Here is a 124,995-nt window from a genome sequence, read left to right on the forward strand (position 1 = left end):
AACATTGCAGGTAAAGCTTGACATGAAACCAACTAACCCAACAAAGCAACGTCCGTCAATAGGCGGATTCAAATCTACTAATAAGTTACTAAGTTACTGGAAGGTTTCACATGATTTAATTTCACACTATATTACGATTGATTGCTAATTTGTTTATTATTTGTCTTTATCATTTAACTCAATGTATCAGTTTATAATTATATTCTGGTTGTTTTGGGGCTTACTGTGTGCAAGGTGTTAAAAATATAACAATAAATATGAAGGTTTACTTGAAAAACATATATAAATTTTAAAAACCTCTACACATTAACTATAACGGCCGTCAAAAATATTAGTACTACTTCCGATATTACATTATATGCACTTAAGCTGTATGTGTGTGTTTGTTGTGTGTTTGTGTGTGTTTTGTGCTTGTCAAATACCACCATGCCATTCACGAAGATCACATAGTATCGAAGAAGCGAAGGATTGAAAGCAGAATACGCCACTCCATTGTCATCTAGTCTCCATTCCCAATCTTTTGATGTCCCATTTGGAGAGAATTTACTTTTTCTTGAGCATTGCCTGTGTATAGGGGTTAAAGTATCCTCCATATCTAGGAAAACGTGTGTGATATATATTTAAAATTGAATATTCACTGTTGTAAACCTTTTTATTAACAGTAAATATTAACTATGTATCTTCTATGATAAATTTTTCTTATAACAGGGTGGGTGCCCATAAGTCAAAAAAAAGGGCTGTTAATTAAGATGTACTAATTTAGCGAAAATGAACTGGAAAAATTGAATAATTTTTAAGATATGTGACGAAATACGCGAAACTTGGTCCGAAGGTAACTGGTAGAAAATTTAATTTCGAAGAGAAAGATGTAAAATAAGTCTATAATAGACAAACGCATAACTTTTAAAAAATAATCCAAATCTGTTAAGCTCTCTACAAAATTTAAAACAGCTTGTTTTATTAAAACAAATTAATGGTTACTATTATTTTTTATCAAGTAAATATTTTTAACAATCATACATTATCATACTTAAAAGTTATCTGAATTATCAATTCAACAAAAAAGTTACACTTGTCCTAAAAAACAGGCGAGTCGTAGACAAGCGTAAAAAGTCTAGAGGATTCAGGTTGACCTTGCAGGCCATGCTACCTCGACCAATCCATCTGTTTTAATGTGTAATGAGCTGGAGCTCCAATTCCTGCATGTTGTTGCGTGTGTACGTTTATAGAAAACTGATATGGTGACGGTTCTCTGAACACGTGGATTTTCAATATGCCCACATGTGAGTATTGTGGGTGTTAAGAATAGCCATTCTTGAAAATTTGGATAAAGCCATTGGCATAGCTGAACACGAGGAAAGTAATCTCGAGGGCAAAAGAGCCTGGATTCTCTAGGACTTCTTCCAGGATGATTGTCTCCTCCTCCAATTCAGCCTGTACACGTTGTACGTTGGCCGTCCTGGCAACTTTTCCAGATTTTAAAGGTTCCCGTCTCGCTTAGGCCTTCTATGAATGGAAGAAAACATTTTATGAGTCGGGTTGTCTATGAGGAAAATTGTTCCTGATATAGTCGTCTAGCCCTGACGACTGTTGCAATGTGCAAGACCGTACATTAAATGCATGTCTGCCATTTCACCATTAGTGTCACATAATATTCATATTACCTGCCATGATGAATAAGATATTATTAGCTATCCACTTAATGAGCAATGGAAAAAAATAGCTGGCTTGTAATGTTTATTTAAATAATCAAATATTTTAATAAAACATAAGGATTATTTTTTAAAGTTTGCGTTTGTCTATTATAGACTTTATTTTACAATCTTTCTCTTCGAAATTACGTGAAAAAATATTTTGTGTTTATTGTACATTTAACATAGTAAATCTGCTTTTCGTCACATATCTTAAAAAATTACTGTAGCTACAACGGTTTTATTCAATTTTTCAGTTCATTTTACATAAAGTACTTAACAGCCAACAAAATATAACTTGGTAACTAAGCATTTCGGACCTACGTTAATTAGACCTGTATATAGTTTTGATATATTGTGTGTATAAATTTATACATTTATAAAAGAGATAGTTGGTTAATTATGAAAATACAAACAGATACGCTAAGGTTATTCCTTTACGTATCAAAACGCATTCGAATTGTGTTGATCAAAGCACCTTAACTTTAAAGACTAGAATATCACATGAGACGAGGAGCCTTTCGAGTGGCTCAAGTCATATCTTAGAGATAGAAAACAGTATGTGAAAATGTCAGAAGTTCAGTCGAGGGGAGGGGAGTTGGGACTTTGTGTTCCTCAGGGGTACATCCTCAGCCCACTACTATATTGTTTTGTACGTCCAACCTCATAAATAGCTAGATAGCATTTATGAGGTTATTTACAAGGTCCAGTCCTCCAGTGTGCAGAAAACACGACTCTCTCGTTTTCAACATGAAACTAAACACAGAACTTGAAATGACGACATTTGCTGAGATCAACAAATACTAATTAGCACTTCCATAAGCTCAGTCTTATAAAAAATGAACTTGTATTGAAGTTTGTCTGCTACAGACGCATTAACTTTTTCCTACAGTCGCATAAAAGAAACTGAGATTGAAGAAGCCTAAGAAAACACAATTTTATGGAATACACTCTGATCAAGTGGTGAAATTGGATGGTCACGTTGACAACGTTTTGCAAAAACACCTTTCCTCAGGCATTTATTTACTGAGACAATTATTCAAATACTGCTCAAACTCAGATACTGATAACGGATTATTATTGTTCAAATCTACTCAAATATATCGTATGGTGTAGCAATTTTGGAAGATTTTGCAAAATTTACGTGGTTTTCTGGAATGTTTATTCTTAAAAAAAAGCAATAGAATTATTGGAAATTGCGACATTAGGAACATAGGGAGTATCGCTGACCAGCCTTATTTATAAATCTGAAACTTTTGACATTGCCCTCCCTCTGTGTTTTTGTAGACTTTTCTTTTTTATCAAGAAAAAGTGCAATCCTATAAGAGGTAGCAAACATAGCAACATAGAGGCAGGGATAACTACCGACCTGGGAGACACAGAACTGTAGCTTATGAACGATTGCTTTATCAGGCAGGAGTTCAATTTGTTAAACCAACTTCTCAATTCAATCAAAAAATGCTGCAATGCAAAAAGGATTAAAGGCTCTACAACATTCTACAGTGTAAAGGAATTTATGAATCACGTTTAATAGGCCACATGAATTGGATGACTGACATTGGCGTAGGTGTTAGTAAAAATTCGGCATGAGTGAGAAATAGGGTGAATGCACAATTGCATTTATTAATAAAACTTAAATTAAGTGGAATAGATGATGTAAAAGTGGAGTATATAATTTAGTTTGATAATTGCAATAAAATGTCAGTGTTTACACCCATTTAAGTATATTATTACTATTAGTTAGGAACTTTTTTATTGGATGGGGATTTAGCGAAGCCCCTCCCGTCTGTTTCTAATGAACAAAATCCGATGTTTTACTGCCTGAACTGGGTCTAACTATACAATCTGGTGGGTTGAAATTTCGGTGTCAAAATTTACCTCAATTAAAATTTACGGTAGTATGGAAAATGGGAAAAGGTACATTACGATTCCCGATTTCTGTCTGCTAAGAACTGTCCATCGGTTCATTGGTCTTGAGTTGTGTAAAGTTACGCTGGCAGCGAGAAAGACCCATAATAGGGGCAATCCATCATAGTATATTGTGAAAGTAAATCATATGAAACCTTCCAGTATATTTTAGTTACCCTCAAACATTTGGAGTATTTTCTTGTAATTTTTTATCATTTCATACTTATTACAGATTTTTTCGCTTTTTTGAATTTTATTTCAATTTTGTAGGGGACGCATACTAATTCAAACATGTAATTTACGTACATGAAATATATTAAGTATTCCATATTAAAGGTATAGTGCTTAATGATAAAATGAAAACGTCTCAAAATACTAAAAAACTTGTTCAAAATATAAGATAAAACCTACATTTGGTTATCTCGATTAGGCAATTAGCTGTCTAGAATGGTAATATTGATCTCCATCCCTATATATCGCATGCAATGGGGCATAGTATGCGGCACCTCCCACTCAGGCATTTCCGCGAATCCTTTATATTTATATATACGATATATTTTTGGTTACGGTTAAAATATCCCAAATATTTCTCACACAAATATGCTTATTGCTAAGTTTTTTTTATCTGGTATTTTTGCCGACTTTAATCTTACACTTCAGAGTTTTTTTTACACGTGAAAGTGGATAGATACCAGAATTAAATCATAATTCAATATGTTTACACAAACAACGTAAAAACATATTGTACTTATAGAAGTAAAAACTTAAGCATTTTCATTCCAGACTCTAACTACTACGAAAATTATTATAGACTTTATAACATAATGTTCTATAAGTCTAAAACGTTTAAGAGAGTAACTGAATGATTGTTAAAACAGATTAACATAGTGTTAATATTCAATGGTGTTATAAAAAAGTATTATATATAACACTAGTATTTGGTACTTAGTATGAACCTACGTAAATTTAATTTTCATCGCAAACAATTCTTTTTAGTATCGAGATATGACCGGAGTTAAGCAATCTCGTAGCATATGTTAAGTAAAATAAATACAACCCTGATGAGATATATGCGATTACTTATCTATCTCATCGACGACTAAAACTTATCTCATTAATACTTTTTTGGCCCGGAGGGCGGCACCAATAAAACAGAGGCAATCCACTCTTGAGCAGCTCCACATTTTTGTTCCAAATTATGTCCTGGTAAATGGACCGTCGTTCCAGTCAATGGAATATTAGTTGAGATAATTCAAAGTCGCTTACTGTCCGATTCCACGATTATTAAATCACTGAAAAATAATTTGCATTATCCCGTTTATTGAAGGAATATTTCAAAATTGTTATTAAGTGTAGTCAAAATTTTATTTATACAGATTTATATTTAATAGCGAAACGAATATTCATTTTGTACTAATTTTATATATAAATCTGTATATACTTAAAAAATGGATAGACATGAATTTGGACAAAATGTAGCGTAATAATTTTTTGTAGAATAGATAATCAGTAAAGCTGTAGAGTTTTTCAAATGCCAAAAACCCTTACCACTCATCTTCGCCTGTAAAATAAAGGCATTAATCATTTAATTTTATAGCTTTGTGTTGCAATACGGGATTATTATATTTAATATTTGACTAATATTGTAAATATGTTTTTGTTTGATATGTGATCATCCCCTATAGTAAATATTATTTGTTATATTCATCAGCAAATGTATTTATTCGTTTCTAGTATTGTAATCTTACCGATGTTAGTCCCTTTACTTATAGTTGCGATGGAAACATAATCTTACGCTTAGCGAAGCGGAAGTGAGATGGTTGAAAACAAGGTGTAAAAGATGAGGTTTAATATTTATTAATAATTTCAAAAACTCAGTCGTGTGTCTGAACGAAATACTTTCGGTCGACATCAAATGAATCTTTTAGTCAATGTTTGGCATTGTGAATTTTAATGTATTAAAGTTGGAACATGCAACCATAAGTTTTTATTGCAGAAAACTGTTTTTAACATAAATTACCTTTAGTATAATGATATAAATTTGCAAAGGAAAATATACATATTCAATTTATATATTAAAATTATTTATGTATTTTACTAAAATAAATAACATTATTACATTCACATACTTCTTATTTATTACGATAAATTTCAAATCAATTCAATTGGTTTATTCAGTTAAAAATTTCATTTCTATTGACCTTTTTTTCATGTAAATGCTCGGATATTAAATGTCTTAAAATGCTATGTCTAGAAATACCCCCTACTTTACTTCAAAGTGTTGTACATTCATAGATAATTCTCTGTAATAATAATCAAGGATCCTTCAGTGGCCTCTATACTACTAATATATTGCTGCTTGAATGAAGCTACCACTACGTTTTTAGATTATTATTGTTATTGTTAGCTATCATAGTTATTATATTTTATCTATGATTATTCCTTTATGTATTTGTTATTAATTATTTAATTTACGTTTATTAATACATCATTTTCCAATTATTGTTATACTTGTTGATGTAATAATTGATGAATAATGAATTGGTATATTTATTCTGTTGTAAAAATATCCTATCTAACAAGATCAGTAAAATTATTAACTTTATCGATGGGTTATGTTTCATAGTTAACGCTGTAATCGACTTAGTTATCTTCTCTATTACAGATATAATAACAATATCTCATAACTTTAGATAGGATGTAGTTTCAAGGCTTAATCCTTCAGATTACCAGTCGGAATACCAGCGTTTTAAAAACAAAAGTGAGCAAAAGGGAGTGCAACTAGAATGCATGTCAACATTGAGTTTTCTGTTAATTTTTTATACATAACGGCTTAACCTGGGGGAGATACTAGTGAGGACAAGGTTATAAAAGAGGTTGGTTGACCTGCTAATATTTTTAACAACTAAATTTCCAAATTCTAAAATATATGTAAATAGCATTATAATTCGATGTGATATTGGTTAAAAATAATTTTTATTTTAATTATCAGCTCGAGCCTATGTACTTTTAAGGATGATTTGTGAATGCCAACTGTTGAGTGTCAGGAAGAAGACTCCGCCCGGGACAGTAAGGCATCTCAAATTATTGTGAATGTCATCTATTTAAAACAGGTTATTGCCGTAGCTCTCCGGCATTGCAGTGATTCATTTGAGACTGTCGCTTAATACATCCTATGAAGCAACTGTTCAAGACCTCGGGAATGTTATCCCCCGCGAGCATTCCCAAATTTCAGGAAACGAACTGCCTTTAAATGGTTGTGATCTGTAAATAACAAATTTCGTTGGACCGATTCAAAAATATACTGCCAGACACAGGAAAATGTATACTTGTGCAATATTTGATTCTGGCTGCTTTTTATTATTGTTTTCCCCGCTTACGGCAACAATATGTCAAGGGAGGATTTAGATCGCTTTCAAAGAATTGGAGTATGTTTCCGTGCATTTTTTGTGTAACTTAAGATAACAAGACCATATATCGGCCTATCTACATGCTGTTCAATTTGGTTGCAAGTTGGAAGCCGAGTGTAGGGTGTAGACCTGCTGCCTGCCGTGTTATTGAACCTGGGAGAGCCACAGTGCCTATCTCACAGGCTACTACCTAGGATAGAGATCGCTCTTAACCAGGCCTTAACTAATCGTCTCTAAGCAACTTCACTTTCTAAAATGAAGGTAGAAATAACTTTAAATGTTTTTTTTTATTTTTTTAATTACAGATGTACAAATCCCTCCTTTGAATATAAAAAACTTAAAGGTGAAAAATTAAAGAGCATTTTTATAAGATCTTCACTATCATTTGGCTTTTTATTATTTTTGGAAATCTTTAGACATCCTTCAGTATAGTATAATACTATTAGCTTTATTTTGATAGAAGTAAAATCGATTAGAGTGTTATGTTAAATATATGTATCAGGAATTGGTTGCAATATTTTTGTAATAAAGATTTAAATATATTAGAGATCATATTGTTGAAGTTAATTGATTAACCCATACTATCAGTAGAAGTAAAACATGAATTTAAATACTCAACCCTCGTTGCTCCACTGGTAACCAGAAAAACATGGTTCTGTAACTATGAGTTTATAGACAAATACTTTATGTCAATTAAAACTGGTTCAACCATCTCGGATGGTATGTGGAGTTAATTGGAAGAACCCTGATTTTCGACCTAATGGGGACTTCCGGAGTATACATATATATCATAGACTGTATATGTATATTGTCAAGAAAAACATATTTTCAAGTTTAGTTAAATAACGTACAATATGCAATTTGCAGGACTATTTTAATTGAACACACAGGAAACTTTGTGTTTCACATACAGACAGAGTTACAGCTCATACTATATAGTACACAGCGGAAATACCGGACACGGCTACAATACAATACACTACAATCTACCGGACATGACAGTAAAAACTGTACTCAGGATAGTGTGAGTCTAGTAGTGGTAAAATATATTAGGCGTGACTTGAGTAAATTAATGCATATTGAATAGTCACATATGGTGTAGTCTATTAAGATTAAAATTGAAATATAATTTGGCACTTATGTATTATAACGATATAGCTTTAGGTTAAGAGATACTACGTAAGAATTATACGTATGTTATGGAAAATATTAAGATATGTCTTATAGCATTTTTCAACAGCAAGGACTAGACAGAGCTTCATATTCTAAAACTCATACCATTGTCCGTCCGTTTGTCTGTATTTTCGTTTGTGCAATAACTATTAATAGAAAAATTTTTTTGAAAAATTTTATAACTTGGGACATAGGTTTTTTCATTGTCAAAGGAGTAACTAAATTGAAACTTAGCACTTCTTGGGCTCAATGAGAAAAGTATATTTCTCTTGATTGGAGATTTGATATATCCCTATATCCCTTAATATATTAATTGGTTTTTGGGGTCAAAAATATAAAAAGGGCAACAATGCGCCCGTCTCTCTGTCTCGTATGTGTCACATCTTTCTTCACACTTTCTTAGAACTTCGGTACTTCCATGGAATCGGTTTATTTGATTGATTTTGGGGGTTGCATACTAAAATGGTGGCGCAAGATGGAGGCTGGGAGGTTGAAAGGTCCATTTTTAGTGTTTTGTCTATGTCTCAGTATGGGTTGGTCCTAAAGAAAATAGGTCCACTCATACAAAAATTTAAAACTCGAATAATTGTTTATCCCTGCTTACCTTCAATCATGTCTATCAACAACTAAACAACCTAACAAAATCAATCCCTGCTGTAAAATTCTGTAGAATTTACCTTTCAATTCATAACGAATTTATAAAAAAAATACCTCATATTGAAGTGTATGTAAATTTCTGCAACTTTCGTTTTCGACAAATTTTGCAATATTGTATTACATTAAAACTCTAAAAATATACATTTATCAGCCAAATAAAAACCTTAATACAAGATTTCTATAATTAACAAACAAATACAATATAATATTAATATATGCGTAAAAAATTAACCAAATATTAATTTCATTTCTCTGTATATAAGAACCGCTAATTTAATTTTGAAATGAATTTAACAAATTCTTCCAAGAGCACGCAGAAGACTTTGTTTTCGGCATATAGTCCGCTATGAAACATCTACACATATTTACTTTGTTCCTTAAATGCAGTTTTAAATAAACATTTTATAAACAGGAAAAAATAAAATCAAAGTCATGAATTTTCCATAACTTTTCAATAATTCAAAAATATTTAAGTATTACAGTTTAGATTAAATTTCAGTTTAATGAGACGTTATTTAGGATATGTGACTACAAGTAATGAAAAGTTTATAAAACAATGTAACAGTTATAAGTATAGAAGTTAAGAAGGGAAATAATTGTATTACTATTACTACTTATACTTTGTGTTGTGAGGAAGCGGACCGTAAGTCTTACACGTAAGCGGATTCCGGCAGTTTCTTGTCGGTGAGCAAAGTAAAAAATGTATCCGAGTTCGTTGGCCTGAAAAGTTCTTACTTCTTTTGAGAATCGTGATTTAGTGTCGATAAATATCCAATTATATTAAATGTGGGCTTACATTTATGTACAATTTCGAAAATAAAGTCCATAATAAATATTACTTGAGTTTACATTGACACTAAAAATTCATAATGTCAGGAAGTTTTTTGTTTTAAATTATATCAAGATAATGCCCCATTTCAAAGGAAAAATTAAAATGATTGTTAATGCAGGTGAATATTCCTTAGTAGTTTTGCATTCTGTTAGCCTTAGAACTATCCATGGCAAAGTTATTTTTTATGCAAAAAAACCGGTTATAGTAAAACAGTCTATAAAAATTCATTAAAAATCCAATTAATCGTGATTTTTAAAAAAATTGTTACAGTGACACTTCATAAATAAATGTATCCTATTGCATTATGACTTTAAACTGTAACGGACTGGTATCGTAACGTTACATGTCTAAAATAATTTTATGCTTTCTGACATTCTAATAACAGATTAACCTTCTTGCACTATCCTAATGAGGAGAAAAAATTAGGTAAAGTATATCAAGAAAGAAAATTTCTTATCTTATGTTCGGAGCATAAGTTTTAAACGCATTTTATTTGTAGAGTATAAAATTACAGGAGCGGGTAATTCAGCCTTTTAAAAACAAGTGAGATACAAGAAGGGGTTAAGAGGAAACTAAAAGTGTCCCTTGAAAAGAATACTTTAGTAATTCAATCCAGATCAGAGATAGGGCTTTCACTAAGAGCATGTTAAACGTTTCAGGAGTGGGAAAATAAGTCTCGCCATTAACCATGAATTGAGCTATTTAAAGGCACCCTGAGCTAGTTTTTACCATGTTCCTCATAAACTGTAGGTAAATTAAAATACATCTCTTACACAATGAAGTTTATTCTTGTAAAGTAATAAAAAAAATGAAACTTAAAATTTTTAGATATGTTTTATTACTAACCATTGATCAAAAGAGTAACGGAGTTGTTAAAAAACCAACATTAAAATGTGCTCAAACTTTTAACATACCATTTAGCAAATTTGTTGAAATATAGTCCGAAATGCAATAACAATGTTATTTTGATTAGGCTTCTTAACTAATATGAATAAGTTAACAATATTTCACCACTATCTATTATTATACCTTAGATGAAAATAGAAACCCAGTATTTATAGTTTGTCACTGATAGAAGCTATAAGCCACTTGTGTATGTTAAATCCTCTACATACTGCTCTTATAATTACTAATTACAGCGTAACAGTTTTAATAAGGCTGGAAGTTAAAATTCAAATAATGGTAGGCAGGTAAAATAAAAACTCTAATGGGGCTTACTTTACGATGTAAGTTAATTTGTGCCGCTTCTAATGATCTTTATGGGCTTCTTGTTAATGTCAATAGGTAACACTTCTTAGTTCTGTGGTATAAAAATACCTAGTCTCTATGTATACTTTAGCCATATCTCACTTGAAATCCTAACAGCCCATAAACCGAAGTTTATCCTTGTATACAAAGATAAAAACAAGTTAACATTAAACTTTACAATGATAAGGTTTATCATCCATTTTAATCATAAACTGGATAGTTTTTCGAGAAGGAAAGACATTTTAAATATGATGCTTTTTCCACATATTATATATACAAAAAACCTGAAAATAAACCTAGTATTATTTTATTTTTATAATTTAACTAGGCTATCTTTATATAACCGTTTTAAAAATGTTCTTTGACGCTTGTTTCAGATGATGTATTGAACGCTCGCAAAGTGTATTAGAAGAATACGTTTTGCTTTTCCCATACAAACGCCATATCCTATTTGGCTTCCCAGAAAAGCATTTTCATTAGCAAATGTATTATAATGGTGCCTGTCTGGAAGTTACTATTACGGGAAAGCGCGATTTACCATTGCCTGAGCTCCCTTATTGATGAAATTTTTCCAGAGGATTAGGATTATTATTTCACCTAAAAGCATGGATTTATGGTGCTGGTTGGCTTTAGAACCCCTTAGTAGTAAATAGGTATGACTTTATAAATATAATTTTATGCTTCAAACTTCGAATTTTATAATTTGTTAAAACTCTCCGCTCGAGCACATAAATTAAACTCCTCTTTTAAATCTGGATAAATCAGAAAACCGTGGATTTTTTTTTATTTGTGTCACATATTTTAAACGTTGTAAATTGACTGTCTCGCGCCCACTAATGTTTCATATGCCATTTCCCAACGAACTCACCTGAGATAAGCGCTAGTTTTTTGTTATCGCTGGTGAAGCTGAGTTGGTAGACGCAAGAGTTATCTGGGTCCCACAATGTATATAGGGGGATTCTATTCATAGCTAGTGGTAATAATCAGAGACTGTAGCAACTTTTGACTTCAGATTAAATTTATAAAACCCTGAAAGAGCATCCTACAGTGGAACCATTTACAGTAATTACAGCTCATGAAAACGTTTGTATATAAAAGAAAAATCGTTATTACATGTCGTTATATCTTTCAAATACTTTAAGCTCATTATTAAAACATTCCAATTATCTCTTACTATATGAACTTTGCATTTTGGTCTAATTATAAGATTCTCTATAAATCTATTTCTTATTACCCAAAATTTCCTCGTAGGACGATAATATAATATTTTTCCTTCTTGGTATGTTGTATCTGAGCCTGTTTGATAGTGACTTAAATAGGATTTTATTTTTTTAATTTCAAACATATCTAACATAAAACTGCTAATTTCTACCACCTTTCCATCAGTGATGCAACTGAGAAATATATATAATATATATATATATATAATATATATATCAAGATAATATTTATATATTATTATATTCTGGCACCTATAACAACATTTTTAGATATTGGATAAATATTATTTAAAATCCACTTCTAAGTTATAATTTAATTAGCGGTTTTAAGAATTGCTTCACTACAAACGCCATGGAAACATTTAATAGAACTGTTGTTTATGTAAACGTAGGATTGTCGGAAAATACCTTATTTTAGGTTTTGTATGATCTAACTCTACTAGTTGGATGTAACATTTAGAAGCTACAATGTTTCTATATTAGGAAATGATAAATGACTTTCTATCAGTCTTATAGGTACTTTAAAAATAAAAAATTGATGTTATATATAACAATAAGTTTTAGGATTATGGTCTAATTAAATGGCGTAGTTTAAAGAAGTAAGGATAAGTTCAATCCCATGTTTACGTGATACCAGAAAGGTTACGATCTAATGTGAGGGAAATGAAGGTATTATCAGAACAATTTCTTCTTGACCTTCTACATTGCATAATCTAAAAGTTTTTGATTTGTTACCGTTTAATTTGATGGCATTTAAATGGTACATTGTATGTATTGTCTTTAGTATAGTAATCCTTTGTAATATTTTTAAATCTTCAAGGTTTTAGTGTCGACTTTTTATGCACAATTTGTGTATATTTATTATATAATGTCCATTCTCCACTGTTCTTTCAGGTACAAAATGTGGGATTCATAAATTTATATGTAGCTGGTATACTTATAGTAAGTTGTGTAATTGTGTGTTTAAAATTTTTGTTTTTTTTCTTTTATCTATAACATCCAAAGATAGATCAGGAAAATCGTGTAAGGATAAGCGGATTATATTAGCATTGTAATGATTAAAAAAGGAGTCTTTGGATGCTAAATCAAATCATAATATATTGTAGGTAGGTATTCAACCTTATTATTGTTCAATGTATGCATTACACTTTTTACAGACAATCAAATAACGTTAAACGTGTTTTTGGATATAGCGTACTCTGTTTATTTATTATTAATGTCGGAAAGTTTTAAAGTTTTAAACAAAAGTGCCACTAGTAGTATAACATATAATCGATAGTAAAGCCAATGATACTTATTATCCTTTCAGTATAATGTAGTTTGGGGGAACTGGATTATAAACTGTTTTTACACATATTAGTTATGAATATTGTAAAATTTTGTACTAGAGCTCGCTGATGCGTTAACAATATTTATTTTTATGTTCCGGTGATTACAGAAAGAGCTTTAAATGAGAAATCTCTCGTCTTACTTAAAACTTCCTGAGCTGTTACGATATTATAATATTTACATCCTTCCTTAGCTGTTACTGTCCTTGTTCGTGGAATTTGAATACATTTCCTTAGCATCTTCTTATTTCCCAGTCGGATAATGGGGATAGAATAAATTAACTGATAATTTACTAAAACTTCTTAATAACCGTGAGCTCTCAGGTTTTTGAAAACTTGATTAAGCAAACTCTCCATGTGAGCAAAAAATTAATGGTTATTATTTATAGGTTATTATAACTATTGACACCTCAATATAACCATATTATATATGCAAAGAAAACATACTTTTTGTGAAACATAAACTTTTTTTAATGTTAACCCATGCATAAATTATTCATATCGACAAAATTTTCAAAGTAATCGGTTAAACGAAGCCTATGGGTTTAGTTAACACAAAGTGGAGTAACAATATTTAGTAACCCAATAAATAAACAGTTTATTGATATGACCACATCAACAGTGCATGGTCACTGCACCAGCAACAAATGTAAATGTAGATTATTTTTCAGGCTTATTGTTCATCCTTTATAGTGTACACTAACACAATGTGGAAATAATTTTTAATTCTTTTATGGTGTCATTCATTTTTTATTATATTAACTTTGTTAAAGTTTAATCCTCGGCTAGTTGAATTCATGCAATATTTGCACTATAGAACTGATACTGATTGTCTATCCTTGTACAATGTAAACTGTTAATATAAATAAAAATAATGTTTAATATAATATAAGCATTAAATCCTATTTTATCTAAACGTTTTCATTGCAAACCGTGCTGATGATGTTTTTGCCCTGATTTTTTCTGCATGCATTTTATAAATATTTCGCACGTATGTAATTTGCTCCTAACGTATGTCCTTCCTTAATTCAGTAATTCCCAAATTCTCATAAAGTTTGGAGTTTGTTTTGGTTACTTATACAAGGTTTTACATGATTTTAATGTTGTTATGTTCCACACACAAAGACTACTATAAATAAAGTATGATGGTTTATGTGGGTATACAGGTTACTTTAAGCGAAGAATGTTTGGTTATTTTTATTTTGTTTTACCAAATATTTTCGGCCATGGTTACAGAGTCTATCATGGGGGATGCATGTTTCCGAATAAACTGTTTGCACGGATTTACTCTTTGTGTTTTGAAGGCAGTTGTACATATTTTTTGGAAAAACAGCTCTGCACGGATGTGCTTCTCAACACCATTAGCTTAAAAGACTTTAGGAAATACCTTTTTCTCTTTATTGGGACCCATATAAATAGGAAATTTACTGTAGATTAACTATTTTAGGCTACCAAAAAATACATTTTTAAAGTGTTTGAGACCATGTGCTACAGTGGTATATTATTAATAAAAAAGCAGTTATTATTTAAACACGGGAATCTTGATTCTCTCTTTTTAAATGGAAAGCTTCGAGTGAGATTTTACTGAGTAAATATGAGTTTTTTTTTTTTTTTAGTAGATTAACAGAATTAATAGTCATCAGAGTAAAATTTATAGATTATGTTTATATACATACTAAATCAGGATAAAGCTGTAACTTATTGCTTCAAAGTATATTCTACCTATGACAGGCCTGTAATAGCGTATGTTATTTATAGGTAATAAAAAATCCCAAAAAACTAGTTAAGATAAATTATTTATAAAAAAAAATTATATCTTTTACATGAGGGCCAAACAATTCTTGTTACCCAATTACTCTCAAATATCTTTTACTTAAAGTAATAGAAAAATTACTAAAACGATTAACAAGTGTAATAGCCTAAATTACACAATTGTTGAATAGTAACTGAAAATAATTACACAAGAGTACTGTCTAAAGCCATTAAAAACAAACTTAAAATGAGAAGATAACAGAATATTAATATAAATCACCTTAAAGGAGGTATGATTTACTATATTTAAACCTATTTTCTAATTGAATCGTAAATTGTTAAAAACCCCATAAGTAACAAAAGTAAATTTCCGGTAAAACTACAAAGAAAATAATTAAATAGTTTTATTAAAATTTATTAATTACAATTGAATTATTGTGTGTGTTTAGTACATGTAAAAAAGTCCTATGTATAACATATTTTTTTTAATCTTAACACCAAAATGCATCTCTGTTTTAAAATGGTATAATTTAAACTAAGTTGACACTTATTTTTTTTTTTTTTAAATTTTTTTTAGGGGATTTTTCATTTCCCAAAAAATCCACTATTTAACATGTTGGTTTATGATGATATTGGTGGGTTTTGAAACAACATTTTACAGTAATTTTAAGTTGGAAAAACAGTTTATTTACTAAATAATATGTTACATAGAGTGATACTAGCTATAGACTTAACTCATAATTTTTTACAGATAATTTTTTTTCATTCTGCATCATTATCATTCTCTTTTTCTTCATTATTCAGGTTCTGTAGGTTGGACATGTATAACATTTCTTCATACCCACCATTTCTTTTCATCGGAAATATACTGGAAAATATCTTTTTGTAGATCGTTCCATCTTCTTTTGTTTATGGGCACTCGGTCGTTGTAGGCCACTGTGGTATGGGATAATAACTATTTTGAGAAGTACATCTAACGCGGTTAGACGTTTATAGTGGAAAAACTTCATGAGGAATAAATCCCCCAATAAATTCATTACACAGTACCTTCCCTTTCTTTTTTGTTGTTTTGCAGGAAAGTGCTTGAACTTAGAGATCTTAAAATGAACCTTGTCCATGTTTTGGACCACATTGGCGTCATAAAGAGCGGTCAGACATACATAATTGCTTGTCGTTAGCTTGCTTACCAATTTTTGAAAATCGAGTACATTTTCTTTTTCAAACCCAAGTTTTACTGTAAACTATGGGGGAAAAGTTTACAATAATTTCGGTTAGTTCCTTATTGTGTATATTCTATCAACTCTTTTCTTTGGTTCTTTTTATGTATACGAATGTCTTCTTTCACAAGGCAAAAAGGGATAAAAAGCTGTTCAATTTTTTTAAAACTTTCCCCTATTTCAACAAGAGCATTAAAATACTTGACCAAAGTATGGTTCTTATTCTGACCTCCCAAATTGTCAGAAAAGAGGATACAGAAATTTTCGTACTTTCACTCTTAATTCCATTTTGAGTGTAGGCATGAAAGGAAAGGAGGTCACTTCATTTGGATTTTTTATGACATGTGCCTTCGTGATAAAACATTATAGTTTTGAGCTGTTGTTCTTTTTAAGTTGGTCACACACAAAAGACATTTACTGTTAACTGTCTTAGCTACAATTTTAAACATTTAATAGATAAATATATTATAATTTTATAATATATTATGAAGATTAACATTTTCTTTGACATTTATTTCAATTTCTTATGCCCTCGTTTTCTTTTCAGCATTCATTAGTTTGTAATGTCAACTAGCCATCGAATCATCTCATATTGCTTTCTTCTTTCATAGAAACACAGCTAGAGGGTACTGTTAACAACACATCAACTAACAGTGTTTCTTCACAAAACATAAAAACAATAAATTTAACATTAAACAGCTGATTTTACAGGGTACCAACCAACTGTTTTGTTGTAAAAACAACATAAAAGTAGTGTTACTTGTACTGTGGTTTTTCCAACAAACACACTAATTCAAGGCCATTTTTCAATGTGTTGTTAGTGGGGTATGTCAGATGTGTTTGTTTTTTACACTAAAACTTGGCATCTGCATTCATTCTATCCCTAAATATGTAAAAAAAAACCATTTTGACCAATATGTCAGTTATGGGGTTTTTACAATTTCCCGATTCAAATTGTGGTTTTAATGTCCCCCCCCCCACCCCCCCCCCCCCCCACCCCCCCCCCCCCCCACCCCCCCCCCCCCCCACCCCCCCCCCCCCCCACCCCCCCCCCCCCCCACCCCCCCCACAAGTAGAAACAAAACACCTGTATAGAAAATAACCACATCACGACTCCAGTATCATCATGATGTTTAATCCACAACTCTCCTAGATTCAATATGGAATCCAGGATAGATGCCTATGCCGCTCCGACTAACGCGGCATAGTGTAGCAGTCAACCTATCTGGAAGTAACACTCCTTGGATATTTGACTTCATGATGATAATATACTATTATCCAACAATTGTAACATATTAATAACCAGGCTGCTCCTTTAAGTAATGCAAGTAGAAGCAAAACACCTGTATAGGGAATAACCACATCACGACTCTAGTATTATCATGATGTTAATCCACAACTCACCTAGATTGCAAAGAAGAAACAACATGCAAGACGAAAAAATAACAATAGAGTGAAAACTAGCCAATTGCAATCAGACAACATGGGGTCACGAAAAACCTTGGATTTCAGCTCAGTGGTGATCGAGGGTGACAGCCACGCGCGTGGTCTAGCAGCTCTTCTCCAACAACGAGTGGATCGTGAGGACTTTCAGTGACGGGTATCTGCAAGCCTGGGGCCAAGCTGGGTGCTGTTAAGCATCTTGCATCACCACCGCCATCGAGGAGCTGCTGCGTCATACTTGCCGGTTACCAACGACATCGCAGCCGGAGAGTCTCAGACCATCTTTAGAGACCTCGAGCAGCGCATTCCTCACCCCGCACAGGCCCGGCCAGTGTGTTACTGGCTACTGTCCCCCACAGACACGACACTACCTGCCCGCCACCCAGTGAACCAACAAACCCGCCTGGTGAACAACTTATATGGAAGAGTTGTGTGTCAGACACAAACGTCCTACATTCTACTCAACTTCAACTCCATCAGTAGGCGGTGGTTCACTGGGCATGGAATGCACCTTGGGCCTGAGGGCAAGTGTCTACTGGCCGAGCTTATTCTGGACCATCTGGCGAGTCTCTCGGCACGTGCAAGGATAGGGCTACAGCCTAGAGTGCCCCCTACTCAACCGGCTCCCAGCTCCAACACTCTTCCAGCCACCCCAGCCAGAGACCACCCACCACCGCCGCCTCCGCTGGTCAGCTCACCTCCGCCCCGGGTCACCTGTTTCCAGCTCGATAGTTACGCGGATGTGTGTGAGAATGGCTCCTCTTGCTACAGTGCCTGAAGGACAATATAGACCATCAACATCACATGTTGAATCTGTTTTTTTAGGGACCCCGCTTCAACTCATAGGACCAAATTGACAAACAAAAACAAAACAAAATCAGCAAATCTCAAATAATCACCCAGAAATTGAAATAAGACTGCTTCACCAAAATGCACAATCAGCAACCAACAAAATGGAAGAAATCCAACTCATGTGCGAGGATCAAAAAACTGATCTCCTTGTGGTAACTGAAAACTGGTTTAACGAGGAAAATCTCGCACATTACAAAATTCCAAATTACAAATTGGCTTGCGCGTTTTGTCGACCTCACTCCAAAGGAGGGGGGGTTGCAATTTTTCTGAAACAAAAATTTCATGTTCTCCCCCTTTCCGATCCAAGATTTTAGCCGAAAAAAAGACTTTGAAGCAGTAGGAATCAATTTGCAAAACAAACAAATTCTAAATTGTTAGTGATCGGAAATTTACAAGTCTCCCAGCGGATGTAAGGACACTTTCTTTTCAAAATTCGAACAATTACTTACGAAACTGACTAACCAACGTCAGAAAATTCGTCGTAATGGGGGATTTTTAACATTGACGCGTTGGACAAAAGTCATCAGTCCACCATTCGACTAGTCGATTTATTGAGGTCATTCAACCTTGAGTTGCTTGTCAACACTCCGACGAGAGTTTACGGCTACAAACTAAATCGGCTATCGACAACGTCATCTCCAATCACTCAAGTGTCCGCAGTGTCTGTGGTAAACACAGCGATTTCCGACCACTATGGCCAAGAGGTCATAATAAGTGGAATAAAATTAGAAAGGGAGCCCAAAAGTACACAAACAGTAAGAGACGTAAGGCCAGAAAACATCGCTCACCTCAACACTTCCCTGTCTAAAGAGACATGGAATTTTCTAAATTCATCTGATCCTGTAGAGCAGCAATTCAAAACGTTTAACGACACTCTAAATTTTCATTTTAACATCTGCTGCCCTACCAGAAAAATTAGTGTTGGCGAAAAAAAATCAAACAACAAACATTGGATCACTAAAGGCATTTTGGTTTCTAGAGAAAAATTAAAGTTTTTCTCGGAAATTAATAAAAATACTTCAAATGACAACTTCAAAATTTTTTTTAGGAAATATAAAAGCATTTACAGAAAAGTGATCCAAGCTGCAAAAGCATATGATGTCTCTAAATCAATTCTCTCTTCCAAAAAACATTTTCAAAAACAACTTGGAGCATCATTAACAATAAAACAAAAGTTCACAAGCAAATCAAAATTAAAATTGGGGACAAACTTGAGGAAGATGCAACTGAGATTGCGAACCAGTTTAACGGGTTTTTCGCAACCGTTGCTGGTGGGCTGAGTCCTCGACCATCTGAACCTCAAGTACGCCCCTCGCGAAGACAGAGCCCCACAGACTCCATGGTGTTGGCGCCTGTTGTTGAGGATGAGCTTAAACGAATTATTCAGCAGCTCCCAGCCAAAAAATCAAACGATTTAAATCTTATGTCAACATGGCTCATTAAAAGTGTCTTCAAGCACTTAGTGAGACCATTAACCCAACTGATAAATTCTTCATTCCAAAGTGGAGTTTTCCCCTCCCTCCTGAAAGTCGCTAAAGTTGTCCCAATATTTAAGAAAGATGATCCGCTGTCTATCAATAATTATAGGCCTGTCTCAATTTTGCCAGTATTGAGCAAAATATTTGAAAAACTTTTTCTCATAAGAATGATTTCTTTTTTGGACAAATACAATCAGTTCTCTGATGAAACAATTTTGGGTTCAGAAAGGGCAAATCGACAACTGACGCAGTTGTTAGTCTTGTTGATATGATTGTGGAGGGGATAGAAAATCGGAAACACACAATGAGTGTGTTTCTTGACCTGTCCAAAGCATTCGACTGCGTTGACCATAACACACTGCTAGACAAACTGGAGTCTCATGGCATTCGAGGCGTGCCCCTTGAATGGCTTAGCTCATTCCTAAGCCACAGATCCCAAGTTGTCCAAATTTCAAATCAACTGTCCAGGCCAATAAAACTGAAATATGGTGTCCCACAGGGATCCATACTCAGTCCTGTGCTTTTCCTGCTTTATGTCAACGACATAGGATCATCACTTCGGCATGGAAAACTAGTGCAGTATGCTGATGATACGACTCTCTGTTTCAGTGGGAAATCCAGTGAAGTTTTGGAACAACAGGCTTTTGTTGACATCAACAACTGTGTCCAACACTTCAACAGCCTCAATCTCACAGCAAACTCATCAAAATCAAATGTTTTGAATTTCTCTTTGCGTGTGGTGGAAAACCTTAGTGAACCCGCAGTTTTCTTGGGGGACTCCACACTGGACGAAGTCTGCTCTTCAAAATTCCTGGGAATACACCTTGATAGAGGGTTGACCTGGAATGATCATATTGACCACGTTTGTGCCAAAATTTCCTCAGGAATTTTCGTTCTGAGGTCTTTAGCAAAATACTGCCCGAGTCAGGTACTGATAACGGCGTATTACGGCTTGATTTATCCCCATCTGTCCTACGGTCTGGTTTCTGTGGGGAGCGTGTGCAAACACTCACTTCCAGAGAGTTTTCAGACTTCAAAAAAAATCGATTCGAATCATCGCAAAAATCAATTACAGAGAGTCGTGCAGGCCGGTTTTCAAGAAATTGCAGCTGTTGACGTTGCCGTGTCTCTACATTTTAGAAACAACCATGTTTTGTATGTACAAATGTGCCTTAACCAGGAGGCGGGGCGCCGGGACATACACATGTATGAGACACGAGGCAGAGAAAACTACCGTACGGGAAGACACAGAACGGTAGTTTGTGAACAACTTGCCTTCGCAAGCAGGTGTTAATTTCCTCAACAGACTGCCCAACTCTATAAAAACTACCCCAACGCCCAAGGCGTTCAAAGCTCGTCTCAAACGCCTTTTGGTGTCGCATGCATTTTATAATGCAGATGAGTTTTTTTGAATTCGACTGGGAGACCACACAATTGGAATGACTGACTCCAATGTTTGAAGTGGGTTTCATTGGCCAGGAATGAAAGATGCGTGATTGTAAAACTGTATGTTTGAATGAGGTAATGTGGTATGAATGTTTAAAATTTTAGAATTACTCGTACAATATTGACGTTTGCTATGCAACTCATACATGTTGTCCTTGCAATAAAAGAATTTGATTTGATTTGATTTGAGATTCAATATGGAATCCAGGAGAGATGTCTATGCCGCTCCGACCAACGCGGCATAGTGTAGCAGTCAACCTTTCTGGAAGTACCACTCCTTGGATATTTAACTTCATGATGATAATATACTATCATCCAACAATTGTAACATCTTTATAACCAAGCTGCTCCTTTAAATAATGCAAGTAGAAACAAAACACCTGTATAGAAAATAACCTTATCACAACTCTAGTATCATCATGATGTTAATCCACAACTCTCCTTGATTCAATATGGAATCCAGGAGAGATGCCTATGCCGCTCCGACCATCGCGGCATAGTGTAGCAGTCAACCTATCTGGAAGTACCACTCCTTGGATATTTGACTTCATGATGATAATATACTATCATCCAACAATTGTAACATATTAATAACCAGGCTGCTCCTTTAAGTCATGCAAGTAGAAACAAAACACTTGTATAGGAAATAACCACATCACGACTCTAGTATCATCATGATGTTAATTCCACAACTCTCCTAGATTCAATATGGAATCCAGGAGAGATGCCTATGCCGCTCCGACCAACGCGGCATAGTGTAGCAGTCAACCTATCTGGAAGTACCACTCCTTGGACATTTAACTTCATGATGATAATATACTATCATCCAACAATTGTAACATATTAATAACCATGCTGCTCCTTTAAATAATGCAAGTAGAAACAAAATACCTGTATAGAAAATAACCACATCACAACTCCAGTATCATCATGATGTTAAGCCACAACTCTCCTAGATTCAATATGGAATCCAGGAGAGTTGCCTATGCCGCTCCGACCAACGCGGCATAGTGTAGCAGTCAACCTATCTGGAAGTACCACTCCTTGGATATTTAACTTCATGATGATAATCTAATCTCATCCAACAATTGAAACATATTAATAATTATGCTGCTCCTTTAAATAATGCAAGTAGAACCAAACACCTGTATAGGAAATAACCACATCACGACTCTAGTATCATCATGATGTTAATCCACAACTCTCCTAGATTCAATATGGAATCCAAGAGAGATGCCTATGCCGCTCCGACCAACGCGGCATAGTGTAGCAGTCAACCTATCTGGAAGTACCATTCCTAGGATATTGAACTTTATGATGATATTCTACTTTCATCCAACAATTGTAACATATTAATACCTATGCTTCTCCCTTAACTAATGCAATTAAAAAATAATAAACTTGTATAGGAAAAAACCACAATCACAATATCTGTATAATCTTGATGTTAATTCCACAACTCACAACATATTATACAACTTACAACATAACTATGCTGATCCATTAAATAATGCAAGTTGAAACTCTCTTTTCAAGTATTATATGAGAAGTGTGGTGTAGCAAAAGCGAGGTGTATCTCCTTTAATTTGCTGTTTTGGCTATAAAAAATCCAGTTAAACGATAGTGTCGCAGTTGCGGAACTGCCCAAGCAACAAATTGACCAGACATTGTACGATATCGTCACTAAAGATATGGTTCACGGACCATGCGGAAAGCATAAATTAATTAACAGCACTATGTATGAAAAACGATACGTGTACAAATAATTAACTAAGACGTTTCTTGAACGATACCTGAACCGGAGAGAACGGATACCCAGTGTATCTTCGTCGTGAGGCCGAAAATGGAGGGTAGAGCTCTACTTTAAATGTGACAGGAAGTAGGTTCAGTATAGATAATAGACAGATTGTCCCTTATTCTCCACTAATTTGTTGGGCGTTTAACGCTCACATACATATTGATTAGTATCACTCAGTTCAAGAAACTAAATATAACAAATATATTTATAAAGGATCTGACCAAGCTATTTGCAGTGTCAGTAACCCAAATAATGAAGTGGAAAACTACAAACATTTAATAGTTTTTTAAATGTTTCTTAAATACCCATGCGAAGGCCGGGCCGCTAGTAATACAATAAGACGACAATTACTGTATTGTATTTCCTACGGGTTGAAGAATATACTAGCACAAGTAAGTTAAAATACCAAAAATTTAATTACATATAGATAAAGATTGTCCAGGTATGCAATACACAGGATACATCGAAATGGAGTGAATTCAGTACAGACATGTCTTTCAAACTTATATCTTATTTCAGATGTGTCCTAGATTGTATAATTAGTTGTCTTTTGAGGTCAATACATATAACAGTTAGTAACACAGTGACTTGTAAAACAACCGATCATTAACAAATACAAGTTACACAGGAAGCCGTTTCCTAAAATGTTTCAAGTATATAAAAGCAAGGAAGTAATCGTTGTAGTAATATACAAATAATTTTATAACAAAATAGTGTATTAATTATGGTCTTGTGTCTTTACATCATCCCGCCATGTATGCTCTCATAACATTGTTACAGCCCATTGCAAGTGTGTAAGAATACAGTAGATTTAAGTTTTTAAATATAGTACACATGGGCTCAAAGAAAATTTGAGGATAGCAAAATCAGATTAATTAAGATATTTTAGTAAATTAATAAAAATTTTAGTTTCTTTGTGTATATAATATTACAATAATTATTTAATCAAGCCCCAAAGAAGTTTCCAATTTCCATGCGCGAATGGCATAGCGACTACCAAATATTTCAGTTGTGTATTAATGATGTAAACTTTACAAGAAAACTAGTAATTAGTATTTTAATTATATAATGTTCATCTTACTTACCTATTCGCGTACAATGAATGGCCACGAGTCCCCCAGCTGAGAAGATTATCCTCCGGTGCGCAAACAGCTCTTCTTGTAACGTGTTGTAAGTAAAGTGTTGCCGCCCCGTCCTAACACCACATCTTTCCAGGATTTACAAAGGTTGTCTGTGAAGATCATCTTTGTGTTAATAGTAGTACTTGAGGATTTGTGTACATCTCTCGTATGCAATATAAAACTTCCATTAGCGATTCCGTTGATTGCTATAGGGTTATGTTGGTCATATACGACTCTGTAACTAATTGTTAAACAAGGAAAAACTTAAATTACTGTTTTTCCCACAGAATAAATCTTTCGTAACATATGTTAAACAAAAAAACTGGATAAAACAATAAATATTAAATAATTTTCTTGTGCTTCATGTTTCCATAGATACATACCTAACAATTATATTACACTCGACCTTGGCCTAAATTAAATTTTATATTTAGTATGCGCCATTGGACTACTATTGGTATTAATTTTTTACTATTGAAACTTAGGGGAAATATTGGTTTCCCATTTAAATACATGTCTATGCCGTGCTGAACGGAGCGTAGTCTAATAGTCAAACTGTGGTATGAATTCAGTACCACTACCTTACATTTTCTTATCGTGACGAAGCCCCCCCCCCCCAAATCACCTTCGGGCTTAAAAGAGTTACAGATGTCCGTACGGCATTGGTGTTGTGGTTTCTCATTATTCCTAAACACGCTCGAAAATGGGACTAATCACCCTTTTATTACATTTAAATGCCTATACAATTAGTCATATTTTAATTGTATTTAAGATATTTTTATATTATATATTGGTCTCTGCTGACAAGTCGAATAACTTAACAGAACTAGGAATGTAACGATTCTGTATAAATAAATAGAACTAACCAGTAGCGGAGCTTGCCCGTAAATGCCCAAACAAATAAGGAAACGATGGGATTGGATATACATTAATTTCTCCGTTTAAAACTAGTGTACCACCATAACGCCAAAACATGATCAGTCTAAACAGGCACTTAAGGTTCTAGGCCAAGCTTGGCGTAGGTTTCTGCAGAATTTCGTTCGTTCGATTAAAACTATTATTAAAGTTATAAACTGTGAGATGAGCGAAATGAAACAAATCATTACTAATGTTTGTATAATTCTATTGTACATGTGTATACATGTCACTGAACTCCTAAACGGGCTGGTCTGATTTTAATTCAATATTTTTTCGAGACTTTTTCAAGTCTTCAAGTGAATTCGAGAATGGTTTATATTTACAATTCTGCCCAAATTTAGATTGTTTATTCAATTAATTTTGTATTTATAAATAGTTTTGTTAGTGATTTGGGAATGTTTTACACTGGTTCCGGCAGACTGCGTTGCGACACGTGATACAAAGTTAACTAATACTTAACAGCTGTTAACACTTTCACCAAGTTCATCAAGGATGCAGAAACATTTTTTTACATTTAAATTTTAGAAAACATTAAATTATTGAAAAGTGCTTGATCAGCAGTTTAAAGTAGATTGCAAAGACGAATTTATTATCTAATTTTAAATTTAGATTGCACCAATAATCAATAAACCATCTAATGAAATGGAAATACTACTTTAACGCTGTTATAAAAACTACCTTATCGTAAATCTGTGAATGTCTGCAAATAAGGTAAACGAATCTGGTTAGATTGAAAGTAAATAAAAATAGCCGAAAAATAGAAGTTGGTTTTCGTTGGTATATCTTCTTGATCGTAGCACACTCTACTATATATAGTACTGGAAATATCTTAGAGGCAGAATGAATTTAAACAGACTGAATTTGATTCTTTATAACCAAATTAGTTTATCGAGACTTATATGTGTAAATGAAATGACCTGAATTACAACGCCTAGAAAAACCACGAAATATAGAGGCATGAAATTTGGTACATACCTTCATATTGCGCCCCAGAGGCTCACAAATGAATGATTTTTCTGTACGATATCAGGGCTGGTAGTAAAGTTGTATAAAACATTATAATATAACAACGAAATCATATGCTTAAACAGTACCATCATAAAAAGTACTGTGTAAGTAATGTATTTTATATTTATAGTCTTGAAAGCATAGAGTAAGTATAAAAATAACATCACTTCTTATTTCAATATTTTTTGCTGTCACTTTTGGAGCACGGAGGTTATCCAAATAATACAATTGGAAGTTTTAGTTGAATATACTTTTAACTGAAATTCTTAGTATATAATATTAAGTATGCAGCGCTTGACCAGTAATGTAATGCATAAATTAAAGGTAACGTTACTATCTAGCTTTTGCTACAGATTTAAAAACTGTTGTAACACCTAAATTTGATATATTCTACAAGAAATAGGCTTCTCGGAACTTTATAGGCTATGTGTATATTTTCTTGCAAATTTAACTGAGGCACCAGACGTATCTCAGGCCGGTTGTATATTAAAAAGGCCGAAAGTTGACGATTTATTACCGAAGTAGTCTTCTTAGACCTGTGTATAAGGTATATACAGGGTGTTTCGCGAGAGGTTGGCATAACTTCAGGATGTGATAGTAGGCACAAAAACAAGTATAACACAGGCCTACAGAAAAATATTTTTTCTTTGGTGCCGGGAATCTTAGAGCTAATTTAAACTATGTTTGGGGCGCTGAATTCAAAAATGATACCCATTTTTTGTATGCTTTACTTTTTTAGATATGATAAAACCTCTGATAATTTTTTTAATATTTGATATATTTAGGAAATAATTACTCAAAGTTAAATTATAATTCTATAAATAAACTAATCGTGTCACTTCCTCTGCAGTATATACTATTATACAAGAAAATATCAATGAACTTCCATGTTTATGACTATTTCATAAGCCAACGTGTTTTCAAAACCAACAGTGCTATCTGTCGAATCACGACTCAGTTTGGTGGCCTTTGATGTTACGTTAGTTCTTCTCAGCCATTCAGAACAGCTAGCTAGACATAACCTCAAACTTTGTGAGTTATTGTGAAACTTGCGAGTATTTATTCAAAACTTGCTTTACTTTTGTTATTGATTTAACATGAAAACATGAGTACAAGTCGAAGAAGCTGTGTTAATCATCCTGATGTGTTTTGTTACGTTTGCGGGGAGTATACGTTAAAAGAAAATAGGAAATCATTACAGGCTTTGTGAAACGTGCATATCTTGGATATTTCGGTGTTCGGCTTGGAGACCAAGATAAAACATGGGCACCCCATATTGTGTGCAAGACATTTACATAACACTTACGGCAGTGGACTACAGGGAAAAGAAAGAGTCTTAAAGTTGGCGTGCCAATGGTTTAGAGGGAACCAAAATACCACATTGACGACTGTTATTTTTGCTTGGTAAATGTTTCGGGAATCAATCGAAACAATCGCCACAAGTGGGCATACCCTGATTTGCCATCAGCTAAACGTCCGGTATCCCATTCAGAGGAAATACCGATTCCAATACTTCAGGAGTTACCAGATATATGCGAGGACGAAGGTGATCTTTTTGAACATATTTCTGACACTAATGATGACAGTGATTACGAGGGGGTATCAACAAATCCTCAAATATTTAATCAAGATGAACTAAGCGATCTTGTTAGAGAACTGAACTAATCGAAAGAAACATCCGAACTACTGGCTTCAAGATTAAATACATGAAAACAAGGTACAAAATTTACTTTTTATCGAACAAGGGAAAAATATCTGGTGCCTTTCTTTACTCAAGAAGGCAATCTTACTTTTTGTGTAGACTTTAAAGGTCTCTTGGAAAAAATGGGACTCCCACAATATGACGCTAACGATTGGCGTTTATTTATTGATAGCTCCAAGCGTAGTTTGAAATGTGTTCTCCTTCACAATGGTAACAAATTTGGCTCAATACCAATTGCTCATTCAACTGAAATGAAAGAAGAATATGAGACAATAGCTTTGGTCTTGCAGAAGATAAAATATCAGGAACACCGCTGGGTGATTTGTGTAGACCTAAAAATGGTAAACTTTCTTCTTGGGCAGCAAAGTGGCTACACAAAATATCCTTGTCTCTTGTGCCTCTGGGATAGTAGGGACAGAAAAACCACTGGATAACAAAGGAGTGGCCTAAGAGAGAAAACTTGGTTGTTGGGCAAAAAAACGTTATTGCTGAGTCTTTAGTTGAACGAGAGAAAATCATCTTACCGCCCCTACATATTAAGTTAGGCCTAATGAAGCAATTTGTAAAGGCTCTTGATAAGAACGGACCATGTTTTGTCTACATAGGAAGAAAACTGCCTCAAATAAGTACAGAAAAACTTAAAGCTGGAATTTTTGATGGGCCACAAATCAGACTACTTACAAAAGATCCGGCTTTTGTTCAGTCAATGAATGAAATCGAAAAAAAAAGCTTGGCTATTATTTGTTGATGTTATAAAAAATTTTCTGGGAAATAAAAAAAAATTACAAATATCTTGAGCTCGTAAACAGTATGTTCAGTAATTTCAAATCACTGGAATGTAACATGAGCATAAAAGTCCACTATCTCCACAGCCAATTGGATTGTTTTCCGGAAAATTTGGGCGACACAAGGGAATAACAAGGTGAAAGATTTAACCAGGATATCAAAACAATGGAGGACCGCTACCAAGGAAGATGGGATACCCATATGATGGCAGATTACTGCTGCTGCTTAAAACGAGACTGTTTGAACAAAGTGCACTCAGGAAAGTCACGCAAAAGAAGCTTCCGATGTGTTGAATGACGTTTTTTGTTTTTCTTCTTTTCAATTAGTTTCATCTGCGCAAAAATTAATTGTATTTGTGTTTAATGGTACTGTAAACTTTTACTGTGGTTTTCGTGGTTAAACGGCTCTACAAATATATAAAGGCTTTATCATTTTTGTGTTTTTTTTTTATTATTAACATAATATACCCATGTTAGCTTGTTCAAGTTTTAATGTGTAAGTACAATATTGCTATCAGGAAATATTGCTATCATAAAAACTAGAGTTGATAGGGTAAAAACTGATATTTGGATTCAGCACCCCAATTCAACTTAAAATCAGCTCTATAACCTTCAGCACCAAAACCACTGTAGGCCTGTGATAATAGTTAATATAAACGTATGTCTTATCTCCCTTCGTTTAGTGTCCGTCCATTTGAGTTTTTTATTTTAAAATTCGTATCTCAGAACCCGTTGGATCAAATAGCAATAAAAGGTGGCAATTATGTAAAGCTAATTAAAGAAAAAATTGAAAATAAATGATAATCTATTATCACTTTCCATTTCAACATTGTGGCATTTAAAATTTGTCAAACTTTGATATTCCAAAGACCTTCAATCCCACATCAAAGTTTCAAAAGTAATTATTTATTGCAATTTTAATGACAAAATTAACAATACTGACTTTGTTTTAAATCCGTTCAGAAATAGTGCGGGTTTTTAGTGCGGAATTACCAGCATTAGTTAATTATAAATCTTTAGGAACTAAAGCCATACATGTTTACAAATGGGGTATTAAATTTGATATCTCAATCATGATGTCCTTTCAAGGATTAAAAAAGGACATTGATATATCCGTGCCACTTTGTCCAATACGGAATTATAGTGCGGGTTTGTAGTGGTCAACGAGTCTTAGGATAACACTCGCAGGAATGCTGACATTATAACAAATCCTCACATCTTTATAGAACTGAAAAGTTAGAGTTGCACGTTCCACTCTGTCCAACGCAGCATAATGTAGCGATCAACCTGTCCTAGGAATTCTGTCCCAAGAACAGTCTCACCATAACGAAACTCCACATCTTTCCAGGACTAAATTTATATAGTGATGCTCGTTCTGCTTCGTCCAACGCAGCATGATATACTGGTGAAACTGCCTTAGGGATGTATTTATGCTCCCAGGAATAGTCTTGAATTTTAAACCTGATCTTTCAACTAATTAAAAAAGATTTTTATGTCCATACTGCTCCGTTCAACGAGCCATCATGTAGAGGTTAACCGGTCTTAGGATACCGCTCGCAGAAATGCTCGTATTATAGCGAAATTCCAGTACAATTTAAACTATAATAACAAAAATAAAAATGTTTATTTAGATGAAAATTGCCCATGACTTGTTACACAACGGACAATATACTTTAAAACACATTAAACTGAGTAACAAACCATAACCTCCTTTCAAACACATTCCTACTTTAATTTTTAGAAATGTCCATACTATATATTTGTATATATGTTCAGATCATTAGCTATAGGAATTATAATGTGAGAAAAACAGTGTCTTCTAAATTAACCTATCATTAAAAATACAAGTTACATAGGAAAACATTTCTAAAATTTCTAAAATTTTCGAAATATAAGAAAGTAAGTAAATAATTATTGCTGTAGTAATATATGAATTATTTCATATTAAACTAGTGTACCAATTATTATTCTGTATTAGAATTAATTGCAACGGCCCTTACATTATATTATAACGAAATTCCATATCTTTCCAGGATAAAAGAGATTGTGATGTCCGGGCCGCTCCGTCCAATGCGGCATAATGTAATATTTTAACCTGCCACAGTACCATTCCCAGGAAAGGTCTCATCGTGATTAAACTTCATATCTTTCAAGGAATTAAGAGATTTTGATGTCTGCTCTATCCACATTGTCCAATGCGGCTGTGGTGGTCAAACTTTCTTAGGAATTTATATCATCTCCAGGATCTCATCTTGACTAAACCCGATATATTTTCTGTATTTAAAATTGAGTGATGTATGTGTCGCGGCACAGTCATCTGTAGAGACACTAACAATGAAACTGTTCCTCCCAATTAACTCAAAATCCCCAATCTCGTAAGACAGACTCAGTTTAAAGTTGTAATACATTCTGAAGAAAATGTTAAATCTTTTTTGCCAAGGTTACAAATTAGGGATATTATTCAAATATCTTTATAAATTATATAAGACGCAAGCAACTCTTTTATATCTGATGATAGCTCAAATTTAAAAAAATAAATAAATAAATCATATTCTATTCTATTCTATTTAATGTTACAGCAATTCTCTTAAGAAATCAAGTTAGGCATACATCTTTTGAATTTTTAAGAATAAGAACAAATTTACTCACAAATATTAATATTATTCACACAATTCTTACTTCCGAAATATAAGGACTTACACTCCAATAAAGTCAGTTTTCTGAATAAATAACCATATTTATTAGCCGTCCAATAGATGAAAATTCATCAACACAAGAAGTCAGCAAATAGTAACTAAGAGTTTTTTGGACCAAATTAATAGTTATATTTACACAAAACAAACGGTCATTTTGAATGTTAAGTTTAGCTCCAGTTCACCTTCCTTTTATTGCAGCGTCTGGTATCTAATTATGTGTCAGACTTGACTCCTGGAATCTTAGAGATCGTGTTAGAAACATCGTAGTGCTCGCGATTCTGCACCGGATGAGACAATGAGACTGCCATCTCACCTGTTTATAGGTGTCTATGATGTCAAAACGATGTAAAGAGTTTCTTCGATGTAAAGTAAAGAGCTTCTTCATCTCCGACTTTCTTTGGATCTCTTCAGACAACCATGACTACAGATTCCAGTACTTAAGTCTGAGACAGCGTCAGATATCAGACGCTGCAATAAAAGGAAGGTGAACTGGAGGTAAACTCAATATTAAAATTGAATCAGCCCTTCCTACCATTCCTACGTTATGACGTGTAGAAAACTCTGTCATTGTGGTAAACACTCAATAATAAGGCAAGTGATCTTACCACAACCTAAGCAGTATAAGGTGTTAGATGGTTATAACATAGTTACTATACATTGCTTTGGTAAGCTGAAGTATTACAAAAACATTCCATTGTTACAAAGTAAAACAAAAACGTGTACCACTTGTTACACAATAATCTCAAATATCTAACTATCTCCTGGGAAGGATGCCCTTCCACTCGTAAGTCAATACACGTCACCGGGGTTGTTCTAAATACCCAGTATGCCCATAATAATGAAGATAAAATAGGTGAGTAACCTTTGACTCACCGTATCGGATGCCGCTGTCAGATCCCAGTTAGAGAGCCAGGAACTGAGGGGAAAGAGTAGCAGAGCTGACACGTAACCGAGACAGGCTGTATTCTCAGAGTAAACTGCTTAGGTGGCGAGACATCCATCCGGTGTTCCAGCAGCGGAGAGAAGTCGGCTTAGGCCCTACAACGACCGCAATGTTACTTTTATTGTGTACTGTACCCTCGAAGTGTGACAAACACATCTTTGTTTCTAGTAAAATAGACTAACTTACTTCGTACTTTGTGTATTAAGATTAAATAAACAATGAGGGTTCTTTTAATAATACAACATAAGAAGTTTTGAGTAATAGTAAAAAGTTACAAAAATTGTCCCATTGGGCTATTGGTAGAAGAATGTACCAGTACAATGTAAACTGTAATAACAAAAATTATTTTTATTTAGATGAAAATTGCCAATGACTTGTTACACAACGCACAATATACTTTAAAACACATTAAACTGAGTAAGAAACCATAACCTCCTTTCAAACACATTCCTACTTTATGTTAATTAGAAATTTGCATACTGTATATTTATATATATATGTTCAGATCATTAGCTATAGGAATTATAATGTGAGGAAAACAGTGTCTTCTAAATTAACCGACCATTAAAAATAACATAGGAAAAATTTTCTAAAATTTTCGAAATATATGAAAGTAAGTAAATAATTGCTGTAGTAATATACGAATTATTTCATATTAAACTAGTGTATCAATTATTATTCTGTATTGGAATTAGGCCCTTAGCAAATTTATAGGAAGTGATTTAAGTAGTTAAGATGGGGTAAACAAATTTATGTATTACTCAATTATGTAAACTTTATAAGAAACCTACCTTAATATTCAACTAGTAATTAGTATTTTAATTATAAAATGTTCATCTCCCTTACCTATTCGCGTACAATGAATGTCACTTGTCCTCCTGCAGAGAAGAAGAGTGTTCACCGGTATGTACAAACAGTTCTTGTTATTGTTCTAAGTGAAGTCTCTGCCGCTGTCTGTGAAGATTGTCTTGGTCTTTATTAGCAGTACCATGCTATTTATGTATGTCGTGTGAAATGTAAAACTCTTAGGGGTAGTAGTGCCATAGACTATGAGTTGGTTCAGTGGTACCTTTTCCTCAAGTTTTGGTGTGTTAAATCTCGTACAGGTCTGTACATATATTTTGTAGAACAATATGAAACGTAAATTGATTTTATTATAAATATTGTGTAAAGAAACAAATAAGAAGAATGAAATAATTAATTGTTCTGTGTTTTAAGTTTCCATGGATAAATATCCAACAATTACTTTATACTCCACCTGGTCCTGCAGCGGTTAACACCGAACATTTTGTCCAATAGCTATCACGCAATATTTACATCTAAAGGACAACAAACATTGGATTATTATCGTTATGACGTATTTAATTCATCTTGAAATCATTCTGTAAGTGTTCAAAAGTAGAATGGATACTACGTGGTTACTCTCCTTAGCCCAAAACAAACTTTAAAATAATATTAAGCCCTGCTTTAATACGACAGATTTAATTTATTTCGGAAATAATTGGCGAGCCTCACTCTCAAGGACTAATTATGAGAATTGTGTAACCTGAGAAATCCTGTACTAGAGTAAGTTTCGTGTAACGATAACTGGTTGTAGCTACATTGTATACATTTCCGACTCTACGACATAGCTTTTCAAAAGGTGTGTAATTATAAGATGGATTAAAGACCATGATTAATTCCTAAAAGAATGATACGTTTAAAAATTGACAGCTCAGCAATTTTGTATGGATAAGTATAGTTTTTAAATGTATCTTTGTATTTAGATCCAGCCTATGATAGCCTAGTCCATTCAGTTGTCTCAGTCACTTCTCCCAGGTTTCTGCGTTAGCCAAGAAAAAATGTTTTCAACTTGATGGATTCCAAAAACTAAAGAGATAAAGGCATTAAATAATAATGCGCCAGCGTAAGATTTTTTTCGAGGAACTTCAAGCGATAGGCTGGCATAACATTTCCACGTATATAATTTACTTATGATGACATCCGCAGCTGAATTTGCTTCGTATTCTGGTTTTGAAATTAGCAATTGTGTAACTTACTACTTCAAAGTATTATTCATGTTTGCACTGATAAAACATTAATATAACAATTTGTTAGTTTAACATTAAAATCATACTTCACTTCAAATAACAAAATAATTGACAATCTCTTAAAAGATTTTATCAACAGTCTTAAAATTAGTACTGTATTTGAAAAACAACTAGATATTCTGAGAATAAACATTCAACTGTCAATATAAACAAACAAAAAACAACTGTTAAAATAAACATATGATTTAAATTGAACCATTTTTATAAATCGAATGTCTGCGCAGTTTAACAACACATCTTAGAACTATAGAGGTATCAAAGTTATTAATTATTTCATATTTTATTAATATTACGGTGAGTTCGAGATTGTATTAGTCTGTTCCATTTTAACACCAGTGGCAAAGAGCTAACTCTGTTATGTGTAACAGCTATTCGAGTTTAGCCGGATAACAATTTTTGACATCCGACTGACTGTTTACTAAACTAATCTAGTAGTACGAATTCTGCCACGATGCAACTGGTGAGGTACCACTTGTGCACAACCAGGGCCCATCATTATAACATTTCATTCATGCTTCATGGATATATCAATGTTAATCCGTTGTTTAAGTTATAATCAAAATGTAAACGGCAAACGCAATAGTAGTACTAAGTTTTATATACGAGTAAGTATTTATGTATTTTAATGCATAATATGTTAGCATTTATGTTTACACCGAAGCAAATCTCATACAAATTTCTCATATTGTGAAGTAGACTGTTTGTAGGATGGATTTAATGTAACATACCCTCTTAAACTGTTTCAATAAAATATCGTGCTCAACGTTTGCAATACTGTACATTTCGTTAAAAAAAACAGTATTGTTCTTCAACTTCGAGTGTATTAATTTTTATACATTGGATAGGAACAAGCAAGCCGAGTTCTTTCCACGGCATATTAACGGAGGACTGAAATATCCTCAATTTCGAATAGACACAAACTGTGAAAGTCATGGTGTAGTTTGAAATCTTCACACATGTAACAAGTAAATTTATCCCAAAGTTTTGCAGGATTTGTTGGAATGATTAGCATATATATAAATCCAAAGAGTTTAAGTAACCGTGATATTGTATTTGAATTTCTTTAGCTTGATTTACACCTTTTTTAATCTCTTGTAAGCCTCAGCTCTTGTCTATGCTGGCTTTGAACCCGTGATCTTTCAATTAGAGAGCCGTCGCTATATCCACTAGTCTACGGAGGAAAACAGATTCACGCCTTTCGTCATTTCTGGTTGCAACCCCTCTGATATATGCATCCTCCACAAAATATTTGTAAACGACGCCGTTAATTGTTACAAAGTCCCTAAAACACATTGGCCCACGAACATTTGGTAGCATAATCAAGATGGAACAGTTCTGGTTGCTTTGGATTTACAGTGTATAACCTCGTTTATATTTTTGAGGTCCCTACTTCCTTCATTTTCGAGTTAAATTTTTCCTGCCTCAAAAATAGTCTTGAGGATCATTTCCGTGTAGGCCTACATGAGATTTCGGGAATTTTTGTAAGTTTCATTGGAACACAAATGATTTATTTTTGTTTTATTTGGATCAACAATAACTTCATTTTCTTCTCACTCTCTAAATATTACTATCTGTTGGTCGGGTAAGTGTAGTATATCTATATGAATTTCTGAATGAATATTTAAAATGCATTTCACATCATATATACATCAAGCTTTTTCATGTTGCAAAGTTGCAAAATCATATCCCTTGTGTACATATAGGTATGAAAAATGTATTTAATTATATACACAGTTGTGCAACTTATTTGGTCATATGATAGTTTAATTTACTTAGGAAGTATGGATGAATACGTTTTTAGAATTCTCTCCTCAGAAGTAGCCCTCTTCAGACTATGATGCTCCAACCTAGATGTGTGATGGCGCCTGCTTGCCATTTCATGGAATTCTCAAGAGACTTTCTTCAGTATGAGATAAGAAGACATGTTTGTAAAATAAAATATGAAGAAGTAAGGGAATATTTTGTATTTTATATATGTATGTGTTTTCAAAGGTTTTAGGAAGTGATTAAGCTATTGCCGATTTGTGTGGTGTAGAATTATGTACCGTAGAGTAACATTTTATTGACAATTGGCCCACGACTAGGCTCCTTTGTTGGAATCAGGCAATGACGTGTGTCTTGTGTCTATCAGCAGGCCGTTGTCTGGGTCGGAACCATGGCTGATCCTGGAGGACGACCCTGCTCGTTTCTTTGTTACATGTCACCTTGTCAGTAGGGCCTGACCATCTTACCTGCCCTTCCCTGCTCCCGCCTACTCTCATGTCCGAAACTGACGAACTGGCTCAATGTACGTTAGACCACTAAGTATCCAAATATATTGTAAAGAATGCACTACTCGTTTGGTTGATTCTCCAATTGAGACTTAAAATAAATAAATTTTATTTTAAAACTAGAAGAGTGGTGGGTTTTTATAAAAATAAACATGTGTTTTCAAGTGACTTTATTTTGTTTTAAATTCCAACCATTGAAATTAAATACTATTTAATTAAATTTAAAATACTTTGTATCGTAATTAATTAAGAATACAGTAGCTACAGTATATTCCTTCCAAAACACACAGATCCATGAAGAAATTGTGTCCACATGATGTTACGGCTCTGCTCCATTGGCCATTACAGTTTCAGTGAATTGTAATTGACTGGTAATTTAGAACAATTCTAAAACAGCTTTGGGATGAATACCGTTGCTTTCTTTCTATCGACTTCATTGTTTACACTGTAATTAATTTATTATAACTATTATGAGATTTAAGGAAAGTAATACAAATTCAAGTATTTTTTTTTTATAAGTATTTGTAAATTTTCTCGAAGGATGATAAAATGTATGAATGGCAATTTGGTTGAATTATTTTGTAAAGAAACAAACATTGAGAAGTGGTTAAATGGTACCAGAACTTATTCTCACTCAGCTTAAAAGTTCAATAGAAATTACTAAATACACATCGAGTAACTACTCCAACATCTGGTATGAAATTGTGCATGGCTGTCTATATTACTTTGTAGGAGCATACTAACGAACATATATGCATTCCAACTTTTGCAATTCATTTCATATTGTAAATATTATAAATTGATTTGTAAGAAGTCCCAGAAATCTTCCAATAGCTATCATCTCTCTAAGGTTTATCTAAGTAGCCATTTAAAAATGGTTTTCATGTGACGGCCTTATAATAAAACTCAATAACTGGAAAATCAGCGAAATAACTCAGACCTTAAATGTTCTTACAAGCTATGAGATCAGAAAAGAGAATCTCCAGGCACATGATGAAATATTTCAAATTTAGAGAAGTTTAATTACAATGTTCATAAAACCATATTGGATCATGCAGATAAGGGTTTAGAGTTTAAAAATAAAGAATTTAATGATGTTTTGAGAAAATACAACATTAAGATTTATCATACTGAAAACGAAGAGAAATCAAGTATTGTAGAGAGATATAACAGAACTCAAAATGAGAGAATGAAAGTAATTTTTGAGATTAATAAAAACTTTAAATGGATCGATATTCTTCAAAAAATCGTAAACAATATTATAACGATACAGTTCACAGCACAGTAAAAATGAAGCCCAAAGACGTAGATAAGGATGCAGAAAAGGAGTTATTAGAGACCGTTTTCAAGTATATTCCACCAGAAATTCACACGAAAACTAAATTTAAAATCAATGATCATGTAAGAATTGTTAGTAAAAAAACAACATTTTCGAACAAATATAAGAACAATTGGTCAAGAGAAATCTTTGTGATTTATCAAATTAATAACACAGATCCTGTAACTTATAGTATAAAAGATTTAAATAATGAAGAAATAACCGGAAAGTTTTATGAATATGAATTGAGAAAGTCAAAGCTATAATTTTTTCTATATAAATGGAGTCTCAAAAGAAATGTACAAAGTGTCAAGAATTTAAAGATTTTGAAGCTTTTTATAAAAATAAGAATAAAAAAGAAGGATTAGGGTCTGTCTATGTGTAAGGATTGTCGTAGTAAATATGAGAGAGAATTATACGAAAAAATAGAAAAATTAACTTTAGAAGAGAAAGAATGTTGTATTTGTAAAGAAATTAAGAATATTTCAGAATTTCACAACTGGCATTATAGTAAAGATAAAAAACAAGCTTTTTGTAAGGATTGTGCTAGAAGAATTTTCCGAGAAAGTCAAAATAAACCGACTCATTGCGAATGTGGAAGAGTTCTTCAATGGTTACCTAGTTATGCTAAACATTTACAAACCAAATATCATAAGTTAAGAGTTTTTAATAAAATTTAGTAACATTTTCATCGTGTAATAATTTTTTCTATATAAATGGAGTCTCAAAAGAAATGTACAAAGTGTCAAGAATTTTATAAGGAAAAGAATAAAAAAGACTGTTATTGTAAGGAATTATATGTTAAAATGCACAAATTAACTTTAGAAGAAAAAAAGTGTTACTTTTGTAAAGAAATTAAACATATTTCTGAATTTAATAACTGGCAGTATAGTAAAGATAGAAAAGATGCTTTTTGCAAAGATTGTACTAAAAAATTTTCAGCGAAAGTTATAAAAACGAAATGCCTTGTGAATATGAAAAAAGAATTCTACAATGGTTACCTAGTTATGCTAAACATTTACAAACAAAATATAATAAATCGAGAGTTTTTAGTAAAATTTAGAAACATTTTCATCGTGTAATTTAGATATTCTATAAATCAGTCGAGATTCTGCCATATTTGTAGTAAAATTATTTCCGTTGTATAAAATATTCAAAGATTCTTTCATTTGGTTGTAGAGATTTATACTATTTGGATCTCCATGTCTTAATAAAATTTCCATTTCTGGGTAATCAATTTCAAGTTCTTTCAATCTTTTCGGTATTTCTCTTTTTTGAGCTCTGATAACGTAATAAGGATATTCCCACATGTGATTCTTCTTAATTAATACAAAAACATGGTGTTTTTTCTTATCAAAATTTTTACAAACAAGGTCTGGTTTCATTAAGTCAATTTTTACACTTTGTTTTGCGATTATTTCCGTTTTTATTTCATCTTTAATTTGCAAGTGTTTAACTTCGTCCTCTAAATATTTAATCTTGTTTTCAAGTTTGTACTCACCAAATTTACGAATACTTGGCAAAACTTCTTTTGTAACCCAATTTTTGAAGATTTTTGCCTCTTTTTTATGTGATCTCAAAATTAAAGAATAAAGTCCAGATTCATTGATAAAAACAGTGTCAGGATGAATATTGTTAAGGGGCCATTCAAATAGCCCCTTGTTTTTTAAGTTAAAATATTGAATTTTGTCATCATCATCAACATTTAATTTAATTGCGTTTTTTGTTTTTTCATAACCTACTATTTCACAAACATCTTTAGCCTTAAACCAGATTACATTGTTTTCGTCTACAATCGTTACAATGTCTTTGTTATTGAATATAAGTTGATTATTGAGTAGGTCCACAACTGACTCCATTTAGATAGAAAATAAATTTAACTAGTAATTTTTATTTCGAGAATAAAGTCCAGATTCATTAATGAAAATAGTGTTGTTTTGAAAGTTTGAAGGTAAGAACGATTCGTTCCCCCCTTGATTCATGTCCGTTGCTTCATCATTCTTTCGACAATCTTAAATATATTGTTGTTTTACTCTCATTATTTAATAAATTTCCCTCAGAGTCTTGTATAGTTAGAACGATTTTTTGAATTCTTTTAATATTTTTTCTAATTGGAATATAATCGATTTCATTCGGTTTTTCACTGATTTTTGATCCATAAGCAACATTTGGAAAAAAGTGTACAAAATTTCAGATTCTTTGTGTAAATGTTCGGTATGATTTTCAAAACTAGGTTCAATGAGATTACAATGTACTTCAATTACATCGAACGGTCTAAATTTTGGCGTTTTATTTCCTAAATATACCTGATTTGGCTCAATAGTTTCTTGAACAAACCCTAATAAATCTACAATAATTGCTGAAAACATTATTCTTACTGGTGATTTTATTTGAATTTTATTAGAGAGATAATTTTTTTGCATTTCAAACTTGTTTTCGTCAAAGTTTAAAGATTTATCTGATTGTTTGAATGTTTTCAGATAATTTTTAAGGGAATTTTTTATTTGATCGAAAGTAATATCCTTTGTTTAAACCATAATATTTTGTTATGTTCTTCTCACTAAATCCTATACAATAAGGAGAACTTTCACTAATATTTATTACAAAATTGTCAGAATAAAAAAACCGCTTAAACCGATAAAATAAAATTTGATTCTTCCTCTAAGTGTATAGGATGTTCCAAGTTTAAAAATAATTGAGAGCTTTCTGAAGTCAACTTGAAACAGCTTCATTTTCGCTATTTAAATGGAGAAATTTTTTTAAAGCAAAAAGATCAGATAAAACTTCAAACGTTTGAAGAAAATAAGAAAGATGTTCAACCTATCAGATTGTTAATTGTTGGTTCAAGTGGATGTGGAAAAAAAACAACTTTATTATTGAATTTTATCTACAATAGGTTGATTCCTTATTCAATTTGTATGTTTTTAGTAAACTCTTTAGAACAAGACGCATACAAAAAATTACAACAAAGATTCAAAAATATTTGAGAAACTTAAGCAAAGAAATATACATTTTTACAATGCTTCTGAGGACATAGTTCCGTTTAAGCGAATGTAAACCCAATTCGGTTAATCGTTTTTGATGATTGTATTTTGGAAAATCAGGACGTTATTAAGGAATATTTCGTAATGTCTCGCCACAAAAAAAACCATATCTTGTATCTATCTTTTTCCCAATGCTTTTCAAAGGTTGATAAACAAGTTATTAGAAATAATTTGAATATGTTGTGTGTGTTTTTAAGCAAAGACGATCACTATTCGAGAAAGATTACAACAATTATGTGGGATCTGATATGAGTTTTAAACCACTTTAATGAATTATGTGATAAAAATTTGGAAATAATGGGAAGACTTTGGATTTTTAACTATTAAATCTAATTTTGAAGCCTAAAATGGTAAATATTTGAATAAATTTTCTAATATAAACGTGTAATAATCTTGTACGTTTTTACGTTTCCACGTTCCACGTTTTTTTTACGTTCCCACGATCACGTTTTTACGTTCCACGTTCACGTTTTACGTTCCACGTTCACATTCTTTTACGTTTCCACGATCACGTTTTACGTTCCAACGTTCACGTTTTACGTTCCACGTTCACGTTTTTTCACGTTCCACGTTTCACGTTTTACGTTCCACGGTTTCACGTTTTACGTTCCACGTTTTTACGTTCCACGTTTCAAAATTTTTCTAAATTAAATGGTGAACGTAACTTCTGAAGAAGCGAAAAAAACTTGATCCCCAAATCGAAAAGAAATTAATCAAAGAATTTAAAGAACAGATTCGAATGCCCATAACGGATCTCAGGACGTTATTAATATTACAGCCAACTTTAAACCGTGAGATAAACAAAAAAAAAACATTATTTTCATGCTTACTACAAGTGCGTGATTAAAATTTGAAAATTCGTTCACCAGTTTACAATATCGCAGTCAACTTTGAAATTTATTATGAAAACCCACACGTTTTCTTACGGATTTGGTTTAAGCATTCAATTTAAAGACTTTTTTTTGTTCTTGGTATTAATTTTGATATACTTAAATCATTTAGCCTCTATTTGCGCTGAAAAGTTTCAATACTTTTTTTCAATTGATTGTTAGAATGCTTGTTGCAATTTCACAAATACTTTACTCTCTACAAAACACGTACTTAAGTTACTGTTAAAAGCACAATTATTTATGGTTACTTAAAGTAGGTTTTCAAAGCGTCCTCTATCTTCATAAATAAATGCGTACATCCTCCTGCGTAAGTCATTTACGGCTCTTGTTACCGTCTTATGGTGAATACTATGGAAAATGCTAATTGCGTCATCACGCAACGGATCTAGCCAATCCTAAAATCAACCCATCTAAAGTTGTAAATCTCTGTATATATAGTAAGTAACATTGAGTTTTCTCATAAGAATACAACAATTATTGCTCTCTTAAAGTTTTAAAGCATGTTAAAACACGTTTTGGCCTGTCAGTCGTTATAATAAGTTAAAACATGTAGTACGTACAAACGTGTAAAGAGATCCTAAGATCCTAAAAAAGTTGGATGTAAAGGCAGCCAACTTGATTTTAACCACATAAGATAACAATGTTCACTCTTAGGACCTTATTTTTAGTCGTAGAACTATAAGCATCCAAATGCTTTTTTTTACTTATTTTTTAATATTTTTATTGGCAAGTCAGAAAAAAATACTTTAATATGTTTTTGTACTCCATAATTCTTTAAAATGAGAATCTGCCATATCGCTACGGTAATAAAAAAACGGAGTAAAAGCACACAAAGTTCAACATTGTTCTTATGGGAAGGAACTCAATGTCCGTTTCCCGACTTCGCTATAGTATTGCACCAATTTTTAAAATATACGTTTTTAATATATTGTCTACTAGGGGTATTCAGTGAGGCGCCGAAATAATCAATAATAATTGGTATAAAATAAGAAGAACTTTGTGTTTTATACAAATACATACATATCTTCAATATTTTTTTTTTTTTTTTTTTTTTTTTGATAAAAGGATAAGATATGGTATATACAAAACTTTTTATATTCGTCTTCTACAACTTTTTAGAGAAACGTAAGAAATGTTTAAAATACACAAAGTAACAAGTTAACAAGCTAAAATATAATCACATGTGAGATGAAATAGATTTAGGACTTACAAAATATTATATTATTATATGTATTAGATGTATATATAATTATATATTATATATATATTATATATATATATATATATATATATATATATATATCAACCTGAAGCTGTCAATAAAAACTAAAAAAAGTCAATTCTTGATTAAAAACTTAGTAATACTAGAAGATAATCAAGAGTTTGGTTCAGTGAAGTTGGTGGTGGATCTTTAGACATAGTCTTTTTGGTTTTTGATTTTGGTTTCGTTTCACAGTTCCTGGATGAGGGGACCTCACACTCAGATAAACGTTTCAGGTGATTGATTGGTTGGTGATTCTTTTTTAACTTTCGATTTAACAGTTGTAGTTGACGAAACATCACATTCATTAAGCCTTGGGATGTTGTCTTGAAAGTTGAATTATATGTAATTGTAGACGGTTGTTTACAAGGAAAAACTTTTGTTTGCTTTTTGTTTAGTGCTTCTGGTTGCTAACATTTCATGTTCATGAAGACTAGAAGATGATGTTGAAATCAGTTCTAAAGAAATTTGAGCATTTTGCTTTGAATTCGTGACGTTTCTAGCTGACGATTTAGAGCTTTTAGTTGAGGAAGAATATTCTTCAATAGTATGAGGGGTGGTTTTGAAATAAAAATCCAATACAGTCAATCAATCAATCATATTTTTATTGCTTTAAAAACAATTTTACATTGCATTTGCAAAACGTCAGTAAATAAAGCTAAAAATCCTGCAGTTTGCTATTCTAAGATTCACTCACTGCTGGACGTCTCTGCCACGCCACTAACTCATCGGCATTCAGTATCGGTTATTATAATACTTTGAAAATTTAGATAGTCACAGGCAGGGTAACTGTATGGATGTACGATCACTAAAAGAGTGCTTTTTATTACAGGGTATGTATGGTTGGGCGGGCCCCCCCCGGGAAATTTTTTATGCTTCATGGACGATTATTAATTAATCTGCCACGCACTAATAGCATCGGAATCGGTAATACTACATCCAAGATATAGAGGCAGGGTATGTACAGTGGATGCGAGCAGTGAGTGAGAATCTTAAAGAATACCAAACTGTTCAGTGAAATCTTAGAATTATTTTTAGCTTTATTTACTGACGTTTGCAAATGCAATGTTAAAATTGTTTTAAAGCAATAAAAATATGATTGATTGATTGACTGTATTGGATTTTATTTCAAAACCACCTCATACTATTGAAGAATATTCTTCCTCAACTAAAAGCTCTAAATCGTCAGCTAGAAACGTCACGAATTCAAAGCAAAATGCTCAAATTTTACTTTAGAACTGATTTCAACATCATCTTCTAGTCTTCATGAACATGAAATGTTAGCAACCAGAAGCTCTAAACAAAAAGCAACAAAAGTTTTTCCTTGTAAACAACCGTCTACAATTACATATAATTCAACTTCAAGACAACATCCAAGGCTTAATGAATGTGATGTTTCGTCAACTACAACTGTTAAATCGAAAGTTAAAAAAGAATCACCAACCAATCAATCACCTGAAACGTTATCTGAGTGTGAGGTCCCCTCATCCAGGAACTGTGAAACGAAACCAAAATCAAAAACCAAAAAGACTATGTCTAAAGATCCACCACCAACTTCACTGAACCAAACTCTTGATTATCTTCTAGTATTACTAAGTTTTAATCAAGAATTGACTTTTTTAGTTTTTATTGACAGCTTCTGGTTGATATATATATATATATATATATATATATATATATATATATATATATATAATTATATATATTTAATACATATAACATATAATATTTTTGTAAGTCTAAATCTATTTCATTCACATGTGATTATATTTTAGCTTGTTACTTTGTTACTTTGTGTATTTAAACATTTTCTTACGTTTCTCTAAAAAGTTGTAGAAGACGAATATAAAAGTTTTTTATATACCATATCTTATCCTTTTATCATATTGAAGATATGTATGTATTTGTATAAAACACAAAGTTCTTCTTATTTTATACCAATTATTATTGATTATTTCGGCGCCTCACTGATACCCCTAGTAGACAATATATTAAAAACGTATATTTTAAAAATTGGTGCAATACTATAGCGAAGTCGGGAAACGACATTGAGTTCCTTCCCATAAGAACAATGTTGAACTTTGTGTGCTTTTACTCCGTTTTTTATTACCGTAGCGATATGGCAGATTCTCATTTTAAAGAATTATGGAGTACAAAAACATATTAAAGTATTTTTCTGACTTGCCAATAAAAATATTAAAAAATAAGTAAAAAAAGCATTTGGATGCTTATAGTTCTACGACTAAAAATAAGGTCCTAAGAGTGAACATTGTTATCTTATGTGGTTAAAATCAAGTTGGCTGCCTTTACATCCAACTTTTTAGGATCTTAGGATCTCTTTACACGTGTGTACGTACATGTTTAACTTATTATAACGACTGACAGGCCAAAACGTGTTTTAACATGCTTTAAAACTTTAAGAGAGCAATAATTGTTGTATTCTTATGAGAAAACTCAATGTTACTACTATAAACAGAGATTTACAACTTTAGATGGGTTGATTTTAGGATTGGCTAGATCCGTTGCGTGATGACGCAATTAGCATTTTCCATAGTATTCACCATAAGACGGTAACAAGAGCCGTAAATGACTTACGCAGGAGGATGTACGCATTTATTTATGAAGATAGAGGACGCTTTGAAAACCTACTTTAAGTAACCATAAATAATTGCTTTTAACAGTAACTTAAGTACGTGTTTTGTAGAGAGTAAAGTATTTGTGAAATTGCAACAGCATTCTAACAATCAATTGAAAAAGTATTGAAACTTTCAGCGCTAATAGAGGCTAAATGATTAAGTATATCAAAATAATACCAAGAACAAAAAAAAGTCTTAAATTGAATGCTTAAACCAAATCCGTAAGAAAACGTGTGGGTTTTCATAATAAATTTCAAAGTTGACTGCGATATTGTAAACTGGTGAACGAATTTTCAAATTTTAATCACGCAATTGTAGTAAGCATGAAAATAAGGTTTATCTCACGGTTTAAAGTTGGCTGTAATATTAATACGTCCTGAGATCCGTATGGTATTCACTGATCACATTTTCTTAAAACTTACTGGCCTAGGACCTTGAAACTTGGCACACATTCTTCATAGCCACTAGATTAGTACTAAATTAGGAAAATTCCACTTGTAAGTACGTTAAATATTTAAAAACTGCCTTGAATTTGTGATTATTGCCTACCTCAATTCGATGAAGGGGCTCGGTGTCTCCTGTGTTTGTTTTTGTATTATTATTATTATTGATCGCTGTCTGCCTGAGTAATCATAAGAAATATACTGGGCCCCAACCAAATTGTATTATATCATATGATTATTCGTCGAAAATTCTTGGCTTTAAGGATATTATCGATGGCGCTCGCCAATCATTTCTCGATATAAAATCCAAATACCACTGACTGACTGATCACATTTTTCTTAAAACCTGTATGGCCTTGGGGCATGCAATTTGGCACAAATATTCTTATAGGCTCTAGGTAGTGCCCCACTTGTGCTGCTGTAATGTGTGATTGTGATCTTGACTCCTGGTGCTTGTGACTTGTGCTTCACACTTGCATTTTGAGCGGTTACAACGTCTATACTGGAATCCAAGTAGATTTCAGGAATGCTTGCCTCCTTTTCTTTCTCTTCTTTGTTTTTTTTCTTTTCTTTTGTAATATTTACCTCCCCACATACATTTATATATGTTATACATTTTGCAACTTAAAACGATGGCAAATGTCCGAAATCTTATTGTCCTTTCGGGTTAGAAATATGCTACTAAGATGGGATTTTGATAAATTCAGCCCGTAAGTACTAAAACTAAGTTGATGTTATGCATTTTGACTACTTCAATCGTGGGAGGAGCGTGCTCATGTATTTGTTCTCGTGATCTCATTTTACGTGTGTGATTATAATAGTAATTATTAGACTGCCAGGCAAATAAAAAAGAAACATGTATAACTGTTGATCCCGTATAGGTCACGGTTACTAAGTTAGTATTAAATAATTTCAACTACTAAACTCCATTAATGATTGTACTACATTCTAAATGCCACTCATGTACACTTACTTTGTACATTAGTAACATTCGATATTATCTAATTCTAGAAGCTCAGAATCATTGATAGTGATGGGCGATAATCTTTAACCCCACCAGAACTTCATAAAGGAATCAAGATGTATTGTTTAATGCGTCACTGTTAATTTTTAGTAACCGTCACAAAGGAAGTGAATTTTACTCGTATGATATTAAAAGCAACGGTTAATTCCGATTAATACAACGCACATTCATTGACTATGAATATAAATTATTTTCACTAGTTAATAAACCTGTATTGTGGTATAATTCAGATTACTAAAACCCAATGTGTAACTTCAAGATATTTTTCTTATGTACCGATCCATTCATATTTTTAATATTGGTGTATGCGTAATCAATGATAAGAATATCATTTCTTTTTCATTTTTATTTTGTCAGTTCATAGAGTAAAAAAAATGGTTTCAACAATTTCCTTACAACTAACTAGATTATTACAAAGAATTTAACTTACTATAATGATAGGTAAACGAATACAATTATACTATAAGTAATAAGCATAGTCAGGTGAAAATGTATAATTTTTCAACTGTGAGCTTTATCTGTCATGAAGTATTACCTAAATTTTACAAAATTGTGACAATTTGAAAAATAAAATTTACGTTACGTGAAACGTTTCGAGAATTGTGCCATCTTTATATAAGCGCATTCATAATTATTGATGTCTATATATATTTGCCTAAATACAATATTTAACAACTTTTTTATTTTAATTTTTTTGAATTCGAGACAAAACACACTTACACATTCATGTTAAAAACTGTACGCAAGAAGTTTATGAAGTTGTATTGGGCTCAGGAGCTGTAACATATTTTATAGCCAAAAACTACATATGTGGTATTATCTTTACAGATTAAATCGATATTCCAAAGGCGACCAAGACTGTTAAAGTGAGGAATCCTGGACACCGGGGTTTCAGTCCTCATTACATCTGTTAATTTATAAACCCATTCATTGAATGATATACGAGTACATGACAACCCAGCGTTGTCCATTGCCACTATCGAGAGTTCCACATTGAACGAGAAGTTAACGTGGGATATATTTATTTATTTCCCAACGGATTAGGCCTACACCGTTTTACATAGATATATACAATATGTGAACAGATGGCATTATGCAATGATTTGAAGCTCAGGCAAGCAAAGTAGGTAATTGACTCAATAATATAAATTGAGAAATGGATTAATGGTAATTACTACATAGTGACTAGATGTAAAAGAGACAGGTACAAATGTTGAAAAATCACAGTAATGATGTGATACTGAATTACACTAGTATACAAAAATAAGTAGGTAGCTAAATACGTTAATAAATATATAAATATATTTGGTAACATCATGCACAACAATAATGAAGCGATTAATCTGAAGTAATGCTACAAGTTACATACAAGTACATAGATTGCTACTTGAAATTACTAAATATATTACAAAACTAGATTACACAATACGTTGCAACAAAACTAATAACTAACAACAATAATAGTAGTAATAACAATAATAATACTAATAACAATAATAATAAAATAATAAGGACAATAAATTAACACTGCAAGTTACAACAACTACAAAATTTACAAGTATGCTGGGGTGTGGTTTCTCAAGTTAGCAAGGAGACCCTCCTCTTGAACGGAAGGGGCTTCTCACAGAAAAAGTCCAGTTGAGCAGCCGCCGTGCTACCAGCCTTGAGGAGACGGCAAATTCCGCTGTTGTAAGAATAGTAGGCTGGGAGAAAGCGTCTGCTGAAGATAGTCTTGGAGCGAGTGCCTCTGGGCGTGGTAATGTCAATACAGCTCAGGATGTTGGGACAGTCGATGAGCCCGTTTACCAGCTTGTAGAGCAGAATGATGTCGGCATGATGACGTCGGAGTGATAGAGGTAGAAGAGGGAAGGACTTCTCCACATCGTTAACCGGGAACCCATACTCCAGCAGCGGGCGTACCAGGGACTTGTAGAGCGTGATCAAGGTGAAAGGCGAGTTGAAGTTCCTAGTCGATCTGAATATGAACCCGAGCAGAGAACTTGCTTTGGCTGTAATGTGGATAATATGCTCTTGAGGGTTGAGCGAAGGGGTCATTGTCACTCCAAGATCGCGTACTTTTGTCCACTCTCTTTAGTGTAGATCCATTGAGGACATAATCGTGTCGGACTGGAGCTGCACCACGTTTGTTGGAGATGACGACGCATTTCAAGACGTTGCGCTCCATGAAGTTCTCCTTGCACCAGGCATCGATCTTAGTCAGAGAAAGTTGGAGGCGCTCAAAATCAGTAGCTAATGACACCGAGCAAAACACCTTGATATCATCGGCAAACATGAGATATTTGGTAAGAATGACGTTGCCAATGTCATTCATGAACAGATTAAATAGCAAGGGACCAAGGTGGGACCCTTGCGGGACTCCAGATAGGACACTGAATGGCGCAGAAAGGCACCCGTCATATTTGACTACAAGGGTTCTGTCGGTCAAGTAGCTGTTTAACCACTCAAGCAGGGGGGCCCCCACACCATATCCGGCAAGCTTGGCTACAAGCATGTTGTGATTGACCTTGTTGAAAGCCTTGGAGAGATCAAGGTAGACGCAGTCAACTTGGTGAGCATTGCCAAAAGCAGCCATGACGTATTCTTGAAATTTCATCAGGTTAGTTACTGTTGAACGTGAGCGCAGGAAGGATATACAAAATGTTGCAACTCACACAATCATTAAAACTTAAATTCTGCAAATGAGTTTTCTTGGAGCAACTAAACGACAATCTCTTTGAGTGCTGTTTATTTTGGAGCGACTGAATTCTAGGATACACGCAACGTTTGTTGAGTATTGTGGATGACGAATTGAGAAATCAGAACATGCTGATACATTTTGACATGTTTCTTGATTGTATAAGTGGAGTTTGAGATCATTTTTAGTTATGAACTTTCAGTTTTAAACGTTCGAGATTTGTATTTGTAATAAATTCTAATTTAAAAGCTTTAAAATCATTAATTTGTATTGCTGCTTTTTAGCATATACTGAACATTTAAACTCCTAAACATTATCCAATAATACATAGTTTTTAAAGCTGTTTACCTGGTGCAGATTTTATTTGTGTTGAGGGAAACAATTAATTATGTTGCTGATGACTATCGCAAAATGTATTAGAAAAATTATAATAACTGTTATTTGTATTCATTAACTGGTTATCTGTATTATATATTATCATAATTTATGTAATAACTCACTAGCCTAAAAATTTGATTCTCTTAGAAATTTATACAGATACTTCCATACTGATTTCATACGAAGCGCAAGTGAGTATGAAATTGTGTTAAATTGGTGTACAAAAGTTGTTTTATTTGGATATAATTTCAGGTGTATTTATTTCCATACCAACAATAACAAATATAAAAAGCTGTAACATGTTACGTTAAAATTTGTCATCTTTTAATATCTATTATCCAAATTATTTAGAAAATAATATCAATTCAAGCTGCAAGTTACATTTTTAGTACTGCAGCAATCTGACAAACAGGTTTACACCATTTTTTTGTTGAAGACTTACGAGTTGAGTTAGCATTTTGTTATTTTGTAAATGTAAAGCACTTTTTGAAGGGGGTTCTTTCTACGCCAATAGCATTTCAATTGAATATACTAAAAGTTATTAAACGAAAACTGTCCAAACCCATTAACAAATATTTATTAACCTCCCTGGGAATCGAACCCGTGGCGTCTCGGTTAGATGCGCAGCCTTACGCCTATGCTACTTTTATTTATTTCTTTCTTTTGAGTTGTTTTAGTGGAAGTGTGTCTTTGTGAGAGAAATGGATATGACAAATTTGAATATTGTATTGATAAACCCAAACTCTCGACTCATTCCATTTTTGCCAGAAAAACCGACGAGAAAAATTAGATTAGGCATAATAGGTTTATAATAAGAATAAATATATTTTCCATTTATATTAGACAGCAACACATATCATTAATTATAATGATCACTTGCGTCTGTACCCCAAACTTTTGCATAGTAATACAAACTTTCTGTAGCCACACTAATTTCTAAGCAAAACAATATTCTAGTTCGATTACACAATACAATTTCCAAGAAAACGCCTTTTTTTACTACATATTAGACCGCGAACGGTAATATTAAGTGGGATTGCGCTGCCATTCGTACATTTGTTATCAATTGTTTACTTAAGAGATGATAAATAGATACCACGGAATGAAACTCTCAAAGTACCAACCCTTCCTTAATCAATTATAAAAGCATTATCAATTAAACTATTAGAATAGATGGTGATAAGGAGAGGAGTGCTGACGTCACAGCTCCTGTCACTGCAGATCTACCGATTGCTTGTACAATCATAGTACCGTACTTCCGACGGAGTTAGGTTATGGCTGCGTACTTCGTTTTCGCAAGTAAGTTTTCACTACCAGAACGACATGATAAATTCTTTTTCCTCTGATATCTATTTGTAGTCGATAAATCACATAATTGAATGTTGACATCATTCCAATCCGTACAATATTAGAGATAAGTAAGTTAAATTAATTGTTTCCTAGATATCGTAATCAGTACCTATTTGACTCATGTAACTGATAAACGTAGTCCGACATTTCAAACTGTGTGTTTGTTGTAATTTAAACTGAACCAAATTGAAGGCCTGCATCATTAATTAGACAATGTTATTGTTTGAATGTATCACTTTAAATGACGTACATGTTCAGCGATAGCAATTTGTATTTGACATGTATCGCGTGATCGTCCGTACTCCATCATCCTTGAGTAAAATATACGTCGCTTTATAACAACAGCTGTAAACTTTTCTTAAAATTGTATACACTTTTGAATATTGGCATTGAAATCTAACAAAGGCTATAGCATTAATTAGGTTAGGCGCATTATATAACTGCAGGATAGTTTGCTTCAGAAGTAGTAAAAATCAAAACCGCAATAAACATTGATTTGTTTTTTGTAAGTGTATTATGTGCTGACTAAAGCAATATAATGACAAACATATTTAGGCAAAGAAGTGTAATTTTGACCTACACTTATCTTTGTCAACGGCAAAGTGAAGCGGGCATGGCGGTTATTGCGAGATGGTTAGGAAGTCACCTTTAAGCCGTTGGTTGAATGTAAGAGAGGGCTATTTAGCTCTAACTTTGCCTGATAAAACACGATAACATATTTTCTGACTTCTCTTTTTCCACACATAAATCATATAGTACATAATGTAGAAAATTCACATTTTTTACCTTCAGCTGTTTTTGTTTAGGCTTGCTTACAATATTACCTAAGTTTCTTAATTTAAATATCAATAAATCCTCGTGAAGTGACCAAAATATTTTTCCTTATTTTTCTATATTCAGGTAAATTACCTAAAGTACTGCGGTTTCGCAGTCACAAAAACTAATTGCATTTGTGTAAACTTAACTAATTAAGAGTTATACTGATTGTTGGGGTATGGTATGATTTTTATACAATCTTTATACCTACTCGTACGTAATAACTTAAAATAATCTTATCCAAAAACGATTTTATTTATTTCTTACCTAGCCAAATTCTAGAATAATATAATATACTTAGCCAAACGAAAATAAAATATAAAGTACCTCTTAATTTTTCAGACAGACTCAACATTACATTGTTTTTTCATGGTACTACTTCACTATTAGCAAGCTATTTCTATTGTGTAAATTGTATTGGGTTACCTCAGAAACCCACACAATGAAAGAATTGCCCAAAGTCACAATGAAAATGGTGAAATCGTGGTTAATGCTACTAAATCAGCACTATAGCGCCATTACGCTGGCAAGCCAAATGTGGGGTCCTAATGGTATTGGCAGGCACACGCAAACTTGGGCCGCTGCTCTGATTATAAGTTTCGGCATATGAGTTACTCAAGGCCGGTAACAGTTACAAGCTATAATTGTCGTTCGTAATCTTTTGGCTGGATCTGTATTATTTATCACTTACGTATATTATACTTTATTTGTTTTCAATGCACGACTTTTACGTTTTCACCCATAAAAACCCAATTTCTTACTACGTGGTGACAGTAGAGAGCGTTACCCAGACACTGCGACTTTTCTAGAATGTAAACAGCTGGAAGAAATTACGTGTACTGTCTACTTATCGACAGAAAATGTCAACAAATGTTTATTATAGATTGATTCTCAAATACCAAACTGCACAAAAAATTATTAGGTAAATTTCCATTTCAATTTCCATCCAAACAATTGTAATGTAATATGTGTTTAACCATGAATTTAAATATATATTTTTGTGTCAAAGTAATTTTTTATCTTTCATCATCCCATAAGTTGACATTGCCATTTAAATAAGGCGCAAATCGCATTACTTGCTATTTCCTTATTGATCCTTATCCTTGCTCTACTTCGGAAACGTGTCTACTAAAACTCTAGGAAAATATACCTAATTCTTTACTTGTCAAAAATCAATTATATGAAATTAGCCTTTGTCGTGCATGATCTGAAGGTGAGGCCGGAACCGTTTTCATATTACTACGGGATTGGTTCATTTATCTGTGTGTGAAAATGATATGCCGAACTATAATTTGACTCTAGAACTAAGTTGATAAGTTGAGAACCTAAATACTCAGTTGCAAAACACGATAATTAAACAATTCTTGGTGGAAACAACAATTAAGAACCCATACCTAGTTAGTCTGTAATTATTCTAAATACATTATATAGTAATCTCTTAAGATTATATTCGATACGAAAAAAATAGTATTCTATTCAATAAAAAAGTAAAAACATATTAAGTTTATACTCTTTTAGATAATAAAACATCAATAAACAATAAATTATTCTACTGTTATAATGCATTTCACATTGTACATTTAGGTCGAGTGGCTAACTAAGCTGTTTGATTCCATTATTAAATATTATTAATAGAATTTTAAACAAGTATTTTAAAGTAACTATCGAAAATATTTCTCTTGAGATTCATCGATAACAGTTCTATGCTTGGAAATAGGAAAACCCCTATCAGTAAACACAATACCTTTACTTCGGCAGACGTACCAAGCTACTTGTTAGAAATTCTAGCCGTCATGTCTTGTAAACATCACAGTGTATTAACAATTATTATTATAGATTGGTACCTTTGATTGTATTGTGCACAAGAAATAACCCAACCAATGCTATAAATTGAGGCACAGCAAAAGTGAGCGCTCGGCCTGCCATCTGTTGAGTGAGATGTAACAATCAAAGTTACGTAGCGCAGCACTAACGCTGTCCCACAGAACTACCTGAAATAACCTCCAAACTTCAGAACATCTCGTCCGTATGAATGATTTATCTCCTGTGCAACTAATACAATCAAATATGGTGCTTTTACTACACTGGACGCAAATAACTACACAGAGATCTCGTATATAGGAATGCATTCATTACCTTATTGATTGTATCTGCTAGACAAATTAAATTTTACAAGTTTTAGTGTTTTCCATGTTGATGTAAACAATCATCCAATGACTTTCACTTATATTCACATCTATTTCAATGTGACGTTGTTTCATTTGTTATCCAATGACTCTGGTGGGTTCCAAACAAATAGCCCCTGAGTGACAATCCGTATCACAAAATTGGAGTACCGTACAGAGGCTCACAATAGCCTCTGAGATGGTGATGTGGAGTGGGGTCGCCGGGTCCCTCTCACATCGTTTGTTGTCCTTTGACTAGCCAATCTTTTGTCATCCGTTGTATCTTCTTTGACGTCCCATTCTTCATCCTTTCACTGCCTTCATCGTGATTTTGAGCAAATTACAACTAGCCGAGATACCTGTCACTGGTTCAAAAAAGTTCAATAAAATTGTCTTCAAAAGCTGTATTTTTCAAAACTCTGCCTTAAAATATTGAAAGTAGTGCAATTTAAATCCCTAAAAGGTCGTATAAGATATTATTTAGTTTATAGAGTTTTTTACACAAGTAGATGTATGGAGCTTTTTACACTAGCTGTTTAAACATTTACAAGAGCAATAAATTACTTGGATAAATTTAAATAATGCGTTTTTACTAATACGTATATTTTAGTATTGTAATTATAACATTATTCAGTTTACGTTAAATAAATTTATATATATATATATATATATATATATATATATATAATTTATTACATAATAATACAACTTACTTAGAAATATTATAAAATACATATGATAATTTCCATTTAATTATATTTAATGTTTGAATGTATTATTTTTTACGTTTTATGTTTTGAAACTAATAAACACATTGTTAAGAAATTAACCACACATATACATATACATACATTAGATTATAGCCGCGATAATGTCCTCTCTAATAATAGCAAATAAAGTTTGCAGCTTAGGGTAGAGAACATAGATTAAAACGAAGAGGTGTAATAGTGAATACAGAAAGTAAATCAAAGCTTTGATAACATTTTTATTTTGACAACGGAATAAACCTGCGCTATAGAATGTGGATCGCCTATTCTGGGAAATGTATGAAAGTGTTTTGTGTGGAGGAAAAGGAAGAGTCGTATCTTTTCCGCCAAAATCCGCCGCGTGAAGAACTACTTCCGGTACAGCTCAGCTGATATTGTGGAGGACAGGCCGGATGTCGCATACATAAAACACGACTCTGCAAGATTTAGTGCCACGTGATTTATACAAGTGAACTTGTTCAGTTCAGTCTTTCTTCTTCAACAGGCAACTGTCAAGGAAATACAATACCTGACGCGTGTATTTTACATTCGTTGCATATGTAAATGTACTAGTGATTCTTTCGACATATGAAATATTATTAAATTTATTCGACGATTGACACTGTATGCTTTAACCTAAGACTATAACTAGTTCTGATTACACTTTTCATCAAATGTACAATGCTAATGTATACTAAGTCTGCCATCACTTCGAAATTTGCTTCCAGTTTAAAAATCTAGATACAGTAATTTATTTACAACTATGTATTATAAATATCAGTGCCGGATTCATTATTACATCACGGAAGGCCGCGAAAATGGAGTTAGAATGTAAAGAAAATGTATCCGGTTATTTTAAAAAGGAAATAAGATGAAATTGAATATATGCAAGTTAAAAGTTAACTAAAACACGTGTCGCCCAACTGGATTCGCTGAGGTTCGATACAAAATTTCAAAAGTTCATACATACGTAGCTCATTTCATTTTTGACAGAACGACATATAATCATAAGGCAAATACATTACATCCACCCAGCAGATAAAAGAGAAATTGTGACAGTCATACGACGCGACGCTCAGCTAATTAATCATAGTTAACATGCAAAATATGTTACCACTCTTCTTTGTGTAGAAATGCAAAATTTCAAGTCTACAGATTAAATCTTTTTCGAGGAGATATCTTGCCACATGACGCATTACGGTATCATTTTTGTTTGTTAATTTGATCCCATATCATTGTTTAATAATCAAAGCATACACAGAAAGTTTATATGGGTTAGTTCGCTTTCGATATGTTGAGCGAACAGAAAAAATTAATGTTTCCAGCCCAACAAATGATGGGCTAGATTCATTTGACTGTCTACTTATCTAACTATCCGTTCGAACTATATCTCGAGAACTAACTGACTTGGAATTTCGTACGAAGGTTCATTTCTAAATAAGCAACATCGAGTTCGGTGATGGGGCATGTTACTTCATGGGACTAAGCGTTAGAACATCTTTAAATTGATCTAATGAGTAACCGTGATTACGATAAACTATTAGAGTAACTAAAATGCTTAAACTCAGTGAGTAATGATCATATGAAATTTTAGCTTAATGAAACATGATATAGACTTGAAACTGTGCATGCAACATCAGCGAACCTTGTTACGTGATACGTGGTGTCTCGCACCTTGTTTTAATTATAGTGCAGAAAGAAAATCTTGTTTGTACTACATATGGTTTTCCATTTGTGTATACATAATATGACGTTATAAAATAATATATTTCATACGCCTTGTTTCTAGGTTCTTATTCACCATTTTTCACAACGCTTCACCGGTTTCCAAACCCCTTTAAGAATGATGTGTTTTAAGTGGACATAAACAGATTTCTTGGGGCCTTAAAGTGGCGTTGTTCAATTTATCATGTTTAACATTTAAAACCTATAGGTGTAAGCTGTACGTTTGTATGGCGTACCGTTTTTTATCAATCAATCAAATAAGCTGTTTGCTAGCAACAAGCTACGACTATAAGATAAAGATAATCTGGTAATTGAGATAACATGAAGGAAACAGCATTTTTCGGACATTTACCATCGTTCAGTGATACAAAAATCAGTAACACTACGTTTCGAGATCTGCAATCTGATCTCTTCTTCAGGTAAATAACTAATCTAACACATAATTTCAAAACTAGGTTAAAATAAACAAATCATACCAGAGCGTTGTGACACGCGTAAGTCAGGAATCACAACCACCATGGTGTATGTCAATTTCACTAACTTTAAAACATGCACTTAATAAAAAACTAAACACAAAACTATGTATTAAAACTGAACTACAGAATACAGGTCACAATAGGTCTGCTTTCTCCGACCAACCACCTACGACTGACCAGACACCAATAGTAAATGGCAATCGTCACGGCAGAAACAGAGTTAACATATTTTACTATCAGGTTAAAGTAGTGGATTTGGTAAGAAAATATGTGGCATTAAATTTACTTATAGTTGGGTTCAATTAGAGAAGAGGGAGTTAGTACAAACTACGCTACGGGACCAGAACACGGAGAACGCACACGTGCCTGGCCACTCGTTCTATTTCTCATCGCTATACAATTTTGTATATGTAGTGTTTGAGTGGATTAAATATCAACTAATGGTGTTCTATATATGATATGAAGCTAGGAATCTAGTGCCCGTCTTCTCGCTCTCTCATCTGTCAGAATCCAATCCCTACCACACAATCATGTAATAAAATTATATGTAAGTTTAAAGTAGATTAGAATTAAAAAATGTTTCTCTGATTCGCTTTACGATGCCTATTAACAAATATATAACTATTCCTATTCCGAAATTATTTCTCGCCAATATGAAACCGAGATCTACAAATATATTTAAGTAAAAAATAACATGAAACTTATGACATTTCTAATAAAACGTGTCATTTTTTGAGGAATGGTCTAGTTAAAAGTATTTGCACAGATGCGAACTGCCGCCATCTCTAAATGTTTGATTGATTGAGAGTGATTAACGAACCCACCAAACCTTATACAAATGCTGTCAGAGGGCAATTTATTTTGCTACTAACAAAAATTAAAACAGATATTGCGTTCATATATATAATTATTTATTTATTCATTCATATTATTTAAATTCTTAACATTCCTTACTAGAAAATTGGTACTCCTGGAGGTTTATTCAGAGGGTAATTGCAACAGTTTATTTCTACGAAATCTACCGAGTAGATGATACTGCATAATACTGATAATGATGCATAATACTTATATTCCTAATTGGATCTCACATCTTATCTTTGAGACAGAATGAGACTACATTTTCTACGTCTTTTAATTGGCAATGCCATAAAACAACATTGGCACAGATGGCATTATACATCTGGCTCAGGGATACCAACTGCCAACTCTGTGATTTCCCAAGAGAAATTTCCCTTGTTGTGTACAGAGATTGTTTGACTGAGTGTCTATGTGGAGATTCATCTGTGTACTTTGTTGCCCGTTGTTTTAACCATCCCTTACATACTTAAGGGGAGTCGGAACGCCCTATCTTTCTTATGTTAAATTTTCAATTTTTATGTTCCTTTTTCTCAGAAAGGAAAACAGTTAGGTATTTGAAACTTTTATCAACTTGTAAGACACTTTTGCTGTACAACTTTATAACAGTTGATAGCAAACTTATTTGAAGTTTATTTTTGTGATTGCAAAAACTTCTTCAAAAACATTTTTTTTACATTAAATTTTTTAATTCCCTTTTTGGTAATCAGGTTTTATTGAAATGTTATCTGACTTTGTATTTATGACATATTTGATCGTAAATCAAATGTCAGCCCAATAGCATCAGTGGATCCTGAGAAAAAGATAACCTACATAAGTAAGAAAAAGGTAAATTTGCGGGAAATCACAGTTAAACTTTATTTTCCAGTAAATTGAATTGACTTATGTTATTTGATCTCCAATAGTGCCCAGAGTAGGAAGGGTCCTCTTGTTCATTGTACAACTCATCTAGTTTTCTGTATAAGCTGTTCTTGATTGTCATGCATTTTGTTGTAGCTCCAAAATTTGTTTCTCGGCTTTGCGTATTCTAATTATGTCCATGTTTTCAACTCCTGAACACAATTCTTGCTAACATGTATGCCTAGTTTTCTCAAAATCAAGTACTTAGCAATATTGCCTTTATTAAATGTAGCAACAGCGTCAAATGCACCAAACTTCAGAGTTCAAAGGGAACAGACACATTTTTACTTTTAATAAATACAACTAAAATCACAATTGTAACAAACAATAACAATAACCACATTACACTTCACAACTAACAATGAAAACAACTAACAGATATGAGATCTGCTCAGTATAACAGATGACCATTACAAACATAAGGGGAAAAATGCCCTTGATCAGCAAAGTGATATATAACAAAAAGTCTTGTTCAATCTTGCCATTGCAGTTATTTAAGCTGAAAACGGTATGACATTGTTTCGCAAAAATAGATGCAGAATTATTCTAACCACCCGACTTAATTCAAATTTGTTTTAAATTAATTATAAATATCTGTAGAAAATTATAAAAGCCAAAAATAAAATTTTTTTGTCTTCTTGCGTTCCGATTCTTCTTTTAAATACACAGCTAGAATATTTGGGTGTATCTTATTCATAAGATTTACGTTTAAATCTCGCAAAGAAAATATTAAATTTTCGTATTATTTTCTCGCATTAGATTATAATACCGCAACTATAAGAAACCTAAAACGCTTAATTATGTGGGTTTATAGAAGTTGTTAAAGTTTATAATATAATAGTTTGTACACTTATGTTTAACACTAAACAAACAAGTGAGTCGAGCACAATTAAGTATCACAATGTCGAACACGCTATTGAATATTATAATAGACTGTTATATAGATAGACGTGTACAATTCGATTTGGCCTAACTTGAGTAAATTATACTAAATATATACGGTATATATGTTTATGTTTGGTAATATAGTAATTAAATATTTTCCATTTTAATATCTATAAACATTAGTCATAAAGCATGCATTTGATATATGTTTTTGCTTTTAAATATTACTTTTGGCATGTTTTTCCAAACCTACTGGGCTAAATTAAGTTATTTTTCGCAGTGCTTCGTTATTACGTCTGATTATAAATAATTAACACCATGTGGAACGTGATATAGATATAAATATTATTACTACATTTTTTAAACCAAATCAATTGTCATAGCTTTGGAACATTTGGTTAAATCTTTAATTTTTTTGTCCTCTTAATATAATCTATTTTCTGATCTTTAAGACGGCTGTGAGATTCTTATAAAATGACACATTAGTTTATTTTAGTCTATATATATATTTTACTAAAATAGAAATCAAAAAAATTGTTTAAAGTCGATATTATCTCTCAAACAAAGATATTCCACCTATTGCAAAATGACTGTGTTAAAATTTCTTGATGCGATGTTTGCATTCCAAACCTGAATGTGTTTATAAACAGTGTACAAAAATGTATTTAACAATCATAAATAAATAAATACTTTATTTCCAAAATGTACATACGTAACTAACAATCGTACATAAGGTACTAAAACACAACACACACTCATACAGAACGATGTTGCATAACAAAGTAGTATAATGTTACTCATACATAGCGGATATCCGTCTTTTTAGTATATTGCTGTGTAGAGGTGGTAACAGGATATTATAATGTGCAATGTCCCAGCAACTCCCAACAACACCCCAAGAATAGACATAAACAAAGCGTACTAAGTAAGTATTAATACCTTGTTAAACATTTTATCAGACTTAAGAAACAACTAGACACAGTATCAAACTTGCGAAAATAATTCAGATAAACCACTAATACATACGTCCAAATAACCAACACATAAACAAAAACGTAAAAATTAGCAATCACATAAACATTGTAATTGTTTGTGTTGTATTCTCTTACCGTACACCGAAAACCAGTCTGTATCTTGCAAAATATTCAAAAGTTTCCTGAAGTTAATTTTCGAAAAATGCTCACTATCTACACCACTGTTGTTCGGACAAGATTTATATGTAAAGATTTCAATACTACTGCATCATGATCACTCCTACAAGATTCACAAACTTTTGCACAATAAAGTTATCTCTCGTTCTAAAAAAATAAGTGATCTAAACAAGTATTGTCCCTGGTTGGTGAATCAATCAACTGCTTAAAGCCATTGATTGTTAAGTAATTATCCATCTGGTGTGACTTCTTAAGCAAGCACAATTTCATGTCACCAACAATACGTAAATTACGTTTAGAATAATCGATTAGTAATGAATTTAAATCGTCTAAAAAGGACGCAATTGAATGAGAATGCAGTCTTCACATTGCCATTGGCAATGACCTTGAGCGCATCAGCTGATTGAACGTTGACGGCTGTCGGCCGAGTTTCGTGCCGTTTGTTCACATAACCAATCACACAACCCGGCCTGTAGCCGTTATTGCTGTTGGCATATTGGTTGTAGCCTACAATACGTATTTAACTCGCTACTATGAATCCATATTTCAGATAAAACAATAATATCAGGCAAATCATCAGCGTTACTTATATCGATAATAAAACCATCAAAGTTCTCTCTTAGGCTGGACATATTTTGGTGAAACACTGTTAACTCTATTACTACGATATGAGACCTAAAACAAGTTTATTAGTGTATTATATATTTTTGCCTTGGTTAGTAAATGTTTGCGCTAAATTTATGAACTTTTTTTATAGCTGGAATCCAAATTGAAAACATTCTTAGAGAGAACTGATACTCATATGTTAGGCTAAGTAAATACCCATGCTAGTTAATTCATTCATTTATCGAATCGTAACATGACATACGTATTATTTAAATTTATACGAGTACATAACACGTTCTGTACAGTAACGGATCATTCATAATGAGCGTTACAAATCATACGAGTATATCATAAAACGGTAGAAAAAATTGTAAATGTACGTCCATGAATAGAATGTTTGTGCATACATTTCAAACATTCTATACCAAATGCGTATTATAAAAAGGAAGATATCAGTCCAACCCCATGAAATAAAATATTATGGATCTGGAGCCTCCTAATCCGGGACAAACAACTGATGTTAAGCTAGAAAAACTTTTCATTGAAACAAGTTAAATTTATCCAGAATAATAAAATATATTTCTCATTAAGTTGATGCTCTGTCTCCCTATATTCAAAATATAGTGCAGTCATAATTCAATCATTCATCTATTCAATGCAGTCCAATTTTATTTGTGATCTCAATCGCCAAACTCATAAATAACGTGTACAATGGGATACGAGTAGTACTATGCTTTGAAAAAAATAAAATTATTAAAACTATGGAAGCATTGACATGCCTATGAAGATAGCAAAACCCTAATAAAATATTTTGTTCACTGAAGATGTTAATTATCTGTTAGGTTCAATGGCGCAGCGAGGGGGATGTTGGGGGTATAACCATCCATAGAGCTCAAAAACAAGACAAAATTACAAGCTTTATGCGATACAAAATATGTTTATTCACAGTAAAACCGTGTTTAAACACCAAGAATTTTGTTTACGATGAAAATCCCTTTCATAAGTCGAGAATTTCTTTTGCAAAATCGTAAAAATCTATTCAACTTGTGAATAAAATTAATATATGATGCCGCTCCCTCTGCATCATTTCGTCACGGCTATAAATAAGACTATAAGGATGTTTTGTTTTTATTCCGAAATACAATGTCAGTGCATTGTGTTGGTTTTTGTATTATTCTTCCCGTAATGATATTTGCAATATGTATATACAATTAACTTTAGGATAAAATTTACTATAAAAACTTACATTTTGATTGGGAAAGTGCAGTAGCTAAATAACATGGAAATACTGCCGACCCTGGTCCTCTATGCCTGTGTATGTGAGCTCTGCTTGTGTGGGAGTGATACTACCTAGTCACAGCCACGCTCCCTTGGTAGACGGTAGTGTAGGAATTGTGGTTTAATTAACACATAACATGATAGCCTAGTAAAGATAGAGTGATGTGCTAGTCTATTATTTTGAACACCTTGCTTACAATATCGCTATAAACTGCTTTTGATGATGCTCAAAATATTTTATTATAACCAAATAAAGAAGTAGAAAATATTAAGGGTCCAGAATATGTCCCCAATTCCACAATTCAATTCCAGTATTATAGTTTTTCTTAGACTATATCTCCAATGTGTTGAACTTTAATTGTTCTTTGTTCACAGTTCAGGATTAGGATCCCGATCCAGACAAATAGGCTAAGTACCATAAAAATGCCTACACTGTTCTTTTGATTTTCTTATAAATTATTAACATAATAAACACTTTACTCTGTTTAATTTGTTATAAAGACAGTCTAAAAAAGACCGTTAAATACTTTATCACACCTGAAACTTAAGTACTATTAACAATCAATCACCACATACCTAATTATGGAGTCACCCTGGTTTCTCCGTTTTGTAGGCTAGAAGTAATTTCTCTCATACGTTGCGTTTTTTATAACCAAAAGGCTTGAACTAAGACTGGTGTGTTTCGGACGATTGTGCTGGGCCCCGGGCTCAGTCCAATAACCGTAACGCTATTATAGGTTAAATTTGTAATATCGTCCATTACAATTTCAAAGAAACTGTAACTACAACTTTTAAAATAATAATTTTATTTCTGATTTAACCGTCTTGGTCGTGTTTATGTATGTCGTGCATTCAAGCGGAAAAGTCAATAATAGTTCTTGCCATGAAACAGACATCTCAACAACCGGTCTGACCCGATGACTCATTACTTTGTATTAAATGTCGATACAAAACTCTAATTATTTCAATTAAGAATACAAATAAAATTTAAAATTCACGTACTTCAAATATTTTTCTCACTAATGTATACAAATAATTTCAATCGGACAACCTATAGACTAATTATTGTACATTTTTGAATTTACTAATTTCATTAAAACAATGCCATTTAGGTCCGTTTAATGAGATTTTGTCCGTACTTATTTTTAACATCATATATTAAATCTTACTATCATTAACAAAATAATAAGATGTTGTCAATGGTATAACGAGAGTGGGGGGGAGTACGGTGCCCAGCTGTATCTGCCAAAGCTGATCACCACCGCATTAAGCTAACATTACTCTTCTAAATTAGTTAACCAATCAATAATTAAGGAAAACTGCAATATCTCGTACCCTTAAAGGTTTGTACATTGAATGTTATTTCAAAGTTGGAAGTTAAAAAAACTGAACTAGGTTGATGTTAAATAAATAAAATTGGATGCCTATAAAATACTTCCTTTTTCGTTGTTATGGTGATTAATAGTAAGATCTCCAGTATAATATGAACCACAATGTTACTTTTTTTAGGTTTATTATTTATAAAACCCCACGTACCATTGGGCGTTAGCCGCTCCCTCCCTGTGTCGTAGCCGAGGCCTACAATAAGTTTTAAGTATTACTTTTAAGTATGCTTCAATTAAGTATTAAATTATCGTAAAGAATAGATAAATGGTCAAACCCCCAGACGAAATTTCTAGCTGCGCCCGTGGTTAGCGCGAATTATCAAGAAAAATAATCTATTTTGGACTAATTCTTACTTAAATTTATCTAAAATAAAAAAGGACATTATAATTAAATTATTTCTTAGTTTAATCAATTATAACGATCTATAAAAACTGTTTTTAGTTAACAATTGGAACATTTTTTTTGTTTAAAGTTAATTAAAATGTTTAATTAAGTACTGCCGAAGACAGCAATGTGTTGAATCCTTCACAGTATGCGATTTCTCTGCAACGAATTCTAAAGCATCTCTCATATTTTTGCAATATATTAAAGTTCATATCTCAAAATAAAATATTTGCAGCAGTTAGAAGCACAAAATATTATCCGATTAATTATAAAAACGTACCCATTTCAAGTTCTTGGTTTGTACGGTTACACAGAATAAAAGGGTTTAGAATTGTGTTGAAAAATGAAGTATTCTCTGCAACAACCATTTTATTTACATCGATTTTTGTGTGTGTTAAATTACGTGTTTTTTATTAAAATATTGTAAATACTTGCTTCGGATACGATAAAACATTACGCACAATCGACCAGGCCCGCATTGTTTGATCAGTTAAAACCTTAATGGCTCACTAATTTCAGAAGCGAAAATAAAGTCACGTTTAAAAATATCTAAACTGGTCCAAGAACGGGGCAGTCTGAAGTGCTAATGTGCTGTATAAAATGCTGAGCCTGGAGTATAATCCATCACGGCACCCAGGGAGCGATAAATTCATCGTCAGGAAAATGTTAACTCCCTTAAGCAATATTTTCCACACGGGGACAAAACAGAGCAGTGGATAGATGACTTATCTCTATTAGTGTAGCATTTGCTTTTTAAATACTTAAAGTTGGTACATTATCTCCGAATTTGTTTACCTTACGTTATTTTTCTGTACGAGAATAATTATTCTTGTGAGTAGCCGTAAAATCTCCAGTTAACTATAACGAAACTAATTACGTACGTAACTTTTACATAGTATCGTCTTGGACATTTAAGTTGGCGATGCAAGAATGAACTGAATCGGATATATTTCGTTACTTTATTTGATAGTAAGGTTTATTACTAAGTCGAGACAAGAAAAATCTATAGTTAATTATTATCTCCTTATTAACACATTTTCTATCGATGGGGTATTAAGTTCAAGTTATTTGTTTTTGAAATAGGGTATAAATGATCGAAAAAGTTATCGTACGTAACCAGGGATGCCCAAAATAATAATTCGTATGGTATTGAATACTTCTATATATAATATTCTATATATATATATATATATATATATATATATATATATATATATATATATATAATATGTAGACATACATGTGTGTGTGTGTGTGTGTGTGTGTGTGTGTGTGTGTGTGTGTGTGTGTGTGTGTGTGTGTGTGTGTGTGTGTGTGTGTGTGTGTGTAATACTGCTAACTGAGATATGTTTTGTTTGTTTTGTCCAGTAATATGTACATTATTGTTTTCCTTCCTTAAATTCTATCATTTAGGCATAATGTTGTTATTTTTATATTATAAACTCTATGATATAACTAAATAATAACACCCAAATACTATGTTTGTTCATTCATACGATCCTGGAAACTGTAGGCTACATGTGATTTTCAGGTAAAAATGTTTTAAATTTATAACGAAAACTACCAACGGTTGTGTTTTGGTTACATAATTTACTAACGTATGTTATTGTGCAAAAGACCACACAGAATTTTTATGCTGGGCATTATTGTTTTACTGTATGTATTTATCGCTTATCAGTTATCCGATAAGATTAGACTGCTTATCTGCGGTTCGATAACGATTTCGCCACGCTAAATCTAACTGATTCGATATTGCTTTCAATGTATAACTCATTTAGCTCTAAAATGTGAATGGTACATTATCTTTTATAAGGAAGGTTAAAGAATGTTTTACTAACTTAAATAATGACAGAATGAATAAAATGTGAAATTTAAGGATTGAAATTCTAACTATGTAAATGTGGCTCATTTTTTACTTTTGTTAACATTATTAATATTATAACACCTAAAGGACACGGGGAAATGAATACATTATTGAAAGCTCATCTTTTGTGTAATTTAATTGGATGGAAGTATAGACCGTTTTGGAGGGCATGGGAGATGTTGAAACAAAATTGAAAACGCCTGGAATAAGGTAAAACACATTCTGTTCTCGAATTGAATTAATCCAGATGTAGTTTAAATAATTTATAGATAATTATATATTAATATAGATAATATAATTGATATAATATATTAATTTTCATGTTGGCTACGTAGGCGTGCAATTGTGTGATGAATGAAGGAGATGGATGAATGAAGGAGAACGATAAAGAGACAAAAAGCCATTTCACTAATGAATTTTAAGTCGAGTATCTTCAGACAGAAACAAGATAGATACAATTATTAAGTTATGTGTATAACACTAGTTGTTACCTGTGGCTTCATACATAGTTTCATACAGAGAAGTATAGGCACCTCTTTTTTGACATACCAATGGCATAGTTTGATAGGTTAGTAATCATCATTGCAACGCATTTCCAACTCTGGATCCACTTTCCATTTTTAGTTGATTATTTAAGTGTAAATAATTGTGTGTCGGGGTCCTGATGGCGTAGACCTAATCATTTTCTACGAGCACTAAAAATATAGATGTATTTCCACACGGATTTCTATTTAAGTTGTTTGAATGCATCTAGGATTTTAATACTTCCTGTTTCATTCCTTCACCTTTCAGTACGTATCATTTAAGACCTCTCAATTGGCCCTCTAATATGATAGAGTCCTTTAGTAATTTTTTAACATATGCATATTTAACTTAAATATTATTTTAGTGTTTATTAAACTAATTTCGTGCATCATTTCAGCCATAAATAGTGGTTTTGTATGATAAAAACAGAAACATTAAAACTTTCACATAATAATATTTCTTATTATGTAAGTTTCCTAAAAAGACACTAATGTCAGCTTTATGTGGTCTTCTGGCTCTCTTTGCTCATTTATACATCGGCTTTTGTCCTAGGGAATAAAGCAAATTCCCTCTGTAAACTTGATGCAAAACATTATTTTGTCGCCTCGGTTATGAAATTAATTTTATCTTGGAAGATTTATTCAGACCAATTATACAAGTAGACGTTTTTAGATCAAAAACAATTTTGAAACATGTATTAAAATCGTGAAAAATAATACAAGTCAGTTATGTTTAGAAACTTATATACAGCCACTATTTTAATATTACATCTCGTAACTAGAGTAAAATACATTATATATTATAATAATATAAATTAATTTAAATAAAACTATAGTTTACATGACATTTTAAAAAGTAAAACATAAGAAGACAATGTTAATGATAAACTAACATCTTGTAATAATCAGTTATTTTATACTACCTGTACAATAAATATTTCAAAATTTGTACTTTCTAACAGTTGCTAAATTGTTACATAAATATGTGTGGCCCGGTAAATTGAAAAGAGTGCTTGTAAACCCTATTCATTGGAGTTCTGAATAGACTTTTTCATCTACAGCGTCTCTGTAACTTCATTCTATACAGAGTCGTAATTAATTTTTTTATTGATACAATTTGTCTAATATTGTTTTACAAACCCAAAGACAGATACATGTGTTCAATCCTATACACAGACCTATACTCCCTGTGTGGGTTAATGTGTCGTATAAACTATTTTAGTTTTTATACTTTTGCTGTTAATAATTAATTCAGTTTGATTTTTCTAATTATTTTTGTTTGTGTATATTTTGAATTGTTAGTTATTGCTTGGTTGCTTAGATTAGCCTAAATCTATGTATTCCTACAATAGCATAATACGTCATTTATTTTTCAAATAGTTACAAACTGAGCCTTCCAACACAGAAGGGTGAGCAGAAACCATAAAATGAGCTGTCGGAATTGGACAGACGCCATTTTGTGACTTGTTAACTGAATTGCTTCTTGACCCAATTAAAGGGAAGCAATTTCACCCCATCCATCCCGCTCCCCATACCACAACCAATTAGCCATCCAATCTCGCTGGCTACATTTTTAAATAACGACTTTCATCGACAGTACCAATTAATTTCTGATTGCCATGCCCTGGCGGAGGGCCTTAAGTGGAACTCATCTCCCCTAGTTAATGCCGAATTGGAGATAGAATTTAACTCTTAATGTCACATTTAGTTATATAATATTGGGATCAACTTAAATGCGCATTTTAAAGTCACTTATTTAAATTGAAGGCAGCAGCTTTGTTGAATAAAAGCAGATACATATATTAACAATAGTTTTGTTTAAAGATGCATGGGTTGATCGGTAGTTAATACCGTTAATACAGTACTGTTAGTAGTTTTGAAATATAGTTTTACTGTATTGTGATAATCCAAACTTGAACATTAAAGTAAACGTTGTATAACGATATTGTATAATCTTTGTTTGAAGTTTATTTTTGACGATGGAAGGATTGTGAAGGAAACATTTGCTATCGTTCAGTGAAACAGAAACCCAGTAACACTACGTTTCGAGATCTGCAATCTAATCTCTTCTTCAGGTAATAACTAACCTAATACATAATTACAAACTAGGTTAAAATAAGCAAATCATTCCAAATATATTGTATAGAAATGAAATCGTATTAAATTATTCCTATTCTTATGTTACTGTTCTCGATTGTTTTAATACTCTATGTTTCTTGTTTATGTTCCAAACTTGTTATAATGTAGCAATGTCTGTTATCTTATTCTTCATTATAACTACTGAAGGTAAATGGTAATCACCAAACAACCAATATTTACACAGCTGAACGCCACAAACACCACATGTCGTGTAACGGGCTTCGCTGATAATGCATGGAAAGTTTCAAGTCTATAGCTTGTGTCATTTCTGCCAACCTATGAACAGATATATATACATATATCATACGGAAAAGAAATTTTTATATCCATAAATTGACTTTGTCCTATATTGTTTTTTTTTTTTTTTTTTTTTTTTTTTTTTTTTTTTTTTTTTTTTTTTTTTTACTCTAAGAATACAAATGTCAAATGTTAAAATTTCTTATGATAGTACCTTGGTTCTTCACAAATTTATTTATTTTGCTTTTTTATCGTTGCGATAATCGTTACCCATAACATTATTTTAAACATATTTGTAAACGCTCAGCCAAATCCCATGGAGTAACAAGGACCATCTTCGAACTTAGTGTTGCTTGTAGTTTACACACCAACTTACTATAAAATAATGTTTTATATGTTGCAATTGTTAGGCTACATATCTTACTGTGTCACGTGCTTAAAACTATTACGAACGTATTTAGTTTATTTTGAAGAGTAGTTACAGACAGACAGAAATTAAATGGTTCCATTTCCACAAGTAATGGCCCTCGTTTCATTCGACAAATTATCCTTTTGAAGGTTACCAGGATGATATCATTATCAGAATATTTAAATAGATTGCAACTCTAAACAAAATAGTTAGTATGGTACCGCTAATATACGTACAATGTGCAATGCAAAGATGCGGGTAAATCCATTTATAACAGCACTGGAAGACACAACATAGTCGATTGGCAGCATTGTTGTAGAACAAACAGGATAGTACAGTACGGTTCGGCTCCGAGTCAACCGAGCAGACTTATGGCGGGGGACGGGTGGATTGGCTGATATAACAACTGTTCTGCAGACATCCGCCAATGTTTGGCCCGCTGCAGTCTGAATATTTATTGTCCCTGTTCTCAGGATTCTTTATACATCAGTGTTTCGTATTCATTCATCTGTCATAAAATTAGTGTATAAACAATACACCCCAAAACACTTTCTATTCGAATATAATACAATGAAATTCAACATAATTTCATTAAAGTTTAAACTTTTAGTTTATCACAGATCACCACTATGGCTAAAGTATGTTTTTTTTTTCAGAAATAAACTATTGCAAAGTGATTCAATGTTAAACTTTTAAATGGTATTGCCGTGTTGCATTTACGTGAATGAGCCATAAACTGTAGGGCAGCGGTGTCGGTGATACATTCCACTTCAGACTAAGTTACGGCTAACCTAAACTATGTATCTGAAAAAAGTTAAATCTAAAATTAACTTCAGTTCATTTAGAAAAACTTTCCCGTTGGTGAAAGTTTCCTGACCAAATAAATAAAAAAATCCTCACATACAAACTTTTTTGTATCACAATTTTGGCACAGTTAATTTTAAAATATATTTTATTGAAGAAAAGTAATAAAACATTGAAACTTAATACAAGCCAAGTACTGCCCTACTCAGGTACTGATGACGGCGTATTATGGCTTGATCTACCCCCACCTCACTTACGGTCTGGTGTTATGGGGAGCCTGCGCAAACAACCATTTCTTCCGAGCATTCAAAATTCAGAAGCAAGCGATTCGCATAATCGCAAAAATGAAATTCCGAGAATCGTGCAAAGAAGCCTTCAAAACGTTGCAACTGTTGACTCTGCCTTGTCTCTACATTCTTGAGACAAGCTCATTTTGTTTGTCCAAATGTGCATTAACCCGGGGCCGTGACATACACGAGTATGAGACAAGAGGCAGAGATGCCTACCGAACTGGAAGACACAGGACGGGGGTTTACGAACACTTGCCCTCCCAGGCAGGTATTCGGTTCATCAACAAGTTGCCAGATCAGTTAAGAAATGCCCCAACGCCTAAGGTGTTAAAAACTCGTTTAAGACGCTTTTTAGTGTCGCAAGCATTTTACAGTGCTGACGAGTTTATGGCATTCGACTGGGTGACCGCACAATTAGCAAACTGACTACCGGCTCTGGAAATGGGAATATTGGCTGGATGAATGTGGAGTTGGCTGAAAATTTGTACGTTTGAATGTGGTTTGAGGCGATGTGAAAGTTTTAAATTTTAGATATTAATTTTAGAATATCTTGACTATTGCTATACATGTGATTATGTCCTGGCAATAAAAATTGATTTGATTTGATTTGATTTGATTTGAATACATCCATTAGCATTGGAATAAACAGGAAAATAGATCTGCGAAGTTTCAGAATTTTATTTGTACAGGAAATTGGTCTAACCATAAGTTGATTGTCGAGCGAGAATTAAACATTGCCGTCCGTGACGGATCATTGGAGAGTCAATGTTTTTATTTGGTTAGTAGGGCAACGACAGGGCCGAACCTTCAGCGCGCGTACTGTAACACACGATTTTCCTGTCCACTATGCCTGTCGCTAGTTGGACTGCATTGATTGATCACGTGCATACTCATTATTCTTGCTTCTTTCTTTGTTGGCGATTGTGCTTGAATTTTTCAATTGTTCTATTTTAACGGCTGTGTAACGTAATGGGTATAGGGCTTATTTATTCTTAATTCACGAGATCGATTTATAAGTTAGTACATTGTCAGAACCATAGAAATGAGTAGGACCAAGACAAAAGTTAACCACGCTCAGATTATGGCCGTGTTATCGCAATTCAAAGATGATTTTATCGTTAATGGGAGACTTGTCGGCCCTAGTAACTTAGTATATTGTGTGATATCTCGCTTTATGAATAATGGAATGTCCGCCTCTTCCATTTATACGTACGCTAAGCGAAACAAAGAAGTGTTGTTAAAACGAGACGAGCGATGTAAGGAAAAGGAAAATAACGTTGGAATACCAAGAGAAAGAAGAAGAACAAGGAATTTTGTAAGGACGAAATTTGAGAGTAACCGAGATGTCGGTAACATGGATGATTCTTCGAACAATGATGGTACGTGCTATAACTTATATTTCAAGTACTAGAGTATTATAATATTTTATTATAACAATATATTGTACTATAATCTTTCCTCCTCAACTATAATTCTGTATTGGATATGACTTTTATTTACTCAGCATTAGAGAAGCTTGTCACTCGTGAGGCTGGAAAAATGTCAATTCTGCATGTCTGTCTGTACGCACGATTTCTCAAATTCGAAATAATCTATATGAACTTAAAATTGTGCACGAACAAATTCTTTATATATGAGGAACACTGATTTCGATTATGGTGTTTGGTGGTGGTGGTTGATATATATAGTGTGAAATATTCCCTCACAGACTTGATAATTCCCGAACGATTACAGGTAAAGCAATAATACTTGGTACATCATTACTGCACTTATATATTTACTTTTTGAAATTACTACTATTTTTTGTCATGTCAGAGAGATGGCACGTTAGGAGTAAATTAGTCTTAAATGAAAGCATAGGTCGATTTTGTCTGTGTGTGTGTGTGTGTGTGTGTGTGCGTGTGTGCGCGCGCGCGTGTGCGTGCGTGCGTTAAAATCCAATCCATGATATAATATACTTAGTTACAATAAGTATGCAACAAACACTTCCTCACAATGGCGCCACAGCCTGGGCGTGAAAATTGGTTTTCTTATTACATTGATTTGCCTTAAATGGTAAGTTTCGTAAAATAAAAAAGGAAACTGTAAGATAAAAAATATACTTGTAATGATTACAAACAATATATAAATAAACGAAACATTATCACTCAACATGTAAGCTCAGATTTGCACTGTAAAAAAGGAATAAACTAGACAGTAAGAATTCAGTATAATCATTTTTGTAATTTCAGAATATGTTTTATTGTCTACCGTTAAATAGATTAAACGAATATTGGCCTAAACTTAATACAATACTATATCATCCGCTACTCAATTATACTGATAATATTACAATTAAATAAACTAAACAATCCCATGATCACGCTCAAATGAACCGTATGGCGTTTATGTTTTTGCTTTGTGCTTTAGATGCACAAATCATAAATATGATAAATAAATATGATTCCCGCGCAACTCTATCTGATTGAGGGGCGTACATGATTTGGGCTTAGGAATCAGGTTTTGTTTGCCTTATTCCAGCGGACAATTCCTATAACATTACGTATAATTTGTACAAATAGAACGTATAAATTTATATCAAATTCTCAACCTAAAACAAATATATAGACAGATATCATGCATTATCCGACATTCATTATTTATCAAATATAAAATTCTCTGTTGGTATGTATAAATTATTATTGGAAAATATTTTCTGAAGAAAAATCTGTACATACAACCGTTATACGATGTATGGACTAATTTTATTTGTCATGTTTTTTAATAACGAGAGAATAAGTGTATTATTACACATGAAGTATTTTAAGAAATTTTAAACGTTAGTCTTGGAAATATCTATACCAAAACAAATTAGGCTGTTTATTCGTAGACCCTTTTGCTGTTTCACTTTAGAGATCTACGGTTTTATTAGATAAACAACTAGAAAAGTATAACACATTTTTTTTTCTTTTTCCAATAGAATCTTGTTTTCCTCAAAAAAGTATCATCAGATGTAAAACTTTTATTGTGAAGAAATACCTCACGTCCCGTTTGTGAAGAAGGGTATGTTTCCACTCCTAAACATTCAACATCAAAGTAGGGTAACACAATCGGTATCTAAAAATAGTAAATAAAGGAATTTGTCCAATAAATGTTTGTCCTCTAACGTTTAACCATTTACTTTAACGTCAGATAAAATTATGAATGCTTTACTGAAGAAATTGCCTTCGTTATTAATTACTTGATTTATTCGTAAGGATTGCTTTTATTTAAAACAAACGTTTGCAGAGTTAGCAGATTATTTTTCAATTTTTTAAATGAAGGTTTTAGTATTGTTCATAAGCAAAATTCTTCTAATTGCTACTGTAAACTTTGCTTTACATTATTAAAATGTATAGTTTTTATTTTAAATTTTCAAGGTTAACAACTTTATTATTTTTCTTGCCATTCCGTGTAGTGTATACACTCTAACTTCCCTATGACAATCTACATTTATCACAATCACAACTGCATTAAATTTTAACTTTCACTTCAACTTCTTAACCGGATACAAACCCTCCTCTAGAAGAATTGCGTTCAACGGTGAGGGGGGAAGGCAAATGGTACACAGAAAGGTTGGGCATTTTATTTAGAATCTTCAAGAGGCTCCTTTTGGGTTTACTCTTGAGTCTTGATGTAAAAAACGTTCTATGCGCTGGTCGTTAGAACCTAGGCTTAAAACCAGAACGAAATCGGATATCGTTAATGCGGCAGATATTACACAACATATTGTTATTTCCCTTATCCTTCGTTCGATAGTTTCCGAAGTCTTCTTTTTGGCGTAGTCGTTTCCCAGTCGCGAACGTAACAATTCCCAAGGTGGCATCCTTACAAATGTTGCCCGAATGGAGTGTCATGTAGAATAATTCTAACCCTGCTATTGGTACGCATGATTCGTATATCAACTAAGCAGGTAGCTCTTCGACAGGTAGCGCAGCACAGTTCAGTGGCCGAGTCCACAATATCCTCTTGCTATCCTTTCGAGTGAAATTATTAATATGATAGGAATACGCAAATTTTTATGATTTATGTAAGAAAGCAGAGCTGTGAGCGGGGTCCTTAATAGTTAGTTACGCCACGTGTCGAATCATACTGGCCGGCTAATCATGGTATCGGTTTGTTCGAGAACATCCTGCGCTATGAAAACTCAGCAACAGTGGAATTTTAGAGGTATCTGATCGTCTGTCTACTTTTGTAGTATAAAAACTTATAAGCTCTGTCAAAATAGCATTATAGCTACAAGTATGCCTTGAGTTATTATTCAAAATTTCAGTGCAATTTCATCAAATTATAAGAGTATGAAAAAGCAAATTATCAAAACCAACTGCCAACAATGCAAAACCTTAAAAAATGTGTACACCAAACTATTAAAACTACCGCTATTTTGCTACATGGCGGTCAACATTGTTTTTATGGAACGCTCTGTATATTATTATTTATTATTTTCGTTATTTGGAATAGTTTTAACACATTCGTATTCTCAGCACTGTTTGACATTTTCCTTAATAATGAAGAGATGAGAGCTCAAAGTGTTTAATTTTCCTTACGGGGTTTAACATTAAGAACTTGTTTTTTTTTAATAATAGCCCGTTATAGTGCTCTAAATTTTAAATTTGCCAACTAATCATTGGACAACTTTTAACGTTGTTTGGTGCATATTTATTTGTTCAGAGCGGTCAACATTGTTTTTATGGAACGCTCTGTATATTATTATTTATTATTTTCGATATAGAAATAGTTTTAACACATTCGTATTCTCAGCACTGTTTGACATTTTCCTTAATAATGAAGAGATGAGAGCTCAAAGTGTTTAATTTCCTTACGGGGTTTAACATTAAGAACTTGTTTTTTTTAAATAATAGCCCGTTATAGTGCTCTAAATTTTAAATTTGCCAACTAATCATTGGACAACTTTTAACGTTGTTTGGTGCATATTTATTTGTTCAGAGCGGTCAACATTGTTTTTATGGAACGCTCTGTATATTATTATTTATTATTTTCGATATAGAAATAGTTTTAACACATTCGTATTCTCAGCACTGTTTGACATTTTCCTTAATAATGAAGAGATGAGAGCTCAAAGTGTTTAATTTCCTTACGGGGTTTAACATTAAGAACTTGTTTTTTTTTAATAATAGCCCGTTATAGTGCTCTAAATTTTAAATTTGCCAACTAATCATTGGACAACTTTTAACGTGGCCCACTACCAACCTCATTTGTAGACAAACTACACAATTAATGAAAATATGAAAAAATATAACATTTTTATTCAGGACTTTTTCAATATTTTTCCTGGAAACAAAGATTACCTCGCTAAATGAACAAAAACTTTCTCACAGGAGGTCTTTTTGATTTTTTTGTTGTTAAGACAAATTTTGTTACAAAAGTGTGAAATGTATTATAATAAAACTACAGAGCAGAATATACTTTCTAAAATGCTTGCCCACGTGTCAATACGTACGATAATAACAAATTTTAAAATTTCATTACAACTGCAATTATGTTTCATGGCAGTGTTAATAAAACACGGAGAATTAAAATTGAACGTAAATTTTGGACATTAGTTAAATGTTATCACCAATAAGGGGCGTGGTTTATGCCTTAATAAATAATGCCCAATCCATTTCTTTCGTTTTTATGTGGTTCTATGTATTATGTCATTAGTTAACATGCTGGATCATTTCTTCAAAACACTATTTTTGTCATAATTTAGCTGTATAGTATTTACTAGATTAAATTATTAATAATTACTTTTATTAAACGTTCATTATGCGAATACAATTTGTTATTGATGTACAATTACGTGTATTTATGTAAAATTAAATAATTCAGTGTGAAAATTTACTAAAATGCCTAATACGTTAGACTGAATGTCGAATGTATAAAATTTCGTCGTTTGCCTCATTTACTCCTCATCGAGATCTGAACATAATCTTGTTTGTAAATGTATGTCTTTTGGCGACTTTTTTATGTAAAAACTCATTAATGGGAAATACAAATGCTCTTAAACTCTTTGGGTGTAACTGGAACCCAAAAAAAGAGGAATTTGGAGATAATGTTGCCAGATGGCTTGAGAAGTCATAATCATGTGTCTAGCCTCCCTTTATCGCTAGGCTACCTATACATGTGACCTTTTTGACGAGACTCTTTACAGTCCATGTCAACTACCGTATATGAAATATAGGTATGCAGTAAGGCAAAATTACTGTCTTGTGGCATGGACATAATGGCTCACGGTTTCGTAAAATAAAGAATGTTAGTTTTCCCCGCAATTATTGAGGGATAATTAGATTAAAGCCGATGTTATAGCAATACGATTCCTTCAAGTCCAGTAGTCTTATAGAATTCTTAAGACATAATTAAGAAAGAGGGCTATACATTATTAAACGAATGGAAAAAAATATAAGTGACTCATTTTTACACGAAATTTCGATAATATTTAACATTAAAACCCCAATACTAACGTTATAACAACGTAATATAACATTTTAATTATCATATTATGTATTAAAATTACACCACTTATAATCTATAGTGTTGGACAAATTCTTGTAAAACTGTTTCACTGAAATTAAAATTATTGTTTGAAAGCTTTTGTTCTAGAAAAATACACATTTATGTTTATTTTAGAATTAACAAGTTAAAGTTATTTTATGCTTAATTAAAACACATAATAGTCTGTGTTCATATATAGTGGATGCATTTTTACAAGATTTATTTGATAATAACAACAGAATTAATTGATAATAGTACATAAAAACAACCTGCATTGTAGATAAAACAATATCAAAATTAAAAATCACAAACATATTCTTTTTAAGTTACCACGCTGTTTTTACTAAAAAACTGTTAAGATCTTTAAAATTTTATAAACATTTTTGAAAACAAAAATAATTTGTGTAATATATGCATATATGACCATACACATAATTATCTTGATAGTGGTATAATAAAATTGCAATTCACAGGATCAGGTCTTCATTTTGTATTTTATACTTCTATATCCTCCTCTCGATCTGGAGAATAGTTAAACATGACTCCAAAGAGGACAGTTTATACGTGAGCAATATCAACACTTATATTAACCTCGAGCAATAGCAATAGTAATCTCGAGATATTGTGTCTACCGGTACCATTCCCAGGTATTTTTATGTAGTTTCATGTACCATTGTGCATATGATCACGCTAAGTGTAATAATAGATGAGCTCTTTTTTATTTTGGAATGGAATATAGTTATTTACTACAAATTGTTACGAGTAATTTACTAAGGGAAGCTGTGCTTAAAAACTGTTCCTGTTTGTAATAAATGGCAATTAAAAATATTGCCGTTTCCTTTCTTCATTTGTTGATACCATAACCACAAACACAGGTTTTGAAAAGTAATGATATAATTAAAAATCAAACGTTAAATGTATTATGTTTTACTGCACATTCCAATGTCAAGTAAGTAAAAGAAGACCAAATTATGCCAAGTACAAACATATTTCGCGCTAAATTGATTAATTTTTAACAAATAGGTGGTCGCTTTATAGGTCATATGTTGGGCCATCCGCAAAAATTCGCATCGAAACATTTTATAATAAAAAGTATACTCTTTTGTCTAAAATAGGAGCCTAACATGTTTGATGGGAAGTACTACAAAACTCAATTTATTTTTAAATTTAGAATAACTAAACTTATAAAAAATACTCCATTCGTGAGACTATAAAACCTCATAATTATTTTAATAATGGCACATTATATAACAATAACGTAATTGTTCTTGCATGGAGAAACAGTATGCATTGTTGTTTCACGATTAAATTATTGTCCTCTAAAAAATTGTGGCCTCAACACATTGAGGTCACGCAAGTGTTTCATCATTGAAAACCCTTGATTATAGACTATCAGTAGAATTACCAGTGGTGGGGATACTTAATAGGCAATGCCAGTACACTAAACAGGGTGCAGCACACATATTTGAATATCGATCTATTAAAAACCATAACTACATTTTACCTTCCCTAAAATTCCAAAATTGACTTTTGTTCGTCTAAAATTGCCAATTACCACACTGTGCACTGTTGCCCTTCAGTGATCACGAAGTTAGTCCCTTTTCACTACTAATTTTTATTTTCTTCTTTATCTCTAAATTATGCAATATTACTATAATAAAGAAATAGATCATTATGTCCTACCCACTCATGATCTCTTGATAACAAATCAATATATTCTTCTTTGAACGTAACTGGAATACTACAGGATAACTCTCCTTATCTATTTATTTATTAGGCCTTTATGTAACTCTCAATTTATTGCAATGTACAGTTTTAAGTCTGAGCTCAATATATTTATTTTTTACTATCTAAATGCCTTAACGGCTGACTTGGAATTACACCATGAAGTCAATTTTCACTTTAAAAAAATGTTTTGCACTGGTTTCATCTGCGATTGCCTTTCATCATTATTCCTTGATTATGCTATATGTTTCTATTTATGGTTGTCAGAAATCGACTTATTTTCTTATATAATGCTGCATCAAAACTAGATAAGCTTTTTTTGAGTTTTTCTGGGTATCGTCATCCGGTATTCTTCTAATTTTTTTGAAACATGAGTTCCTTGCCTACTTAAATTGTGGATATTTTCATTAGTAGATGATCCGCAGTTTCATTCACTCCGGCAGTGCAATTTAAGCCCAGAGGAGTGAAATAAAGTTTCATTAGATGAAGAGTCTTGTTCACTGTGTCATGCTTGTATAGTCTGATTATATTTACTATTTCCCTTCTGCTAAGTCTCATATCTTGGTACCATGGTAGTAAAGGACTGATAGGTTGTACACTCTTATACCACCTGGCCTTTTTTGTATTTAGCAACAAGTTGTTTTTTTTTTTTTTTTTTGTTTTTTTTTTCAAGTATCCTCCTCTTTTGGAACGATTTGAGGTCAGATAATGAAAGGCCATGTCTTGAACAGACATTCCATTCACCACTGCCTCTTTTGCGAGCTTGTCAACCATTTCATTATATTTGAAATCCACATGGCTAGGTATCCACTGAAAGGTTATTCTGTTCTTGGAGTCTACACAGTTTTTTTATTATTTCATGTTATCTTCTATTAAGCCATCACATGTACTTTGTAGTGATTTTATGGCAGAAAGAGAATCGGTGCAGATTAATACGTCACAGTTGGGGAGGTTATTCATAAGCTAAGAACATATATACATAGCAAAACATTCAGCTGTATAAATCGATGCATTTGGTGAAAGTTTATATTTCTTTTCCACATTCATTTGTTATACGAAAATTGCTGCTCCTGTACCTTCGCCTGTTTAGACCCGTCTGTAAGTATTTTTATCCTGTCTCTATATTCATTTGATTAACTATTTGTTGGAAAACTTCCGGGGAATTATCTTTCTTAGTTAATATTTGTGTCGTCTATTGTATCATTAACCTGTATAGAAATGTTTGCTAGGTGAGGGGGAATTTCCCAATCAGTAGATCTGAGTTGTTTCATATTTTTTCAGGAAAGTCTGGGATGAAGTTAACCATGAAATCTATGGCCTCAATATAGAGTGGAGCCTTTTTACATTTCCAGTAAGGGTTGATATTGATCAGTAGTTGTAGGTATAGGCATCTGTATTGATTTAGGTTATCAATATATGTGATAGTTTTATACACAAGTCTGTCCGTTAAAACTTTCGTCATAGGTTTAAAGATTCTAAAGCTGATTCAGATTGTAAGGCTATTATAGGAGATGATTTGAGGGCTCCTAAAGCTATCCTTAGTGCTTGGTTTTGAATTTTTTATATTTCAAAGAATCTATGTTCTGAACAGTTCCCAAACAGGAACGAGCAGTAATCAAGTTTAGATCTAATTAAGCTTTTATAAACTGTAAGTGCAAAATGAGGATTAACACCCTTTCTTCCACAGGTAATCATCTTGATGATATTCAGATCCTTACTGCATTGGTTTGTTAAGTTGTTTATGTGTTTATCAAATTTTAATTGATTATCGATCGTTATACCGAGCATTTTAACTCTTGACTCAATTGGCAGTTGTTGACCTTCAACTTTAAGATTTACAACGTTGTTTATCCTCTTCTTTCTAGATAAAACCATAGCTTTGCATTTACACACACTTAAACTAAGGTTCATATTATTCAAAATGTTATCAATATTTGTGACTGCACTCTGCATTTTAACCAGTACTTGATCAATTTTTCTTATTACTTGAGTACAAAGCCACTCATCAGCATTTTGTAGGGATATGACTCCTTCAGGCAAACAGTGTTTATTTCTGCCAAATATAAAGAGAATAGCAATGGGCTCAAGGTGATTCCCTGAGGCAGACTTCTACAGGCCACTCTAGATATGATACCTTGGTTTGAAACCAAATTAAGTGTTCTATCCACAAGCTACTTTTGACAATGATTGATACACTTTTTGGGAACACCATAAATGTACATTTTTCTAAACAGATAGGGTAAATTTACACTATCATATGCACATGATATGTCTAGACTTGTTAATATTAATGTTTTGTTAAAAGTTCGAGCGGTTTCCATATCCAGTATTAGGTTTAGTAGATAGTCGGCGCATCCTTTGTTTCTTCTAAATCCATACTGAGTTGAGGGAATCAGATTGTATTTCTCTACATACCACTCTAGTATTTTCTTTATCATACCATTCATCACCTTAATAAAAACCGATATCAAATGAATCGGGCGGTATGATTCCTCATGATCTTTCTCTTTACCTGGTTTAAGCAGAGCTATGACTTTTATATCTTTCCATTTTTGTGGTAAGCTTAGGTTCTTATTCCAAATATTATTATATATATTCAGTAGTACGTTTAAAACCTCCTCAGGTAGGTGAGTAATCATACTATAGGAAATGAGGTCATTTCCTGGAGCATTGTCTTTTTTCTTTCACAAGAACTGCAATTAACTCAGTCATTGTGAAGTTTTCTTCAAGTATGTGATATGTATCCTTTATTTTTGGTGTGGATATCTCTTCATCTTGTGGAACGTGATCTGGGACAATGTGTTTCATAAACTTCTCTGCTAAGTGCTGGTCTTCTTTGATGAGTGATGTTTCATTATTGCTTTTGTTTATTTTTAGTTTTCTTATGACTTTCCACGCAAATTTGCTATTTTTTCTCACCTATGTTTGCACATAGTTTATGCCATTCGTTCTTTTTTGCCCTTTCGATTGTGTCTTTAGCTTTTAACTGAGCTTCTTGATATGTTTGGTAAGTTACAGGGTTCATATCCATCTTGAATTTCTTAAAACTAAGCCTTCGTTGAGCAATTGCATGAGAACATTCAGCAGTCCACCATGATTTTGGTGTAAAGCCTTTTTGGTTACTTACATTAGGACTATTCCATTTGGGTATTGATTTATCTCCTGCATTGTTCATAATTTGTTTCAAATATTTCTATTTGGATGTTTAAGGGCTCGTGGACAATAATTTTCATATTTTCTTCAACTAATTTTGAATATTTATGCCAATTTACATTCTGAAATTTCTTTCTTGATGTTTCTACCTTGAATGGTGAATTTTTAACAGAATTTAGAGTCATTACGATTGGAAAGTGGTTGCTTCCCATCGCATCAGATAGGACTTCCCACTCAAGGTGTGTGTAAAGTCCAGGGGTTAAGAATGTTAAGTCTATGGTTGACTGATTATGAAATAAGCTCGGACTGGTAGTGAAGGAATGGTCGTTAGCCAGTATAAAATTTGAGTTACTGAAATTCCTAAAGATGTCATTACCTCTTTTGTCAGGTTTTTGCGGTTTCAGAACTGATGGTGAGCATTAAAATATCCACAAATCATTGTATTACCTTGATCTAAGTTAAAAATATACTCTTGCCAGAAGGAACAATTAATTGGTTTATTGGTATAAAATACGTTGTATATATTTAATGGTCTAAAGGAGTTTGTTATTATTATGCCTAGGATTTGGATATTAGTCTTATTATGTTCTTTGTTTATTTTGGCGGTCAGAGAGTTATGAATAACGAAGGCTACTCCATAACCATCTTCTCCATCAAGTCGTAATATTTTGAAATTGTTATCTCTGATCGTATCATGTGGACTAAGCCATGTTTCTTGTAGGATTGCAATATGAATCTTGTTTTTTGTCATATATTGAATAATCTCTGCCCATTTTGTTTGATAGACCTTAAGTTCCATTGAATAAAATTTAATTGATTATTTTCTTTTCTGTTCATTGTAGAAGTTTCGTGAATTAGGAACAAAACACGCTGTCTTTGGGGCCGCTGTCTTTGTTTGTTTCCTGCTTTATTTGATGTGTTTTTATTATATGTCTGGATTGTATTTCCAGGTTTTTGAGACTCCAATAAATCTTTAAGCAGTTGTGCCAGTAAGTCATCTACCTTTTGTTTATTACTTACCCCTTCGCCTTGAAGTTTGGTTCTCAATTCTTTAATTTTGTCATTTAGTAAATTTTTTTAACTGTCCACTATATGTGGGTGTTGAGTGTTCGATTTTCGGATTTTTGTTTGCAGGTTGGTAGGATATATTGTCGATACTTGAACTGGAGGCCCTGCTATAGGATTTTTCAGACAAGTTTTCCTTGGGTTTAACGAATCTTGGTTTGGTATTGACAGGTCTGTTAAGGGTTGTACTGCTGGATTATACTGTATCACTGAGTCCTAGAAATCTATTACTTGAGAACAGAAGGGAATGATCAATATCGGTACATAACTGATGGAGTTTGACTGTAGACTGTAGATTTGTCTGCTTTGTTATGGTTGCATATGATTTCCTGTGGATGCTGTATGAATTATGTTTTAGGTCATTTGTTGGGAAGTGTTTACTTGCCGTCAAAAAATCTTCTCTATGGATAGATATCCTTTGCATAATGTTTTTTTTGTCTCTCATATTCTTTACACGACTTACTGTTGCTACTGTGGTTACCATGGCAGTTGACACATTTTTTGACTGTGTACATTCACCATTGTGAAACCTCAGTCCGCAGTCTCTGCATATCTTTTCAAATTTGCAAAGGGATTTAGCTACACGGCCATATTGAAAACAGTTATAGGATTACTTGATAGGTAACATGTACCGTTCAATGGATATTCGCACATAATTTAAATACACAAAATCTGGAAGCTGGTCGGATTCAAATGTTAAAGTCATGAAATGTGTGTCTGTTACTTGTCGGTTTACATACTTTGTAATTCTTTTGGCATGAACTATGGGATAGGAGGACTTACTCTCACTCGTCACTTCTTATTCAGTAATTTCAGGTTCGATATACGCAACACCAGTGATTTCCATCTTACTGGCTGGTAAAAAAACCATTAAAATTCTTTAAATGAACACAATTTACTAACCAATTTGCCGAAAAAGCATCTTCACAAATCACAGTTATATTTCTGCCTACTCGTTTAATATGGTCAATTTTACAATCTCCATTTTTAAATATTTTGCCTACCAAAAATGGGTTGATTTTTTCCCGTCCCTACTTTGTATGATTACTTCATACGGTCCTTTGTTTGATTCGTTGTACTCGTATAATCTGAACCGTCTAGTGTTAGGTCATTTTGCCACATGATTTGAGTCCAAATTAGAGGCATTGGGTCTAGGATTTCGTTCTGTTGGATTATTAAAATTATCACCTGAACTTTCTTCTCTCTTGGCCTACATTGGTAGTGTTATGGTTTGATTTTACTGTAACATTTTCTGCAAAATCATGATTGACGTTTGTATTTTCTATTTCTACATCTATAATCGAAGCAACCGCCAGTTGAGTTTCCATTTCCAATTTCTGTGATTCAATATCTCCTGGAGGGGAGTTTGCTGAACCTGATATTTTGTCAGGACCAGCCTACCGCAATAATTTAAAATGCGTGTAAATGTGACGTATATTTTAACAAAATTATAAAGGATAGAAATTTGATATCTAGTAAATGTTTAACTTAGCTTATAGTGGCACAGACACACCACACATCTCAGTTAAACCATAATTGTTTGAGGTTAATCAAATGGAAAATGATATTTAGGTAAGTTTTAAACAGGCAACCACAGGTATAAAATCGAAAATCTCAAGATTTTATCTACAAACACACAATTTGCCGTCTTTAACTCAAATGAAGATATTCTTGAATATCACTCAATCATTCAATCTAATAATTAGCAACGCAACACAACAACGATGTTGACGCCGTGTAAACAACTCGATCTTTATTTTTTGTGTGTTATTTAAACAGTTGAACACATGATTGAAAATATTAAATCTACCACTCTACAAGATTATATATATATATATATATATATATATATATATATATATATATATATATATATATATATATATATATACATAGTTTCAGTTTTTGGAACGGTAATATTATATCAATTGCTCATATTAATCAAAACACACATAATTATTCCCTGATGTTTTATAATACCCTATACAGTGTTTAGATATAACATTATTAAAACTATTATTTCGAAACATTGTTTGCTGTATCATATATCCATATATTATAAAACATCAGGGAATAATTATTTATGTTTTGATTAATATGAGTAATTGATATAATAATTTACCATTCCAAAAACTGAAACAATCATTTTGATGTGTTTCGATTACTTTAAGCAGATAATCGAAAGATCGTAAGTCGGGAATAACCGAGTGGTTGAAATTCGATTTAACACTAAATAAATGACAAAAAAATAAAATTCAATGTTTTGCTTTTGACGTTTTGTCTCTGTCCCTCTGTGTCTGTGTTTGTGTTTATCAGTAATTTCAAGTGTTGATCAAGTGAATGTTTTTGACTTCAAGTGAACTGTGCACTCTTGTACAGTAGTTACGGTTATTTTATTTAATCTGACGTTATATATGAATAACAATTAAATTGTATACAATAAAAGTGTAAGTTTTTTAACATTTAATTTTATTCTAGTGGTTTCTTTTAACAGGTTAGATTTTTTATTGTTATTATAAAAACCGTGGTTTGAATATCAATCATGTAGACTATTGTAAATGTAAATATGCATAATATGCAGTACAAATCCTTGATCTGGCACAGTTTTTTGTTAATGTAGCCTTTGCAGCTATTTTAGCTTGTATGAATTACTCCTACTATTGAAGATTTGGTAAATATTTAGTTTACTCACTTAACCTTATCTTCTGTTTATATCAGAAGAAACTTGCTAAACCCATGTTTATTCTGGAGTTGCATACTTTTTTTATTTTCTTAGGGCAAGAAGCGGGTAGGGTACGATAAGCGGACCCGGTTTTTTATATTGTAATTGGCAAACGATATTACTTGATCATAACCATCGATATAATCAATCTATACTGATTAATTATTTTGAATTATTAACCTAAATAGCCTAGTATATATCAACAGCTGTAAACACTAACCAAATACACGTAGGATAATATTTCACCAAAAACCCATTATGTGAAATTTGTGGGAAAGAAACAACTGTAACTGTGAGAGGAATAAGTATGGTCGTCTTCAGTTTTCCTAATTTTGGTTATAATAATTTGTTTGATCACTGTAAATATTAAATTCACATTTTAATTTAAAACATATGATAGCCTAGTTATTGAGAACTATAGGTACTTTTATATCGATTGATAGTCTATGATTTGAGATGCGAAAATATTAGGTATCGATGACTATATTCTGCGATATAAAAAAACGTGTCCGCTTATTGTACCCTACCCGATAATAAGACATAAATAAAATATATTGTTTTTGTGGCTTCAACACTTGTACCGAAAATCCCATTATGTGAAATTTGTGGCAAATAAACAAATGTAACTGTGAGAGGAGCAAATATGGTCGTCTTCAGTTTTCCTAGTTTTTGTTATAATAATTTGTTTGATCACTGTAAATATTAAATTCATATTTTAATTTAAAACATATATGGTTGTTATTGAGGACTATAGATACTTTTATATCGATTGATAGGTCTAGGGTTTGAGATGCGAATATTAGGTATCGAGGACTACATTCTTCAATATAAAAAACCGGGTCCGCTTATCGTACCCTACCCCAAGAAGCTAAGAAATTGTACTTAGTCGTTTTGCATTGCTTCTAGAGTGACAGGATATTCTGGATGGGTTGGTGATAGGGTAGGGGCAGATTACTATAAGTGGAACTTTCATATCGATTAGTATAATCATCAATACATAATATTCGTATATAGACTACAAGACTATCAATCGCCATATCTATAGCCATAATAACAATTGTTTGAAATTAAAATAATTAGTTTAATCCCTATACACTGACAATGTTATAAATAATAAAGAAACTATAATGATCAAGCAAACAATTAGAACAGGAAATAGAAAACATTCATAAATAAGGACAAACCGATAAAACAATTTAACCATCTTTAGAATAGAAAATAAGAAAGTTGCGGACACATTAACACTTTCAAGAAGTGGTTTAAAGCATCCTCTCCAGAAAACAACACCTCTCTTCTGCACAAATACAAACAGATCTTCTACAACCAGGTAGGTTTAATATGCTACTTTTTAAACTTTGTTTCATGGCCCTCCACGAGCTTTCGGCTGTCTTAAGTATTAGCACCTGTTGCTGGGTCTAAAAAGTTGTCACTTCATTTGATGGTAAAATGCCCAAAACCACATTCACTCAACCCACATCTGTCTGTGACTGTGGATGTGCACATAATGAGTTTTTCAACAACCACCAAAACCTTGAAGCTAAGAAAAACAAGTTATATTGTCTTTTATAGCAATTTCATGGTTTTCTAAAGTTGACTGTCATTCGACTTCAACGAAGTAACTTATTGAAACGTAAAATATTAAGAATATGTTAATATCTGAAAAGTGTTTCCAGTCGATACGGATGATTTAAGTTAATTATTTTAAAATGAATTACCGGTACCTGAAATTAATATAACCAATTAGTATTGGTTGGTTATATTATTATAATGTAGTAACATTCTTTGTCAATATCGATACAAAGAAACAGGGTCTGCTTATCGTACTATACCCGTCACCTCCTGTCAAGATCCACAAGGAAGGATTTTAGGCGTTAATCTCAGTCGTGTCTCCTTAGAAGAATGGGAGACCAGCACTGAGCTAGTCTCTCAAATTAAAAGTGGCCAGGGCTGTTACACCTTTATGTCTAGCCTTTAACACATAGGAAGCTTATCCAACTCCATCAGTCAAACCCCACATTAGACTAGACCTTTTGATTTACCCTTGCATTCCAATATCTCGACATTCGTGGTTAATGATGTGCTGCTTCAGGACATCCATAGGGTTGCCCAAATTTAAAAGTAACACATCGGTTTTTTTCTGTACCCAGTGTACAGTGGTTCAATTTGAAGGTATAAACCAGAAGTGAACCCTCCTTGTTAAGTTGCATATCTTAATTAGCAACTTTTACTGGCAATTGTTTTAAAAAAGAAAGCATAATAAGTGGCAACTGACAGTCGAATCAGCGAACCAAATTATCAATTAGAAATACCTAAACCATTGAATACAAAAAGCTTTCTAATTATATTTATTGCCAATTAATTATTGCTTTAGCTGTTTTAATCTATTAAAACAATATTGTTTAAAAGTAGTTCAAACAAAGTAAGATCATTTGTGTGTTATTTGAGAAATGGTCGCAATCAATGACAATGAATAACGTTATTTGTGTCATAAGCTGAGGAACATGTTTATCCTTAAAAATAGTAAGGGTTAAGTTTCACATCGCTTTGTTACATTGAATAAAATACACAGAGATAGTTTTTAAACCATCATTGAATTATAACTTTTTATATATAAAGACACAGCTAAACTATACTATAATTAGAAATACCTATAACGTAATTCAGTTCATCATTTTGTATTTTTATTGTTCAGTAATTTAGATAGTCAGAAATATCAATGATTCCATTTTTGTGATGACTGCTTATTATACTGCAGCCATTAATAAAGGCAAGCCTAGCTGCTATGTAACAGTTGCTCAAGAGTTAGTTTGTATTATTTGTTACACCATATTTAATATTAATTAAAGGGTAAATGTACCAAATTTAGTATCAAAGACCTATTAACAACAAACAATCTTTGTTGTAAATTATCACATTATATAGGCTACATTTGTGACATTTTTCAAACAAACCAAGAGTGAAAAGCATAGATTTGCAGAGTAGTATGTTATATATAATGTTATCTTGCCTTTGTATGATCAGGAATGGAGCTTGATTACTGATGATGTCCATCATATTTTTAGTGTTTAAAACTAGGCTACTTTCTCCAAGAACAATGTTACATCTACAATCACTCACTTCCTTTTAATCTCATGTTTTTTTTTTTAGTTTATGGTATTTACAACAATGTCATACTGTACACACCCCTTTTTCATTTCTTTTATTTCTCAATATTGTTCAACAAAACAAATCCGAAAATCCATTTCATATTTATTTGTCTGAGGTTAGAACCATCTTTTCAAATAAGCACTATTCTCCCTCTCAATCATGTATTCAATTTATCTTCATCAACCATGTCCTGGACACATATGCTCTTCCTGTTTTTGATAAGGAGATAACATTTCTAATAAAACAAGATGCATATTTATATGTTGATGGATGCATGTCAAAATCATCATTAATAATAAATAAAATGATCCACCCAGTTATAATTAAAAATTGAATTGCAATAACAGATATTTTTTAATATCCGTATGAACCATACTACTTTTGAAATGGATTGACAGTATCGTCTTTGGAGGATGATGATGGACTTTCCTATGAAGGCCATCTTAAATGTTTATTAACAACAATCTTTTTTATTTTATCCTCTCAGTATGCTGTTTTCATTATCTCAAAAGGTCTGTGAGGGTCATTTCTCAAGAAAAATTCAGAATATAATATTGGAATGCACTGGATAAACATCCTTTCAAAACTTTATGAATTAACACAGGTCTTAATAATTATTACATTTAGATACATAAACGAATATTTAATACTTTTATTTTTATTTTTATTGGTTTATGTGTCTAAATGTAATTAAGTTAACAGTAGCCAATATAAGCTCCATCTTCAACAAACACAGGTCTTTCTTAGAAATTACTTACACAATTTAATGGCATTAAGGAAAAGAATTGAAGACGCCTCTGTGTATTCAACAGAAGTGTTTCTTCAGTGCTCATTTTTGGAATAGGCATACACTATTGGTTTGGATGTTTACTTGTACACCACTGATAAGATTTATAGGTAGGCTTAATCCAAACTTGAGGTGATTACTGAAATTGTATAGGCTAGATTAACTTAATACACTATAATCCTATTAACATTATTCTATTAATATTAGATATAACATGAAAACAGACATATACCATAGCCTAGGACCATCACACAATCCTATGCTTGTGGTACTCCAGCAAATTATAATAGAGTAAACAGCCTGAAACAATATTCTTTATAATACACTAGCTGACCCGGCGAACTTCGTACCGCCTTAAAGCATCCACATTGGTGCTTGAAATGTGCAGAATTAAAGACAAAGTAAAAAAATAAATCAAATTAGGTCCTATGTGATTGTTTTTCCTTCACAACTAATCTGAAATTTAAATAGAAAAAACAAAAATAAAAAACACAATTCGTAAGTTATCTAAAATAATTTAAATCGCAATACGCAGCAAAGCCACAGATAAATTAATTTTATTAATATTGATTCTCTTTCTTCACTCGAGTAACTTGTGATATACAACATTTTTGTCTTGTTATTAGGTGCAAGAATGAATAAAGCAGATGGTTAGCCGACACAAGTGAACATGCCACATATGGCATATGTTTTTCGTTGTCCATGAGAAAAAACATGGATTTTCTAAATTTAGTCCACAAATGCTCAAAGATTGGCCTTGTGATTTATTGATCGTCATGGCAAATGCAAGACGAATCGGAAAACTGAGTTCGTTTAAATTCAAAAGGCATATCGGTAGGAATCATCGGAATCCTTGGAATAAGAACTTCCTCACCTTTAAATTTTCCTTTAAGAATCGTCGCGTGAATCACATTTATCATCAATTTTTTTACAACCAAACGCGTTCCATTGCATAATTTTGGTTGATTTAGATTGCGAAGCATTTATGACTACTGCACCAACCTTCAAAAGTAATTTATGGGGTGGTAAGCCAGGCACATCCAAAGAGTTTAAAAATTCAGTTGGATAGTTAGTGGCCTCATCTTCATTTGTTACGCAATCAATAGATTTGAATGTTTGCAGAGTACCATCAATTTGACTTGAATTAAAAAGTTCAAGTCATCCACATCCTTGTTCTTAGCTGCAAGATTGCTCGCTCACTCAACCAATTGTTATTTTTTTTTTGTGATTAGTGATGGATCAAGAGGGGGAGTCAGTATTGGCAATTTTACTTTGCCATTAAGACAACACAATCCAAGCGACTCTCCAACAAACTTCAATGCACTGCAATGCCACAAACAACATCCATTGGACCACTAAGTACAGATACATGCGAACTGTAATCATAAGTGCAATCATAACTAAATGATGCTCTATTCAAATCAACAGCTGATGTATTCCTTCTTGCGTGTCGAACTTGATCTAGTTGTTGATCAGTACGATTAGCTCGCGATTTCGCATAGCCAAGCGAGCTGTTTCACGGGCTTCCTCTCTATGCTCTTGAGATTGAGAAGCACGAAGTCGGGCCATACCAAAACGACGCTCTTGTCCGATTTTTCACGTTCTTCTTCAGTAGAATTGTTCACAACGTTACGAAGCCTTCTTGCATTACGGCTTTGTTGAGACAGATTTGATCTTCTGGGTCGCGGCCTTCTTTATAATAATCCTCTCAATGTTCACAAACACTCGCAAAATCGTTTAATTTCGTGCGAAACAAAGTTATCCGAAACCGAAAGCAATCGAAGTAATAAGTTGGTTTGTCTTTTTAAAAAACCAACAGATTATTGCAAAGGTAAAAAAAAATCATTTCATTATTGACTGATTATTAAGTAAAACTGAAAGGACATCTATATGTCAGTAACCCATGATTTCATTTTGTTTGACTGAGTAACCCAGAAATATGACACAGGCAGTTGTCAAAAGTGTCAATCAAATTTACAGTTGTTTGTTTTACATTTTGGAATTCAGGCAATTGTTTTTTTTCAAGATACAGTTTTTTTACTCTATGCTTTCAAACTATAGGTGTAAAGAAATTTTTAAATAGTAATTAAATTGATATAAACATATATTTCTTTTCTCGCATTATATATGTTTACAAAGAACAGCTGATTAAATTTGAACAGGCTCTTTCACTTAATAACATATGTTTGCTGCAATGCATTTCTTACGGGTATTTTTGTAACTTTTAGAGACCAGTGGGGGGGAATCCTGAATCGGGAACGGGATAAAAAGTATCCTATGTCCTTCTCCCAGTTCTTAGCTACCTCTCTACCAATTTTCAGCCAAATCGGTTCAGCCGTTCTTGAGTTATAAATAGTGTAACTAACACGACTTTCTTTTATATATATAGATTTTTTTACTGTTCAATTGTGTAATAATATTTAAAAAAATGTTATTGCTACGATCTTGTTATGAATCATCTTTAAATTACATTAACCTTATTAACCAAGTCTTGTACCAATGGCGTAACTAGGTTTTGGCTTTGGGGGAGATTGAAGAGTACAAGCATGCCAGAAGATATGGAATAAATATAAATTTGAATAATGTGACATTTTTAAACCGTTCAAGATAAACTAAAATAGCAGCAAAATATTTAAGATTTAACATTTGCAAATAATATTTTATTGTAGTGTGACCCTAAAAACTTTGATTATACTAACAAGTCTTGGTAATCACATACAATCACAAAACAAATAAACTAGTAAAAATATAAAAGTTTGGCATAACTATAAAACGGGAACACACTACAATACAGACCCATCTGGGCCTCATAGAAGCGGTCTGTCCATTAGGGTTTAAAATACTTTCCATGCCATGTAGTTAGTATTATGATGTGAGTATTTATTAATATGAGTATTGTTGGATCTATAAAAGCATAGTCTGGAGCATTCAATAATGATTGAAAAACAAAAGTTCCTTAAAAAAAAAACCTTCGCGAATTGGTTTAAGTCATGTTTGGTAAACTGATTTTAATATGTTAAATTTCAACACGATTATATAAGAAGATGGTAATAAAGCATCTTGTCAAGTACAGCTTGCAACTTTTGGAGTCTCTCAGGGACCAATTTTGGGTCCTTTACTATTTTTATGTTACCTTAAAAGTAGGCCTTTTAAAGATGACACAGTGTGGCACACAGAAAGATCTTAGTTTGTATACAGATGATGGAAACATAAATTTTATCATAACTATAATTGAAATTAAAATTATCTCTTCTACAAAGTAATCAAATATTAACAACTTTTTAAAATGAACATATTTAAAGTTAAATGTAAATCAAACCTATATTAAATTTATACTTTAAAACGCAACAGAACAAGAACTAAATTCATCCAAGAATAATACTTGACATACAGTTGAAAACCAAAAGTAAATACAAAATTTTTACACCTTTTAATGTATTAAAATATAAAGTTAAACTCAAGCTTTATAAATTCTATTATATTTATAAATTAAACTGAAGAATATATGTTCGTGCAAAAATGTTGTTCTTGTAAGGACGATATTTTTCTAATATTTTACACTCATACATATATGGCTTAAATATTTATGCCTCCACAAGAAAATCCAATTGGAACGAAATGTTCAAAACACATAAAAGCCACAAGTTAGGTTTGAGAATAGATAATTTGTGAGAGATCATTTCATACAATTGGAAATTTTAACCGTTTATAGCCATTATATAACAGCTACCATTATGAGTACTAAATAAAAATATTCAATTGAAACTCCTGACGTAATTATATACTCTAATAATACCCGAAATGGAGAATAAATCATCTAACAACACAGACTGATACATACTAATAATACAATAACTAACAAAAAGACCAATAAAAAACCTTTAAAAAAATATTAAAAGAGTATTATAGACAACCATTTATAATCACTGGATAATTTTTTTTAATGAACATAATTGTTAGTTAATTAAATTTATAGGCATTTCACATATTTACTGAAAATGAATAGTAAGTGATAATAGAAAAAAATGGAAAGGCGGGACTGACCGACAGAGTGACTACTTATAATGGGTTGTGAATATAAATGTTACAATCTTAAAACTTGCAACATTTTACATACCTCAGGATTTTGACCTAAAGAGATCCATGAAAAATTAAAATTTCAATATTATAACAAATGATTTAAAAACCAATTGCAAAACATTTATAATATAAAATTTGATTACCTAAAATATTAACTATAGTTATTCATACATACCATCATAACCTCTTGATTAATACGAGATTTAGAATATTTTAGGTTATCCAAAGAATATAGTATTCCGCAACCGTGTATCTCAATTTTTTTTTCCAAAAACACTAAAGAATAATTTGTGTTTAAAACAGTGAGTTTTACCTAAATCTCTCACTAGCACGCCTGGATACCACTGAACAGAGAAACACCATCCTTGACATCAAAATGGCCGCAATAGTACCACCCCTAATGACTACAGATCAAACAAGCGTGACAATTTGTTCCGTAACGAGAAATGTAAGTTTTTTCCCCCATGTAAAATATACATCCATAGTCCACCAAAAGAAGTAGTCACTTCAATAAAATTATTTCCAATTCTTTTGGTCTTTCTTTTAAATAGAAAATGCGGTTTTAAGTACATTTTTCTGTACCATTACTTTTAGCTCTTATAGTTTTTACTATGTGATAAAAAATATAGTTGAGTTAAAAAGAAGTACATTAAGAAAATATTTCAAACACACCCAAGTAAAATTTTAATAGTGAAAATATGAGTAGTCTTGCACAAAAAAAACTCACCCTTCCTTACCTATGTAAAAAAACACATGTAGTATTATACATTTTGTAATATTTCATGACTGTAAATGTCAGAAATTGTATTATTCTTTCAAACCATCCATCATCAATAACAAACTACATAGACTTGTTACAACTCACATACGTTATGTTATATTTTTATGTGACATAAGACCACCATTTTTGTGTATATTTAAGCAATATTATGTTGGTCGAGCATCAAGATATTTTTCTGTTATACTGTTTTCCGCTGAACATAAATTAATGTTTCTCCCTTTTCCATATTCTAATACACATCTAATTATACATAATATGATCTGTAAATCTTTTCATGGGAGAACCTGTTGTAGTTGTCGTTATACAATGCTGTAATTCTTTTGTTATTTCTGTTATTTTTAAGTTACAAAGTTTGTTCTTCTGTATTCCTTACCGTATTCTTTTCATGTTTTTTCGTCCTATTGTGGTTAATATAGTAATACAGTATCATCTGTCTGAGTCCTTGGTGCATATGCTGGATGGTGCTGATTTTCAATTGCTTGGGAGCTTGTGGTGTGGGGAGCTAGAGACATCATCTAGTTTATAGTGGCAGGATAATTTTCTAACAACTTCCTTGTTTAGAGTTCCTTTCCTAGAAATTCATTGAACTTGAATTGTACCAGCTGAGCTAAATTCATGCAAATTCAAAACTGGTTTCAGCTACATTGGGTCTCTTTAGCAAATGTTGGTGAGGTTTGATGATTGAGCCAAGGTGAAAATTGAATGTAACGAAAATAATCCTTCCAGCTCATTCTGAAAAAGTAGGTAAATTTTGTGACAACTGAAATGTTATTAACTTATTCTCATGAGGTTTACATACTACTCAATATCTCAAAAGCCAAAAAAATGTATATAACAAAAAGTTTAGGAAATGTTATAAACGTTATAGGACAGTTGTAGTTTTTTTTTTACGTTAGGTTCATAAATCATGGAGTTATGAATTTTTTAAAGTTTAAACCAACGCCACAATAAAAAGAATTGATGGAACAAATTGGCCACGGACTTAATCAAGGTTTTTAACATTTATGAGCATTTCTATCACACCTTCTTTGTTCCAAAGTTCTTATGGGATTTTGGGATCTTTTGAGATACTTTATTACAAAAGTTTTAGTAAACCTTGTAAACATTGCAGAAAACTTTTTATTTTTTCTAATTTCATAAATAACAGAGTTGTGATTTTTTTTTTAATTTAATGGCCACCATATTAAAACGGAGTTGTGTAACAAGCTGGCCAACAAACTCAGCCATCTTTTTGCCAAGTTGCAAATTTTTTTGGGGCAGCTATTTTTTCAACAAGCTGCGTTATATAATATAGATATATGTATATATAGCATTTTAAATGAGGGTAGTTTTGGGCTCCTAGGAGTGAAGTTATACAAAAATGTTCCTTAAGTGTTACCATGAGGGCGATTGCAATGTATACAAAATCTGTCTAAACTACTTCAATATAGAGAAATTTATGTACCAGTGTATTGACTATACTGTTGATCTTTAGTCAGATTAGAATCTAAGATTAATCCACTTTCCACTAATGTGATATAACCCACAATTGGTAATTGTTTCTGTCCATCTTCAGTTGTCATCTTTCACTCACTTCTTTTTACCCTCTCTTCCTTTTTCTGTTTTTTCATATTTTTATAGGGTGTTTTACTTCTACTTGTCTTGTTTTTCCTAGATTTAACCGTATTGTAAAATAATAAAACATAATTTTATTTGACATTGTGAAACAGTGGTAACCATTAATATAATTGGAGTTTTATGAGTACAAATGTTGCCGAAGCAATGGTTTTCATGGAGTTTAGCAAATTTAATTCTAAAACAAATCTACCAAATCATAAAAAATAGCATTGATTTTTGGGTTGTGTCTTAAATGTGAGAAAGTAATAGATTTTAAATTAAATAACCTACTTTTTTCAGACCTTTTCATTACATTTTGCAAAAGATAATCAAATAAGATAATCAAATTCTTTCCAAAACTAATGTATCAGATTTCATTCTTTGAATGGCTGGAATTTAAAAGTTCTTTATCAAAGCTTACTCACATTACACTAAAACAAAAATCGTGAATTACTTTTTTTTACCTCCTTATTTGTATTGTCTAATTTAAAGTTTAATGAAATTGTCTTATTAATTTTTATGATTTTTATTGCTAGATTCCTCTTTGGAAATAAGAGTGAGTTATCACAGAAGTAACAATGTCTAAACACGATGATTTTGGATTATCCATTATCAAAGGTATGTAACTTAACTTCTTATTTCAAAATTTTCAATTTGTTATTGTTTTTATTCTATGTTTGGTTTTCTTATATTGGGTATTATGTACACAAATTGTACAAGCATTGTTGGAAAATGTATTGAAAGTGATAATGTGGTTATATTAGATACAGCAAATAAACTAAAATTATGATTATATATGATTGGCAGTCATATATATATATATATATATATATATATATATATATATATATATCACATATAAACATCAACAAACTACAATGAAATATTTCTCAGCTTATTGCATTACTTAATTCAATGACTACCGCATGTAACATGCATCATGTATTATGAGTATGATAAGAATACTATTAAACACAGTTTCATTGAAGCTAAATTTATGAATTGTTTGTTAAGCCTTGGTTTGTTAAACGAATAGTGAGTAGTCGCTTAAAAATGCTTCCTTAATATTAAGCTACTAGTCACTACTCATTTTTACATTTATCTTTTTACTCAAACTTTTGCTATTGAAAATCAGGTTTAAGTAGGACAAATTGTATAACAGAGTAATTGGAATGTTTCATCTGTTAAATTTGATGTATAGTTTATTGAATAGTATGCGTAATAAGTACACACCGAAATTATAAAGTTGCAGTACAAAACGTTGGTTTGCCATTTCTGCTCACCCACTTCAAGAAAATTTAAAGTAACGGATATTGTCTTCTACTTTTGACCCGAGAAATTTCGTTTGAGAAAAAGGTTGGCTACATCACTGTATTCAGGATTTCTTCCTGAACAAGAATATCAGTTTCAAACATCTGTTTATTACTCATTGGTCTGAAGAAGAAAGACATCCATTTCAAACACAGTTAGCTTCATTTATTTAATGTCAAACTACTAGTTTTGACTAGTCGCAAGTATTTTCTTACTTTTCATTATTTTCATAGAGTAATGATTGTATTAAGTGACATGAAACTTTTCATCGTGAAATTCACCATCATGTAAATATTTGGTTTTTAGTAAAAATGCAAAATTGTACTGTTGTTCTAAAAAAATGAAACTGTTTGTGGAAAGTGGAATTTATATTATGTTTTGCATAAAAAAATCTTTTGGGAACCCTTCGTATATTTTGAAAAATAAACAAAACTAATTTTTCTAAGGCTGAACTTTGGAATGTTTTTGTCCACTTTTCCTTTGTTCATTTGTAATGGAAACAAAATCATAAATAATTTATTGAATCATAATCAATTATTGAAATACAAAAACAGATCAGACTGCAGATGAGTGTTCCTTGCAATGTATTGAAAAATAAAATTTGTAGTAGTATACAGTTTACTTCAATAATAAACATTCTACGAGGTTTGAATGAATATGTGCACAACTAGCAAAATAGTGCCTGACATTACAGTAATTTCAACAGCCAGATCAAGGTTTAAATTACAAAATCTGTGTTGAAATTAAAAAATGAAAAAAAAAACAGTAATATATTTTAACATGTGACATTTTAACACATGTAACATAACTAACACATACAACATTATCTTTTGGTGATTTGGTAAGTAGACTATTGTTATTAAAACACTGCTATGGAATCCAATACAATGAACAAAAATCTAAATGTAAAATGTGATAATATATGTTGAGAAATATTTCTTCTGTAAACTTTATATTGCATGAAACTACGTAGACAAGAATTATTTTTATAATGGTGCACGTTCAACTGTGGAATTTGGCTGAGCATCATTGTTGTCATCGAAGCCTATCATTTAGTTGGCTGACACAATTTCTATTTTGTCTGCTGGGAATTTTAAAAATTTTCTTTTCTTATGGTTGTGTATCTGTCCACTGGACATCTTGAGAATGAAATGAGCTATAGACTTGAAAATTAGCATTCAACCTCATTGAAGGTTGTTACATAACATGTGGTGTGGCATACCCCTACCTTGTATTATTTCTATCAAATTTTCTTGTTCATTTTCTTTCCTTTGCTATGTTATACAAACAATATTAATCCATAATCAAATATTTTTATTCTTCAAGAGACTATTCTTTGATGTTAAGCATATTTCACTAAACTTAATATTTATAACTAAACATCAACAAATATTATGGTTAGCACTAAAATGAAAAGTGAACTAATTTTTAAACAATTTGCTACTTTCTTTGTTATATTATGTAGACTGTGTAAAGTGTTACAATTTTTTTTAAATATGTTGCACACATCCTACAAAATCTTATAAATAACTGCGGGACCAGTTGGACTAATTTTTTGTATATATTCGTTGAAGTCTGGGAAATAATTTTACTGAAAGAAATATTGGAAAAATTTCCCCGAAGTTTTTTAGAGTTTAAAAAAATATAGATAATATTTACGAAACTTAATCCAAATTTAATTAACATTAACATCTATTGACACTTTCAATTAAAACTCACCAGAGGCATAAACATTTTATTACATTTAAATTTTATAAAATATTAAATATCATTATTGTAATGCATATTACAAAGACAAAGATCTTATCTAATTTTTATCAAGATTTCTCCAGTGACAAATTTGAACTATCTAATGGATTAAAAATACTATTCAAATGTTGTTGTAAAACCTACCTTTAAGAACAAAGCTGTGAAATTTTGTGCATAAGATACTGGATACTGGTTGGTTCCCTTGACATTGTGTATGACATTTTTACTTTAGCTTAAGGAAATATTCCGGAATGAACAGAAACACATATGAACGGGTTGTGGTTATGTCTTATGAAAATAATAAATTTGGTCACCTTTAAGGACTATGGATAATGTCTGCTCCAGAACACTTGAATGTTGACATTGCTAGCTTACCTCACAAACGTTATGTTACAATACCTTAATAGCTGTAGTATCTGTTATATCTTACAAGAACCATCAACAACGTTCGAAGTGTGTTCAAAATGTAACAGGTATTTTCATTTTCTCAAAAAAAAGTTTTATTTATTCATCTACATTAATGTTGTCACCTTCGAAATAGTCCCCATTGCATATTATACACTTGCCAGTGCTTCTTGATATCCTTGAAACACTTCTCAAACTCATTCTTTGGAATAGCTTTTAGCTCTTTCAGCAATGCACGTTTAATGTCATCTATGCTTGTAAACCATTTTTTTTAATATAAGGTTCTCTTTATTTTTGGAAATTAATTAAATTTTGAAATCACACAGAATCATTTTTGGAGATTATGGAGGCTGGGGCATTGTTATAGTACTGTTTTTGGCCAAAAATTCATGAACAAGCAATGAAGTGTGAGCAGGTGCATTTTCCTGAGCAATTTCCATTTGCTGCTGTTTTTTTTTTTTTTTTTTTTTTTTTTTTTTTTTTTTTTTTTTTCAAAATTCAACAATTCAAAACAAAATTTGTTGCCACACATTTCATAACCAAAACATTAAAAAAACTTTCACGGCATGAACCACTTGATATGCCAACATTATCAGTGACCTCTCTGATCGTTATACGGCGATGGTTCATAATCATTTCTTCCTCTTTTTTGTGTTTTCATCGGTTGTTGATGTGCTCTGGCATCCAGAGCATTAATTCATCTTCAATGTTTTCACATCCGTCTTTGAATCTTTTACACTACTCATAAACCCTCGTTTTACTCATAGTAGACTCATCAACATTACTCATAGTCCTTTGTTAACATTTCCCACACTGTGTTACACTTTATTTCATTTTTCACACAAAATTTTATAAAAACTTTTTTAACAAACAAACAAAAATTGACAATTAAAAAAATAAACAATTAATACGGCTGAAAATTACATTGGGAGCATGACTATCAACATAATAAAATAAAATCTTGACAGTCAAACTCTCAAAGCCCATGAAACCTAAAATTCCTTGTTACTCTTTGAAAACACGTTGAATGTTATTTGACTACTGATCATATTTGAAAAAAATTTACATTTTTGGCTAGTCTTAAGAGGTAAGTTGTAATTGAAAAAAATATGTTGCTAGACATGAAGTTACCTATCACTCAGCAGACCATGTTAACAAATAAAATACAGGTTAATGTAAAATAAAGTAAACCATTTCTAAATCTTTCCAAGAAGAGGCCATAACTGCTGTAAAGCTATATCCCTGTTTAGTCTTAGTCTGCTTCTCCTCATGAAAGACTGGCCTTAGCAAGGATTTTACCAAACGGAAAGAGGAAGAATTACGTAGTACTGTAACAGTTCAAATTCCTGAACCTGTGCTAATTTTAACCTGACCCTAAAATCAAAGGCCAGTGGCCAATGACTTAGACTCCAAATTGTTTGATATTATCTACATTCAGGACTGTGTGGCAATATTAATTTGAAACCTCTTGTTTTCCAAGTGTGTATTGGCAAGTCAAAGTTCCACTTGGGGTACGAAAGGCCACTGCAGTAAGTTATTTTCCAAGAAAGCAAAAAAAAATGTTTAAATACTAATTTCTTGGCAATTTTGCGATCAGTCACAATGTAAACATCATACTTTCCACCAATAGTTGTCTTTACATCTTCTTGGCATCTGTATTAAGGCTAACATAAGGCTTTGGATAACTTAATTCCACTTCTTTGTTTGAAGGTTATTTTGGCGATGGAAGGATTGTGAAGGAAACAGGATTTTTCCGGACATTTGCCATCGTTCAGTGAAAGTGAAGTGTTAACTGATTTCTTGTTTCACTGAACGATGGTAAATGTCCGGAAAAGTCCTGTTTCCTTCATAATTCCACTTGGTGTGGTATAAACTTTCATATGCTTTTAACTAATTACAATTCATGTATGAAAATCACGGTTACCTTTCCTGTAAGCAAAGCACCTGTGGACTCAAAATATTTTCATTGTAACTTTCACCGAAAACAGCAATCGTAATTTTGATACCGAAACCAGCTTTTTAATTATGATAACAGAGCAATAAAAAACATTTAACATTTCTATATTTAATGGTCAAATGTTTTAATTTTAAATACCTGTGTTTTAACCAAATAAATTAAATAACAGTAAAAATCATGCCCTTAAAAACTACTTGTAGTAAACTAAAAATGAACATTGTTGTTTGCTCAAGACGACTTTGCTACTAGTATTTTCTACAGTTTAATGTTTATAATCTTTTTAACTTTAAGTACGTAATAGTGTCTTTTGCCCAAACTGTATAATCACTCTAGAGATAACTTCACTGGGTTGAATCCAGTTGTTCTTGAAAATTTGTCAAGGCGCTCAGTAATCATTACTATTGCTTCTGTCCTGGAGGCAGCTTTACAATACCTGTGAACAAAACGGGTGTGAACAGAGAACTGTATAGCTTCCATTACCCCTAATAAGTCTTAAATAACTAAGAATAGTCCTAGGAATAGTTGTTTATTCACTGAAACCGACTGTTAAATGGATAATTCAGCCTTCACTAATTTATCTGTTAAATGTTACTTCCATCAAATGTAGGCACTATGTACTCAGTGGGAAGCCTAAAGGTAGGTAGTATTTATTTATTACTAACTTATTTATTTTAATCTAATTCAAGTTACCTAACGTTATATTTTTTATTATATTTTTTTATTAAATTAGAACAGTTTTGATGATGAGAAAGAGAGAAAGAAACTTTATTTTACAATTATAAAAATTGAAAATGGTGTCATACAATACAAATTGGGTAGTTTAATACAGATATATCAGATACAGATGATATAGAATATAAATACTTGATGGGTGGTTATAATATACTTATGATATAAAATATTAAATATTTAACAATATCAACACTAAATAAAAATGTATGTAATATCAGAAGCAAAAAATGCTCCTTTTCGGACAATTACTATGCTAGTTTTTAAATTCTGAACTATATTAATCTGTACCTCATGTAGTTTAAAGAGTGTCATATGGGGATTTTAATATTTACAATTAAAAATGTGAATTTTATGACAGCTATTATTAAACCTCCAGGAGAAAATGTTGATGCCAATAATATTTTTGTTATAATTTTAATATCAAACCATTCCTTATCAATAATTGCTGGCAGGGCAAAGTACAAGGTCTATTCAAAGAGCATCCAGTCTGGTATCTTATCTTTGCTGATAAACAAGATAGTGCAATGGTTTAAGTTCAATGAAAGTAGTGTTAACTTTCCATGTTTCATCCATTTTGATATAATCAGGGTATCTGTGTCTAAGTTTGTTAAAATTTTGATATAAGCCAATAGTCTGAATTCCTTATCCATAGGTTGTATATCAAATAATATTGTTTAATACAAGTATATCCTAATCAGAATTTTATTTTCTAACAGTGCAGTATTTTAGTTTTTGCATTTAGTTTTCTTTTCTTTAAGTTTTAAACATATAATGTATAGAATACAATTTATAATGTTTATAATAAAAGTTGTTCCAAAAAGAATGCTGGTATTTTGAATTTGCATTACTGAAGTAATGTATAACTGAATGACTTAAACCTGAATCTGAAGTTAGAATGACAAAGTTGTGTTTACTGTGACTGGAGCAAAGCGCTGACCTTGGTGTGTTTAGTACAGTTGTGCACTGGCATGCTGCCATTTAAGAAACATTGCTTTTTTGGTATGTAATAGTTTATCAAAGTGCAGCTTTGCTTTCAGAAAACTTACTCAGGATAGAGTGTACCCGATTACAAAGCCGTTCATTTCATGTTGAAAGAACGTTCACCATGCTGGCTAAGAACAGGTAAAGACAATATTGAAAAAATCCTCCAATCTTGGCTCAGAAGCCTGAAAAAATCTAGTTTTTGATCAAGTCGTTAGTTGAAAGTGTTCTCTTATTAGAAGAAACTGAGAAAACTCTCATTGCACTTGGTCCTAAAAGGACGTTTGTGCTTACTTCAGAGTGACAGGATATTCAGGATGGATAAGGTTGAGGTTAGGGGCCACCTCCTCTCGAGATTCATGAGGAGGGATAGTAGGCACTATATCCCAGTCATGTCACCTTGGAAAAAAGGGGAGGCCAGCTCTTTACAAACCTCTCTAGTCAAAGCAGACAGGGGTAGCACGCCCTTATGTCCAGGCTTGCAACTACCTTGAGCACTTAGGGAGCCCCACAAACTCCCAACAGTCATTTTCCACAGTAAACTAGACATATATCGGTCTAGCCTGGCACATCAATATCTTGACATTTGCAGTTACATGTACATGTGCCGCTCCAGGATATCCATAGACTAGTATGGTTACTCCTGGTTACCCAGATTTAAGTAGCACATCGGTTTTGTTGTACCAAGTGCAGGTTCAACCAGAAATGAACCTGCGGGGTTTAGTTAATGGCACAATACTTTACATTAAATGAAAGATATCTAAAAAATTCAGATTAAACAAGATATGAAACTGACTAATCATACACTTTGTCAGTTAAATGTTTAATAAAATTTATAACAATCAAATTGTGTTCAAACGCTGTTATTATACGATAAAGCAACATTTCGTATAAGTGATACTATAACATAAACTCATTGCACCGAACCAGCCACTGTACGATATACAACTGTTCTGCACAAAATCAGTTTGGCCCCATATAATACTGCAAATAAAACTTTATCATTATGTTTAGATTATTCAATTATCTTGATGTTTAGATCATTCAGCTATCTTGTATATTAAGTCAGAAGTGGTGGTTCCAAGCCCTCAGCATTCATTTTGGAATTTCCTGTATTATTTTTCTCCTACTTTTATTGTAAAAATTAAGTTTACCTTGTACTATAAAATAAATTGTCAGTTAGTTATTAGTTTCAAATATTGAATTTTCAAATTAATAATTAATCATTTTAATTTACATTTCAACTTTTAAATTTCCTCTCATTTTTTTAACTGAATTGGAATTTTTAGTACATTTATTTTCTACAGGCAATTGCATTGTACTATAAAGTTGAACTTAGTCATTTAGAAGATTCTGTAAAATTCCAACTAAAGTTGTTTTTTGCTTCTAAGTATTTTAAGTTTTTATCTGATATGGCGTCAAAAAACATAGCCAATATTATAGATTTAAATTTATGAACAATGAATCTAATTTATCATATTGATGCCATTGGTAATGCCATTTTTCTTAGAGTAGACAAACCTGAATTTATCTTTTTTGTAATGTAATCTAGATAAAAGTTCCAGATTGCTATAATCAATGTTATTGGTTAGAGTTTTTATTCAATTCTACCTTTCTAAGAAGATTATCGTTTTCATTTTCCATCCTGTATATGAAAAGCTTGATTGTTCTAAAACATTACTTTTGTAATAATTATAATTTGAGTGATTGCAATGTAAATTATGTTTGAAAACTTTAGATTTAAATTTTAAAATCTAATAAAAATTAAAATAAAACACAATAAATTTGATTAAAAAAATAAAAGAGGTTTCGATGCAACAAGTTTAAACTTGATTAACTGCTAACTTAAATCAAGCAGAATTATATGAAAAAACAGGTAATTTATCTAACACTTGTGTACTTGGTGATAATGATAAATTAGTCATGTAATGTGAATTCAGATATGATAGAGGTAGGATATATTTCTTAGTCTTCAATTTCTTCAATAATCAATGTTTGCATTTTTAAGATGGCGTTTCCAAAGTCATCAAAGTCTTCGAGGTCTTGGACATTAGATAGTATGCGACAGGCATTGCAAGCCGTGGATGGGGGAATGTCAATACGTAGCTCTGCAGAACTTTTTGGAATACCTCGGAACACTTTGACCTCATATGTTGCCAGCGGTAACCAACACAGACTGCTGCATGAAGATACAGTAGTTTATTTGGTGTTGTCATATTTTCTTTTGTAACAAGTGGTACTTTTTAAGTCAATTATTATTTTCTGTGGGCCAAAATGTTTTATTTCAGTAGAAATTTTAAATGACATTTTTCTGTTTTGTGTGCTTTAAACATTAAAAAAAAGTAGATAATATTCAAGGAAATTGTGCACACTTCTATCACAGCAAATTAGTAATTTATTGCCAACAAGACATTCAACTTCTTGGAAGTACAGTTCATCTGCTCAATTTAACCATCAAAAGCAAATTAGTTTAGACTAAATTAATGCTGTTAATGAAAGTTCTAACTATTTTTTCACGTCCAAACCCATCTCTTAAATGCCACATTCTCCCTACATGCTCGAACTTTTTTATATATAAAATGAAACTAGTTCACAATAACTTATGAGGAGTTCTGTAAATGCATTTTCTTTTATGAAATTTAGTTTAGAATTAATATAAACGTTTAAGTTACAGTTAATTATTTCTACACTAAGTTATAATAGCTATGTTATTGCAACCAATGCCCATTATAATATAAAACATGGAACTGTTTGCATTCTTTTGCTAATGTCATTTTGAGGACTGTAAAGTTAAGAGTGTATGTAATGGATAACTTTTAATTAATTTTTAACAATACTTTTTTATTTGGTTCCGACATAAAACATTTTATGATATTTTCTTAAAATCCTTTAGTATTCTCAATTTAAAAATTATTTTTAGCTCCTTGTTTATGTGACTAACATTTTTTGTTTTGAAGTTAGCTTATTGTTGTTTTAAAACTATAATATTGTACTTTATATAAAAATGATTAATAAGTTTACAGATTTTGCATTACAAATAAATCACATATTTTACTTTTTATATTTTATTTATCTTTGCATGATCAATGAGGATATTTAGTTACAGTGTTATATATTTTTATAATAATACCTTTCGGATTTTATGTTTACAAAAATAATTGTTTTTATAAAGTAATAATGAACTGTGCTGTATCATGACACCATATATTTATTGTATTTAACTTAAAATCCTATAAATAATTTTAAATCTAATTATATAAAAGTCAATTTTTTCCTGAGCACAGTATTGGTTTTCATGTCTACACTTATCAGTAATATTTTGTTTGGGTTTTCTTTTGTAATAATGTATTAAAAATTAATATTTTATTGTTCACTTAGATTGTTTTATTACAGTTGTTTGTGTAACTTTATACCTTTTGCTATGTTATACAAAGGCACTATTTCTTGTTCATGTTTATCTCTTATTTCTTTTACTCCAATTCTTTTTCCAATAAATTTAATATATTTATACAATACACATGTTATCTTCAAGGGGTATCTAAATTTCACTTCTTTCATCACTGTTCGTGTCATATTAAGGCAAGCCTTTGAATTGACTAAAGACTTGCCCAATACTTAACTAAAGACTTCTATGGCTCTTGTTGAACGTTATATCTCTTACGTTATAAACTAATGTTACTGGCATGCGTAAAATCGGGTGTTCTATAGAAGTTTAATCATTTTATATACTGGCAAAAATCAACAGGCAGAATAAATTGAAGGTGTTTTTAAATTGTCTAAGTCGTATGGAATGAATGAGCACTGTGACTAGGGCATAGTTTGAAACCCAACATTTTTGCTAGAATGCTTGTATAGGATTTTCATATTTTAAATTATTGTATGAAGTTATGGTACTTTGGTACTATCCAGAGGCTACTCTCCCTCTTTAGGCTATATAAGTAGGTAAATACATTTACGAGCACTCACGTGATCTGAGCTTGAATTTGGGTACTATCTCCAGGGATGTTTTGCTGTAAGTGCAGGCTTTGGTCCTGAAAAAGAAAAAGATATCTCAAGATAGTACCCAAATTCAAACTCAGATCACATGAGCACTCATACTTTAACTTTGGTACTACTAGTAACATATTTATGATAACCTAGTCTAAATATACTTATATTGTGTAGTAATAAGTAGTAGATAAGAACCGAGTGGCCTCCAGATAATACCAAGTACTTAAATTGATTTAAATTTAAACAATCATTTTTCTGGTTCCATTTTTACTAAGTTAGGTTAGTTTCGGTTAGTTGTGGGATTTTATACCTATATTTTATATCACTATTATGTTCGGTTTAAGTATCATTTTTCCTAGAAATATTTTTCATTTTAACAATAACTAGGCAAATCATTTAAACTGTAAAGAAACACTTGATTTCATACTTTGACCAAAAAAATTATCAGACATTTTGTAGGAGACCTAAAGTTTATACCATGTATTGTATGGATTTTACACATTACTACTAACACATTGTGTTTTTAAATACAGTTTAATTGACTGTATATCACAAATACAAATTGTAAGTAGTTAATGTAATCTTGAAAAGTTGTTATTACAGTTTAGCTGACAAAATGTGCTTTGCTCTCAAAAAGAAAGCACATTATTCTTCTTCTATATTAAGATCAATTTAGCTGTAAGGTTTTATTTGAGGTACTCCATTAGAAAAAATGATGAGTCATTGTGTGTATAGTGTAAACTACAAACGAGATTTGTCTGAAAAGGATCTGACCTCCCTTTACTAACCGATCTTTATGTGACTGCTCATCTCATACCAGATATGGGGTGGAGTGGAGACCCCTCAGAGACTGCCTAGTCAGTGAGCCACAGCACTCTGTTCCATATGTTATTACATTTGTTTACATTGCTTTCTCTATGACTAAACATTATAACCAAACAGTTTGCGGTAAATTTTCTAGAAACTTGGGCATTCAGCTTCAGAAGCAATCTTTACGACATACAAAGGCTTTGGTTACTCTATTTGGCTTTTTTCTATGGGTGTTACTCAGATGAAAGAGTAGTTTAGGTGATTCAAAGATAGTCACATTTCAGTGAAGGGTCACACACAATCAACAGCCAGAAATCGTGAAAACATTAAACGTGTTAATGCAGCCAGCAACAAAAACCGTTGATTAACTGTGCCAGAATTAGAAGTTATAACATCTCAAAATCTGCAATTTTTGAAATTTTATATAAATATTTTTAAATTAACTCTTTTTTCTGAATAGTTTGTTCTTCAGCTGTTGACGGATGATCAAAATACTTGTCGCATTGAAATCACACAGGAAAATCAGAACACAAGCAGAATGTGTTCATAAATTTTATTTCTGATGATGAAACATAGGTTTGGAGCAACAGCCAAAAAATACAAGGTGAATTCAAAGCAATTTTCTAAGTTTTTGTATCAGCACGGTGTTGTTAATTACGTACCTGGTCCACAATCGCAAACCGCCAACAAGGAATATTATCTTGATGTTGTGAGATGAAGTGCAATAGAAATGGTCTGAACTGTGGGCAGATTATGATTGGACCCTTCAACAAAACAATGCATTAGCTGATCTATCCGGCACTTTTTAGTTAAACGGCTTTGACAGCTTCCCTACTGTCTTGTAAATTGAAAATTTCTCAGTAAGGGAAATACTTTAAAGACAGAGAACAAATCAAAGAAGGGTCAATCAATCTGTTAGCTACTCCAAAAAATGGGTTCAAGAAATGTTTTTGGGAAGTGTTGGATGACAGTAGTGAGGAGCACTTTGAAGGCAACTATGTCGCAGTTGCTGCCAACTGTCTCATGTTCTTAGGAACAAAAATCAAGGTCAGATATTTTTGGACAAACCTTGTAAATTTATCCTCATTTCATTATCCCATTGTTATACTGTCTGTTTTGTTATCCAGAGCTCAGACCTGACGACGAGATGAAGTTTATGGAAAACTTTGATCCTGAGAAAAGCAAACGGGAGCAGAGAAAATTGAGCAGAAAGATTTCTAATGTGTAAGTGAGCGTTAAGTAGAAATGTATAATCCAGCAAATTAAACAAAAGAGAATGTCACCACTCGACATTATGGCTATTTGGTCTCAACTGAGAATTGAATAATGTGTTCAATAATAATGAGTTGGTATCCATTTTGATTTCTAATTATTGTATTAATTTCACTATTTTTAATCTAATCGTTATTTATCCATGAGTGCGGTAAATTGGTGTACCCCAGGATGGTTAGAAGTTACTGGTATAACATTTGTTTGGGTGGCCTATTTATAAATTTTAATGACTGATTTACATTGTTACTTAAAATAGGCAGTCAACTATGTCTTTTTTTAAAGTTAACTGCAAGTGATATTGAATTGATAAATCTTACTTAGTTTTCATTTCCCTTGAAGCAACATAAGATATCATATATGTATCTAAATCAATAAATAATGCCATCTAATAAGTTAATATCACTCATTATCGTATTTTCTATAATGTTTACTCGATTTAGTCATAGTTCTCGATATTGGATACTTGGAAATTATATCAGTCTTATTGCAAGGTCTAAAAATATCATCACCCTACCGTCCTTTAAGTAAATACTTCCAAATGAACCATATGTTGTTTTTATTGCATATAGACAAGCTTGTAGAGTTGCAGATTTTTTGTCTTAACCCTTTGAGTGCCGCAGCGTCTACATAGTAGATGTTGTTAAATGTGCATAAATTGCCGGCATCTACCCAGTATTTGTATTTAATTAATATCACATATAATTAATTTTTGTTTTGACAAGTAACTTATTTCACGGCAATCTACAAGTTTCGAACAATCGATTGTGATTGATTTTTATTGTTCACCGCCCCCTTGTAGTTATTTGCCATCAGAAAAAAAACAGATGACGCAATAGTTGGTCAGCTGCTACTTGTTGCCATTAACTACACAGTTTCGTTTGTTGTGTGTTTACATTGTGCTAGTTTCGTGTGTTTATGCCGAAAACTGTTGTTATTACTATTCTGCAATTGTGTTCAGTAAAACTTACAATGCATTTATAAACTTCTTTTTTCGTGTTTAGTGACGTATATTTTATTGTTGGATTGGTGATGAAGTAAAACGCAAGTTCCAATCAAACTATTGATTTTAGGTGAAGTAAGGTTATAGAAGTAAGGTTATATTGTAGGCCTGTGTATATTTTTATATACTTTTTATATAATTAGTATTTTACAGTCGTCTTACTTCATTGAGTGAAATAGGATAGTTATAATATTGTTTCTAAACTTTTGACAAACTTGAACAAAAATTGCTTTTTGTTGTATTTTGTATATATTGCAGTATCTGGTTAAATATTACTGTAACACACCATATTATGCATGATTTTTGTTCAGTTTTTCATGCTCTTTCATATGGTATAGCTAAAAAAAATTTAAAAAAATATTGTATAAATAAAATTTTAGTTCAAACTTGAAATTTATTTTTTTTCATTTTTTAGTTTTTTGTTATAACCTATATTCTTTTTGTGTAAATAAGAATAAAATTATAATATTATATGGAAAAAATACCTTGTTTTATAACACACAAACTAAAAAAAATTATTCAAATCGGTTGAATAGTTTTTTTAATATAGTTTTTTCCACACACGCTTGCAAAACAGAAGGAAAATTCCGGCAATTTATGCGTATGACTTGGGAAAATATGCCGTGGCACTCAAAGGGTTAAGAAAAATAGTTTTCCACTTGGGCAATTTGTAATTTTTTAACAATTGTTTTGTGAAAAAATTATAGTAACTTCTCACTTTAAAGTGTTAAAAAAACCTCCATTGTAGTTTGTTAAAATTCTCAAAAAGTATAAAAATTCTTAATAACAGATAAACAATAAGAATGTGTAAACTGAACTGCACAACATCTGGATAGTGTGGATACAACTTAAGGATACAGTTGGTTTTTGAGCTTAGCAGCAAAGAGACTTTGATCCCTGTACACTTTGACACTAGTTTAATAAAGTTGGCATTATTTCAAAAGAATGCATTTCACATACGAATATTCAAATTTTGAACAGAGCAGTATGGTGAAAACAAGTAGACTTATTTCACTGACACAGTAAACATCCTGCTAATGAAGAGATTTGAGTGTTGTGGTTAGAAGTAGAAATGACTGCTTGTTTTTTCCTTACAAGTTTAAAAACTAATCTTTGGGAATTTTTGTGTAATTTTTCAGGTCCAAAAGGAGCACAGTGTATGACGATAAGGGATTCCACGTCAAGACAGGGCTAGATCTCTGTGACTGTCTGAATGATATGTGCGAAGGTTGTTTTTTTTCATGCCCCAAGTGCCGCTCTTTTAAGTGTGGTCAGGAGTGCAGGTAACTACTTAAATAACTACGTAAATAATCAAACTAACATGTAATAAGAAAACTGAGTACTTCTTAATTGACTTAACATGTAAACTGTGGTGAATGTAACTATCTATTTATTACCTCAGCATTACTCAGGTTAGTGCATATCTCCTGCCACTGTGAGGGTCTTAATCCTATAAACTCTACGAGTTGCGATCGTGACACATTGGATTGCTACTAAAGTGATAAGTGAGTGAGCGCTCTAAATCTTAAGTGAGTTATCTGCACAACCATGACATTAGGTCAGGATAGCTATGTGGAAGCAGGAGTTGATTCCCACCCCTGACGTTGGGGATTTTGTGGTCTGGTGTACACTTATGAGAATCTGTGGTAATGCTTGCTGGAGGGGCCACCTGGTGGTTGGCTTGTGTGGAAATTGACGGAATCAGTGATTCTTGTTTAAGTGTACCAGACCCATAGTACTTGTTTTGCATTGTTTGTCTTTCCACCACTTGATTTGTGTTATTTTATGTTTTTCAAGTCATTTACTATTAAATCATAACCATAATAATAAATAGGCTTTTAAGTTGTAATACCATTGAAATCATACATATTATTTTAGAAAAATGACCAGCAGATAGAGGGTTAATATTCAACATGTATAAGTAACAATTACTTAACCCTTCAAACTTGTATCAAAACTGTAGTCCTTCAACAGGCACACTGGAGTCTATTGTTCCCCATTAAAACAATGCTTAACTAATATAAATTTTAATCAATTACATTGAAAATAAAATGTTAATATAATAAAAATTGTTGAACAGAAGTTCTTGTCCTGCCTTCGTAATGCTGTGTAGCAGAAACAACCAAATGCAAAATAATGTTGAAATAATATTAATAATTTTTACTTAAAAAAAATACAAAGTCACAGACAAACGAAATTATAGGCACCAATCATATAAGAATTTTTAGTCAATTCTTACTGAAATTCAGTTAACTTTTATGGAAATTCGGATTTTTAGGCTGTCCAATGTAGTTGAATATTTCTAATTTCATACACGATGAACAGTCTTTGGTTGATAGTATTGTTTTAAATGTTACCCACTCACATTTAGTAAAACATTCTAGAGTGTTGACACAAAATAGAACATTCACACTATCTCTTAAGGTGACCATTATAGAAGGATTTTTTAATTGTATTTGCACATGCCCTTTTAAAGTTTTGTGTATTTCCAGACAAAATCGACGGTGGATGTACGAGTCCTATCATATCCAGGGAACAGATGAAGTGGTCAGCAACCAGTATCTTGACCATTGATCATTAACATCGCCTCGTGTTTTCATTTGTTCTGTTCCTACTTGTATTTATTTTGTACCACATTTTTTAATCACTGTTGATTTCCTTTTAAATACATTGAAATGTTTCAATAGCTGTGTCTTTTTTATATACCAGTATCATAAGCAGAAAAAATAATATTACAAAAAAGTTCTTCACATTTAAAAACTAAGTTTCATCAACTTACATTGATAAAAAAGCTGTTGGATTTTTAAGTGTGAACCATTAAAAATAGTTGTGATACTATGTTATATCGCTACTAAACCTTATAACGTTATATATTTTGTATGTCAATGACTTACCAATCAATTTGAACTGTAATACCGTATTGTACGCGGATGATACATCTATAATAGTAAAGGGCAACTGTGTACATGATGTTCTTAGTAACACTAATAGAGTAATCAATACAGCTTCTATGTGGTTTGAGTCTAATCTCTTAAAAATGAATGATAATAAAACTGAAAACATACTATTCTCTCTAAGAAGTATTGAAATGCAAGACTCTATATTGAAACCGGTGAAGCTCTTAGGGATAACTTTAGATTCTAAGCTTATCTGGCATGAGCATACAAATAATGTAATTTCAAAGTTGTCAAGAGTTTGTTTTTTACTACGTAAACTAAAGAGCTGTGTTAGTAATAAGTTACTTAAAATTGCTTACTTTAGTTTTTTTTCATTCTCATTTGTTGTATGCTAACATTTTATGGGGTAATAGTGTAGGTGCAGAAAGAGTTTTCCTGTGGCAGAAAAGAGCTATAAGAATTATGTTTTGTCTAGGTTATAGGGATAGCTGTAAATCATATTTTATTAACAATAATATAATGACTCTTCCATGCATTTTTATTTTTCAAAATTTAATTCATGTACGAGAAAACGTAGAAGATTTTACAAGTTTTAACAATATACATAATTATCACACACGACATGCTAATGACTTAGTTTTGCCTACAATGAGATTAACCAAATACAGCAAGAGTCATAAATATTTGCAAATCAAGCTCTTTAACAAGCTTCCCGAAATGTTGAGGGTGTTAGATTTACAAACTTTTAAATCAAAAATTTCCAAATGGCTCATCACTCAGGCCTTCTACTCTGTAAACGAGTTTCTGAATTCAGAGGTAGCTATTAATGCTTAGCGTTTATCCCATCATATGAAATGTCCATACTTTTGTAGGCCAGTATATTTTACTGTGTTGTTTTTTGTTTTTTAACTGTACATTATTGTAATATGTATTGTTTTTATGACTGACTTTGTCAATTCTGTAAAGAAAAATGGCAATAAAAATGATTCTGATTCTGATTCTGAACGTTAAGGATAAGAAAAAAGTTAACTATAACTGCCAATTAGTTTTAGTAGCAATTTAAAACATTGTTTGATACGAGGGATATTAGAAAAATAAGGTTACCTTATTTTTTAAAATAGACAGCTCTATATTTCTACTTAGTGTTATACATCAATTTAAAACTTAAAAGTTAAGCTATGTTTCCACATAATCACCGTTTCTGTCCAAACACTTTTGTAGAAGATGCTCCAACTTTTCTATCCCCATGTTGTAGAATTCTGCCGCCAATCTTTTGAGGAATCGAGTAACCTCTTCCTTGACTTCATCATCGGTACTGAATCGTTGGCCATCCTAGTGTTCCTTTAATTTTGGGAATAAGTGATAATCACTTGGGGCTAGGTCTGAGCTGTAGGGGGGATGGGGCACAATAGTCCAGGAAAAATTTGTCAGCAGTTCTTGAGTTTGATGTGAGACATGAGGTCGAGCGTTTTCATGGAGAAGCCTCACACCACTGGACAATCTTCCTCTCCGGCGGTTCTGGATCGCGCGTCTCAGTTTTCTTAATGTGTCGGAATATCTGTCAGAGTTTACTGTTGTGGCAAAAAGTCGATCAAAAGCATGCCCTTCCTGTCCCAAAAGACGGTTGTCATGACAGGCCGTCCAATTCGGTTTTCATCGTGAATTTCCATGCGGCCTTCACTGAATTCTCTACACCATATCCGAACGTGTTGAACAGATATGAAGTTTTCCCCATAAACTTCGATTAACTGACGATGAATGTCCATAGGTGAAATCTGTTTTGCATTTAAAAAACGTATCACAGCACGAATTTCGAATCTGGCGGTAACAACTATAGGGAGCTCCATCTTCGAAGGTAGCTAGGGCGGCACTGTTGGACATAGCGAGGCGTTAGTGGTATGGATAGAGAGAGGGACAGCTGATGGGTAAGACAGTGTTGCCTGATTTCTCCCAACATATCGCATTCTGTCTTGGCGGCATAGGGAACCTTATTTTTCTAATACCCCTCGTATGTATAAAATGTTTGATGGTGTTTTGATTCTACTAGTGTAATATTACTACAAAATCGTTTTATAATCTTCTACTTTTTAACCCTACATCGGGCGCTAAACGGAGTTTTCCTCCATGTATTTTTTATTATTAAAAATAGTACTACTTTTCTGATGTTTGCAGTCGTTTCCCGCAGTGTACTTCACGAGCATCTTTCGGGGAAGCGAAACAATAGCCTCCCGCTTATCTTTGTCAAAATCTGTCAGTATGAGGTCTACTTCCGTGCGAGACTGGACAATTCCTCCGTGAGCGCCCGATGGTGTGTTTGTAGTTCTTGGACGAAATCTCCGTGAGCGCCTTATTGTGTTTAGTTTTTATGGAGTAATAATCCGTGTGCGCCTAAATGTGTGACCTGTGATGGTTTTTTTAAGTTTTTACGATATATTTTATTTGAATTTTGTGAAATGAGAATGAAGACGAGAGACTTGTCAGTACAGTACCAGTGTGCTAGGGAACATTTCAGTATTCTTTATGGAGTGAACATTGTCGTTATAAGAACCAGAAGGAAAATGTTTTGAAACTTTGTGTAGTGTGTAAAAAAAATCTTTAGTAAAGAATAAATTTTGATTTCAGAGTAATAATTGACATTACAATTGTATAATATCTCAAGAATTGAAGTAAGTTGTTTTTGTAAGAAGTTAAAAACTAAGTTAATTTCCATATATTATTACAGTAGGTTAAACATTTTTTAAATTAATTGCATTATATCTTAAAATTAATCATGTTGTTATTATACAATAACATTTCTTAAGTTTTTGAATTTCTTATTTGGAAAATTCATTACATAAGAGAGTAATTTTTATTTAATTTCTAAAAATGAATATATTACATTGTAATTAAATCAGTATGAATATTTAAACAAATAAAAACAGTTTAAACGACTATGATATCCATTATTCGCTATCCTGGAGGAAACCTCCATGAGCGCCTGATGGTGTTTCTAATTTTAAGCGCCTGATGGAGGGTTAATAAATAATCAAAACGTAGTTCGGAGTGAGTGACCTTTAAAAACAATATTTATGATCAAGATTTGATTTTCTGACATGACATTTTTGGAGTAAATAAACTAAATCTCACAGCTAAAAAAGTATTATTAATTTCTAATAACTTTGACTTTGTCAGCAATTACTACCTGTTTAGTCAATTTATAATTAACAACATAATGGGTATGGTTTGGACTTATTTATATATAGTTTACTGTGATTTTGATAAAAAATCACTCAACCCTGTACTGGCATAAAAACAGAACTGAACTTGCTAATCAGAGCTATGACCTTTTCATTGATTTACCATGCCTAAGAACTTTGCTGCTGACTCTTTCACTATATGTTTACAATAATCACATCTGAATTAACTTGGGCTGTAAAGTTAATGAATTTACTTTTTGTTAGTATATAAAATTAATCTCTCTTTAAAACACTTTTGTACTTTTATTATCCTAGATTGGCATACAACGGTTAGCCACTGATTACAAATCTGTTGGGGTTGGCAATCAGAGGAGCTGTTGACTGGTCATGGCCATCACCATTTCATCTTATAGTATGAATAACCATTATAATAATGTTATTTGTGCATGTATTATAAAACTCAGATTCTGTCTTGTCTATATACATTGCATTGTATGAAGTGAAACATTGATTAAACAACAAAACTGCCAAGTTTTTTGGAGCTTGGTTTGTTTACTCAATCAGCTGTCTACAAAGTCACATTTATTTTCAACAACTGAGGGTAGCAAAGATTTGGATACCATAACCACGAGAATTCAAAGACCATAAATAATTTAGAGAACAGGATAAACAGTATTGTACCTAGCTAGCAGAATACTCCTACCATCAACATCGAGAAAAACAGGAAAAATCTCTTACAATTAGTTTTAGTGTATATGTTCCCGATTGGAGAGGAATGGTAAGATTGTTGAAAATTTCACTTCAAAATCTTACATATTAAATGCAAATGGCAGTTTGTTACGTTGTAATGGAGCCATGTACAGACTACTACTACCACCAATGAATTTTCCCAAGTTTGGAAGTAAAAGAATGACATTTTATTTTTTGGGTGGAACGTAAAACCATCACAGACTATATTTCTATTATGGAGTCCTACTTGTAAAACAGAGTAACATATCATATGATGTTTTTAGACAATCATTCTATTTTTAATAGTTGTTTTATGTTTATAATGATTCTTGTTTGTGTAAACATTGATACTTCTGCTAGTTCAATGAAATTGTAATAATTATTTTTAACTATAAATTTTATTTAGTAAATTAAATGGGCAAATCCGATTCCAAATCTTAAAAAACTATTCTTGAATTTTGAATACTAATAATTCTTTTAACCTAAGTATGATTTTTTTTAGATTATCACCAATCCAAATAACACCATTCTCACATCTTTGGGACTATCCAACAATACAAAAGTAATCGAAGAATGCCATTCTGTTGTAAAGGGATTTGGAGAAATACAAACATCTATATTTTGCAGACGAAGTTGTATCCCCCCCTACCTTCTATACTCTAATTTTATAGATTACTAGATTCTAGATAGATTCTACACATTCTAAACATTGCTGAGATAATTGATAGTCGTTCCTTCGTGAGCCTCTTGGGCGCATTATGAAGATATGTACCATACTCCTGTCCTGCCTCTATCTTTCGTGGTTTTTGCAAGGTGTTGATAAGTTATTCAGAACAATTAATGTATATGGATGAATCTCGGTAAACTATTTAGGTTATAAAGAATCAAATTCTGTCTGTTAAAATTAATTTTCTGTCTAAGATATTTCCAGTATTATTTAGGAGTGTGCCTTCAAGAAAATGTATCAAAGAAACCCAATTTCGATCATAAAGTGTCTTCTTTCGGCTCTTTTCATTACCTTCGATGTAACCAAATTCGATTACCTTATGTGCAAACATTCACGGATTTGTACAATGAGGTTGTTTTCATAAAAGCATTTAATAGTATTTTCATTGCATTAGATAGTTTATTGATCATTGGTGCAATCTGAATTTAAAATTAGGCAATGACGTCTTCTATACAACCTGCATTACACTACTGATCAAGCACTTTACAATAAAAGTTTTCTAAATTTTAAATGTAAACAAATGTTTCTGCCTCTTTGATAACTTCAGCTGAAAGTATTAACAGCTGTTAAGTATCAGTTCGGTTTGTATTACGTGTCGTAGCGCAGTCTGTCGGATCCAATATAAAACACTCCAACATCAACAATTTATAACTAAAAATTAATTAGATAAACTATTTAAACTGGACCAAATTGTGAATCTAAACCATTCTCGAATTCCACTGAAAAATTTCATCAAAATCGGTCCAATAGTTTCTGAGTCTATAAAGGACAAACATTCATTTACATATATAATTATATAAATATAATAGTAATTTTACAGATTACAAAATAGGCTTACATAATACATACCTTTAATCTAAAAAATGTTATGGATTTAAATTTTCATCACTCATTAAACGAATGTTTGAAAAATTTGAAACCCCCCTAACTATCATAAAAGTATAAACATATTTGATTTCTACACCATTGAAGAATATCTAGAAAGAGATGTTTGATGGAAAAAACAAGACCAATTTATTGTATACAATTATTGTTAGTTTTAAGGACGCTGTTACTATTCTCTATGAATATGCAAATAAAGAATATTGTCTATTGTTTGATTCCTGTTTCCATTTAAAATTATCTGGGTTGTAATCTCTCTAATGTTTAGGGTTGAGAATTGAGAAAAATAGTTGAATAGACCATCGAAAGCAAACTCTTGCAGTTCAATAATTTTCTTTAGTTTAGAATAAGTTCGAGGAGTATGTGATACCATAATAATTCCTCAAATACCTATGAACAAACCCATCAAAGACGTTTAGAATGATTCAGGAGTGGTGTGTGATAAACACTCGCCATACCTGACATTCACGTGCTTGGTACCCAAAGTGTTACATTGTATAATATAGCTGGAGTAGCATTGATATGTAACACATTTACTACCAAGGGTTGCAGTAGTGGTGTGTGATAAACACTCACCTTACCTGACATTCATGTGATTGGTAGCCAAAGTGTTACATTGTATAATATAGCTGGAGTAGCATTGATATGTAACACATTTACTACCAAGGGTTGCAGTAGTGGTGTGTGATAAACACTCACCTTACCTGACATTCATGTGATTGGTAGCCAAAGTGTTACATTGTATAATATAGCTGGAGTAGCATTGATATGTAACACATTTACTACCAAGGGTTGCAGTAGTGGTGTGTGATAAACACTCACCTTACCTGACATTCATGTGATTGGTAGCCAAAGTGTTACATTGTATAATATAGCTGGAGTAGCATTGATATGTAACACATTTACTACCAAGGGTTGCAGTAGTGGTGTGTGATAAACACTCACCTTACCTGACATTCATGTGATTGGTAGCCAAAGTGTTACATTGTATAATATAGCTGGAGTAGCATTGATATGTAACACATTTACTACCAAGGGTTGCAGTAGTGGTGTGTGATAAACACTCACCTTACCTGACATTCATGTGATTGGTAGCCAAAGTGTTACATTGTATAATATAGCTGGAGTAGCATTGATATGTAACACATTTACTACCAAGGGTTGCAGTAGTGGTGTGTGATGAAACATTCACCTTACCTGACATTAATGTGATTGGTAGCCAAAGTGTTACATTGTATAATATAGCTGGAGTAGCATTGATATGTAAACACATTTACTACCAAGGGTTGCAGTAGTGGTGTGTGATAAACATTCACCTTACCTGACATTCATGTGATTGGTAGCCAAAGTGTTACATTGTATAATATAGCTGGAGTAGCATTGATATGTAACACATTTACTACCAAGGGTTGCAGTAGTGGTGTGTGATAAACACTCACCTTACCTGACATTCATGTGATTGGTAGCCAAAGTGTTACATTGTATAATATAGCTGGAGTAGCATTGGTATGTAACACATTTACTACCAAGGGTTGCAGTAGTGGTGTGTGATAACACCCGTATTACCTGACATTGATTCTTCCAAAATGTTTGTTATGTATAATTGATCAAATGAAATGAAGGGCGTAAATAATAATGTGGCAATTTGTTAGGAAACATATTTAATCCGATAATAAAATAAAATGAAATAATTTACAATAAATAAACATCACAGAACTGCACTGTTAAAGAAGCTGCATTTGAGCTAAAATGTGGTATAAAAGGTTTCCAAAGAAATATTCATTTATGCACTGTAATAGTAAACTAAAATTATTTTAAAACTCACGTTTGTTTAAAATATAATTAACAAACACATAATAGATTCTCGTTTAATGAAACTATATAAAACAAGATTGTTCATTTGATTTCAATTGAAGATCTCTATCTTCCAGTGTCAATGTTTAAAAATTATTCAATTCTTAATACACAATTTAAATTTAAATTACTGTTCACAAATACATACTCTCAACTAAAATTGTGTTGTGCAGTACCTAATTATATTCACACATACTAGTCTCATAACGGTAATAAATAACCAAAGCTCTATAGACAGTTATTGCATATGTACTCCTAACATTTATATAAAATTGTGTATATTTATAATTATGTATATATATTATATATATATAGTCCCATAAGGGAGGTTTTACACAGCGTTACTTATCTAAGACAGCACTCACATGCCAACTTATAAGACTAAATTAAATTAAAATAATATTACATCATGTATTATTTACATCTCAAATTGAATTGAAGAATATATATAATCAGATACAAGCATTAAAAATAGTTTTACAAGTTTTTGTTTTAGTTTTTACACATTTTTGTAAAAAGCTTTACATGACTATTTTGATTACATACTGTCCTTGCCAACTTGTACACTTGGTTATTCACTTTATTTTCATAGCAATTTAAAATCTTAAGGTTTTCATAATAATTTGAATAGTGATGTATTAAATTAAATATAAACACATGTGACAATAGTTATTAATATATTATATTGTACATTTACTAAATATAATTTATGTTAAATCTTAGTTTTATCTTCTCAGTAGTGTCCTGAAGCAAATATGAGGCTGAAAAATTAACAGATCAAAACAACTTATTGAATCTATAAACGATGTTTCATTATTATAAATGTTAACTTGAAAGTGACATGGTTATGTGATGCTGAGTTTTTTAATGAAAATTCATAGGCTAAAAATGACAATCTGGATTGATATAGCAGGTGTATATAATGTATATAGGTGATACTTCATAAGCTAATGCATATAGTGTGTTTTGGTAATTAACTTATATTGAGTATGTAAGATTATTTAAAATGTAACCCTGTGTAAAGAGTTCCCATATATAAAGAATTAAAGTTTTAAAGATGCAAAGAAATAAAGATATTTCCAATGATGAAATATATAAACGCAAAGAAATCTGACAAAATAGAATCCCTTGTAAGAGTTAAGCTTTTCCTGCTTCACCTTTGATTACAAATGCATGATGGATTCTACCACTTCTTGTTTGAAGTTTATTTTACTCAAGTGAATTCTACTGTGACTTGATGTGAGTAAATAGACTTTAATTATAATAATAGTAAAAAGAAAAGCGAATTAAATAACATTGCTGGGATTAAAAGTAACTGACAAATCATACAAATTGTATTGTGCAGTAATTTTTAAAAATTATCACAGCCCGCTAGAACAGTGCCTCCAACACTATATTCAAGACTAAAATATACTGCTAGTGGCTAAAAACGTATTTTAATTATATTAATGAATCCTTAGACTCTGAATTTCTTATTACTGTAAGTTTTAAGTAGGCTATTATTATAGTTCAATGTGGTTTTATAAAACAATCCCAAGTTAGATCCCTAAAGAGTAAAGAATTTTTAGTGGGTAACCCTCGGGTCCCATCCGACCGCTTAGAAGAGCTCATAGTACGAGCTGGCCACCTGTGTGCATAAAACATTTTTCCGCCTCTCAATGAGAAAATGTTTCAATGAATACAAAACTTATAAATATATGGTAAATTTATGGTTTATATTAATAGTTAATATCTCTACTTTGAGCAATTGGTTCTGATACTAATTTTAATGATGAACGTTCCACAAAACAGTGGCATCAATAATTATGTTATCTTGCATTACAGCTGAGCATTGAACTCTCAAATCAAGATAAAGATAATTCTTCAAATATCAGATAACTGGTGAGATTTACCAGTTGGTTAACCCATTGCGGATCACTGACGAGCTGGGCTCGTCACGCAGCGGCCGGGCCTAACGGCACGATGACGAGCTCAGGTCACAAAAGCGGTCTGCTTTTAAATTTCCCTCCAAATAGTTCTTTTAATGTCTGATAGATCGGGCGATCGTCTTCACTTGTCAAATAAGAGTATTTAAAAACGGTCTATGTTTAGAGTTTTCAAAAGTTGTATAAATATCCTATAGATCGCAGTTGTATATCGAAGTTGAAAAATCATTCATATGAGTTTACTCTCTGCTTTTTAGCGCTTCTGATTGGGTGTTTTCCTCAGTTATTATAATACTTTTGAGGTTAGTGACACAACGAAAAGACGCAGACGTACATGTTGGCGGGTTTAGTCTAGACAATGGCCCGGATGTTGTAATCGCTTCGCCTGAGCCGCTTTATTTAGACTATGATTCAGACATCATCCCTGCCACCTTGGAACCTTGCTCGCGTGTTATCGTTCCTACATCACGGATACCCCAGCAGGCCCATGTTCCATCTGAACAAATACCTTCACAACTGAATTTTCTAGTATACAATAGCGAGAGATACTGTGGCGCACCATTGCTGTTCATGCGGCCGCTGACCGTAAATTAATTCGTGCCCGCTGGTGCCCGCGCGCCAAAACAATACGATCCCCAATGGGTTAATGCATCTGACACTTGATAATCATTCTACAAATGCACATTTTACTGCAGTTCAGCATGTTATATTCAACTCTGATGGTGATTTTAATGTTGTATCAATCTCTCAAAGTAAAATTATTGTAGTTGTCTTTACAGTTTTTAAACAGTCGTGTCTCTAAATAACTGAAAAAGGTATTATAAATCTATTGTGAACACATCTATAGAGATTTTCTGTGTGGATGGATAACATATTATTACAGAAATGTTGTAAATAAAGAATAGGTCAAGCATAAAATAAAATATAGTATATGAATCATTTCAAATTCACCCACTCAATCAATTCTTAGATATAACACATTCAAGCTAACATCTAATTTTTCTCACAGATCTTTGAGGTTCGTTGTAAGAAGGGTTCACAGTACATTCTTATATAAATTTCTTGAATTCCTGTAACACTAGAAATATTTATTAGCTGTTACATTATATTATGACAAACATACCAAATTCATTGCTTACACAACCACACGCATTGCATGGTAAACATAAGATTAGCATGATTGCCATATGTTTAGTTAAGTGCTTGTTAACAGTATTTCATTCTCTTCAGCATCACACAAGCATGGTTACGAGAAAAGTTTCTCCATCTAATTATATTGGATATCATAATAAGTAGTATTTCTCATAGTCAAACAAATATTCTATTTTGTTTTGGTTTCATGTTTTACAGAAAAAGTTTCCAGA

The 124,995-nt window shown here is 32.2% G+C and overlaps 1 protein-coding gene and 1 long non-coding RNA gene across 13 annotated transcripts; one reads left to right on the plus strand and one right to left on the minus strand.

The window, feature by feature from the left end:
- Positions 1–24,550: 24,550 nt before the first annotated feature.
- LOC124358637 lies at positions 24,551–34,800 on the minus strand. Its single transcript, XR_006922053.1, has 3 exons — positions 33,473–34,800; positions 32,557–32,721; positions 24,551–24,684 (listed from the first exon to the last, which is right to left on the minus strand). It is a non-coding gene; the product is annotated as an uncharacterized LOC124358637 (long non-coding RNA).
- Positions 34,801–51,934: 17,134 nt separating this feature from the next.
- Positions 51,935–114,127, plus strand: LOC124356851 (ARL14 effector protein). Of its 12 annotated transcripts, none has more exons than XM_046808102.1 (6): positions 86,386–86,568; positions 97,771–97,852; positions 106,378–106,531; positions 110,297–110,393; positions 112,581–112,724; positions 113,934–114,127. In XM_046808102.1, exons 2-6 carry the CDS (start codon positions 97,826–97,828, stop codon positions 114,013–114,015), a joined length of 504 nt encoding a protein of 167 aa, XP_046664058.1. In that variant the 5' UTR covers positions 86,386–86,568; positions 97,771–97,825; the 3' UTR covers positions 114,016–114,127. The 12 variants fall into 12 exon arrangements, with proteins under 12 accessions (XP_046664067.1, XP_046664055.1, XP_046664066.1 ...); XM_046808101.1 differs by lacking the exon at positions 86,386–86,568 and adding an exon at positions 87,790–88,170; XM_046808110.1 differs by lacking the exons at positions 86,386–86,568; positions 106,378–106,531 and adding an exon at positions 73,027–73,044.
- The last annotated feature ends 10,868 nt before the right edge of the window (positions 114,128–124,995 follow it).

This window comes from Homalodisca vitripennis, chromosome 3 (genome assembly GCF_021130785.1).
Source record: "Homalodisca vitripennis isolate AUS2020 chromosome 3, UT_GWSS_2.1, whole genome shotgun sequence".
Taxonomy (NCBI): Eukaryota; Metazoa; Arthropoda; class Insecta; order Hemiptera; family Cicadellidae; genus Homalodisca; species Homalodisca vitripennis.

Bases quoted from the DNA above. Each gene is read 5' to 3' on its own strand.
- LOC124356851 (XM_046808099.1), top strand. From the start codon at position 72,708: ATGAGTAGGACCAAGACAAAAGTTAACCACGCTCAGATTATGGCCGTG. The intron at 73,045-110,296 runs GTACGTGCTATA...TTTGTTATCCAG, and splicing joins TGATTCTTCGAACAATGATG to AGCTCAGACCTGACGACGAG. The intron at 112,725-113,933 runs GTAACTACTTAA...GTGTATTTCCAG, and splicing joins AAGTGTGGTCAGGAGTGCAG to ACAAAATCGACGGTGGATGT.